Source organism: Hirundo rustica, chromosome 11 (assembly GCF_015227805.2).
Source record: "Hirundo rustica isolate bHirRus1 chromosome 11, bHirRus1.pri.v3, whole genome shotgun sequence".
NCBI classification, from domain to species: Eukaryota; Metazoa; Chordata; class Aves; order Passeriformes; family Hirundinidae; genus Hirundo; species Hirundo rustica.
The window spans coordinates 5,467,161-5,611,339 of record NC_053460.1 but is presented as its reverse complement, the minus strand read 5'-3'; the positions used below and the strand labels follow the sequence as shown (position 1 = coordinate 5,611,339).

Here is a 144,179-nt window from a genome sequence, read left to right as displayed (position 1 = left end):
TCACAGCCTGGCATTCCTTAACATATTAGGACCTTCTCTTCAAAGGAGCAACTTACACGTGCCCATGCTAACAGAAACGGCGCAGTATTTTCCCCTGGTAAAGGCAACCCAAGGGTTGTACTCTTGCTTCCTTTAAAAAAAAAAAAAAAAAAAAAAAAGCGTACAGAGTAAAAATAAAAAGAAACCAAACCAAGAAATATCCATGCAGATGGGTCATGCTCTTCACGGAAAATCGGGTAACTCTACAGATAACCTGCAAACAGAAACACACGTAAGGCTCTGAGCAGTCCACTGGCATAATATCATGTATTAATTAGGTCAGCAGGCCCTGCTGAGGTCTTCACCAGCATAACCATCAACATAACCAACTGGTTCAATAAATCTCAGCCATGGGAACTTCTATTTACTGAGCATTTGAACCTCATACAAATCCCATCCAGCTCGGGTCTATCTCTACCCACCAACAGCGGTGACATTGCTCAAGAGCAAGACCTACCCCTGCTGTTGGGACAGGCTGATCCCAGGGGCTTCTTCTGTCTTAAGAAATTCAAAAGAAGGACAAAAATGTATCCAAAATCCAGGAACAGGTTCAACAACGCTGTAACTCAGAGCTCTGAGTCCTGGCAGCTGCTCTCTCAGCCTGCCTTGGCAGGGGTGGTGTGGGTGCCCACCTGGGCTCAGAGCCAAAGGCTCCACTTCTGCCAGAGACTCTCTGCCCAGCAGGGCCTGGAGAAGGTAGGCAGGGTAAAGTCAATGTCGCTGGAGACCACCTCCAAGTAAACCTGGAGCTTGGGCAAGGATGGTAACAGCAAACCTTTGAGCCAGAGATGTTACTGCTAAGTAATCTTGAGTCAGATCAGCACTTCCGAGATTTCCTCAAAGTAATTAATGTTTACAAAGAGCATCTTTCTTGCACACCAAAAAAAATTTTTTTAGGGTTTGTCAGAAACAAAACTCACCAGGATGTTTCTACCCTAAGATCCAGTCTTTTTCACTTGCTGGGATTTCTCTTTCTGATGGAAAAAGAGAGTGTATAAACTCTTCTCTGGGGAAAGACTTCTTGTGTGTTTGTAAAAAAATAAATAAAAATTGAGCAGAAAGCACCTGAGTAGTCCAAGCCTGTATAAGAAGTTACTGAAGTAAAACTGCTGGGGGGAGACTGATCACACTGTCATGCTCAGAAGGAAGGAAAAAACTGACAGTCATTCCAAAACATCTCCCCCAACTTGTCATCTCCCTGATATTTTGACCCGTATAAAGTGGGAAGGGGCTTGCTCTCACTCCAGGCTGCTTGCCCTCAGGTGTGTCCACCACATCATGGCCCTGTGACATGTGAACCAGGACACTTAAAGGACGTACCAGCAGGAGACAGGATAATTTATGGGGAGCCAGGTCAATGCAAATTTATTGTGAGTAATGGACAATGGAAAGGGGGGGAAGAAAAGCTCCCGTAGGAACAAAGGCAAAGGGGTGCCAGCTCTTTGCTCTCACAGACATCCACTGTGCTAATAAAAACCTTGGTGGACAAGGAAAAGCAAATACCTGTTCTGGCGAGCAGATTTACCGCAGTGGTGGAACAGGTCAGTGCAGAGGGAAGTGGTTTGATCAGAAAGTCGATGAAATTCTGATGATAATTATGCTCAGCAAGAGGCAAAATAATCTTTTTATTTGCTGGAAGGTTTCAGTCATGCACTTTGACCTTCATCCTGGTGTTTCATTAATAGTTTATATTAACAATTAATGGTTACTTTCATTGGTGTTGTGTGCAACTCGCATTAGAGGTAATTTTCAAGTTGGATATAATAATACATAAGTCTCATGGGCTACTCCTATCATGTGACAGCACATTTATTTCAACCAGGAGACAGGAGATGAAAATCAGGCCAAACACCCGTCTCGGGTGTTTATTACTTGTGTCCAGTCATCCCACAGAGAAGTGAGATGCTGCAGCAGCTTTCCCTGTAAGGCCCTGATGGAAAACTGCCCAGAACAACTGAAGTCCCTTGATCGTAAAGATAATTTGCCTTTGGGATGACTTTCAATGCATGGTTGGTCTGGTTTACTGAAGAACCATAAAAAAGCCTCTCAGCTCCACTGTGGCAGTTACTTGCAGAGGCCCCATAGCTGTGCTAATTTTGGCTTTGACAACACTTGCTGGAATTATTCTAAAGAAAAGCTCGACTGAAGGGTCACAGCTCAGGTTTAGGGTTATAGTCACAGTCCCACTGCTATGGGAAGGATCATAAAGAAATATCACATCCAGGGAACACCAAGAGCACGGGGCTCTTGCTGAGGCAGTCACACAGACATTTGTGGAGGGTTGCTTTTAATCACTTAATTTCTCTGTGTAATTTGGTTTGGTGTAGGTTAGGGTGCTGGCTCTGAAGGAGTTGTTTTACTTGAGAAACTTGGTCCAGTGGAAGATGTCCCTGCCCATGGCAGGGAGTTGGAACTGGGTGATCTTTAAGGTCCTTTCCAACCCAAACCAGCCTATAATTCCATTAAGGGTTGTTGTCTCCTGCATATCCATCACCTGCTCTGCAGGAGGGACTGGAAGACAGGCTGGGCTGAGGGCTACACTCAGCCCTGGCTGCAAAGCCCAGTCAAACTTAGGCTAAAACTTCCAGATAGTCCCCTTTGATATATTTACTTGTAAGTGAGCTACACATCCTGTTAGAGTTTTAAGGATAGATTTAATTTTGTCCTTCTCATTCCCCCATAAATTTATATCACTGAAGCATTGTATTATTTTTAAACTTGATACAAAGAGAGAATGTTTGGCCTGAAAACTCAACTAGCTCTTTGCTTCAGAAGTAGTTGGAGAGAATGCATGCTGCTTTGTCTAAAAATACATAAAAAAAAAAATAAATCAGAACTCACTTATAATTGAATATTCTTCATACCACAATTTGATGATACTAATGTTACTGTGTCAGGAAAATATTAGGCAGTTCACAGCGACAAAGTTTCTGGAGACACTACATATTTGTTCCTATTTAAGGGCCTCTAGGTGTGGTGGTAGTTAAACTGCGAGGATATAGGTGCTCGGCTCCCTTGAGCCCTCCCCTGCAAACAGCTCAATTAAGGGGCTAATTGAAGCGTAGAAACGTCCCCCGCAGGGTTGAGAAAACTCCTGTCTGGCAGGGGATTGCCGTCCCTGGGAGTTTCCTTCACCAAAGGCACCATTTCTGGAGAAGACCGGGACGAAAGCAGGGGAGGCAGCAGAGCATCCCCGGGCATCCCGGCTGCTCGCCCGGCGCCGCTGCCGCCCTGCCGAGCTGAGCTGAGCTCCAGCCCGAGGAGACTGCACAGAACGGCGATGGATCAAGGCGTCAATCACCGTCACCGCTGTCCGGGGGCTGGAGCGTGTGCTCGGAGCCCGGGGAAGCCCGTGCGTGCTCAGGATTAGGTTGCAAGTAAACTCAGCAGCGCTGAAGTGCTTCCCTAGGTAAGTACTGGCAAAGTCCCTGCTGAAACGTGTCGGAGTCTGTGCACCGGCTCGGGCAGAGCTTAAATCAGGCCCTATGACTTAAAGTCTGCTGACGCTTTAGCACAGTTACTGCGAGCAGGAATACTCCTGGCAGTGAAGTTATCCATGTGCATAAGTATTTGCCGGATCAGGGCATAGCTGCATCATCCTTTGTTCCTTTCATCGCGCCCGCGATGCTGAATTAAGCCTTCAGCTTTGTCTTTGTCTTGTACACAAGCCCTGTTGTATAGTTACATCACCGCAATAAATGATGAAAGAGGGGACCTGTGTAGCAGGGGGAGCATGATGGAAATAATTATGACAATAAAATGTTAATTAGCGCCTTTTCTTGAACAATCTTCTTTCTGAGTGCAACATGATTCTGCTGAAGAACTGAAAAAAAGGTAAAAAAACCCCAAACCCAAGAAGGTATTTCTTTAAATCTTAAGGCTGTATGGGCTTGGGAGTTTTTCTTTTTGTGAAAAAGCCTTAAAACCTGGCAAGAAAGCAAAAAAAAAAATTATCTGTCAAAAATGTAAATAGCACGAAGAAGTTTTTGACCAACCCTAAATCATCATGAAGCAGGGGAAAGAGCATTAGGAGAATGAAGGTGTGGTTTTGTTCTCACACTTGCAGCTCATTCCTACCTCTCTTTGTGCCAACTCTTTCTTTTAAATATATATTAAAAACCCACTTTGCTGCCCGAACACCTCTGCTGAGCCCTCTGCTGCACTCTGGCCCAAGGGTTTTGGTGAGGGAGGGGACTCCCCTGCTGAGTGCTGGCCACGCACCAGGTGTGCCCCTCTCCTGCCTCTCCCCGCAGCCCTCGCCCTGCTTTGGGGCTGCCAGATGTGCACATCTGGACTGGGTGTGGGGCAGGGCAGATCTCCCTGGGTCCCCCTCCTGTTCTGTCTCTTCCCTTCTCCCCCCTCAGCATGGAGATTAAGAGACTACAGTAGAGACTGGAACCTGGACTGCTTAAAACGTATCAATGTGTGTGTGTGAGTGTGTGTAACTACTCATTTTTCACACTACAATTGAGTAAATCTGCTCGAGAAAGAAATTTCTGCACATTCAGGTTTCCCTGAGCACATGAACCCATTGAATACCTTTTCCATGGCCCCATGCAGCTTCAGAAGCACATCTTGCAGCTTCAGAAGCACATCTCTGCAGAGGGAGAGAACGCCTGCTCCGATATTTGAGTCGTGACACACAGAGGATTTGAAATTGCGCATCTGCCTGTACCATTTGCATTTCATCACCTAGTGCTGGAACAAATAAAACCAAATGAGTAATGATCTGAGTCTGTGGCCTCACTGCTGCTGCTTTGCCAGGAATTATCCTGGCTCAGTGGATACAGTCCTGGGCGGACGAGCGGAGTCTGTTTTTGTCTCTGCCACTTACCTGCTGGATGGCCTTAGGCAAGTCATTTAACTCTCACTGCTTCCCTTCCTATGCTCCATCCACCACCTCTGACTTTGTAAGAGTTTTGAGTTGTGAGTTGTGTTAATGGCAAAGGGGATTTTAGTGCTATTCTGAGAGCAGAATGCCCCAGCTATGGTCCCACAGTACTTAAAGTCCCCCTAGGAAAATCATTACACATTTCTCAGATCTGTGGCAGCCTGTATGGGTGGCTCTCTGCTTGGGGTGCCTTCTGTTTGCAAAGGAAAAAAGGTAAAATCACCAAGCTCCTCAGAAGCAAACTGGAGCAACGAATGCATGTGAGAATAGTGCCACTTGCTCATGAGCAAACAGCAGCGAGAAAGAAATAAAAGTCAATATAAGAGGCAGCAGCGCCTGTTCACCCGGCCCTCGTTTACATACACAGCAACTGTACTCAGGAAATGAGTGCAGCACTTGGAAACAGAGATTTCTGCCAGGCAGGGGTGGGTGAGCCTGTTTCTGATGAAGGCTGATCACTGAGGAAGTCATAAAAGCTGTCGGAGGGACAAGAGATACAGCTGACATGGGTGAGAAGGCAAATATTAAAGGGGATGAAAGGGATTATAAAGCAAAGCTGAAAAGATGTAAGAAGCTGATTAGGAAACCAAATATGACAGAGAGAGAAGAATGGGCCATGGGGTGAATGGAAACAATAAAAGATTTCTTTCAAACAGGTAAAGGAGATCAGATTAACAGCGAGGCCTCCAGACCACTGAGAGGTGGTCAAGAGAATAACACAGGGAGAGGGACTGAGAAGCAAAGATTCCTGTGACAGGCAAGCAGGGAAATGCTGAGAGCATGAATAATCACCAGAGCAAACTCATACCGTGGGGAAGGAGGCAGGGCTGAGTGCAGAGTGTACTTTTAGCCCACACTGCTAAATGGAACAGCAGGAGACATTAAGTGCCCAGTCAATTTTAGGAGTTAAAAAGTGGTAAAGAGAAACTGATATAAAGAAAATATCTTTGAGCATCTATGAAAAGAGATAGGTAGGAAGGAACCAAGACATATTTGCAACAGATATCAGCCAATACAGATGCTCATGAAAGCTGGTGCACACACAAACACACAAATTCATTCCCACCAGGTGAAAGTCCGGCCCCAAACCTGCAGAAAGTAATTTTTTTTTTTTTAATTTTTTTTTTTTTTTTTTTTTTTTTTTTTTTAATAAGCAGCAGGGTTTTAGAGATGTTAACAGGAATGATATCACCCAACATCTGGAGAAATATGAACTGATAAAAATGTATCTGCCCAGCTCCATAAAGGGTAAATCTTGTCTGACAAATCTGGCAGAATTTGTTTTAGGAGCTAAGGTGGAAAACACGCAGGATCGAAGCAGTGGAGCTAATCCACATAGATTTCAGAAAAGTCATTTAAACGCAGCCCGGGATGGTAGAGTAATACGTAAGGTGAGCAAGTATGGCATAAAAACCATTGTCCTTGAAAGACTAAGGAAATGGTTAGGTGATTAAGGGCAGGTTGTAATGGTAAAACTTTATGGGTCAGAGAGGAGGACGGTGATGTGGTGAAGACAGCTATATTTGAGGTTATTATGATGACAGTTCAAGGCATCAGATGGAGACATACTTTTTACTCCGTAGAAAAACTGTTCTGAGGAGTGCTACTCTGGGCAGTTCTAATCCAAAAATCACACTGAAACCAAGACCAGTTCATCTTCTGGGGGGCATTTGCCTTTGTGGAACATCAAATCTTCCTGGGTCAGCAAAGCATTCAGTGCAGGGAAATGAAATCAGGCCCAATGAGCCCAATAAATGAGAAAAAAGCACCCCACCCTAGGCCAGGCTAAGGTCAGGTTGTCCACAGGGATTTATATTACGGCAAAAGGGCTTGCTGAGCTAAAAGATCGCAGAACAGGAAAAGAATTTCAGGCAGATCTCGAATGGGACTGCCAACACTTGGCATCCCTGGGTACTCCTGGATTATATTCCCATTTAATCTCAGCATTCGTGCAGTTGGATCCTGGTTCTCCAGGGTGATGGTGAGCAAGGTGTAAGAGAGAAGAACTCTCCCCATAGCAGGAGGAGAGCAGAGGAAACCAGTAAGGATAGAATGGGGATGATCCAGAACATATCACTGAACAAAGCTCGGTGCTTCAGAGGGTATTCAGACACACACATCTGTGTGACCCAGCGCCATGGTCCTGCCACATTTACCAAAGAGCAGAGCATCAGCTACCACAGGGCTGGAAGAAACCCTGTGCATGCTGGAGATTGTGGTAAAGTCCCTCAGTACATCTCCCATAAACCCTGGACCCTCTGTCCTGTGCTGGAGGCTCCTGTACCTGCACTAGTTCAAATTCCTGCTAGAGCACAGCCCAGGGTCCTGCTGTGCTGCTCTGCCAGGTCCTCACCTCCTGCCACCAGGAAATGCAAAGTCTCAACCTGGCAATTTAGCACAGTGACATGTAATTATTTTGCCTGTAATACCCATGGTCATACCTCTCCCTCTGCCCCCAAATAAGGGCCCCAGGCAGTGGGAACACCCAAAGGTGCTCAGTCCCTCATGAAAACTGATGCAGCTCCCCACTCTCTGTGAATTTCAGCCACAGTTCTGGAGCTTTAAAAAGTTATTTAGTCCCTGAGCAGAGGGCTGGGATTTTGTCTGCTGCCCCCTCAGCAAGTCTGGCATTTCTAGAAGAACTTATTTCTACTTGAACTCCACACACCTTACTTGCATCCTTCAAACCAGCAAAATTGAGTTGGGAATGCCACCAAAAGCCTGCCATAAAGAGTTCGCCCACTTCTGGCAACTCTTTCCTGCTATGTCCCTTCCAGGAACAGGTAAAATGAGACATTGCCTGGAGCAGGACCGCTGAGGGGATCCACCAGTCCATTTCCCCAGGGGGCTCACTGGGGCCAGCACACCCCACCTAGGGGCATCCTCCTGCCCCCCAGCCCCATGGCAAGGCACTGCCATCACAACCCTTTGGGGGACAAGGACGGGGTTTGGCTGCGCTCTCTGGGCACTTTGCACTGCAGGAGTCACCAGTGGGTGACTGCAGACCTCGACCCGGGGTCAGGGGGTGCCCCTGCAGTGGGGACTGGGGAGGTGTTTGGGGGATCTCTGCTCGCAGTGTCCCCTCCGAGCACAGCTGCTTGCGCTACAGATAGGAATCACAGATTGATTAATTGATTAATCACACCTGCTAATTACATTGAACAAATAGGCAAAATTAATATTTGATGTAGGTCTCTAAAGAGACTGTATGGATCAATTTTCCACAGATAAGGCAGGAAGGCTCCTGCAGATAATACACAAACCCTCCTGACTGCAGATGACTCTGTCACGCCGAGGCCGATGCAGTGACGCCAACCCACCAAGAGCTGCTCATTGCTTATGCAGAGCCCTGACTGGAACAGCACACATGAGTTGTGTTTGCTAAGGCATGCACACATGTACATGTTCAAAGCTGGTTTCAGCGCCACTTCACTGCTGTTCTTCGGGAAGCCAAACATCAAAAACACATCAAGATAATAAAAATAACAGATCAGCCGCATTTAATACATAAATCATTATTATTATAAGCTCCGTTCTGCAGCTCAGGCTGACTTCAAGTTGAGCTTCCATTACCATTTAGCAAAAATGTTGGTGTTTTTCAAAGGGCTGTAACAATCCCCTCGCGAAACTACTCTGGTTGTGCACCCAAAGCCGGGGCAGCCTCCCGCAGCAGGACAACCACCGGCTGAAGCAGCACTTTCATCCTGTTTATGACCTTAAAAGGGGAAACTGCTCTCTTTCTGTTGTTCAGCCCTTTGCAAAAAGAGGCAAAGTTCAGCCCTCATTCACGTGCGTGCTGACCACAGGCACGGCAGTTCAGCTGGAGGCATAACTCACGTTTCCTGCGGTGTGGGGGTCTTTTGGATGGAGGCAAGTTTGTTCCAGTGACCTTGTGAGGGCTGCTCCGGAACCCCTGTGACACCCCTGGGATCACCCCCCACCACTGGTGCTTCCGTAGGTGCTGGATTCCCTGGGGTGAAAGTTGCTACATAAATATACATTATTGTTATATACTTGTCATTGGGTTTCTGCAGCGATTTGATTGCTTTGAAAATGGATTTTAAAATGGATTTATTATTGTGACAGTGAATTTCTTTTGTCTTGGTTTAATGTCCATTATCTAGTATAAATAACAGACTTTCTGCAAATCTAATTCCAGGTTTTTGCTTCCTATACCTTTACTAATCTAGAAAATCTGCTTGTATTAAGAGACAGCATCAGAAAGGAGTTAAACTGGCATATCCTCATAAAGCTACAATAGACATGAAATGTAATGAAATCCTACTGCAAATAGACAGTGTTTTCAGTCTTGGGTCTTTATTTATTAAACCTACTTTAGGAAGTTCAGGCATTCTACAAACATTTTGGGGCCTGATGTGTCATAGCCTTATAAAGGAATCTTTAGACAACTAGGAACACCTTGTGTTTTTGTACCAAATACTTCCTGATTTTAAAAGACGGGGTGTTTGTTGCATAAAAAACCCAAACTGATATTATTTTCAGGAGAGATAACAGTGCTGGGGGGGCTGGTACCAGACCAGGCAGCAGATGCATGAAAGAAGAGTGAAACTACATGGTGGTGGAACCAGATTTTGGCTTAGATGGAGATTTCCCAGGACCCTTTGAAAACTGGACCTTACATTCTGGAAGATTAAATCAATGTATTTAAGGTGCTCACAGGGTCCTGGAACTGAAGTGCCCCAATTTCAGGACTCTTTGGCTCCTCAGAATGCCTCTGAGGCAGGCAGTGCCGCTGGTGCTGTGCACTAACACAGCCCTGAGCACAGGCTCGTGAGAGGATGGAGGTGCCCACTGTGGGAACTGGGTGGAATAAAGGTGCCTGACTTCAAAATTGAAATCCAGAAAACTTCTGTTCAGCTGCCAGCAAGTGTGAATCATCTACTGTCCAGACACATTTCCCATTTCCTCTGAGTGTCCTGGGTGCCTCAGTCCGGCTGCATTACCGATCACAGCTCGGTGCCAGGAGCAAAGGGCTCAGCAGGGAGTGGGGCTGCTGACTCAGTCCTGTCTCCAAACTGGGACCAGTTTTACCTGACCAGACCCTGTTGAGAAGACCTGACTCCACTTCTGTAGAACTTTTCTTTTGGTACAGGATTCTTGTGTTGCACTGTGTGCTCTGACCTGCCCTGGGTGGGACAGGTCTGTCCAGAGCTCTGCTCAATGGCTCCTCACCAATGTACAGGTCAGAACCTGAGACACTAAAATATCTCAAGCTGCTTTCTTTCAGGGGAAGTTTAAAGGTGGTTTCTCACCTAAAGAATTGATTCACGAGCTGTTGTGATCACCTGAATCACTACAGTGCCCGAGGGTCAAGTGCCACTTGGTCCCCTCTCAGGGCAGATATGGACAAACCCACCAGAAGAAACCCAGAGCTCTGCTGGCTCTGCCTGCACAAAGCACACCTGGCTCCGAGCAGCTCGGCACAAAACAGAGTCAGCCAAATGAAAGGCCACATTTAGGAAATAAAGTCATGCATAAATTCCCAGACATCTCACTGAAAGTCACTCTCAGATGGATGTGGCTGACTCTTGGCCACACTCAGCACTTGCAGCTCAGGTCAAGCTAAGAAACTCTGCACCCACCCCTCTGGCTGCCCAGGCAGAGCAGAAAAGAGCAGGGCTGGTGTCTGCTGCAGCATCAGGGCAGTTTGTGTGCAAGGGTGCAATCGTCCCAGGAATGCAAACTTCTTGTGGATAGGAAATTCCTGGAATTCATGCTCTTATGATGCGAGGAGGAATGTGCCTTTAAAAATTCTCACAGTCACTTTATTTTCGTAGCCTGGCGCGGAGTTTGGTAAGCTAATCGGGAAGGGAAGCACAGCACACCTTTAAATGAATATGGATAATATTTTTCTATTACCCTGATGATTATCACCTAAATTGCCTTATAAAATGTTTAACACTTTATCCTGGCAGTGTTTTAACACTGGAGAACTTTTTCCACCAGGGCCAAGTGAAGGATGACCTGAAGGCAAAGCATTCGGGACCAGAGGATGGTGGGTCACAGTGGAGCTGCTGGATCACACCAATCCCAGACCTCATCCCAGGGCTTGTGTGCAAGCTGAAGAATTTGACAGCAGGCCTAGGGCTTTATCAGAAGGTGGCTCACAGCTGATGCTTGTTCCTGGCCCCGTTGTGTGACGTGTCCCCTCGTGGGACCCCATCAGCTGCCCATAACACCGGGTCCAAAGGCAGATGCCACATCTTCCTACCAAGGTAAGTGAAAAGGACACCGCAGCTGCTCAGCTGCACAGAGTCATGGCACATGGGACAGGGGTATTTTATTTATCATCAGGGCATCCTTTGCCAGTCAGCTCCTATAAGCTTTGCAGTGACACAAGATTCTTACTGGCAGGCAAAATAGCTAGGTGTATACACAGTTCTCGGGGGAATAATGCGATTTCTTGTTCTTTTTGCCAGCATTGTTTAACCAGGTCTGACAAACGTGTTTCTGAGAGAATGGAGTGCAGCTGGGTCGAGCAGGAGTGCTCGCCTGAGCAGGCACCTGCATCGTGCACTGCCCGGGTGTACATCCCTGCCTGCAGATGCTGCTGCCTCCCAGGATTTCCTACAGAGTCTCTAAAAACCACCAATCAGTGCTAGGGTTAAATGACATTTTGCTCATCTGAGATTTCTTTCTGCAACTGGCACAGAGAGCAAGAAAGAGAAAGAAAACCTGAATAATTGAAAGGGGAGGATGGAGAAAGATTTTTTTTTTTTTTTTTAAGAAAAGATCAGTTCTCAGTTGGCAAGAGGAAATCCTACCAAGAATATAAGGAGATAATACTGAGCTGCTATTATATCACTGCATTCCTCTGAGGAAAAAGTTATCTCTCAATGGATCTGAAAGGATGTTTTAAGTGAATCAGTAAATGAACCAGTCTGGGGACATGAACAAAATATGTGTGTTTTCCAGTCTCTGAATATAAACAAACAAAGCATAAATATTCAGAAATTACTCCAGTTAGTCCTCTCAAAAACTCTTTGAGCAATGAGATAAATAATGCGGGTGTTTGCAGTTCGGAGCAGATGATCTCTGTGGGGGAAAAGGCAGGAGAGGAAGGAGCTGTACTCCTCCTGTCCCAATCTCGGGTGATTTACTCACCCATCACAGCAGCCCGGCACAGAGCGGTGTCCACACCACATAAAGCTCAGTGCGAACATACGACACACATAATGGACCTGCTTGGAAGTCTTCACTTGAGGATTTATGAAGAACAATCTAATTATTCAACTCGGTGCTGCTCACTACCATTATTGCTCCTATTTAAAGCCTCCATGGAACAGGCCGTTTGTCTCAGGGGACAGACCTTGTCATAGCGGCTTTCATTGACAGAAATACACTCCTCGGTTTTGAGAGCAACCCAGCTAAGCCTGGAGAGACTTGGTAAACATATCTCACACTTGATAGGCCCAAGGAATTAGGCCTTGACAGCCCTGATTTTCCAGGAACAGAAAAATGGGGCTGCTTTACCAATAAACTCTAATTAAAGAGGAGCCAAGACCAACTCAAAGCCTCTGTTTGCTGCAGCAACACAAGGGCTCTCTGGCATCCTCCTGCCTGTAATTGCTTCGGCATCCCGAAGGAGGGAGGGGGGTTGTCAGCGTCCCCCCCATCAAGCAGAGGTTGCTCTGTTATTTATAACCCTGGGATATGTAACAGACGAGAGGAGTCACCTTGGCTAAGCAAGTCTCTCCTGTAGCCTAACCTTGGGTGAGCAGCAGCAAGAAGAGCACCTGCAGCGGTGCCAGTGTGGCAGGAGGCAAAGGGAGGCACAGCCAGAATTCCATAACCACATGGCAAGGCCTCAGCAGGTTCCCTCATTCTCACTGCAAACACTTTTCCTTTTTTTTTAAAAAAATGCCTGAATATTTATTGGTTCTATTTGTATGCAGAAGAATAAGGTAAACATCCTTTGTTCCTCCTCTCCTATCAAGAGGAAGTGAAGGTCTGCATTTTCTCTTTAAATTATTTAAAAGTAGAGGTAATTAATATTTCCTAAAAAGCAGGTGGGGACAATCACCAAATTCCTGTCACTGGCTGCTGGTACCCGGTCACACAGTGCCTAGGACCAAAGAGATGCTGAAGGATAAGAGTGTGTCACTCCCATCATCAGACAACCTTAAATGGACAATTTTTCAGCCCTTCACGTTACAAACCAAATGCTGTTCTGAGTGCCCCCCTCTGCTTTGCACATCCTCCAGGATTTAAGGTTGTGATATTCAGGCCAGGCCTCAGGGAACAACTGATCAGGTTTTTAAAGGTATTTAGATACCAAACTCCCATTGATTTTGAGACTGGCTACATGTGTGGAAATCTTGCTATTGCTTTGCTGTTTTATCTTTCTTCGCTCAAGGCAGTGCTAAGAATGATAGATGTGCCATAATTAAAAATATACATGGAAAGCTCAACCCACATATATCTGGTCTTCTTTATTTCTCTTCTGCTTAGGAAGCCCAGACCTCCATTTCTTTCCCTTGGAAAAATTAGCTATTTTTTCCCAATAGTCACACCACTTTTTGAGGTTCCCAGTCTGAACCTAATCCCTAAGTTTTGTCTTTCAAGTGTGAGACTTGAAGACCACTCTGCTGGGGCTTTCTCTGCAGCTTCATTTTAGCTTTTATCTCTCACAGTTTTTCAAGGCAAAATGAGCAAAACCTTCTCAGAGCCCAACACAAGCCTTGGCAAGTAGCTCAGAACTGCCAGCACAGTTTACAGGACAGTGGAGGACACATAGCTCCTCAAAACTTTTTTTTTGAGGGCATAATCACCAAATCAATGACTTTCAGGGCACAACTGGCATCTCCTGAACACAAAGGCTAAAACCATGGGATTTTCCTGCAGACAGGACAGACCCTTGCAAAGGGTTTAGACCTTTTTTTCTTTACCCATGATGCAGATCCCAAGTGCTTTGCCTACTCATGGCCAGCAGTCAAGTGTTAAATGTTTCTGTATGCTCCCACGTACATGCTGTGGCCTGAGACGGAGCAGGAAAATCATTGTATAGAAGCAATAATCTGGATTCCAGTTGTTGACTGGCACATGAATATTTGAACTGGGGAAGGTTCTTTCTCATGCTGAACATGGTAAAGGGTACAGGATCTTTCTTCCTCTAAGGGTTAGAAAGACTCAGTTTGAACAGAAGCTTGTAGCCAAGGCTTGCTCAGCATCCCTGAGGAATTTTTTATAAGAGAATAAATGGGTCTGATTCTGCCCTGCTATCAGAGTGGCACCAGCATGTACTTCAGTAATTTTTTATTTGCATCATTCTTGTGGGAGGCTTGGGGCTGTGTTTCTGTGCTTCTGTGGTTTTAGTTATTTGTGGAAAACGTGTGATGAGATCCACAGCCAGCCACCTGTTAAGCCCATTTCCATGCTGGAGCTGATAGCCAACAGCACTCAGTGCCTGAGGAACAGTCAGGTGGGAGCCCCTGCAGGGAAGGGAGCAGAAAAACTGTGATGGTTACAACGCAACGCACTCGTGATGGCATTTGTTGATTATCTAAAGATTAAGCACCAAGTCCAACTCCACTAGCAGTCAACAAGAAAAACAAACTACCTCAAAAGGGTAACTCAGCCACCCAAAGATGGAGGGATCCTGGACGACCTGGATGCAGGAGATTGCTGATTCCTGAACAGTTCTCAAGCAGGGTGCCCAAGCTATGCTAGAAGCCACCCTGATCCTACTCATGCATAAATTACTGGAAGCTGATGCAGTTGCTGAAATAGCGTGACTAGACTGCAAGCATTGCAAGTAGAAATCAGTGATTTCTTTTCAAGCACACTGCATGGAAACAAGATGAATGCAAGCCAAAAACTCATGTGGCTCTGTGATAGATCACACTGTATCACAGCTAGGAAGAAAAGGCTTGTTCCTGGCTTCAGCACAGATGCTTGCTGCTGAAGGTAGTAAAAGTCCAGCAAAAGTTATTTTACTAGCTTGTAAGTAACAGCCCTCCCAGATCATAAATTACTTTCCTATAGGAATTTACTGTTCAGGGTAAGATGAACAACTCTAAAAAGTAGCCTGATGATGCTGTCCAAATGAATTTCATTGCAGGTTGAGGATTGTGGGATTTACGGTGTGGCTTTGTTCTGTACTCCCACATTCCTGACAGGGTAAATCACCAAAGTAGCCAACTGGCCAGAGCCTGCTCCAGCCTGCTCTGGTGAGCAAGGTGGTGTGGTGAACAATAATGGGAATTCTAGACCCCAAACACTCAACGGTTGAATGCGGCAAAAGCTTGGGCTGCTCTCTGGGACACCGTTTTCTCAGGGCTCGTCAGGTTTTAGGATTGTGAAACAGCTTAGCTGGAACCAGCAAAGACATGAGCTGGCAGAGCTTGGAGATGGAGAGAGCAGCCCTGGCTAATTCACACAGAACTGCTGCATTAAACCCCCTCTTTTAATGAGCAGCAAACCCCAAACAGCCAGGAGTGCCCATTCTGGCAATGTCTTGTGGTGCTTGTCCCTGTGCAGGTGCTTGAGAGGGAGGGAGGGAAGGAGGGAAGAAGGAAGGAAGGATCAGTAATTAAGGTGAACGAGCTCACAGCAGTCCTACCTATGAAAGCCAGCCTTTAAGAACGTGTTATACCAGGGATTGAGCATAAAAATGTTGATCTACTACAAAAATCACTGGTTTAGCAGTAGATTATTTCCGTCCCTTCCAAGGAACAAATTCCCCTCTTTCCTTTGCCTTCCCCACACTTCTGCACACCCAGAGAGATGCTGACTTTCCCTTACCCTTCAACCATCCCCACCTCAGCCCCGGGTGGGTACCCTGGGCACGTTGTCCTTTCCCCTGGAGTGGTGGGGGTCTGGTGGAGTTAACAACAGAGGGCACACAGTAACAAAACCCACGGCACACAGTAGATTTCAGTGGAAGAAACTCTTGCACTGAAGAGTATGTTGATAGTGAGACATAAATATGTGAAGCCTTCCCTTGAGAGGAAAAAAAAAAAAAAATTAGCTTCATTGTGTCCTCCAGCCTGCCTAAATCTTTTGGCACATTTCTGGATATTGCTGTGCTAATGAGGTAAGGAGCAGCCAACGTCCAAATAAATTCCAGCAAGAAGTTCCAGTTTACTTTAAAGTCATTGACTCTCTTAGGAGGAGGTCAAGGCAAAGTTATTTGGTCGTGGTTTTTCTTTTGCTTCCTGTTTTAAGTTACCAAGTTCTTGTACTGTCAAAAAAACTGCTGACTTCTACCCCTCAGGTGTCTGTGCTAAAGTGGAAAATGAGCTGTTCTTTCTTTCCCCCTCCTCCTCTCTCTCTCTCTCTCTCTGTTTTCCTCCCTCTGTGTGTTACTTTGGGGTTGTCTGAGGGACAGGTACACAGCAAACAGGCCCCAGAACATCCTTAAGGGATAGAACATACAGATTTTATACATTTTAAAATACAATTGAGCAAGAAATTGGCCCTTTTAAGGCTTGCCTGAGTACAACAAGAATACAAACACCCCAAATAGCATAGAGCCAGTTCTGGACATGGACCTGAAGAGCAGAGATGGACACTGAGCCTTCAGACCTCAGCCAGGTGGGATTTCTCACTGTCTAAGTTTTGATAGTGTTAAGATCTGACAAATTTGACTTATCTAGACTACAGCCTTACCTGAGTATGAATTTCAGATGAAATTTGAGTTCACATTTTTACGAGTTTGAAAATGTGGATTACTTTTTTTTCTTGAGTCGTAAGTTTTTAAAGGACTATCTAAGACTCCAAGGCCTCATGGAAAAGTCAGTGCAGAATAACTCCCCTGAATAAGTTAAAGACTCTCCTGACCTCACTACTAAAGTATTTGAGGCACTAAATCAAACAGGCATAAGAGAAAGAGAAAAAAAAAAAAAAAAAAAAAAAAAAAAAAAAAAAAAAAAAAAAGAAAAGGGTTCTGTGGACACGCTACAGCATCTCTTTATCTTCACAGCCTGAAGAGGGTGGAGCACAATTAGCTCATCTGTGAGAAATTTGGGCAGGCAAGAAGCTTCAAGAAGTATTAAATTCAGCTCCAGATCAGGATCCTGCTGTCCCATGGGTGGTGGCTGAGAAAGCAGCAGTTGAGCTGGGGAGCTCGTTGCCACAGGAGGCTGAGGTGGCCAGAGAAATGAGTGGGATCCAGAGGGGATGAAGGACACATTGAGAACAGATGCCCTGGTGGTGATCAGGTTAAAATCCCCGGGTGAAACCTCTGCATGACCACTTCCTGAGCAAGGAGCAGGTAGCAAAGAGAACTGTCACACCTGCAATGCCCTGTTCTACAAACTTTCTCCTATACTGAACATCAGAGGGAAAATATACAGAGCCACACAGATTTCACACAAGCCCAGCTTTCAGCTGCCTGCAAGTCTATGTCTCCAAGAACTGACATTGCTCCTGAATGACTCCCTCACCCTCTGCTAGGATGGGGCAACACTTCCAGCCTTGGTGTAGATTCATGGCAAGCCTTAGGATGCATTCTCACCTAAAATGGGTTTCCTGAGGAATGGAAGCAGAAGAAGGTATTCCCTGGCAGCTGGATGTGAGAGTATTTCAATATCCGCTCATCCAAGCTTTAATCTCTAAATTGCTAAAACATTAACATTATTGATTGATCAGACATCAATCCAACAGGAAATTTAATTAAATTAAAATGTGTCACTGAGCAGTCCTCACACTGTCACGTATAAATCTTTGGAAATAAGTAGACAAAGACAGAAGCGATTGATACCATGTTCCTGGTTCAATTTATCCCCCACCATTTTATTTTCCCAGTGATCCTGAGTGTGCTCACAGACTCACAGGGGGACAGCCTCATCTGCAGGGTGTCTATCTGACGCACTCCAGCACCAGAGCCCACCATGCCCACTGCCTGTGGGTTATTTACAGCTGAATAGGCTCAAACCAGACAGCTCTGGGGAAATAACCTTATTTCAGGGCACTGATACGGGGCTGCCCTTAACTCAGTACTGCTCCTCCTCATAGCAGATTTGTCCCCATAGGAAGGAAGGTCCCAGAGAAAGGCTGAGAGGTCTCTTGCATTAAATCAGTTTATTCCTGGGCTGAGCACTTTGCAGCATCCAGCAGTGCCAGAGTCCCTACCGAAGCCCAGACACGTGTGGGTAATAGCAAGGTGCTGAAATGGATGATTAAGAAACAACTCTGTACCACAACTTCTTTGGAGTACTATAAATCATTACAGCTGACTGAATAACACAAACAGAGATTAAGAAATATTTTCTCCAATTCATTTCTGAACAGCAGTGGGTTTGGTTTGCTGTCACTTATGACAGGACGATATTTACTGTAATTTATTATTACAGCCGCTGCTATTCTGGCGGCCACTGGCTATTCATGAGAAAGTTTGAGAAGCTGGGAATATCATATAGGGTTTTTTTGTTGTTGTTTTGCTAAAGGGTTTTTTTCTACCTGACAGGGTGTTGTTTTTTCCCCAACATCTGTTATTCTCCTTCCCAAGTGCCCGTGTCCTGAGGGGAAGCTGAGGGGCCGCACGCCACCGCGCTCACGCACTGGGGGACGGGGAAGGGCAGAAGGGAAGGAGTCAGCAAGTGGTGCTGGGTGAGATGTCTGATTTCAATGGAGCGTGGAGAGGGAAGGAAGGGAAATCCAAATCAGTATTTATAGACATAAAAATCCAGCACTAAGCATTTTGCAGAGAGAAGGAAAACAAATATTCGGTTACCCAGGTGAGCGGTATCCACCACGCTCACCATGGCGTGTGCAGACTCCTGTAGACTCTGCCTCTGTCTGTCCAGCACCAAGCTACATGTGAGTGGTGCTGCCTTCACTTGAGTTATTTCAGGGTTTACTTCCTTTACTGTTACCAAATCCAAACTCCAATTCCATTTCTTGAGAGCAGTCCTCAAAACAAATACTGAGGTAATACCAATGGGCTTGTGACTAGATGTGAAAATAGAGCTGTCTCAGCACAGAGTCCCACAGACAGGGCACAGATTTTTGCTGTCTCCACCTCCCACTTGCAGCACAAGTACAATTTTCATGCCTCTGTCAGAAGTGCCAACCTGGGGAAGTTGCAATGAGCAAGCAAGGAAAGGAGCGATGAATTAACTTGACGACAGGAATTGCTGCTGATAAATCTCTTAGGAATTTGATCCATAAAGGTTTACTTCTCTGTGCTCGATGATAGGGGTGGCAGGTTGAGGGGTCTCCAGCAGCACGTGGTGTGTGTTTCAGCTCAGATACGTATCTGCTTTGCAGAGGAAAATCCCCACTGCACAGAACAGACAAAGTGAGCTCAGCTGCACTGGGAAATGGATCTGGAGCTGCATTTAGAGGCAGTGATTTATATATAAATTATAAAGTGTGTCAATTCCGGACACCCATTTATATAGAGCTTGTCAGATCCAGCTCTGGAACGTGTATTGCCTGCAGAAACCATCCGGAAAACCTAAGAGGCTGCTCTAAACCCCAGTGTGTGAAAGGCCCCAAACCAGGATTTAATGGATTAGGAAGGCTGAAAAGGACCATCACAGTCATCTGGTTTTGCTTCCTATGTAACAAAGCTGAAGAACTTCACCCACTCATTTCAGCATCAAAGCCATAACTTCTGCTGAAGCTATTGCATAGCTTTAGAAAGACACTCACTCTTGATTTAGAGACTGAAAGCAATGCTCAATCCACCACATTCCTAAGCCAAATGTTCCAGCCATTAACTACTCTTGCTATTAAAAAGGCACACTTTCAGGGCAATTCTATCTAGCACCAGTTACATGCAGTCAGATGCTGCTCTGTCCTTCCTTGCTGTATTGAAGAGCAGGTCACAGTAAGGTTTAAGTTGTGTGGACTCTCCTATGAATCACTGCATGTTTTCTCAGGCAGTCTTGGAAATATACCACCTGAGACAATTTATGATGCACAAATTAATTGAAAATATCATTTGCAAGAGAATAACCAGAATAACCCCCTCTCTCCTGATGAAAAACTTTTTGTGTGCACATCTGTGTTTTATTTCGCTTTTAATCTGATGACTCTCAGACGATATGGACAAAGAGATACAGGTAAATATGTGTCACACAGATGTCTCCCCCAGAACATTAGTAGAGGCATAATTCTGTGCATCAAAGCACAGTCTGTGTCACATCCAGCACAGACACTGAACAATGTCCCTTTAGAAAGGGCAGAGGGTGAGAGTAGCTTTATGACACTATTGATTTATTCTGTGCCTGCAGTTAAAAACTATACCCAGACAGACAATAAAAATAACTGCTCTAACCATATAACAGCTTCCTGCTACTAAAATGGATTTTACACTTAAAGGCATGGAGGGCTTTTCTTTTTTTCTCTAAGTCTCAATTATGACTTTTTTCTGAATAAATGGAAAGGAGAAATTGTCAGAACGGGTTTAATCCTGATGTTGTGCTTTTTTCCCACTCTCCTCTGTGTTTGAAAAGGCCAGGATTATTTTCCCATTGCAAAGTTGTGTTGTAAGTAGGCACGATAACTTGGTATTAATCAGCGCAGATAATTTGGTGCACAACTTCTACCTGAAGAAATGGTCAATGGGAGTGGTAGTTTGGAATGGATGTATCATAAGAAATAAAATTGATTATGGTCTTTGTGGTCAACTGGATGGGCTAGGATTGAGGTTGTGACCTTGGATTTAAATGTTAAAATAATATCTAGAGCAGCAGAATCATCTCCTGGAAAATCTATTTTCATCCCAAGGACTCCATAGCTTTGCACACTGAGATTTGGGCAAGCTCTAAGTGCTTTGCTACACCAACATTGGTGTCTAAAGCAGGTTCCTAACAGACTTCTATTGTAATTAGACAGTTTCCATGATAATAGGGAAAGAATCTTAGAAATGGAAGCCCTGGACTATGTGGACACGAATGGATCAATGAAGTGTTTTAAGCCTCCCTTGAGGTCTTGATCAAGATCCCTGAAACTGCTGAAAGAAATGCAGATGGTAGGACAATGGGTTGGCAAACAGTGGCAGCTGGAGAGGTCCTGTCTCTCTGTTTAGGTCCTGTTAGAACAATCTTGGCTAGAAATGAAATAATTCAGAGCAGGGGAATTATTGATCTGAATCTTGGGCTTTTTTCAGATTTTTGTCAGCAGGGCAAGTTCTCTGCTCCAGTTCATCAGTTCACAAAGCAGAACCCATAGGCACAAAACATGGACAGTGAGGTGACATAAATGAAAGCCCAGAACAGAAGGGAAGATCCCAAACTATATGAAAGACAGTGTGAGGCAGGATGAGGTGGTCAGGCAGAGCGAGGAGAGATGTGCACCACAGGCTGTTTCTCTGCAGAAGGGAGATGAGCAGCCTGGGTGCATGAGGTCAGACAGTATAAGGAAGGAGGCATTGGGCTGGGAAAAAAAAGTCCTCAGAAAAGGCAAAAAAAGGAAAGGAGGAGGAATCTGCTATTCAAGTGTCATTCCCCTTCCATAGGTTTTATGATTTGGGAGATACTGCCTGAATGACACATAATGTGAGATATTGTAATGTGATCTCCTGTCCCTGGAGATGCTCTCAGAAATTAGACTATTACATGAGCATGGCTTTTATAAAAGTGAGCAAACATTGTAATAAGTGAACCCAAAGAGTGAGAAAATCAAGATTAGACTCTTTACATTTGTCTGGTGGATTTTTTTCCACTTATGCTCTGTGATAAAACTTAGCTACATTAACTTGTTTTAAAATTGACTTATTGAGTATGTTTGGAAGACACATTTTTGTTTCAATCTGTAAAACATACAAATAGGAATGTTTACACAGAAAATGACCCCGTAGAAATTGTGCACTTCCACCCCAGAGAGAGAAGACTTTTTTCAGCTTTGTTTTCACATGTCCTTTGGGTGGTTCTGGCATTGGAAACTTCATTTCTTGCAGCGGGGGTCATTGTCTGCTGAAAGACTCGTGGGACGTGACACTGAAAACAGGGGTCTGATTTGTAATGGTCAACAGAAAATATCTAAGACGGAAGTTAAAATTTTCCTTTCAGCTACAGGGTCCATTGTTAATCTTCACTGGATCTTCGCCCTCTGGACAAGCCAGGATCTGGCCCTTAAATGCTTACACACAGCTCCGCCCTCACCCAGGATTTGTCACACAATTTCAAGGGTACAATTTTCCAATAAATCACTCCTCTCTGTTCCTTACACCTCACTTTCATTTTTTATTACTTTTTGGGAGCATGATTGCTTTACAGCCTTTCAATCATCAGCCTCTTCTGAGGGTTCCAAACGTTTGAGCAGCTTCAAACCCACATGGTTTTAGCACTCAGCTCTCAGGCCAGGGTGCTGTTTTTCCACACGGTGCTGCGGGACCCCTGTGCAAAGACATCATGGATGGCTCCCAAATCCCAACTGCATGGATGGTTGCTGTTCCTGTCCCTCCATGCCTGCATGGCTCAAGAGCAGCTCAGACCCAGCTTTAAATGGGGGTTCATGGCCCGCTGCAGAAGGTTGCACCAGAGCTTTGCCAGCCTGTGGTGAAATCTTTCCCCTCTGGCTGGGATGCTTAACTGGGAGAAGAATTTCTCTCTGAAAGCCCCAACAGCTCTGCAATGTTGGAAAAAATCTTTATGGGGGAGTGATCCCTTCTGGTGCTTTTCAAAGCCTGCTCTTCAGAGTAGCAGATATATTTATATTGGAGGTGGGTTGCTAAGTACAGTAACTACTCCACAGGAGCCAGGCACAACAAACCAGCTCCTCAGGTTTGACGCTGTGCTTGAGCACAGCTCCATGTGTGTGTATGGCTCCACAGCTCAATAATTGTGACAAAACATAAATCTTGAGCGGGGAATTATTTAATGCAGCTGTGGCACCTGAGGGTTTGTGAAGATGCTCTGCAGGAGCTGGTCTCTCCCAGAGGTAACAAATAGAGTGATGAGTTTTATCAGGGTGTGGAACTATTCCTGATGTCTGCTGGTACAGGTCAGAACACTGGGTATGTCTTTGGTGACAAAATAGATAATGAGTCATGGAATAATGAGTCATGGCCAAATCAAAGGGGAAAAGGGCACATCTTACCTGCTGTGGCCCCACATTGTAGATTCGCTGCTTATGCAATGTGAGCACTCCAGAAACCTGTGCCAGAACCAAATCCTAGAATTTGTCTGGTTCTGGGATTTTTTTTGCTACATCTACAAGCTTGTTTCAGCATAGCTTTCTGGGGGATGAAGCAAGCGCTTTCTGCCTCATCCATTCCACCTCAAACATCGGTGAAAGACAAGCAGATATGCTGCATCTTCCTGCACTTCCAGCCAAAAGTCTCATTTGGGAAAGAAACAGGCTGAACAGAAAAATAGGAGGTAAAGCTGAGAGATCTGAGTGGCTGTGACTGTTTGTAACTTAGCGAGCTGGTCTTTGAGAAGTACTCTGTCCACTAGCTGGATGCCAATTGCCAAGAGATGCTATCAGTTGATTAAAACACAGCCTGCCAGCTTCCTGCTTGATAAAACTAAGTACAATCTGATTGGGAATTCTCAAATCCATTACAGAATGGCTAGTCCATCACTTAAATCAGTGTACACCACTTCCCCATGAATCATCAACATACTTTGGTAATATATTTGCAGCAGCTAAACCCTGACAAAAGCACTGACAGTTCGTCAAGAAGGTCCCTGAGCTCCGGATCCTGGGGGTGGGAAATGGCGGGACCGTGAGGGTTTCCTGTTGTTCCCTGCTCAGCTGGGTGAAGGTCATTTCCTCTCCTCTCTCACGCAGAAGAAGCTGAACCCTCAACCTTTGAAGGTGTGTCCATGAGCTCCCAGAAACAACAGCCAGCCCATGCAAGGAGCCCTCCTGCAGGGCCACGCTGACAAGGCAGGGTCACTCCCCAAAGAGGAGTGCTGGTCACTACTTTTGCCTCCTGGCAGTTAAATAAGTTAATCCCAGGCTGCAGTGGGGAAAAAAAAAAAGAGTCACGAACTATTACAAATCAATCTTACACTTTATTTTTTTCTGCATGCTGTAACACAGGAAAAAGAAACCAACAAAACCACCAAAAACTCGAACCCAGGGCTGCAGAGCCAGGCCAGCATTCCTGCACGGGAAGGGAGGGGCATGCTGCCAACCCATTAAGGATAATCCACCAGTGGGTTAGAGTGTTTGAAAAAAGTCCTCTTTTGCTGGCTTTTTGGAGAGTTTTCTATCTGCTGAGTTGGGCGTGGGTGCCCAATCCCAGATACACATCAGTGTCTGAACATCAGCTGCAACGTATCCTTGATCATCCCAATGTGGTAGATGTAAGTGTTATCCAAGGAATTGCTGTGGGACTTGCTAGCTAAATAACAACACTGAAATACTAGAGGAACAAGTCAACCCCAGTGAAAACATAAAATCTACAATCCTTCATAGAAATAAGATCTTAAGAGGGGAACAAACCAATGCAAAATCTAAAGAAAGCAAGAATATGCAATAAAATTTGGAGGCCATTTATTACTTATCAGTAAACAGCAGATTATAATGAAATAAAAAAGCCAGAAAGATAAGTCCTAATCATAGGAATTCTCAGATAATGCATTGATAGGTGCTGTTATCCTCCAACTCCACCACTTCCCATCTATGTCTTTTTGCACTCTCTCTCCCTTGATTACTTCCACTTCTTTTTCTTGTTATAATTAAACATTGCAAGATCTACTTGTGAAATGTGTGGATAATACAACACTTCCTTGTAAAATGTCAATAAATTTATCTGGGGTAAATTCAGTGTAACTCCATCTCTGGTCTCAATACATTTTATTTACAAGAAAATGCATAAGCAGGAGACAAATATGTACTGCTTGCACAGTTTCAAAAACATAAACTATAGCATAAGAGGTTGTTTGTGCTCTCCCTTAAACTGCTGGGAGTCAGGGAAGTCTCTCCAGAACTGAGACTCACTTGGAATAGATGAAGTAAAGCAGAGATTCACAGGCGCAGTTTCCTCATTTAAATTAATACAAAGTGAGAGGGCAAAGAGGCTCCCAAAATTCTGTCCTTGTGGTTCAAATTTGAATATATGTTTTTAAAGCTAGCCAAGTAACTGAAATTAAACCTCATGTAATTAAGTTCCAGTAATTTGAGCAGAAAGTAGTCCTGGGAAAGTTAGCAGGCTGGAAACATTATGGTGAAGAAGATATATTGGATTTTTTTTTTTGTGCCATTCCTATCACACCAGAAGTCCACAAAGAGGAAATTTAGGGTAAGTCAAGAGTTTTCAGTCTCTGGTGTCCAGACTCCAAAGGTCCATGGACCAAACCACACAAGCAGCTGGTTGGGTGGTGTGTTCCCACCTGAAATTTTCAGGATCTCCTCGGGTTTTCTGTACAGGACTGTGGCACTGCCCCAAAGCCGTCCTCAGGGGTGCTGCTGTCTTCTTCTCAAGCTGACATGGCTTTGCTCTCTGCTCCTTACACCCACCAGCTGTCCTGGCTTACCTCCTGCAGCTGCAGAAACTTTTGGCCTCCTCATGGTGCAGATTTATAAGCAGTGTCATCTCCTCTGCATCCAGGCGTCACCACTCCGGGTCTTCTGGGAGACTAAGGTTGGAAATTGGAAAAGGCATCACAAAAAGTGATAAAAGTAGAAGAAAAAAAAAAAAGATCAGCAGCAAGGAGGAGCAGCTACAGAAGACCGGGCAGTTACTAAACAAAAAGAATAATGAGCCAGGAGAAATCTTGGTGGAAGAAAGAAGAGTAGTGCTTCAAGAGCTGCCAGTCACCAGCAAAAAGGGTGTCACACAAAGAGATGACCCTCTCTAAAGTACAAGCGCCCTTACAGGTTGGTATGGGAGCTCTGGGAAGTTTGACATCCTTCCCCTTGCTAGGCAGGGTGACAGACACCCTGAAGGACTCTGTGGTGGTGTGGCTGCCCCTTGGATCAGAGCAGTGTGTCCCACCAAGCCCTGGCTTGCTTTTGGAGAGAACTCCCCACTGGCTCTCCTCTGGAAGGGGTAAGTGAGCATTGGAGCTGTTCTGCACCTGGACCAGTGCCCAGCAAAAGGAGACAGCCAGAGGATGGCTGCAAAACCACCCCAAATTGAGACACAAGTGTAGACAGAGCTGAAGCATAACCCAAGAGAAGCAAGGCTACTGCCAGTAGTGTAAAATTCACTCAATATATCTGGGGGAAAACTGTTGGAGATGTAAAACATAAAAATGTTGAAAATTGTCAGAACTTCTTTTGTAACAGGCTGCTATTTTAGGTCATATTGCACATTCAACATTTGCACACGCTTCAGCTAACCTCAGTGTGATCTGTACTTAACAAACAGTGTGCCCAATGATGACTGAATTACTCAGGAGGAACTACAATTGATAAGACGATGATTTATGGGCCTATTGTTTTCTAGGTTCTTGTAAATAATCCTAATTGGTGTTAATCATCCACCCTCTGCTTTGTGTTATCACCAAGCAAAGTACACTTCCTAAAGAAGCTATTTAAGGGCATAATCCTTCTGAAAGGCAAGACAGCTATTGACTTCCACAGGACCTGCAGTGAAATGCTCGACTGTCACTCGACCAGTGAAAACAACTCTGGAATATGGGCAAAACACATCACACTGTCTTTCCATGCTTGCATTGAAGAGTTTCCAATAAACTCATGGTAAGTTCAGCATGTCCCAATAATCCCTTCCACGTGGGCTTCATGCAGTGGCTCTCCAGCCTTTCTCCCAGCTCAGAAATGCACCACACAGGATGTTCTTTGCTGATGTTTATTTACTGCCAGCGTGCAGCTCCTACCCGCATCCCCTTGCCATGAGCTGGCTGTGTCAAACCTGACAAAAGCTACTTTGGAAGAGCAGACACCTGCACCAGGACCCAGTGCTTTTCTGTCTCTGATTTTATTGTTGTGCCTGAAAAAGTGCTTTGATCTTTTGGTGCTTCACTGTTTGTCACGCCATGCCCTCGTCACGAGGGAGCCATGGAACTCGAGACCCCCTTGCCTGCTGGTTTTAGCTGTAAGGTTTGGGGGGCTCAGTTTTGGTTTGTGGATGAGCTTGCTTGACCTTAGCAGGTCTGCACTTTAAGTAACACTTGAATAGCATTCTAGAGGGTGCAGTCACACGCTGCTTGCTTACGGAAACTACAAGGAAACCAGACAGCTTTTCAATTTGTGTATCAAAGAGAAGGAGATTTACACATAAAAGGGTGAATTATTTTGATTCGTAGTTTTCCAGCCACTATACATTCTCCAACATAAATGCTCCCTTGTCTCTGCTTTCTGATAGTTCATATCAGGTTCAGTGGCCTAGATTTTCAAAAGTGGTTATGTTGGAGGCCAATATTCCTCAGTGCCAACTGATGGTGCCATAAAGAGACCAGATATTGTTAAGATACTCTGTACGTTTGGCAAATAGGGCCATTTTAGCACCTCTAAAACTTGACACCCCGAAGTGACAATGTGAACAATCCTCAGGGGTGGGTTGGCCAGAGGGATAAAGCTTTCCCCCACCACACCATCCCTTCTACTGACCATACCCCCACCACCATTAAAGATTCCTGCAGAGTCAACATCACCAGTCCTTTTTGACATTCTCAACCACCAAACATCCTAAATAGCCTACAAAAAGAGCTCATTTCCTCAGCTATTTCATCTTTTAAGTAGCTATCAGAGAAAAGTCTTCTAAGCCATGAGGCTGGATAGCCAAAATCTAGCTATATGGTATTTGAGGGAGAGGAGGGGAGAAACCCTATCCCATTATCTGCATTATCCCGTTACCCTTGGATGTCTTCCATGTACTTGGAAGAGCAATGCCCCATTCTTGAGGCTTCACATTGCAGCCACTGCCTTTTTGGCAGAAGAAGGGTGGATGTGGCTCCCTTCAAAGTCAATCAATGTCACATCTTTAATCAATCTAGAAGGTCACCACTGCACTTCCATCAAAAAGAGGTTGGGTACAATTCTCGCTGAGTCCTGATTGTTTGTGGGGGACTCAGGTTGCAGAGGGCGTTGGAAAAAGTCTTTCTGGTCCTTACCTCAGCACATCCTCTATTCCAAGGCTCTTTGTAAGAGTTTAAGATCAAGCGAGAATTACACCCAGGACTCTGAGATACAGTGGTGCAGGAGGATGTGTAGTGGACCCCAAAATACACCAAAGAGACTTAGCTTTGTGTTTCTTTATGGCTGTGAACACATCCAGCTTTGCTGGGAGGTTCAGAAAGCTTAGGGAGCTTTTGTGTGAAGGCAGGTCACATTTTGAGCAAGCTTGCAATGAGTTTGAGTTTCACGTTACAATCATCTATGAAATGTCATTGTTCATCTGGGACGTCTGTAAGTGGTCACAAAACAGAAGTCTATTGCATTTCAGGGAACTGTGACTAGAAGGGAGGGTCATGGCAATGCATGTGTCAAAACCACTCAAACTTGAATTCAGGACCTCTTACACAAACACACCCATCAATATAAAACACTGAATCTGTTAAGCCAGAAAATACTTCCCCCAAGCTGGAGCAATTTCATTTCTATCCTGGTACAATTGGAGCAGGATCCAAAGCCCAGTAAAGTCAAGGGTAGAATTTCCATTGATTTCCAAGGAGCCTGGATCGGATCCTAGATCACATTGTCACACTGCAGCAAAACCCAGCCGTGTTGCAGTGTACCCACCTGCTCTCCAAAGTCTCAGCTCTGGCTGTTCAAATCCATTGCAGGTACAATCTAGGTTATTCCAGCATTTATTTGGTGCAAAGCTAAATAAATACTGTTTTATCAAAATCAGCAATACTGCTCCTCATTAGTAAATTAGGACAACTAATGCACACCTTTCATTTGGACAATTTGCTTCCTTAAGTCAAAACCCTATTCTGTCAATCACACCGGTGCCCTCCTGCACCAGCTGTGAACTAGGGCTGGCTAAAGACATACAGGAAAAGTGAATGAAGACCTTACAATGTCTTTTAATGAGGTACTTAGACATCTTTTACAATAATTCAACAAAATCTGGCTAGGTAAGGGATAAACAGCTTTTATGAACACAAGAGAGAAAGAAGGAAAGAAGGAAAATGAAAAGGAAGGCAGACAAGAAGGGAGGAAGGAAGAAAGGAGGGGAGGAAGACCCTCTGTTTTATTTATTAATGCTTCATATTGACAAGTCACAAAACCACAAAAGCACAAAAACCTTCTTTAACCTTTGCCTGTTCTCAACAAAATCACCCACCTACAAATTAAAATCCCCTCCAGACATTGCTGAAATTACTTTCCTAGGCAGTTCTGCAATGTAAATTGTTCTGCACACTAAGAACTTATTTCAAAAATAAGATGCAGAGATTTTTTTTCCTTGTGTGCACATCATACCAAAGGTCTACATCTGAGAGGAATTTCTGGGAAGAACAAATAATCTTCTGTAGCCAGTACTAGAGTAGGTGCCCTAAACAAACCTCCAGAAGGAGCATAATGAGGCAATGATTTATTGCGTGCTATGCAAGTCTCACTGCTGTGAGTGTGTTTTGAGAACCAGAGAAAGGGAGAGGCAGTAATCATCCAGCCTCCTCCTCCTCCTCGTGTGTTTCTGGATATTACCTGCTCAGGATATGTGTGACACCAAGACAGGGCTGCAGCCTCCCTGAGCTGCAGGATTGGCAAATGAACTTTGTGCTGCAACATTTTGTCTCGTATTTAAGGCGCCATCTCCCACTGCCTAAAAATAAGTTTAAAAATCTGCGTATGGATATTCTGAAACTTTGCACAAATATAAAATGTCAGTTGTGTTGGACACGTTATTGCTTGGTGTGTAGGAAAGAGGATTTTCAGGAATGGTGTCATCAGCAGGTAGAATCCTGGATACTTCAGAATGAAGGGTAAAACTTCCCTTGGCTGCAAGAGGGGCAGCATTTCACCTATGAAGTAGGGACTAAATACAGACAATGAATTCTGCCCACAGAAATATTTCTAAGAAAATCTTTGTCCTGAAGAACTAGAATCAATTAAATGAGGAGCAGAAATATGCAGTGTAACCAGCATTGCACCAATCAATACAAATCAACATGAGCCTGACCCGGTATGTGCTGTATTTGCAATTAGCTGGGCTTTTCTTACAATTTAAAATTAATTTGGGTTCCCATACTGACTGGAAGGTTGCTTGCACTTATGCCCATATTCCTTCCGATTTCTCCAATTTAAAAATCCCCACAACTAAGAATTAGTCTTCAAATGTGTTTGGTGAGTTATTTATCATAAATAAACATGGAAAAAAATTACCTGCAGACTACTTGTGCTCAACTTCCCCCTTACCTCCCCCCACCCCAAAAGGCTAAATCAGTGAAATAAATTAATTGTTATGAATTATTCAGCTCTACCTGTGGCAATGAAAAATAGCAAGAGCATTAGGATTCTTCTTTGTGTACTAAGCCTCTAATTTATAGAGAATGCATATTAATAAAACACAGGATATTCATCAATATTCAAGTCACTGGCTGCCTGACTATTTAATCTAAAATTACCAGCCAGCTCAAAACTCTTACTAGTTAATCATGTAATCTAAGCCATTCTGATATTGATGGTTAACATTAATTGCCCAACTGCCATTTATAAAAATCTCTCCTACATCTTCCCTTTGCCTAGCAGAGAACCTTTGACACGTTTAACTTTTCAGACAAGCTGGAGTAGGTCAGCTCATCCAGCCTGTTCTCCAGCCCAAAATGTTTGTTTGCTTCATTCTCATGAAAGGGAAATTGTCTCCTGTTGTGGCTTTGCTTTTGAACATGAACAGCAAAAACTCTCCTTTATTATAAGGATCTTTGATATGTTCCCCTCCTTCTGCAGATGTTCTGCAGGTGGAGAGAAGAACCAGCTGGATTTTGTTGCCTGCACAGATTGTGTCTTTCTTTACAGTGGAAACAAAAGTGTTCAGATCAGAAAGGCCAAAACAGTCTCATCCATCAGCCACGTACTCCACAAAAAGCCACCAACCACAGATTTCCTCCCCCAAACCTGACTTCACATTCTGAAGGGGAAGGCTGGCAAAGAGCAGTTACAACTTTAGACATTGTCAACTCCTGCTGCATGACCTGCTCTGCACAAATCAAGGTGAAACCTTAGAATTGGGGGAAAATTCTCACGTGATAAAACTTAGCCAAAGTTTAGGCTCAAATTCCCGAAATTTATCACACCAGGAAGAAGCTGATGAAGGGGATGGCAGGGCACCTGAGCCGATCTTGGTACTTATCCAAATTTTTTTTTCCTATTCTTTTTTCTTTTTATTAACTTGCTCAAATCAAAGTTTAAAAAAACAAAAACAAAAACAAAAAAAAAAAACCCAAAAAACCAAAAAACAAACAAACAAACAAACAAACAAAAAACCCCAAAAAAACCCCAAAAACAAACCAAAAAAACCCACCAAAACCAGAAAAAACCACAAGCAAACAGAAACCTTTCAGTTATTCTAATCAAAAAGTTAGGGTCCTGGGAGTTAACTGCAAATCAGCAAATCTGCAAAGAACTCACTGTAGCAGAAACTTCAAACTACAAATATATAAGAGTCATGTAAGTGCTACAGTATAATTAAAAAAGAATTTTTAAAAACATCATTCTTACCCCTTTCTCATGACACCCTCGGGTCATTTAAACTGAAATTTAAATATCACAGAAAAAAAATTGAAAAAAAATGGATGTGTTTTTGTGAGTAAAGAATATACTTTTCTCTGGATACAGTAATTCTCTGGATTGAGAAAAATTGCTTACATTTTATGATTTTGCCCCTCTGGAATGCAGGAGCCCCCAAGAAGTTAACAAGTGTATGTTCCCACAAAGTGAAGGCTGCTGAGCAACACCTGGTCAGATAAGACATGCGGTGCTGCTTCTACTCCCCAACTACTCCAGAGCAAAATCCCCCTCCTGGCCTTGACACTTACGTAAGGGACCCCATCACCCATCACAGCCGCTCCGATAAGAACTTGAACCTGGATGTTTGCAGAAGGCAAACACTCGGTGTGCAATAGCATCGTCTCCCGGCCCATTTCAAAACTCCAGTAAATATTTGCGAGGGATGTTTTGCAGCCCTCGCGCAGGTCCCGTCGGTGGCGCGGCGCAGCTTCCCCACGGCCAGCTCCGGGCTGTCGAGAGGTAACAAGGTGCTGACAGCAAGGAGAAAACGATGACTGCACGCTGAAACATGGCCTCAGAACAAGCAAAGACTAAATAAACTCTCAGCATACCTTGGTAATTCTTTGTGGCACAAAAAGTGGCTTGGGCCTTGTCTGAACTGGGCTTTTGCCTAAGTTGGAAAGCCATGTTTAAATTAAATTTAAAGACCATTCTTCTTAAAAGCACTTCTACAATGCTTTGGCTGGACAGTGTGTTTTTCTAACCAATGTTTACATAGTTTGACCCATTTTCACTTCTTTGCTTCAGCTGAAACTATTAATTAAGCTATTTAAAAATTAAATTGAATATATGCCGCCTTTGGACTGGATCTCAGACTTCATTTAATTGTTGGTTCTTGTCCTGAGTTTGGCTGTGAGGGTGTGTGAATCTGTCTCCATTTTGAAATGAACACAAAATTACAAATATATTTCATACAGACCCTGAGATTGAGTAAAATACTGAAGACATGCCCTGCTTTAATTGTTTTAATTGTTTGGAATACATCCCCATGATATTGAAAAATTACATCTGCAAGAAACACGGTGACAAGAGTCCAGTGTAGCTCACTGGGGAAAAGTGCAGTTTTAAACAGCTAAGCTGGTATATAAACCAAAGTTTGATTTTTGTGAGCACAAAACCAGTCACACATCACATTTCTTGTGATTTATATGCCATGATCATGCTGGATTTTCAAGTGGAAAAGGTGCCTAGAAATTAATGAAAAGGGGGCATCTCGATTTTTCTATTTGCAAATAAAATAATTCAGGGCTTTCTCTCGTAGAGGGGCCAATGTGCAAACCGAAGTCTGATTTAGATTTTCCTATTGAATGGCTTTTCTGTATAGGAATCTCATGAAGACACACTGATTCTTTAAACTTCACCGTTGATGCTGAAATTATGCTGCAAGTCAAAATTACATCAAACAACTGCACTTATTTCCGCCAGAAAAATTTGATTATTTCACTCTCATTTACAGTACATTTTTTCTCCACCATAATGCTGACTTGGTAATTCCCTTAGGTCTGGACACCTCCAAGTAGACTTTTTTAGTAGAAAGAAAGCTTTCATTATATTTCATAATTTTTTTCCTCCTTGATTTGAATGTTATAATTGGATTGGGGAGATATTTGTTGCGAATTTAGTGTTTTGCCAGGCTCCATGAGCAGCATCTTTTAATTTCTCTCTTTTCAATGAACCTTTTGACTTGATAAAAATGGCTCTAAGGTATTTTTACAAAAGAGGCCAACAGAGCCAGTTCATTTTAAATCCTTCTCTTTAAAGTATCTCATTTCCTTACTATTTCTTAATAGAGGCACTATCCTGCAATGTCATAAAGAATGCCACAGTTGACTTCAGTGGGATCAGGATCACTCTGTACTGTAATTAGTTCTATATTTCAAAATATTAGAGGTAATTTTCTTCTTTTTTTTAATCTGAGAAAAGAAAACATTTGGAAAAAAAATAAAGGCTTTCAAGTGTGACTGTCAGTAGAATATTAAAAATAAGTTGCAGGCATTCCAGTTGTTACAATTTATGTTTCTAATGAAATTTTCCTCTTCTCATTTACTACAAATTTTTAATGTAAGCTTTTACAGCCATTGATTCAATATCTTTAATCTTCTGCCAATATTAGATAGAAATGGAACTAACTAGGGAAAATCTATCTTGTTATAAAGCACAGTGTCTATAAAGTTGTTCAGTTCATCCAAAACTGCTTTTTTTTTTTTTTTTTCCCCCCGGTGGGTTGGATAGGATAAAATTATATTTTGAAATATTGGTAATTCTATTTGGAGATTAATATACTTGTAATTAATAATAAGTTTAAAATATTATGATGCCTCTGGAGAAATCAAAGGATTCAATGTCAATCACCCTGGCTACCAGCACTGGGCAAGATCCCACAGTGCCAAGTCCTGGTTCTTTTAATTGCATTCAGTAGCAAAAGCTACTCCCCGAGACTGGTAGCAAAATTCAGCTCCAGCCCAGACCAGAGAGGGAGCACATAATTCCCAACTACTCATTTAGATGAGATCTGTCAGGTTTGCATGAGCAAAGGCCTGGGAGCCAGTCTCACAGGGAGAAAATAGCTGAGCACCCACACCCCGGGTCGTGGCCTCTCCGTCCTTCCCTGTGCCGAGGGCTTGCCGCAGGCTCTGCCAGCACCACGCTCCCTGTTTTGCAAAGAGGGCTGTGCTGCTTCACTGGGAGCTGTCAGGCTCCATCCCCTGCCCCAAGCTCCTCTCCCCAGCCCCATAAACACCCTGGAGCAGACACCCTTTGTCCATGGAGTCTATTTATAAAACCCCACTTCCAACATGTTTCGGCTGGTGTAGGTCAGCTCCACGGTTCCAATTATGGCAGCCAAGCTGTGTAGCAGGAAGGTGCAGCACCCGAAGAAATGGTTCAGGGCCAGTAAGAACTTGACCCCGAGCAGCCCCAGCAGAGCAGCATGTCTGACCATGCCCTTCGAGCGGGGCAAAAACGTGCCTTTCCCTCATGACGGTCGTGTCAGTGCTAAAAATATAAAGCACCTCGACCCTGCAAAGAGCTCGAGTGTGCCTTATGGACAGTCCCTTTAAAACCCACAGGTCTGAAAGGCAGAATGAAATCCCGCACCCACTGAAGTGAATGGAAAAACTCTCCTGCCCTGCAGGGTGCCAGGAGTTGCTTCCCAGAGCAGGAAAGTTAAGAACATGTGCAAGACATTGGCAGGACAAGAGACCTATTTTTGGACACTGCTTATTCTAGGTATTTCTACCGTTCCCATTAACACTGTCCCAGAACACATGGGAATCATTCATGCATTTGCTGATCTTGAAATGAGAAAAGAAGGTTGCCCAAATTCCCTGGATGAAGAACAGCAGCAGAGGCGAGTCAGTCTGCTGGGGGGCAGCTCCCAGTCTGGCTGGGACATGGACACACCCTGCAGCCCACAGCAGCAGGGCATGGGGATACAGACTCTGGACACCTCCTCTGCCATAAATGCCCATGTATTTACTCTTCCCACACTCTCTGCACAGGCAGTAACAGATGAGCCCCGTTAAACATCCAATGGTGTCTCTGCAGATGCCATGCATGGACAGGCACTTGCACATCCTTGTAGGAAAGCAGTGTGCATCCCTGCCTTGCTGCTGAGACCTGACCTGTGTGCTCCCCACTTCACTTACTTCTCATCATGAACAGTTTCATGGCTGGGATGCACAGAAAGATCCTGCCAGGACACATCTGGTTAGTTCTCACATTCCCAGGGCTTTATCCAGCAGCACATGCCAGTTTCTGGACAGAGAGGTCTCTGCTGTTTCCAACAATGGATTAAAGTGTTACCTCTGCACTGGTCAGGGTGGTCCAGAGCAGTGGAGAGGTGAGTAGCCCACACGGCCACAGCCATGACTTGGCACACAAAGCACCCCAGACATGCACAGCATCCTCACCACCTGCCCTGGGCACAGGGGAGACTTAGGGGCTACATGCACGTGCACATGCATCTTTTTTCCTCTCATCTATATCTGGCACAGGGAAGGGGTGTGATCTCCTGACAGTGTGAGAAAAAGTCTCTATTTATTCTGTCTGGAAGGGCGTTGTGTGCAGTGCGAGCATCTCAGCTCACGTGTGTGCTCACAGGAGACATCATTTGGGGTGCTGACAGAGGAGCCCTGGTGCATCTCCCCAGCCATGGGGGGTTACCTGCAGACCACAGCCAGCTGAAGGTGGAATGACTCCAAAACTACTGTGCCCTCTTCCAGCACCCTAATACTGCCCAGAAGGGCCAGTGCTGAGTTCCAGTGGGCTGGAGGTGTGGGCACAGGCTCCCATCTGCTGACTCTACTGAGCCCCGGGGCCCCTCAGGGCTGGTGGTGACGGGGGCACTTCTGTCAGCACTCTGCAGAAACAAGTTAATTGACATATGCTAAAACACTGTTAAACATAACACTGTCGTGTTTAAAAATATACTAACTGGTTGGATCAAATGCATTTTAAAACATGGCAGATTTCTTTATTTTTTTTTTCTGAAAAGGATGAAGTTTTGGTTAACATGTGCTAGTAAAAACATTTTTGAACATGGTTGAGATGCAGGAGATGTGAGACCAATAGCAAGTGTCCTTTGGCCGAGTATAGTCTGCAGGGAAAGTTAACTAAAAAACAGGTTTTCCCTGATAATGTTAATTTGTTTACATTGTCCAGTTCATAGGATTTCAACATGAACATGCAGCAAAATGTCTGTGTGCAGCATAATACCCATGTAATCCATCCTCAGGGTTTGTAAATTCAGCCCTAAGGCACCACCGCAATAAACACCATAATCGTGTAATACGATAATAACAACTCCCCAAAAGCATTACAACTCTTCCTGTCAATACAGGTATCTCTTTAATGACATGCTAAAACTGAAACCAGAATTAAAATCAAGATGTTGTTTTGTGTCTTTAGCTATAGTTGTAATATATATCCAGAGAGAGAGCTATTCCCTCCGACTGAAAGGAAGCCAGCCTCTGACTCCGTCCACTTTTCTTTCTGTAAATTGCTACTGCTGGAAAACACACAAACCATTCCTCTTTGCATGTTCTTCTGCTGCAGGCTGGTCCTCCAGCACTCTTCAGCCCAAGGATTCTACAAAGCTAAAAGCTGCAATAGCTTTTTTATTTCTAGTTTAAAGCCAAGATCTCTGCCACACAATCACTTCCAGTGAAGCTCTTCACACCATCACAGGGCAGTCAGTGTGATTTTTGTTGGTGGATGAAATAGCAAGTGCAAGAGAACACTCAAAGACAAAAGACTTTCTTTCCATGCAAATGTACTGTGGGACAGCAAATGGAAAATGAAATAGAAAAATCTAGGTCAGTGAAAAGCTTATGGCATGAAGAGACAATAAGCAGAATTGCCTCTAAATATAACAAATACTTACTCAGGTTTTTACCAAAACCACCGAGGGTTCTTTAAACAATAATGCTGGGGCCTGATTTGTAAATCTGCATGTTCAAATATCATGGTGCAAATGAAGTCAAGATTCAAAAATGAAACCATACATCAAATGCCTGGCAATGAATGTACACAAATACATGCTGTGATCGCCTGTCATCTGTGCCCGAGTCAGTGTCATTGGAGAGCTGTACAAGGGGTTTCCAATCAGGCTTTGGGGATGAACTGCAGAGCTGAGACCCATCTCTGGGCTGAAATCACAGGAGCTGCAGAGAATTTGCACCAATACTGCTCAGAGATGACATTTCTGTTAGAATAGGTGAGGGTGTTTTGAGGTTTACGTTGCATTTTATGTGCAGGGATTAAAGCACAGGAGAAATTAAGACAAAGATGCCTATGGAGATGAAAGGAACCTGCAGGGCACTCAAAAGCAAACCTGTCATTACAGAGGTGCACGGGCCAGGGCGTCCCCAGCTCCAAGCACTGCTGCCAGATGCAATGGCAACCTCTGTGCTCAGGAATGTCTTGTCCTGGGACACCGGGGATGGACATTTCATTACAGAGCTGGGGCCAAGATGACCCTGGTCATTTGAACTTGGACTTGATGACATGAGAGACCTTTTTCAACATAAATGGGTCTGTTATTCTGTGTGCTGCAGCCCAACACCTTGGCTCTGTATTATCTGTGAGACATGGAAGGGGAAGGAAGACTGAGGTTAGAGCTTAGAGAAGGTGGAACATTCTCTCAGCAGTAGCTGCTACCAGAAAGAGAAAGGAGAAGAAAGAAAGGAAAAAGCTGAGGCTGAACACTTATTCCAGGCTCCTGCCCTTGCTACACTGTGCATAAGAGATCAGAGGGCTGTCCTGCCCCTGCCCTGGGGCAAATGCTCCTGGTGAGAGGATCTGGTGAAAATTTGTAAAGTCCTCTGGCTATGCTATTCTCCAGAGGAGATGATATTATAAGATTTTTTTAAAGGAGCAAGCAAGAAAAAAGCCTGCAAGCTTATGAACTTCCTTGATCTGAAGCTCTACAAATTCTTTCCATGGTTTTGGTACGGCACCTTATGTGCAGGGTGGAAGGGGAAGCTATTGAGTGTTGAATTACAGAGGGGAAAAACATTTCAAATTCCTTACTATTTATACTCACAACTTTCCCAAATCATTATACACAAATCCCCTAGCCTCAGCTGAACTGCTTGCGGGTTACAGGGCCAAGAAAGAGGTGGAGCCTTTATGGCTCGCTCTAAGCCTTTCAGAAACTTGAAGTTCCTAAAAAAATGAAAGCAACGAAAGTTACCATGCCAGGCAGAGAAAATTCAACGTCTACAGCGCCTCACAAGAACAGAATTAATATACAAGACAGTAGGAGGTTGCTTTCATAACAGGGAGCATAGGTTGCTTATTTGTGAGAAGTTTTCTGGGACTACCTTCATTGTTAAGCTGAGGCTGACACTGAGTACAGAGAGACAGAAACTTGACAAAAGCATTGAGCGATTGGGGGTATTTGAGAAAAAAATCTATTCTGGTAGTCCAGACACTAGGCTGGGACTTGTTAAGTTGTGAACTTGTTAAATTCCGGCTCCACCAACGGCTTCCTGCATGACAAGAAACCAAGAGCCTATTTCTGCTGGTACAAATTCTCCTTGACTTTCAGGGACACCATGGCCTTCATGTGGCAGCTCCTCACCCGTAAAGCTGTTTGAGGATCTGCTTCCCCTCCTGCACATGAGCTCCATCAAACACCCCTGGGATGTATCAGCACACCACAGGGCAGAGAGGGGCTTTAACCTCATAGGACAGGTCCAGGTGCAAACGAGATTCATCTTTGCACAATGCCTCTCCACCTCCTCACACAAGCCTGCTTTTGGGACGACTTAAAGCCTTATTTGACCTTTTAAAATTCCTTTTGCCTCTCCCACAACCAGTGAAAGGGATGGTTTTCAGATTTTAGTTTCCTTGTCATTATTTATGGTGCTTCCTTGTTTTGCCAGTTTCATTAATTGTTTTTAGCCCAAACAGTGAATTAAATTAGGAACACCCATTATCATATTTTTCTTCTGGACTATTTTCACTTCATGGCATTCAAGTTTTAGCAAGTGCTCTTATTTTTGGATTTTCAACATTTAACTGGGCAATAGAGACATTAAAGTAAGAAATATGCTAATTGGACTATATAATAAATGTAAAAGTTATGAGAACTCTCTAATCACATGAGATTTGGAGGCTCCCACCTCTACCCTAATTAAAAATCTCAGTCTTATATGATTTAGCATGAGGCTCACCAATACTGCTCACAAGTACCACGTGCAAGAATGAAGCACCCCGTGGGCTCCTTTGGAGGGACGAATGGCAGTTTCCATGAGCAAATTTAAAGTCCTAAACTGCAACCATTTTACAAGAAGGAGCCAGGAAGCTCCACCAACAGAAACAGGGATTTGGACTCCAGGATTGTATCTCGGTCCCTAGGAGGACACATGAGACCCTCAAGAGGATTGAAAGGAAACACCCCATGGAGTGATCCAGCAGGGCAGTTTCTGTCCTCATATCTCTCTGAGGGAATTCCTGGAGGGTAATGCACAGGTCCTACAGCCCAAACTCTTCACAGACTATCTACCAACCAAAAAGTCTGCAGCCAAGAAGAGCACTGAAGGCCAGGGAGAGAGCTGCTGTCCCACCTTCTCCATGCACGAGGGATGGATCTGAGCTCACAGCTTTGCTGCCGTGAACAAGGTACCAAAGGAGCCAGTGGGGTTCAATGAAAGGTGCAGCCATTGAACACTGTTATATTTATCCACACCCAAGTGCTTTTTAAACACGGACTCTTGAATTACCCAAAAAGCACCTTAGCCAACACGCTCTCAGATTTCCAACTGATAGCCCTTAAAAATATAGTTTCTCCCCCGTTAAACAAGCAACTATAACATTACTAGTGGTCTGGAGCCTTTTGTGCTGAGCTTCGACCTACAGCAGTATTTCCCTGGTAGAAAAAGCAGGCTGGAGTTGGTGACATAACACCAAATATACAGATGGGACCACACTATAATTAGCAAGGGAATGTCATTCCTGCCATCTTTGCTTCATTTGTAACTGTGCCTGTAAGCTCTGGGGAATGGTGTGCATTTCACACAGTCTGCACAAGAACGAGGATTGCCAACTGTCCCAGTTCTGGTGGGATACCCTTGGTCCTCTGACCCGAGGCTGGCAGAGATGCCAGCAGTGCCTCTGGAGAGCGGTGCCCCTCGCCAGGCCACTGCCATGAGCCCTGGTCCCAGGGCAGAGGGGAGGGATTTCTCTGCATGGCACCGACAGCTCAGCTCCCTCTGAAACACTACGTGCTCACATCCAGAGGAGCACTGCCCATTGCTCCTTGACAGGCTTCTTCACACAGACCCAAAAACATCCTTTTGCCCATCACCAAGCCAAATGAGCAGCCCAGGCCTGACAAGAGAGGCCAACTCTGTTCCCCTCCACACTCAGCCTGTTCCCAGGAGGGAGAGGATTTATTCAGAGCAAATATGGGGATTTTCACTGGAGCTGTGATTTCAGCATCTAACCGCTAATTTAAAATCTCTCTATTTGCTCCAGTAAAACATCAAACCAATGTTTAAGGTTTTACTGCTTACTTTAAACATTCTCAATAATGTTAAGTCCAGTTGTCTTTTGAACACTTTGTCATCCTCTGCAGGCACTTAGATGAAAAACTTACTGTCAGCTTTGCTCTGTCTGTGCAGCCAGGTGAATTTGTTTGGTTTTTCACCAGGCTGCACAAACTGGTGAAACCTGCCAGGGGAGCAAACAAACACATAACGTAACATGTTCCTTGTCTTACGCACAAAATTCAACTCAGCTTACTAGAGGAGGCCAGTTCATCTTACTGAGTCCAAAGGGACCCTGCCACTGAAGGTCTCAAAGCATGTTAGAAACATTAAGTTGTATAGATTTTTAACCCTATGGATTTTAAATGGAACAGACCCCCATGATCGTCTCATCAGTTTTCTTCATGACACATAAATAATTTCCCTGAGTATGTTTTGCCCAAACCCTGAATTTTGAGATAAAGTAGAGCACATTTTTCTGGTGAGGACTTCAGCCTTGATTGAAAACTTGATGAAAAACAAATGATGCTGAAAGCACCATATCCTTATGTAAGATTTTTTTTTTTTTTTTTTTGGCATGAAAAATCTACCACCACAAGTGCCACCATACTAACTGTAGAGGTGGGTAAACTGAGGCATGGAGGAGTCAGGACATCCCCAAGGTTACAGCAACATCCAAGTGTGTTTTTCCATTGTTCTTTTTGGCTCTTTTAGGTTCAGGTTGCTGCTGAAAGAGCCATCTGGTGCCAGCTGCCTGTCCCTGCTGTCACCTTCCCTCTGCCCCCAGCCCGTGGCTCTGCTCCCTGTGCAGCCCCAGGTGAGGGAGGCACCCCAGTGCCCCCAGCACCCACCTGCACCCCCAGGCCGTGCTCCCAGAGCCCCTGAGTCCTGCCCTGGTTGTGACAGAGGAATCAGGCAGCTCCTCCTGTGAGATGGAGCCAGAGCCTGGGAGACCTGGGGTCTGCTCATAGCCCTGCCACTGAATTTTTGAGGATCTGTAGGGAAATCACTTATTTCCCTGGGATTTCCCCATAAATTTGACAGAGTGCCTTGAGATTCCCCAAGGAAAGGCACTGTTCAAGTACAAAGCTTAATTATGATTGTTATAATATAGTCATGCCACTAATTCCCACTAAGAACTGCAAATCGCTCCCATTCCGCTCCTCCATCCCCCATGCTTGTCAGTGCTGGTGGACAATTAATTCCTCAAAAAGGAATATATTAAACACATGTGAAATCTTTTTTATTCACAGGACATCTCTGAGCAGATTGCAGTTACCCTCAAACATATTTGTGATTTGAATGCGTCAAGTGATGCATTTCCATTTTTTTTTTAACAGCTTGACAGAATTTATTCAAAATTCAAGTTGTGACTGGCCAAATAAATCTTGTAGCATCCTTTCAATGCCTGTGATCAACCAAATTCTCTGCCATGTAGAAATTTAAAATTAATTTTCTATAAAGCTTGCATAGTTGTCTTTAGAAATCGTATTGAATGAGCTGCTTTCCCCCCCACACCCGGTTAAATTTAGTCATTTTAAAATCCACAGGAAGCAATCTCAGGAGGAGTTTAGAAGGCTGAGGTGAGTTCATTGAAAACCTCAAATGAATTAAAATACATTGAAAATACCTTGCGTTTTTGCCCTGCAATAAACTCCAAGGCTGCCATAAGAAATGCATCAGCCTCTCCCAGCCAGGCTGAGCCACAGCTACTGTGACTTTTCTTAAGGCAAGGGGTTAATGAAGCCACAAGGGTTAAAGGATAAATTCAGCTCTAGGGCCATTGCTTAGGGAACATTTGAAGGGCGGTTCAATATCCCACCTACAAAAGTCAACCCCTCTGCTGTCAGCCCTGCAACCTGAACAAGGAGCTCTGAGATCTATTTGTGTAATATTAGACCTGAAAAAAATTACAAGTTGTGATGAAATTAAAGACATCCAAATTTTTAGCCATTCTCTGCTGATAAAGGCTCTATTATTACCATTTACAAAGGGGAAACACAGCCAATTATAAGCTACTTCTGGCACATGCCAGGCCTTGAGTAGAAGATAAGCCAACACAGCAGAGCTTGCAGCTGGAAGCCCAGAAACATGAAAATGAGCTGACTCATGGAAATATTCTCATATAAAATATCGGTTGGTTATTTTTCTCTGCCTCCTTTCTGTGTGTCTTAGGAATGATATATGAATTGCCTTATTTACTTTGTCCCATAAAACTTACATTTTTTTATTAATGTGCTGCCAGCTCCAAGAGCAGTCGGTGTGGGAGCAGATGGAGGGAGGGAAGCAGGGGGGAGAATTCCTCTTTCGGGGGCGTGGCATGGGAAAGGTCCCCTGCATCACTGCAGGTCCAAAAGTACAATGGCCAATTTTCACTGAGCTTTGTCCTGCTCCCAGAAAGCAAACCAGCTTTTCACTGTGCCCTGATTACACCAAAACCGGGAGGCTGCCAGCACTGACATTACCTTGGGGAGAATTAGTGTAAAATGAGGTTCCCAGAATTTATGCTCCCACCCAAAACCAAATTGTGTGCAAAAGTGATTTCCTCTGTTTTTGCCCAGTGCTGCCCATCCCAAAGTTCAGCCCCAGCAGCAAGCCTGATGCCCAGCTCTTCCAGCCCTGCTACTCCCCAGCAGGCAGGGGATGTCACTGGCCATGGGCTGCCATCAGCAGGGATAATGCACTTACCTGCCTGGCACACCAAGGTGGAGTTTTCCCCTGCACTCACCCCAATCTCCATGAGGAAATGTAACCTTTGAGATATCTCTTTGATATATCAAGCTCACTTAGAAAGTGTTCACACGTTGTTAGGAGAGGCCTGGGTCCAGGTGGGTGGGTGGTGGGATGCTATATGCCTCATTTCCTTAGGAAATGAGGTTAAACAACCCTGCCCTCCCCTGTTATGCTGCACTATTGAATTAAGGATGGTGAATGCTCATTATGAATATAATTAAAAGCAACAGCCTCATCTAACAATCTATTTTTATCCGTTCCTCACCTAGACAAGCAGCAGAAGGAATTAAAATCTGAAGGGAAGAGCAACAGTCAGGTAGAGTTTTGATCTCCACTGGATGGAACTGTGTTGAAAAACAACATCAGTAACACAACCTTCCTTAAAAACTACTGTCCAAAAAAACCCCTGTGCTTTGGATGCTTTTTTTTTTCCTGGGAACCCCACATTTAACAACTGCAAGGGCACAGATTGGGAAGATATTTCCATTTTACGAGGGAAGAAGGCATGAGCTTTGCAGCGTTTCTTGCACCAGCTGCCGGCCCCTGTGGCGGCAGGGTAGGTAATTAAAAAGGACATCATGTAACAGATAAATGCAGGATAGTAAGTAGTCATTACTTGATATATAGTATATCATCTATTATTAGAGGCTAATAATTCTCTAACCTATTCATGTTAGTCTTTTGTCCAAGGAGCTGGCCGCTTGGCACGCTCTAAATTTCTCAACATAAAATTTACTCAATGTTACAACTCATATCTAATCCCAAATTTCTGTGCATTTCACTGCAGTATATCATGTAGCGAGGTAAAAGCTCAGCACTAAATTATTTGCAAAAGGAAGAATGAGCCAACAAAACTCCATGTTTTCACTTTCCTGCCAGGAAAAAAAAAAAAAAAAAAAAGTACTTAGACTATTTTTCTTAGTTGTAATTTTATTTCCTCCTTTAGAATACTGCAATTCTAGACATGCTCAGCTGTACTTTACACAGCACTCAATAATGCACTTTTTGCCTGATATTTTTATATTTGTGGAAATAACCTGCATTTTAAATATATTTCTACATACATTTAAATACTTTTTTTTAAAAAATGCATTCTAAAGGGAACCAAAAGAAGTGCTTTTGTGTTTAATCACAAGGAGCAAAATCCTCAAGTCATGTAAATCACCATTTCACAATCTGCTCTGCAGTATCCTAATTTGGAAAGTGTATCACAGCAAACCAAGCTGAATTTATAAAGGATTCTTTACACGTTCAAAACATTCATGTAACTTAAGAGTGTCAATCTCCATCAGCTGTCCTAGATCACTCCAAGAAATAGAAGTAGAATTTATTTATTTGGAATATCATTTATTTTCTTGTAACTACAGATGCTTACTTTTCTTTTTCATTTTATTTTATTTCACTTTCTTTCATTTTAGTTCCTTTCACTTTCTTTTCCTTTCCTTTCCTTGCTTTTATTTTGCTTTTTTCTGCTTTCTTTTATTTTTATTTTTTTTCTAAAGCCCAGTCTAAAAACTTAACTTACGCTACTAAAAAAAAGCCAAGCCACCCCAAAGTACCCAATTACAGTGTCTCCAGAAGGTTTAGAAGCCAGAACAGCGCTGATAAAAAAAAGCCACATGGGACGAAGCAATAACGCTGCGCTCGCCTGCAGGATCTCTGCTGATGAGCAGCTCTACAAGGACTCCACTGATAAGGGCTCACAGCAAGAAACCGTAGTAGCTGCACCAAAAAATGACACCAGATCTCTGCTCCTGTCTTCTGCAAATTGTTTTCCGGCGCAGCTCTCTCCTGGGAGATGGAAAACACTTGCTGCAGGTTATCGAAACCTCACATTTTCAGTTAACCTGGCCCTGCCACCAGCCAAGAGCCAGAGATGCAGCAGGAGGACAAAGTCTGCAAACTGCCGGGAGAGGCTGGAGCAGACCTCGGGAAAGGAGCAACGGGACCCTCCCAGCAGCTTCACATGCAAATTGCCCCAAAGAGCTCTGGATTACGGCTGGACCCAACTCCAGATTAAAAGGAGAGTTGAGAAGTGGAGTTAGGAACTGAGACAGATGGGGAAAATACTCCCCTAGGGATAAGGAAGCATGTGGCATTCAAAATGTGTGTTATAATATTTATGTTGTTTGCCTTGTTTAGGTATCCTTCATAGCAAAAGCAGTGTTTTGTCCACCAAAGGCTACTAAAACCTATATGCATTTTTGCAGTACCACGCTGTTCGTTTTTGTCTGTGAGCAACGTCGCATCTGTGTTCATTTGAATCCCATTCCCCACAGTTTTTCCTGGAATTGGCACCAGCCTCCCTCCCGTATAGAGGGATTCTGTATGCTGCACTATAGCTGTTATGCTCCACCCCAGAGATTGCTGCAGCTCGGCTCGGCAAGATTTGCTTTCAGGCTCCCTGTGAGAGTACAAGCATTTGGGATCCTTTCTGTGTTTTAGAGAGGAAATAAGCACCCTTTGTTAGGACTCAGAGAAGAAATACAAAGGTTCCCATATCGAGAGGCTCTGCTCTGGCTCTTGGAAAGATGGAGGGAAGGTTGAGCACAGGCGAGTGACCGGCTGACCCAGAGCACGCAGCGCTAACGCAATTACAAAAGGCTCATATCTAGGAAGGAAAAGTTTGTGCTGATATTACAGCAATAGCAAAGGAGGAAAAAGCCCTCTCAAGTGTCTTAAAAGCACTTGACCCACTTCTATGTAAACTGACAACCCCTTGCTTTTTCCCTAAGATCAGCAGCCTCTACTCCACCTCGCTTGCGGTCTCTGAGGACTTTTAGTAACTTTCTTGCTGTTGTGTTTAGGAGGTGGGAAATATTTTCCTATGGTTCAAATCTCTGTTAGACCAATTGAATTACAGAAGAAAAAAAAAAAATTACTTCACTTTCTAACAGATGCACGAGTGCACCTTGGGATGAATGTGTTACAGAGTCCAAGCTATTGCCACCTGCCTCCCAATTACATTTGCTGCATTGTCCCTTGTGGTGTGCACCTGTGACATGCTGGCACGGAGCGGGGACGACTGGAGTGTGCAGGCGTGGACCGAGCCACACAGGATTTTGTTTTGCAAAAGTCTCCCGGCAATTAGTGCCGTGCTTTCTTAAAGCATAAGGGATATTCTGCAGCAGCTGACTTTCTTTCCTCCTCTCGACATGGTGAATTAACACAGAGAAATTGTTGTCTTGTAAAGGGGCAAAGCCGTGAAACTATAATTTAAAAAACTCTTCACCTTAGGATACCAAACGTCCAGCTGGCCAGGGAGCAATCTAACAAGGGAAAAGGTCATTTATGGGCTCCCTGCTACCTCTCCTCACATATACACCTAGTCAGCCAATTAACTACCTCTAGAAATAATTCCCATCAAATTTCAACATGATTTTTACAGCTAAAATAATAGAGAAATCCACAAGGCTGTTTGCAGCAAGAATGATGAACAAAGGAAGGCTTCCAAGGTTTTAGGCTCATTATATTCATTCCAGTATAACATACTGGGTTTTTTTTTTCTTCTTTCCCCTGGTAGTGTTACAGCTCTTTAAGTGGCTGAACAGCATCTGCACCAAGAGGACCACATGATGAGAAGCAGAAGCAAGGAGACATGGTATTATGCATATTGTAAGGGTACACTGAGCAATGCACTTGCAGTGACGTATGTACTGACAGGATTAATTTAACATTGGCAAGTGAAAACTTATTTTGTCATTAAGCTATCATAATTATACCATATCCAGAGCCACCGGATGCCCTAGCTGAGAACCCTACATATGCTGCCTGTGCAGTGAGAGGCTAATACAGAATCTTAACATCCGTCTATTTTTGATGGGGTTGGTACAGGAGAACAGATTGGGACACTGGTGGTTTGTAAGTACCCCACGACTACCTACGGGCAGTCAAGGTGACAGCGGTACTGGAAAATGGCTGAGGGGCATTTGCAGCCTCTTAATGGGGGTCCTGCTTCCCACAGCCTAAAAAGGCAAGAGGACTTCAACAGACTCTAAATCCTTTTGTAATGTAGCCTGGGTAAATGCTGCTTCTGATTCATATGTTTTCAGCAAAGTGGATATTTCCTTGTAAAACAAGGTCATATAGAAAAAATAAAAAACATGCAAGCTACATACAGGAAAAATGAGCTCTAGAAGCCAGAAAAACCATGAAGGTCTTTTGCATGTGACTAATATTCAGAAAAATAAGTCTTTTGTCTCTGCCCCCATCATTTATTTGGATGATTAGAAATGCTTAAGAATGGAAAACCAGAAAGATACCAGGACAGAAGAGCTGCTGCTCTGTTAAGGATATGCTATTGCAATATTTATTGCTGCTGAGATAGGAAAAAACAATGGAGTATCTGAAAAAAACCTTAAAGTTTGCAAGATTTAAGTACAGCAATTTTAGGTTACCTTAAGGAGCAAATTTACAAACAGTATCAAAATTGTGTAATAAGTTAAGTAAAAAAATTGGTTTCATTCTTAGTTCATAAAGTCCCCAGTCAATGACAAAATATGCTATTAGTGGCCTCAGTACAATTGTGAAAATATTCCTCAGTTACAATTGAATGTACTGGGTGCTGGGGTTTTTTTCTTCAATGTTGTGTGTTGTTGAGTTAAAAATCACAAAGCTCTGGATTTCTTCATTCTTGCAATCTATTCTTTCCCCCTGACTTCCTGTTTTCATGAAATTTTAATCAGACATTTAAAATAAATAGCTATGCAGAGCCTCTATGCCTCTTTGAATGCTTGGGATGGATGTTTTGGGTAAAGTGATAGTCCAGAGACCTTGAGAGCATTTAATCCCATTCTAACTTGGCAAGACAACAGAAAATTAAACCACTGAACTCTTCACTTCTAGCAGCTCTGGAGAGATTTTGGGAGCACGGGACAGGACAATGAAATTACAGGTCCATCTCTGTTCTCTAAAAAAGAAAATGTGCAGCCCCTCAGTGCACACCCTGCACCTGGACAGGCAGGAGCCTGCTTGGTGCTCACCCTTGCACAGCCTCAGCCTGTAGCAGTCGAATGGGACCCTCTAGATGACAAAATCTGGGGCAGATTACACCAATGTGAAAAATGCCAGGAACCAGATTAGTGCAGAAAAACTGAGAATCTGGGAGGAAATTTCACTGCCTCGTAAGAGTTTGTGGCTGACAGGATAAAAACTCCCGATTTTAAGAAATCGTAGGAAAGCCCCTTGAGTTTCGGGGTCAATGGTTCAGTTATTAATGAAGGTGACATGATTTGATATGAGAGTCATTGACCCCAGATCACAGCTAAGCCTGATCACAGAGCCTCATGCTAATTTAAACTTCTGTGGGATTTTTATTATCAGACATATTAAGAGGTAAGTGCTCCACGGTACAGACAATAAAATAAAAATGTACAAGTGGGCCAACAAATTGTTACAGAGTCAAACCTCTCATCAGGGACGAGTCATCTTCCCCAGGTCATGGTTTCTTGGAGAACTGTGTTTAAATTGGGAGCTTTTAAACACAGTCACATCTCCAGTTGCCTGTGTGTTTTGGAAACATTTCACTTCTACTGGCATGGGGGTCAAAGATTTTTGCTTGAACCAGGAGGAAGATAGAAATGTTTACTCTGTAGTTGTATACACTGCTCAGTTCTAACGAGGACGAATCAGTTGCCACCTCCAAAAAAAAAAAAAAAAAAAAAAAAAAAAGTGAGAGCAGCTAAATCATGAAGCAAACTTACAACAGCAGCTTAGAAAAATGAGGGAGATGAAGCCACTTTAGAGATGTGAATGAAAGTAAGAGGATTATGGAGTCCTCTTGAGGGGAGACATACTTGGCAGGGATCACGAGATGGCACAAGTAATATCTTCTGCAGAGAACAATGAAAAGTTCCAGGATTTCATGCCTAAGGGGTAGTTCCCAGTTTTGGGGGTTCCTTTGTCCTGAATTCTGCTTGACTCTTGTTTCACCCCACCTGCTCCCCTCCCAGACCCAGCAGGAGTGTTTTCTGCTCTTGTCGTGTAAAACCCTGCTCGTAGGTGCAGGGAGCATCATTTACACAGTGGGGTACATCTTGCTTCTGCACACCACTGTGAACCATGGCAGAAATCTCCTCTGTGGCCAGCTCGCCAGCCTCTCCTTGGCATGGCCCCTGACTTTGACATATCAGAAATAGCAATATGAAAATGAAGTATGAAATATTTTCATAGAAAAAATATTCCGAGCAAAGCAAAACAGAGCGACTCTTGGCTCCTTGTCCTTTAACATACATATTCAATGTGCAGGAAGCTAGGAAGAGCTATTCATGGGGTTGGCTTGTTTTTGTTGGTTTAGGTTTGGGGGGAGGGGGAGAATTTTCCATGCATGCTGGATCCTCCTCAAATTTTAATAAGTGGTTTAAACCACAGTGATCCCTCTTCACCCTGCCCGCCCCCCCCCTTCCACCCCCTGCCCCCCCCCCCTTTTTTTTTTTAATGAAACTGTTAAATTTCTGCAAGGACATTTCACTTTAAAAGGAAGAAAGGGCTGCTCCATAAGGGCTGTGCAGTGCAAAGCTTTTTCTAGTCATTTCCAACAATATATTTTGGAACTGTTCCCAGTAAACAGGCCAGATTAGCTGCCTTTGGTTCACATTTTACATTGTTCATGAGATAGGGGAGCTCTGAAAAGCAGACTCTGTCCATACTGTTTGGTTGCAATAAAGCTAATTCTATTCAGTCCTATAGCAGTATGATAGCACTTGTGTAGGATTTCCCTTCGCTTGCATATTTATAGGGTCTTGTAGAGCTCTGCTGTAGCTCAGTGCCAGCATGAAGAAATCAAGCTGTCAGTAGTTTCTATTTTTGTCCCTACCTATAGTTTCAGTAATGACAAGTGAGTGAGGCAACATATGCATTTCCCATCTACAGGAAAAAATTACTGTCTTCCTTCAGTGTCTTACATCTGTGCTACAACCTATTTTCCTAGGGCTTCAGATTATGTTAGCTGATAGTTAACATGAATAGGCACTGGTCAAGTGCAGTTGATTCACTGCATTAGTTGAAGCACAAGAGAAAAAGTTCCAACAATTCTAAATTCCTGGTGCTTTTCCCTTCTGCCCTAAAAAAGAGGGGGGGGAAAAAAAAAAAAAATCCTTCCTGGGAAATAGCTGTTCTTGTTTCACATCCTGGCTGCTATCATGCTTTGATCAGCACACACATTCAAGCAAATGAGGATTCTCCTCATAAGATTAAGGGAGCTGCTGATTATATTTAATGTCCTCTTCTTGACCCCAGATGGTTAACTCGTCGCTGCAGCTTCTGGGGGAATTGTTTCAAGGAGAGAAGATAATCCCAAAACCGAGCCGTGGTCAGCCCCATGGTGCCACACTGCTTCATAAGAGCAAATGGAAGGGACCTGAGACCAGGATCCAATGCTAACAGAGAGACAAGGTGTCCCAAAAGCTGCTTAATTAGGAAGGCAATGCCTGCATCATTCACAATCTCCCCCCTTCTTCTCATAAATACTAATTCTGATTTACTAATGCTCCATCCCTGCGAGGGCATGGCCACCCATAAATGCCACCAAATCCAGGCCAAAATTTGGGAAATGCTGCTTGTGAGCCCCAGCAGCTGGAAGATACTGACTCTGAAGGCAGTGCCAGGGACAGCGGGCACCCACCGTCGCTCACAACGGCTTTGGCTTGACAGCATCAAGGCATTTACAGCCTCCAACATGACTGCATCAGATCTTCAATGACAGCTAATAAAATGGAACTACACCCCACTGCTTTGAAAAGCAGCAACTCAGAACTCCTTCAGAGATTAGACTTATTTAAATAAGAGAAAGACACTGGGCTTTAACAAAAGCTCATAAGGAAAATAGCTTGGCAAGTTTGATAACAAGGAAAACACTCTTTTTAATACTCTTTCTTCTTCCTCCCAGCTCCATCCTCTCCTAGCCTTCCCAACAGCCTAGAAAAGCAGATATTTATCCTGCACTTAGTGCCTGAAGAGGGATATGCTCACCTCAAAGTTCAGCCTTTATCTGTGCTGCTTCTCCACCTTAAGTGACATTTTTTGGTACCATTCTGGGGCTTCAACACACCACAAGGAGCAGGCAGAATTAAGATAGGAGGGCATGGAGGCAGGGGACAAAGTAAGAACTGTTGGGCCAGGTTGTAAATAAAAAACAGACAAAATATGTTAAAAAATACAAGGCAGTGCTATAAATCCCTCTCTCCTGTGTGAGCCAAGCTACTGTGTTACCGAGCCGGAGGGGCTGTGAGACTTCCCGTTACTTTATAGTCCATGACGATCACCCTCTTACAGTGCCACAGCATAACAAGCAAATGTCCCGACTCCCAGGAAGCCGCTCATAAAAAGAGGCACTACAGCCTCTTACAATCCTCCAAACAAGAGAAGCAAAAAGAAAGGATTCTTGGGTTTTTTGTTGTTGGTATTGTTATTGTTGTTTTTCTGGTGTGTGTGGTGTTGTGTTTTTTGTGTTGGTGTTTTTTGTTGTTTTGTTTTTTTTTTTTCCCTGCCATAAACTTGTACTTATTTTGCTAATTTTGCTTTAATTGTGTGCTGGAGCAGAGGGTATTGTAAGCTGGGAAGAAGGAGAAGGAGAGGAAGAGAAGGAGGGAGCCTGAATCCAGGGAACCTTCTTGCTTGTTAATACACAGGCAAAATGATATGCACATATACAGCTCTGAAAGCTACCATGGGGAGGGAAGGAACACAAAGGAGCCATTTATTGCCTGAAAACTGTCTCTGAACAAACCCATTGTGTTAAAGTAATACAAATTCACAACACCTTCCTGCCTCTTTTTCCATCTGGATCTGGGCTAGTCAGGGTAAAGGACCCTGCCACCCCACACAAGCCCAGCAGCCTCAGAACTTGGCAGAGCTGTGATTGCTCAGCATCCTTTGAAGGTCCCCTTGTCGGGTCACATGTCATGCTGATAACACAGAGGTGAGAGACAGGGACCAAGAAAAGAGGAGAGGGAATAATTTGTCTTGGAGACTCTTAAAAATCCATCAACTCATTTCTGGTCAGGTTGTGGGTTTATCGGACAGGCAATTTAAATCCAAGAACCAGAAGGAGGTATCTTTTGATGTAACATTTTGTTCTTTTTTTTGAATACAAAGTTATTCCAGGCAATGCAGTTGGCCTGAAATAGTTATCAGTTACAAAACCGGGACTGCTCCTATCTCCCCTCCTTGTGCAATGCAAAGAAGATCCTCCCGCTGAGCTCCAAAGCAGGGGAAAAGCTATTAATTAAAAATTATTCTCCACGTTAAGGCTTGCTGCCTAAAGCTCAGCTAATATTAAGGAAATTCCAGCCGTTCACTCCCTGCTGCTGGAGGCTTTTCTTTCTCTGTTTTGTTTTGCTGAGCTCTTTGAGAAGAAGGGGACATGGATATTGCCTCGATGACTCCAGCCCTTTCCATCTCCTCCCTGAAATTTAGGCTCTGGTCTTTCCCTCTTTAGGAAGGACCCAACCCATCAGACTGGATCATCCTGTAAGGAAGAGCAGGTTTACTTTCTCTGCACCTTCTTTTCAACCTGACGGGAGGCCAGGGGATGTCCCCTGACCTTTGTCCCACCCCAGTCAGAAGAGGGAGCTTTCCCAGCTCACAGCAGGGCTGCCCCTCATCCCTGCCCCAGCCCCACGCTCCTGCCGAGCATCACAGCTCTGCTTCTCAAAATACCTGCCCTAAATTTTCAAGCCTCAACTACACTCTCCTCAGCCATGTTCAGACACTGCTTCTTCACAAGAAACTGCTCATGTGCAAGTCCAAACCTGCTTCTCTGGCTGGAGTCCCACAGATCCACTGTCCCAGACCCTGGGACACCTGACCTGCACCATAACAGCCGGTATCTTTCAGTTCGGCTTTTTGATGGCAATGTATTTCATCCCACTAATGTTAAATATCACAGAAAACTTCCAAGAACTTTAAAAAACCTCATACACTTCATCAAGTGTCACAGTGCATGAGAAATGTAGAAAGAGTACAAAAAAATGGAAATATGAAGAAAAAAAGAAACGAATCAAACTTTAAACTATTCTTTTCTGTGCTGGGAAAGGGTGGAAATTCTATGTTTTCCTGTGCCTAAACATTATAGAACTGCAGCAAAAAAGCTGATTTTGACAGTGACAATACAACTGCAAAGTTTCTGCCATTATATTATCTCAAGGCAGACCTTGCACTATTATTTTCTTTACAGTTCCATACAGTTAATAGCATCCACTTCATTTTCCATTTTCTTTTTTTTTTTTTTTTTCCTGGATTCATACTTCATGCAGGAGTCTTTTAGAAAAAAGATCCCCAAAAGCTTGTTTTATCAAATTCCAACTTTTACCATTTCAATCCCCCTAATGCTGAAACTTGATGTACAAGTTGTCAGAACAAAAGCCTGTCTTCAGTGCACCTATTTTGAAGCCATTACTTTAATTTTTCAAGCAACAACAACAAAAAATAATACCTTCAGTATTTTTTATGATTCCAAATTTCTTTTTGAAGTTCCTTAAGCCTCAAAAAAGTTTACTTAAAGCAACTTCTATGTTTTCACGTGGTAAGTTTTTATGCTCATTTTTCAAGTGTGCTTTTCTAAATATTCTTTTCTACTGAGATAAAGGTTAAGAGAAGGTAGTGACAAAGGCAGTGTATGACGGGGAAAAGTATTTTGTACACCACTGAGAATTTACATGGAGCTGTCAAATGTGTTGTACCAAAAAGGATTCCACAAGGACAGACAAATAACCTCTTCATTCTTGAGCATTAGTCTCAGGAAGATGTGAATTTAGATCATGATTCATTAAAGTGTTAAGTCTGTACTTAGGCACAGATTCAGCTGAGTCCAACTCGAATCAGAGAGGCTGGAGACCAAGTTAATTTTGTACTTACATGGGGATTTTGGTCCAAAAAACCTGCAGAGCTAGCAGGGAAAGAAAAAATCACAGGCCATATCCATGTTTTCTTTCAAAATCATCACTTCACCACAGTGTCAACACACATAAAGCAAATCCAGATTAACATATACCCATGGGAATTTCAGTAGGGCTCTAAGCACGGATTACCTGGAGCTGGCCATGAATCTGTATTCACTGGTGACACAGGATTCATACTGGATAGGCACCTCAGAGAAAAAAAGTGGTGCTTTAAACGATCTCTTAAGCAAAATGTGGCACTTACTTCTACTGAATTTTAGCAGTGGAGATGTTGTAACCCATGATGTTGATCCCTTATGTTACCACTGCCACTTCTCCTTTTTCAGAGAAAATTACTCTCTGTACCATTGCTGCTGTGCAAATCTATTATAAATATTGCCTAAATTCATCAATAGCATTGAAACATATCTTTCAGCCAGTCATGTGAACGGTACTCTTGATTTTCTAAGTTCTCATCCTTCCCTTAAAACTGAGTGTTTACCCAGCCTGAGATCACACACATTCACATTGTCTCAGTGAGTAATTCAGGTTATTCCATTGGCCACATCGATTAATCAGCAAAACCTTAACGTGAGCTATTTTGAGCCAAAAAATACAGGATGTTTTAGCTGAACTGCACAGGCAGCATCTTTCCCAAAACCCCAGCTGAAAGATGCAGTGCTCTCTGTAAGCAGAGGAGTAGCAGTCATACAGCTCCTTACTCACTTCTCTTTCATGGTAAGTTCATCCCAAATGCCTGCACGAGAAATTACTGAGTACAATACTACTGCCTGCATCACATTATTTATACTGCAATAAATACAAATCAAACATCACTTTTGATGTAAAAGCTACCAATCGAGAATTTCACTTACACATGAGGCTGCTTCCATTTCCTACAGCGATATTAATTCCTAATTTTTCCTCCTGTCTCTGCAATTACTTTTTAAGCTTCTCTATTTCACTTCATAAATCCCACTCATAAGACTGCAAGTCACCTAGATGCCATCTGCTGAAAAACAGAGTGATGGAAAGTCTGAATAGTACACTGAGTCAGGGTTATAGATGCTACATTTTGACACATTCAGAGGCATAAAGTTGGGGGGAACAGATTAATAATTACTTTATCTGAAACTAAATCAGTTGTTCATTATAGGCCTGACCACAGGCTGAAGCCGGTTCTATAAATACCTTGGTTTGGTCTGATCTAATACAAACACACTGGGTATGCAAATATTCCACACTCCGACGGCAAGATGCTTTTTCTGATAGTTCTTGCTTTAGCATGTCAATCTGAAGCCTTGATTGCTTTTCTCACACTTCTTTGGATGAAAGGACATAAACAGCTATGAAAACCAGTTCTTTAATATGCTACTCTTCAATTCAATTCAAACATACACTTATTGCGAAAAGAACAACATGAACTGAGGAAAAAAAAATACAGAATGGAGAGCACCATAATGTAATAGCAAATGCAAAGCAATTTTCATTCCTGGATCCTGGAGGATGCATGTACAGAGCAATTTTTCTACTGTACAGCAAAAAAGGGATGAGGGGGAGGAGCACACCGGGACAGCTTATGAAGGACTGCTTTTTAACTCAAATACTACATTTTTCCAAGCTTTTAAAAACCACTGGTAATAATTTATATTTGGTGTGATGGAGAATATATACATAATATTGCAGAGGACAAAAAGGTCCTAAATCTTTCTGGCTTGGATTCTTTGACCTCGAGAAGTTTAGTCTGAAAACATTTGTTACATGATGAAAAGCTTTGTGAGAATGCTAATAACATTCTTAAAGGGTTAATGATGCCTAACTGATTGGCACTAAAAACTAGATTTCATTTAGTATAGTGACAGGGAAACTCTGCCACCAGGAGTATATGTTCATGCCCACATTATTATAGGACAATTTAGATCATCTTATTTTAAATTTCATGGCTCTGTAACATAGATGTAAATCAAAGTCAGTGAGGCAAGTGATGATTTTTCCATGGTGAGATTTTTATTGTCTTGATCTTGAAAATATGCTTTGGGCCCAAGCTGTCTATCAAAATACTTTGAATTAGCCAAAGGAGTTTGTGTTGCTTCTAGTGCACAATTAGAATCGGAAAACAAAAGCAGAAAGCTTTCAGAACAAGGCATGTCCCATCATTTTTAAGATCTGAGCTATACTTACAATTATTATTTATAGAAGAGCTGGAAACTTGAGGTGTTCAGATCCAGTAACAGAGAATACTGAAATGGAGACATTTCAAATCCTAGAATATCATAGGCTGTTAGTGTGGCTGAAAGCACTGCAAAGGAATATGTGTGCTTATTTTGTGCACCTGTGTCTGTGTACACCTGCACATATAATTTTCTATTGAAGGATTTCAAGTATTTAATTGAATGATTGTAGTGCACAGATTCAGTCACATCCAAGAAATTCCTTACTTTAATAAACACAGTGTGCACTTGACATACTGGTTGTCTGCTTTTTTAAGCCTGATTTATCCATCACTTTCATTTCCAGATTTGACTTACTGATCAATTCCTTTCTAACATTTGATGTATTGGTTATTTTCTTTTCAAATTTGATTAAAGCACATCACATAACTCTTTTCAGATCCGTTTCTAAATATTACACATATATCTGGAATGTACATTTAAAATCCTAACTCCAAAACTCTCTTGATTAATAATTCATCTCTTCTTATCCTGGGATAGTCTTTCTTATATGCCAGTATAATCTGAATTAGATGAAACAAGCAATTACACTGGACATAAAATACAGTAAATGTAGCTTTACAATGAATTGCTCTCTGTGAAGCTTTAAGGAGAGTCTGGAGATTTAATAAAAGCATTAACACAAAATAGGGAAAAATTGAGTTCTAGCTTCAACATTTTCATGCTCTAGAGTTCCACACTGCAAAGCCAAACAAAAGAAATTCGTGCTGTGCATCTCCAAGTGCCCTGGGGACATCAGAGACAGAATCTTAATGTAAAAACTTTGTCAGGAGAAATGGCACAGGGGCAAATATTTGTAGGGAAAAAGACAGGTTCAGAGTTCCAGAAAGGGCTCCCTGGTCTGAGTTCAACATCCACACAAGCCAGAACTGGGTACAAGATCAAACTTCAAACAGGACGAGAACCTGAAGGAGTTACTGACTCCACAGTGAAAGCAATGAAAGAAGGAAGGTGAGCCTCGACTTTCTGGCCAAGCTCCAGCACAGGTAATTAAATTTTACCTAACTAAATTCTCTCAGCACCCTCAACAAGATACATGTTTGTTATCCACTTCTTATTCTACCCCAAACTCGGGGCAGGGTTGTTTTATAGAGCCAGGCAGCTGCTGTGTTCCACTGGTCTGTGAAAGGACCCATATCCATCCATCTCCTATCTGCCTCACAGGGCTGTTTTGGGGGGTATTTAATAAATATTTGGAAAGATGAAAGACATCCAGGAAGTGCAAAGCACTATTATACACTCACCTCTGAGTAGATCTCTAGATAAACTGTATAACCTGGGAATTCAAACAGTTACACTAATGGGTTGCAGAATTAGCCCCACAAACAATCCCATCCTACCCAGGATTGAGCAGCTTCCAGGAGGAGCTGAGCACCAATCTTCCCCCAAACCCCAGATAAATGGACAGTGCTCCTCATGCAGCAGGAGATGCTCACCAAACAGGGTTGCCTTTGAGGGATATCCACTTGTGCTTTAAGACACTTCTATGGTTTTGGTAAGAATTCAGAACAACCACCACCAAAGTCAAAAGAAGATTTCTCAGTGGGTTTGGTGAATGTTTGATTTAATCCTGAAAGGAGAAAAGGAAGAAGCAGTGTGCAGTGGGCAGGGCTGATTCTGAGGTCTTTACAAAGCCTCCTTCTATCTATGTGACTAAAAGCAGGAAGGGAAGAGACAGACCTGGAGCTGCCAGGGTCAAAGTGAGGATGTACATCCCTACCTCTGGCCCTGACAAATAAATAAAATGTAGTAGTAAAACTGGCAGTAAGGAGTAAAAACCTGGTAGTCATTGTTACAACACCTTGTTGTTACAGTGAAGGGAGATCTCCTTTCTGACCTCTCACAGGACATTTCATGGCAGGAACGATTGGGGCTACTGGCCTTAGGTGGAAGACAGAGCTCTGCGTTAAGATCAATCTGTGCTGCACTTGGCAATTCATCTCTATCAATCATTAACATAAGGAAGGAAGCTGGCCTGGATGGTCTGATCCCCTTGGTTTGTCTTGACATCTAAAAACCACCATGACATTTTAAAAAATAAAACCACCATGACACTTAAAAAATAAAATGCAGCCTCTCAGTTTTAAATGAGCTTCCTTAAAAAGATCTGACTTCAGTGCTGCCAGAGCCCTGGTGCAAGAAGCTGCCAAGATGGCCCCACTGGGAGCAGCATGGCTGTTCCTGTAGTGACCCATGACCCTTCCCACAGTAGGTTCCTTCCCTGTGCTGGCTGCAGATCGCCATGGGTCAGTGCTTCCAGGAAACAGTTTTCCTACAAAGATGCATCTGTGCATTGCCTTTGGGTGTGCATCTTCTGCATATCATGAGTCCAAACATGTTGATCATAGATCCTTCCAAAGCCCACTGAAACCATGGAAAAGTAGGGGTTGAGCAGGAATTCCCGTGTCATGACAGCTCACACCCCAGAAAGCTGCATCTCAGCTGGTTGGCTCATGTGCTTCCTCCTTTGACTGAGTGCAGCATCCCTTTATGTGGACAATGAGAAAGCAGAGAAAGCCATTTAAATTTATACTTCCCCATACTCAGTTATTAAGCTGCAAATAGACAGCAGTTACCAAAACATTAATGGAATGGATTAAATGTTGCCATTTCTTTTATCATCCAAAACCCATCAAGTTTTGGGTTTCAGTTCTGGTTGGTTGGTTGGTTGGTTGGTTGGTTGGTTGGAGTTCTTTGTGGGTTTTTAATTATGGTAATTATGTTATTCATCCTTTGGACAAAACAGAGATTTCAGAACTGATAGATAAATATATGTGCTTCTGTATGTTAAAATCTAGTGTAGCATCACAGAAGCATGCAAATAATTTGCCAGTTCTTTTCTAGAAAAACTCAAAGAAGTTGCCTGCTTCCCATAGCCAGGTAGCTTGAATTTGGTGAGACCTAATTACTCATTTCCCATAGAGCAGCCCATTTCCTGCCACGAAAAAGATCTGAATGAGGGCAAACTACTCCCACCAAAAGTCCTCAGCCTGAGTTGAAGAAGAAGACACCTTGAGATTAAAGACATACCTACACCTCAGAAGATGGGGTCCATTACCATGTGTGAGAGAGCAGGCAGATTTCTAAAGGTGGGATAGATCCAGCAGCAAAGGCCTCTGGATTTTCACTGACATTTTTTAAAGTATCTAAAATGATCTTGAGCTCCCTAATTTTCATATGAATCAGTAATGATTTCCTGTCCTCCTCAGCCGTTCCAAAAGTCAATGCTACTCTGTCCAAGACAAACTACCCTCTCAAGAGGAATTAGGAAAAGACTTGTGCCCCAAGTGAATAATATTCAGCCCCCTCTCACTTTCCCAGCAGAGCTTCCCCTCTCTTTTCCACGCTGCCAGCGTTTCCCACACAGCACAAATCCACATGTGAACGTTTCACACAGCAGGGAGCCAGTTCTCACACCAGCAGATGCCAAAACCTCCAGAACCCTCAAAACAAATGTGGCGCCATTTACATCCTGCACTTGTTGAAATGTAAAATGGACCTGATACCTTGGGTTTCATCTGCTGGCTTCTCTCTGAGACAGAGTTTCAAGACAAAGAGGTTACGTGTGGCTACAGCATGGAAGTGGTTTCAGTGAGGTTTTCATATAACCTAGTTCCCACCATGGCTCGGAGAACATCCCTCAGCTTCAGAGGTGTCTGCTGCTGGTGTGGGTGGCTCGGACAGAAGAAGGGATCTTATTCGTGCTGACTATGCTTCCAAGAAGCGGTTCACCACTTACACTGCTGCAACAGCTTACTGTGCTTGCGGCAGAGAAACGCATCATCAGAGCCACCGGCTGTCACCACTCACGTGTCAATGGAGCTCTGAACATGCTGCCATGGGAAAACACAATATTACACTTTCCAAAAGTGGACAGAATTTATGGTGTTAGGCAAACACTGTGTTGAAAAAAACAAAAAGCCCCAATCCAACCCATACCACCCGCAAAAAAAATCCAAAAGAAATCCCAACCATTACAGCTACTGGTTCTCACTCTGTTCACCTATTGCTGCATGCAGGGCATCTACATCTAGAGGAAAACAAGGAACAGATGTTCGGTGATTGAAAAACTTGAGCCTTCCATTGTTTTATTGACTTGTCACCACAGAGAAATTTGCTTTAATTTACTTTAAAAGTAAATGACTTGATCTTCATAAAACTGGTGGTAAGTCACAGTTCTTAATGAGGACGTTAAACAAGGATCCTGTTTAACAACCAGAGGCACCAATTCCAAATGCAATGCCTATTTGAACAGACACATCTATCTTCTCTTTTGAAACACCCTGGTTTATTTTCAAGATGTTCAACATATCCAGGGGAAAAAAGAAGCCTTTGAGCCCTTGAAAGCCTATGCAAAAGCTTAACGCTTTTTTTTCTCCCTTCATGATACTTGATTGTACCAGATTGTACCAAGTAACTTCCTTTTTTTTCCCCCCTTCTTTATTCCTGAATGAAGTAATTCATATCTAAATAGAGACCTTTTGAACCCTGCTGGCTTCAAGATAATCTACAATGTAACTGAGGAAAAACATGAAAGAAGGAAAAAATGCCAGGAGTTCAGGGGCTTAAAATCAGGCAAAGATCTTCAACTTTTTAAAATATAAATTACCAACTACTGCCAGCCCTGCATGCAAGCCTTGATATTTTTGAGATGTTAGATTCATGTCCCCAAACTCAAATATTGCCACTCCAAATCAAACATCACTGATGACTGTCAATGGTAATGGTGTCCCCTTGGTAATGGAAGGTGAAAGGTCTTCCAGACACCTCACAAGCTGCACAAAGGATCCCTTCCCACCACGGCCATGAATACAGCCATGGAAGCAGGCAGCCTGTGAAGAGGTCTTTGGAGATGGGAAATGAAGATACCTCCTTCACAAAGAGATTTCAGAGGCTAGAGAACAGACTGTTATTTTTATCAGCTTCGTATGTCCTCACTCCAAACAAATAATTTACTCTGTATGTCCCAATCCAAATACATTGTTCCCAGAGTTTGGCTGCAATGGGCTCCAGCTGAAGGCTGTATGGAGGTTCATTATCTTTTCTTGTCTTTCTTTATAGTATAAAATTCATACAGCTATGCAAGAAATTTCAGCTGCACCTTTTTGGAAGCCATTTGCAGTTTATGACTTACAGCTCAAGTGACAGCTGAGTTTTCTGCCAGCTAAATAGGCCACATTCTCTGCCTTGGTCCCAAGTTTTGTGCAGAAGACCCAGAGGAAGACAAAGAAATGCTGGACCAAGATGTACAAAGATGCCTGAGTGATCTCTGGTTCTGCAAAAGCAGCTGGTGCTGCTCTGAGGGAGAGACTGTGAGACATATTGCTGGGCAGGAGCCCTGGGGGAGGGACAGAGTAGAAAACCCAGGCCATGGAAGCTCCCCTGCCACTAAGAAATCCTACTATTGCCCTGCACTGGAACCTTATGGCTGATGGGAAAAGAAGGGTCCAAATGGACATCCCTGCACTTGGGAACCTGATCTCTTCCCACATCACACCCTCCAAAGGCTGGGTGTTCTCATAAGAATGACCCTCACCACAGCATTCAGCCAGAATAGACATAAGTACTGCAGCACAGAGGTGCAGAGCTCTTTCACACATGTTCAGGGACAGAGGGAAGGGTAAAAAAGAAACAATTGATCTCCATGTTTGATGTGACAAAGCGGAGTGGAGCGTGGGCAGTGGGAAGTGCCTGTGTGGCCAAGAGATTTTTTCCAACCCCGGCACTTGCTCAGGCTTTGGTTCAGCACAGCCACAGCACCAATACTGGAGCACCACTTTCCCTGTGATTCAAAGAAAATGGCCCTCATTATCACAAGCCCTTCTTCCTGCAACTCCCTGGAAGTCTCTCATCCAGGCATAGACAAGACGCCAGGAAACTCCAGTAGCCTGAGAAAAGCTGAGCCCGAGGTGTTAATGGCTGTGACTATAATGCTGTTAATTTAATTGGGTTGTCCATCCTTGATATTTGCAAAGTCCCTTTTAAATGTTAAAACCTTTTTTAAACAACTGAGTTATTATTTTCTCCTGAACTTAATTTCCATTTTAATGCTGATGTTCACTTTCTTTTGCAAATTGAGTGAAGGTAAAACTCTTCCTATAATATACCATCCTTTTGAAAAACTTATTTCCTTTTGGTGCAGTTTCAAATAGATAGAGCTGTAATGGCCAAAATAAATTTTATCCCAGCAATACAGAAAGCTAAAAGTTAAGCTTAACTTATAAACCTTTTTTAAGAGAGACAAAATCATGCCAGCCTTATCACCATGACAGTCACAGTTGTTTAGATTTATTAGGCAATGGTAATCAGGCTATACAATAAATTCGCTATAGTAATGCATTAATCACTTTGCAAAGAAAAATGAACTACTGAAAGGAAGACAATACATTTCCCCTGCTCTTCTTTCCCATGGTAAGAACTGGTGCCTAAATCCATTCTTTAAGGAAGGAAGCATATATTTTCTCTTCTGCTGCTACATCTGTGACTTCAGCCAATGGCTCAGCAAGGTCACTCGCGTTTTGCTTTCTACATAACAGAGTTCTGTGAATATTTCTCAACAAGATCTTCCTTTAGAGCTAGAAAAATCTTGGGGTAAAACATTTGCTTGACTTGATTGTTGCTTTCCCTGGTTCTGCATATACTCTCATTGTGTACGGAGTTCATACTTCTAAATGAGACAACTTTTTAAGTTGATGAGGCAATCGCTGGGGGCAGTTTTATAAGAAAGGGGATGTACACAATGCAAAGCAGAGGTAGAACTTCAAAGAAGAAAGAGATATTTGTATCATAAAGGGACATCCTAATCTTCTCCTCATAAAAGTATATCCTGACTATGAACACCCCAACTATCACCCTTCAAAATCTGTCAGATTTTACCTCCAGAATTGGTACCTGGTCTCTCTGAGTGAGGTGGGAGCATGTGCACATCCGTTAGCACTTTTCAAGACAGGTTTTGGTAAAGACTTCAGATAGGAAGCCAAAATCTTACAAAACTTAAATCCACCTCCAGGAGATGTTACCTGGTATTCTGCCATGCAGATTAATCCCACTGCAGAGCAATTTGTGCCAGCACATCTGAGAAGAAAAGTCCTTGGGGAATATTTACTCACAAGTAAATACTTCTGGTTTGCTCCAGCATATCTCCCTACCAACCTCCCAGGCAAGCCACTGGAAGTTAGTGAGAAAAACAGAATAGCAGGTTCTGTTTCCCCCTTTTTTTTTTTTTTTTTTTTTTTTTTTTTTTTCTCCCAGGGAACAAAGAGAGTCTTCACTGAAAAGCACAAAATGTATTTTTCAACTACTAAAAAAGTGACTTAGAGCCAAGAGCAAAGTCCGCCCAGATGCCCAGGAATTCCTCTTCAGTTCACCTTCATCTCTGCCATTTTGGTGCAAACCTCCTTCTGTCACAATGGAAAATCTGGATCTACCCAAACTGGAGATGAGCAACAATACCAGCAGAGGGAAGGGTGGTGTGCAGATGGCTGTAGCTGCTCAGCTGCTTTTGAAATTAATGAAACTTGTGGGACAGATTATGCATGCAGCACCTTGAACACCCCAAGGTGTTGCCTACAACCACAGAGGCTGAATCCTATCTCCCATTCTTGCTTTCATATACAAAATTATAAAATGTTAAAATATGTTTCCTAAAGCCTGTCATTACACTCTGGCTGCACTTTATGCTACAATATTCCTGTTATTCCTGTAAATTCGTGGGAAGGCTGCAGTTAACACTCCCAGGTAAAGAAATGCTCTGTACCCTCCATCCCGCAAAAGATAGAATATCAGAGTGAGAATTAAATTATTCCCCTTTCAGATGCTGTAAAGCCTCCAGGCAGCATCCTCACAGTCCTTTTCAACACAGGTAAATTGAATTCCAGCAAGTTTGCTGTATGCAGACTCTTCAGACAAGATATTAAATAACAATGTCATGACCATAACGTATGAAGAAAGACTAGAAAACGTGGAGCTGTTTAGTCTAGAGAAAAGGACACTGCTGCAAGCCATAACAACAGCCTTCAAATATGCAAAGGGTCAGAGCAAAGAGGAAAGGAATGGGCTGTCCTCGGTGTGGGACTGTGAGGGACCTGTTCTGCGGGTTAGACAGATGATTTTGAGAAGGGACAATGGTGAAGGTGTGCCAGGGAGGCTCCATGAGGTGTCACACTCTCCATGGGGGGCTTAAACAACAGGTTATGCAAATATCTGTCAGGGATAATGTAAGCCTGCCTGACCCTGCCTCGCAGCAAAGGGATGGATTCCTCCTGAGATTCCTTGTAACCAGCCCTGTTTCACTTATGATTTTATATGGCCCAGTCCCCAAGGGTAATTTGCCCCACTGCCCAAGCTTTTCCTTTATCTGCTCAGGCCTGGTGCATCAGTTCTTCCCACTGGGCAATTCCTTGATTTGGGATGTGCTCATGTGAGTGAAAAGGCTGATGTCTGCAGGGCAGCCAGGCAGCAGCATGTGCTTACACTGCTCAGATCCATCACCTAATTCTCATGGAAATAAGCAAATGAATGGGAGGGTGGTTGGTGTAGGAATGCAAGAATTTGGGCCAAAGTTCAAGGGTTGCTTTTAGATAAATTGTGCTAAAAAATATGCAAGTAATTCTAAAATTTAGCGTGGATTTGCCTGCCATCTTCAAAGATATTTGTCTTTCTGCTGTTTGAGGGAAGATCTGACCAGGGCCTGCTGCCCGGCTCTCCTGCATCTCCTCTCTTGGAAGGGATGGCATGGGCATGGGACAGGCAGCGGTCCCAGCCTGCATCCCGGTCCTTTCCCTGCTCACTCCCTGAACTGCAGGTGAGTAAGGAATCGATGCTGGCTGCATCCCTGCAACTTTGGGAAATTGTGAGACTGCTCCACAGAAGCCACAGTGAGGAATCCTGTTGGAAGCAAATTAATCTGTTCCCCTGAGAGCAGCACCCACAGGCAACGCGGGAGGACCTGCCCCCGGGCAGACCTGAACACCTGAAGGCGCTGCTGAAGGAAAGCTTTGCAAAAAGCAGCTCCCGAATCCATGCAAGGCTGCAAAGCCCCCCAAAATGAGGCATATGGGACACTGAGTGGGGACGTGCTGCCAAGGAGCAGCGAGTCTGCAGATGTGTGACAGTGACAAACACCCTCTGATAAGCAGGGTTTGCGATGGTGGAGGAAGGGGAGATTTTTGCGCTTCACTCTTGCTTTCTTGAATTAAATTAAATTTTAAAATGCCTTTTTTTTTTTTTTTTTTTTTAAAGTGAAAATGTGAACCAATTGCTCTTCCATTTTAGCCTTCCCAGTTTATTTTCTTGCAAACTTTTTTCTGCCATGACAACCCATAATATAAACGTTTTTTGGTACATTCTCTTGCCAAACTTGAATTTTTATATGGCAAATTAAGTTAACTTTCTTGATTGCAAACTGGGAAAACTAAAAGTATATAATAAATAGCAAGAAATGCTTAAAGAGGTAATATATCAATAAATAATCCTTGCACTTAATCTGAAAACCATTAGGTAGTTGGAGTGATAACTGATTTAACACTACCCATTTAGTGTACCTGTGATAATGTGTTATTTAAACTCAAGAATTTATATTAGATACAATTCAGACTAAAACATTCATTTGGAAATAATTGTATAACGTGAGGGATTTTTTCCTACACTTTTTTAAAGGAAGATTTAATTAAAAACACAAGATGAAATAAATATTTTAGGCAACCAGCAACAAAATGGGAAAATACCATGTGTTTGGAGTTTTAGTGCCCTCTGAGTGCTGGAATTTATTTGCAGCAAGCAGAAAATAGACAGCAAGCATAAAAATTCAGCAGATTCCCGCTAGTAAAATTATTTATCAAGCTAACAAGGGAGGAACCCTTCTAGTAGCAACAAGCCAGCAAGGAAAAGACGTGCCTTTATATTTTACCTTTGGGTTAGCACACCAGTAAAAATGCCAACTGACAAGCACTTCACATAAACATTTCTTTCTAAATGAGCTGCCTTGTTAGAAAAAAATCTAAGCAAAGGAGCAGTACAGTCAACAGACAGAAAAAAACCCAGGATGAATACTACATTGCTGCATATTACAGGAAAATATAAATAAAGACATAAAAATAATGTTGATGCATAAATGACTTTAATGAATTAACACTTCATTTTGCATTTAAATTAACTACTTGGGCTATAAATCTATCTTAGCTTCAATCCTTCCAAGAAAGAATACATGTCAGTTATCTATTATTTATATCTTTCTTACCTCTGGAACTAAACGTATGCACGCACACTCAGAAAAAAAAAATAAAAAAGAAGTGTGAAATATGTGTGTGTGTATATTCATTCATGTGCTGTTGTTAGAGCTGTGCCTCTCAAGACCCACTGCAATATTTATTGTATACTTATTTTACGACTGAAGCCCTGAAGTAGGTTTTACAGTTTAGTTTAACGATACCAAACTTTGATTATAAATTATAAGTGGCTTTATTGCAGCCTGAAGAGGCAAAAAATTTGGAGACACTTGATTGCCTGATCCCAATTAAATTTTAAAGAAATAGTAAAGCGACACACATTGGCTGAATAGCTGAGCTCCAAGGAGCACTGCAAATTACTCCTACCGGCTGTGCAATGGGGCTAGACCCTCCCAGGACTTCTTTGCTAGAATGAACATTTGACAATTGTCAGCAAGCTTTAAAATAAAACCAAACTAAACAAAAGAAAACAAAACAAGGAAAAAAAAAAAAAGCCAAGGTTGGTTCTCAAGCATTATTATTTTCATTGCGAGAAAAAAAAATAGCTCGTGGGAGGGTAGGGGGCAAGATCAGACTCAGCATTTCAGCTGGTTCTGTAACTCAGGAAGTAAAACCTGCCATAATTGTTGACAAAGAGAAAAAAGGAAGGTTTTACACTAAACGGAGCAGTCAGAAGGAAGCACAGGTTGGAGCAGCATTCCTGACTGATCTCAGATGGTTCTCTGGACACAGTTGTAAGACAGACCCTGAACTACTCACTCAGGACTCCGAAGGCAAGCAAGAAAAATGGGGAAAGGTGGAGGGAAAAAAAACCAAACTACTGGAAAAAAAAAAAAAAATCTGTTTAGAGTTTTTGCTCCCCTCAAAGCCTGACATCCTTCTAGCCTATGCAGCAGCTCACAATGCAGGGAGGGAATGCAGTGTCTCCCACTCCCTGCTGCAGAGCCCCAGGCTGCTGCTCCAGCCAGTCCCGGGCAGTGCTGGAGCTGCGGGAGAAAGTCTCTGAAAACCCATCCCGGGGCCCGATCCTGCATTCTTTGCACACTCAATGCAAAAACAATGGGATTTTTGGATGTGCGGGAAATGCTGAAGTAAGCCGGCATTTGTTAGCTGCTGATGGATTACATTAATATGAATATTTGTCTGTAGGGGACAAACACTTTTGAGAAGTGAGCGCAACATTATGGGCAAAACATCAGCAATAGTAACAAAAAAGGATAGAGAGAAGCATCATTGATGTAAACCATGAAATAAATAATATATGTCAACTTTTATGTTTCTTGCCTTTGATCTGGGTACAGCTGACATTAAGTCCAGGAACTGATACCTTTTTAGCTGAGAAGACACAAGATGTCAAGTTATATTTTTTAGTGCAAGGCCAACACATGAAAACAAAGCTAAAGGAGTCGAAGAAGTGAGCACAACAAAAACCACAGAGATTATCTCTTGTCATGGGAAAGAAAATTATGGGAGTTTCCTTGGAAGCTGAGTGGTTAACATAATGCCGTCTTCACTTCGCCATTCTCTCCTTATTAGTATATAATTTGGGTCCAAGTAATATGGAAAGAGTTTGTTCCTGAGCACAGCAAGGGAGTGCTGTGGGTAGAGCCACTGCAGAATGAGGACTACAAAATGTGCTTATTCCTCATTCCCTCTCATTTTAGCTGTCTTGTAAAGACGGTTGAAAGTGGAAGCTGTTTGGAAGCACACATAAAAGCATCCATTAAAAGGCATTACATTACAACTCCATCAGGTCCTGCCCAAGTGATAAAGAGGCAAGCTGGAGCATCGCCACAGATCCCAGGGAGGTTACTGCTGCCTTGGCTTTGGCGGTACCAAGTAAATCTGGTTTTTGTTGTACTCTCTTACTTGCTTTTTACTAGCACCAGCCCTCTGGCATGGGTCTAAGCCCAGAGCCTCTCCATCAGCTTCCCCATAGTCCTGAGCACTTACACCAGATAATAGGAAGCAGAATTTGGCCCTAGGTGTCTACACTGGAGCTGAAATTGGGTTAGTAGGTTGTTCCTATCTACACTTAGAGCTGTTCCTGGCTAAAACCACAGCCAGAAGATTGCAGACAGGCAGAAGTGCGACCTCTGACTTTCTCTTTAAAATGTGCACCTCTCCACAGGGAAATCGCCCATCCTTTGGGAGACTCGGGATGTGCTGCCATGCACTCCTCTCCTTTACAGCCCGGACCCGTTAAGATTTCCAGGCCTTCACACCCCCTTTCCTAAATTTAGCACCTGAATCTTGGTGCCTGCTTTGGGCTGTGCTGCCGCAGAAGGGCTGGGGAGGCCGGCTCTGCCGTCAATAACCCGGCACAAAGGCCCCGCACAACGCCGAGCGAGATTTAATTACCTATCACTGCTAACAAAAGCTCTCTTTATTTTGATTAACTTTGAGGGAACAAGGTTCACCACCATCAGAGTATGTTTAAGTAATTACGCCGTACAGACTAATATGCCTGAAAACACAAAAAGAGGAGGAGTAGGGAGAGGGGAGAGAAGAAAGGGAAGACATGAGCTCAGCCTTACTTCCCAATTTAAACTAGGAATGACCTCAGGGTCAATTTTTCAGAATATCTCAGATCAATTCAATTCTCACCTCCGCTGCCTACCTGCAGCAAATGAACTTACTGTGCCTTCCAATAGACAGAAATGACTAAAAGGAAATCGCATTTAGCTGCATCTGAATAACCATGGTTATTAGATGATGCGTGCAGAGGAAAAATTACCATTTCCCTTCTCCTTCTCCTCCTTGTGATTGTCATTCTCACCTCACTGGTGATTAAGATGTAGGATGCTCTTGCAGATTGTTAATTAGGTGTTAATATCTGCAAGGGGCCACAGCAAGCTCCTACACCTGAGGTCATTTCTCAGAAGTCAGACTGTCTCCGGTGACAATACCTGTAATTCCCATAGCTAGTTTGATTCCCACTCAACAGCTGGAGCTAGTGTTTCTTTCATGTCTGGTTTCATTTCCTATCTGAAATTATATGAGTGCTAATATCTTTATTATCTTTCCCATAGAAGTGCAATGCTGGAGCATAGCACAGCGTGTTGTTCATAGGCTTTCTTTTATTTATTTTTTTTCTCACAGCATTTTCAAAACATTTCAAGCAAAAATCTTTATAGTTAGCAAATTTACAGCTGAGGACTCCATTATGGTTCGGGAGGGGTAGAAGGTAGGAGGGAAACAATAATAATTTGGGGATGGAAGTAAAGAAAACCTGCACAACTGCTGAATGATAATAGCTCGAACCTTGGGAAAAAAAGGTAATGGCAGGAAAGGGAGGAATTACAAGGACAGTGTGACCTCTGCATGCCTTGCAGGTGCACAGGAGCTATTCTGTACATAGAGGTATTAAAGATATATTTTCTTTAAGAGAGAGAAGGGGCACATAACTGATTTTGACTACATTTTGGCACATTCAAAATCAGGGTAAAGTTAGGTGTAATTCAGAAAATTACCAGCTCCCAAAGTACCTGATCTTCGTAATACTGGCCCAGTGCACTCAAGAGACTTAATTTCCATCCCAGTAGAAATGATGCGTGGGACCTGGGCAACACCAGTGATTTCTCATCCCAGAGTATGACGTAAGGTAAATGACAAGGACTTCAATAAACTAGTTTTCATTAAAGGGCTTCAAGGAATATTACAGCTATTTTTTAACTCCCACAAAAGCCTAGAAGGTAAGAATTAATTATCTAGGTTTGTAACTGTGTAAACTGAGATATAGAGATCAACGGTAACAGACCTTTAGAAGAAACCTCAGATAACAAGTTTAAAGTGCTTCAGTGTTCTGCTGAATCTAGAATCAAATAAGTGGGTCAAAGTCTCACAAGTGAGTCAGACTGTGACTCCCAGCTCCCGTTTTCTTCACTCTCTAAACATTGTGACTATATGTGGAGCCTGAGAAGTAATTTTATATGTGGGATGTTAAATCAGTACTTTTCCTGTCTCATCAATCTCCTGTATTTTGGTACAGTGCGAATCATTTGGTAAGTGGCACAGAAATTAGAAAACCCAGAAGAGATGTTAAAAATATTCTTTTTTTTTTTTTTTTTTTTAGCACTTAAAATCCTTTATTAGAACTAAACAACAGCAAGAACGACATCACCGGAAAATATTTTAGAGCTTACTCGAAACACAGGGAAAAGTATTAAATTGACTTTCCTGGGAATTTTAGGGGAGTAAAAGCTGTTACAGATGGCATATACTTTCTCTTCACTCATAAAGATTCAAGACATTTTCATACTTCAAATTCATAGGAATGAGCTAGAAAGGCATTTGAGGCATAGTAAAATTCTGCTTTTTTTAAACACCCGAGAACTTATTTTTTACCTATGTAAAATGATCTGTAAATTGTGCCAAATATGTTAGGGGAGAGGAAAAGGAGGGGGAGAGGTTACTCTGAATTTTTTAATCAAGAATAACATATTGCATCCCATTTGATAAAAAAAGATTCTCATTTAGGCTTAATACAGCACATCTGCTTGAAAAATACATACAAGGCTCCCATTGACTGCTGCGGGAAGTTTGCCAATAATATTTCATGGAAGTTATCTTGATATCAGCCTCAGAAAATAAAGACATTTTACAGGGAGTGTTAATTCAACAAAGTAAAGTTAAAAATAACTCACTCATGCACAAAGAAATTTGATTGTTTTTACAGTTCTTAGCTTTAATTTTCAATTTTATCAGATGTACAGTCTAGGAATAAAAACAGTATCTAATTTGCAGTGAAGCTGGGTAGTTTGATATCATAGGACATGGCCATGAAAAGAGAAACGATGTCACAAATAGAGAGGCTCAACTGCACACCAAAAATACACGTGAATAGTATGATAATGCAAAAGCTCTTGCACAAAACACAAATCTCTTTTAAAAATGCATGTGCAAATGCAGGAATAGCAGTGAAAAGTAAGTAAATGTGTATTTTCAGAGCACCGTGATTTCCCCTGTGTGAAAGGTCTTAGAGGCAAACTGGAAAAGGAACAGAAAATACATTTCTGTTCTTTACTGCTCCTTATTCTCCCCTTAGTTTAGGTCTCATCCATATGGGGAAATTAGGAAATAAACTATACCGCAGTGTTATTCATTGCCTGAGTGGACACTCCTGCTCTAGAATAAGAGTGATTTTTCCTGGTTAATTTATTTTATTTTGAAAGCAGCTTAGCTGTACTGGGGAAGGGGGAAATCCACCCTTTCTCCCAAATAAGAACATTCATCCTGGGAATTCACAGCTCAGCTACTCTGTATTAGTTCAGATTTTGCTTTTCATTAGTACAATCTCCCCTGTAGACACTCCTTTGTGGTGGAAGCGCGGGCCCCAGAAACTCAAGGAACATTTTACCAAAGGCTTCAGTGGGGCCAGAAGGATCTCTCCTCTCACCTAGGATGCAGCTTAGATCCCAGGGTCCATCATTGTCTCATCCTGCCTAAAAAAGTCTAAAAAAGTCCTTCAAAGCCTCTTTGCAAACTGAAACATTGTTATGCACAGCAACAAAATCCAACAGATTTTTTTTTTTTCTTGCCCCTTTTAAGAAAAAGACTGGCTAAATTTTTTATGTCAGAAGCAAATTCTACTTTCCAGCATCATCATGCTGATCAGGAAATAGAGGGATATTTTATTCCTGTTGGTTCCATGACATTGGAGGACGGAAAAGATTTTCTGCACTAAATAAAATACACTGAAGCACAGTGAAATACACCTGGGGTTTCGTATGTGTTGTAAGGGACCTTAGCTGGTGTTGCTGGGAGCTGGAATAAGACAAAACACAGCCCTTGGAAAATAACAGTTGCTTTGTAAAACACCACAATGAGCCCTTCGTGGTATTATATGGGGTAGAAACTAATTTTGTTGCTGTTATAACAGTGTATATCATACACATAAAATTCATCCTGCAGTGCTTACTCTGAAAGCTCTCAGAAGTGGGAGGACATGGAGCGACACCAGCACTGGCTTCCACCATCACTGCTGCTGCCTGACCTGCCAGGGACATCACGGTGAGAACCTCTTAACCAGCAACCACCAAATATTCCAGTCACAGTCATTAAATAAATGGCCTTGAATCCTAAAAGCTGGCCAGAAATAACATAATTCCTTCAAAGGAGCCAAGTTAGTAAGTCAGACCATGGAGACTACTGTCCACTACTATAAATGTAAAGTCTTAAATTCCCCCAACCAAGCCACCTCCATGAATACCAAGTGAGCTCTCCTCCAGACAGCGTGGAGGATAGGAGTTTTCATATCTAAGCTTATTATTCCTAATATCACAGAGACACTTCCCTGAATTGTCCTTCTCCTGCCCAAATTCCCCATCTGACCAGATGTCTTTCTCTCTCTTGCTTTCACCTGTCAATCATGTTCACAGCTGAAATTTGATTTCTCTCCCAACAGTAACCTTAGATGAAATATTACCATAGGGGTCAGAACTGCCTGAACCTTGCCGTAAAAGTTTGTTAACTCTTCTGAGACCCAAGAGCTATTTGCTTAAAACTAACAGATTTTGCTGCTGGCTGTTTTGTTGGTTTTTTTTGTCTCTAATATATGAAAATATAACCACAGAATACTGAAGGAAGACACAAGGAATTGTCCCAGAGAACAGCAGGCTAAGAAAGTCGTGAGATCATAAGTGTCAATAAGGGAAAAATATTTCCTTTTTTATTATATGGATAAAAAGAATAAATATCACTAATGTATATAAATCTGATAGTCACAGATATTAAGTACAGGAAACACGGCAGATTTTTCTATGGGATTATTGAAATTAGAAATGTTTCCCTAGGAGCAAGTTGAAGAAACATGTTCTGCACCTCTGCAATTAAAATACACACTTTGTGTATTTCCTTCAGCTGATTGCAACTTGGCTCTATTCTTGCAAAAAAACCCCCACAATATATTGCACTCTAAGTTTTCACACACACACACACACACAAAAAAAAAAACCAAACAAAAAAAACCCCACAACCCAAAACCCAAGTGGTCTGGTTTCCCTCTCATTTATAATGATGAAAAATAGAAAAAAAAATGCAATGTGGGCAAAACCTTATCCAGGGTGTTCGTCAGGGAAGAGGAGCATCAGGCTTAAAATGAAGGTCCTGTAGTGCTCCCTGAGAAACCTATTCCTACAGCCCATACACCATCAAAAACTCTTCACAGTTCCATTTAATAAATAGGCTAGAGCATCAATTATATCCTCCTCACCCTCACTTAAATTTTAAATAATAAATCTGTTATTTAAATTTATTTTCAAAATTAGCAAATAAATATGTTATTTTAATTTATTATTTACATTTCTTTTAAAAGATTAAAAAAAAATCTATTATTTAAACAAGCTTAATTCCATGAGCTAATAAAATTCAGCTGCTTTTAACAGCACTTAACCGTTGATCAAAGCGTGGCAGGCTGTATGGCAGCCTGTGTTCTTAACTAAAATAGGAGGTTTCATAAAAAAATTCACACAGGAATCTGTCATTGCAACCTTGGTGCTCATTTAACCCACTTAGTATTTTTATAGTCAAGGTCAATAAAAGTCAGATTCCACGGGAAAAAAAAAAAAAAATAAAGCGCCTGTTTGAGTCTAGCAGGGGAAAGGATTGAAAGTTTTAATTCCCACATTTTCATTAGCGGCATATTTTTTAGTCAATGTTGACAGATTGAATGAACATGAATTTCCAGAGGAAAACAGTGCTGTGAATTAAACTCTATTGTAATTTGTAAGCACTGAAGTCATCTAACACAGACTCATGATTTTCATCAAGATCTGAGGGAGATCTTCAGAAGACCCATCCTTAATCCCCGTAGCTGATGTCTGAACGCCAGCATTTGAAGAAAAAGAAAGAAAACATTTGCAAAGGATTATATATGAGGTGTGGGACACGGGAGAGCTGCCTGGCTGACAAAAGTACAAAGCCCCATCATTGCAAGTGGTTCTTGTAGGCACCTGAAATCAGCCTCACCCAAAAGCCCAGGAAGCTGCACCGCAGCCTGTCACCGGCTCCCCAGGGCTGAGCAAAAAAGCAACGTCTTAGCAGCAGAAAACAAAGCAGTGAAATTACCACCCCTGCTGAAATATGGCAAATTGCTAATGAAAAGGAAAACATACCTTTTATTTTTGACCTCAGGTAACAGGGATTTTCACATCACCGTTGTAGATGATTCTCTCGGGTACCTAATTTAGTAAATACATTAAAATAAACTATTATTAAAAGGAATATTTAACGTCGCAAAGCCTGTCTGTTGTGCCACTATGGTACAGAATAGGACCTTTTATATGCAAATCCTAAATTAAATTTAGAAAGTCTCTTGTAATGTTTATTAACTCTGACTGAGTGAAGAAGAAATGAACACAGTTTGAAGTGAAACATTTCTAGCTCGCACATCTACTATTTACTTCACATTAATAACAGGAGATTCTTACTGGCAAATTACCTTAAAAACATGTATTTTTTGCCTCACCATTGCATATTAGTTTCTAAGATCTGAAAGTGTGTAGCTTTCTGTATTTTTTTCTTAATGATTTTTATTAGCTGCACTAATATAATTGGCAAAGTAATAATCAATTTTTGTACACACTCCATTATTTTCAAGACACTAGTTTAATAACAAAAGCAGAGATGTCATTTCTCCCCACAGTTACTCACACTGTACAAATTCATCCTGTCAACACACATTTAAAATCTAATTAAAAAAAAAAAAAAAAAAAAAAAAAGTTCAACGTAGAGTGAATCTTTGTACAATAAGTGAGATAAGTCAGTGAGTCAATCCACATTTCTTAAATATGGATATTTTGTTGTGTCCCTTACAATCAGCTTTCTCTCCCTGAGTGTGCATGCACAGGCATACACATATACTTCCCATGAAGCGCCTGCAGGAATGCTGGAGCTCCATGCATTTATTGTAACCGTGCAGCACAATCAGAGCAAGAATAAACCACAAGCCCGATCGACTTGAATAAAAAAAAAAACAAAAGGCAAGACAAACTACAGGCACTTTTCCAGCATTTTTAGTCCAGATTAGCTCTGCAGGTCTGAAAACAAAAGTGGGAGGCAAGTTTAGAGCCAGCTGAATGATCCCTGACCCACAGCCCACCCAAAGGTCCACTCGAAAGAACCCCCTCTTTGAAAGGACCCCACATGCCACTGAAAGAAATGTTGCCTTTTTGTTTTGGTTTGTTTTCTTTTCTTTCAGGTTTGGAGTTTGGTTGGGTTTTTATTTTTTTTTATTTGGGGGGGGCATTGGGTTTTTTTGTTTGTTTGTGGCTTTTTTTTTTTTTTTTAAGAAAGGGGATGATGCTTCCATAAATGCAATACTTGGCACCTGGCCCAGGATCTCTAAAAGCAAATGACTCCCGTGGACCTTTGGTGTCATTTTCTTCAGGACGACCTCTCCTTTCATGCCAATCGGTTAATTCATCCTGCTGTTAATGCAGGAGGCTGAGAGGAACAGGTACTCAAGCCTCACACCTGAGGAGCATCTAGAAACTGATGTGGTCAGCCTGCTTTTAGTCTTTTCTGGGGCCATCCCTGCCCTAAACCCACTCCCATTCCCAGCACAGCAGACCTGGAACAGGAGGCACCGACCCTTTTCTACCGACAAGGTGCATTGCTTCACTTAGCAGCTTTACTTAACCATCAGTTTATTAATAAGGAAAGAGCTAAAGACAATAAGAGCGTGAAGGCAACCAGAGACACTAAGCAGATTTATTAATTTAAGAAGCCTGATCACTTTCCTTCATTTCATCTGACAGAGTTGGTGTAAGAGAGTTATACTTCAATAAGTTCTCTACACTATACTGTGCTGTTTTAAAAGGATTTCACAAAAAAGGAAGCTGAAAGACTGTGCACAGTCTGGAGACCGTATCTGGTGTGACATGAATATAGTATTTTAACCAGATTTAATCTTACAGAATTCCCTCCTCTACAATGACTTTGCAGGAGGAAACCCTATGGAAAGGAGAAATCTGTTCATCCGACACCCCAGAACACTGAATCGCATTGCAGACTCCAGCAGCTCTTCCTACATATTAAAATGCTTTCATCAGGGAGTTTGGAACCAGTTAAGTTGGGGGGAAGGGGTGGGAAAGGAAAAAAAATACTAGGTCTTGTTTGGTTCAATTTTAGGCTCATTTTTATTGTCACGGCTCTCAGTGTTTAGGGGAGCAGGGGCTGTTCGCAGTGGAGACACCTCAGCTTTGGAAGACAGCACCAACACCCCGATTCCATCCCCTTCAGCAGTGACATCCCACTGCCAAGGCCTTGGCAAGAAGTTTTGTTTCAAAAGAGGAGAAGCAGGGCTCAGGCCGCAGGAAAGGGAATCTGCCTGCTTTCTTACAGAAGAGGGCTTTAAGCTTAATCATATACACATTCCGAGGCACATCCACACAGACTTGTGAAACTCAGCCTCGGCAAATGCCGTTCCCGTACTTCAGATTCTTTAAAAGCCATGAAATGTAAATCCTGCCTGCTCCCATTCTCGCTCCCTGCAGAGAACTCGAGGCCTGATCCAAAAAATAATTTTAAAAACTCCCTTTGATTGCCATTGGCTTTAGATTTGTCTCTGTGTGCACACAGGTATGAAGGAAAAAGAAAAGAAGGAAAGGCGGAAAATTCAAGAAAAGAAAAAAAAAAAAAAAGGAAAAAATAGAAAAAGGAAAGGAAAAATAAGAGAGAAAAAAAAAAAAGAATGAGAGAGGAAAAGGAAAAGAAACAGGAAAAGGGAAAGGAAAAGAAACAGGAAAAGGGAAAGGAAAAGAAAAAGGGAAAGAGATGGAGAAAGAGATAGAAAAAGAGAAGAGGAAAGAAAAAGAAAGAAAAAGAAAAAGAAAAAGAAAAAGAAAAAGAAAAAGAAGAAAAAGAGAAAAAGAAAAAGAAGAAAAAGAATGGGAAATACCAAAGCCGAGGGAAGTGCTCTTTGGACATACCTAGGGCCGGGCGGCCCGCGGGAGCCGCCGGGTGACAAGCGGAGCTCCGCTCTGGATGCGCGGCCAGACGGATCCACATTTCCGCCCAGACTCCCCTTTTGTTGCAGGGATGGGATTTAGAGAAACAAACAAGAAACAAACAAACAGCGGATGCAGTCCTCGCCTTCCCGACGCTCCCGGGTGGCGGGGCCTGTTCTCCGCACCTGGATGAGGTGGGACCAGCGGCTGAGCGGCCTCGGCAGCCCTCGGGGACAGGGGCTGTGCCCGGGTAAAAGCTGTGCCTGGCCGGGGGCTGTGCCCGAGTTCTGAGGCTGTGCCCGCGGACAGGGCTGTGCCCAGGGTCAGAGCTGCGCATGGCCGGGGGCTGTGCCCGGAATCGGACAGAGGCTGCGTCCGGGATCAGGGGCTGTGCCCGGGATCAAACAGAGGCTGTGCCCGGGATCTGGGGTTGTGCCCGGGGTCAGAGCTGTGCCCGCCCGGGGCTGTGCCCGGGATCGGACAGAGGCTGCGTCCGGAATCAGGGGCTGTGCCCGGCATCGGACAGGGGCTGTGCCCGGGGTCAGAGCTGTGCCCGCCCGGGGGCTGTGCCCAGCTGTGCCCCTGGACGTGGCGGCCGGGCCGGGCCGGGTTCAGGGCAGCCCCTGAGGGGGCCCGGCCGCACCCCGAGCCACCCCGCCGGCCGCGGCCCCGGTGCCGTGAGGGACGAGGAGGGGCTGCATCCCTGCACAGACAGCCCCGGGCCGGGGCATTCAGGGATGTGAAAATCCATGCCAGAACCCTCCCCAGGGCTGCTGCTCTCCCGGCCGAGGCAGGTGCCGGGCTGCCGGCAGGGAGGCAAAGGTGAGTGGGCACTGACCCCGCTGTCCCTGCAGCCTTTCAGGGACACCCAGATTTAATGCAGACCCCAAGGAGTGAGGGATCAGGGAGACGCCAGAGCCTTTGCTGGAACAGGGTGTTGAGGCTCGACGCCTCCATCCACAGCCATTGGCATCTCTGCTGTATCAGGACAAGCTGGGGAACATTGCTCAGGACTGTGGGTCTTTATAAATTAACAGTTGAGAGCAGCACGCAGGGACACTCCATCCTCTACCCCCACTGGAAACTTGAGGACGCTGCTCGATTTGTTATTTACTGGGGATTTTTTTTTTTTTTTTTTTCTGCATGGAAGGGAAACACCACTTCTAGCAATCTAGGAATCGCTTTGATTCCTTCTATGTAAGATGTTGTATTGAGATGCATTACAAAACATGACATTTATTAATTTAAAAAAAGAGAAAATCATGTCACAAAGCCCACAGGGCTTCAAAACAAGCAAGGAGAGAGGCAGGGCAAGTTCTGTACTCGTCACTCACTGCACCACGATTACAGGCCTGCACACTTCACTGTGTGTTGCAAGTGACACAGTTTTAAAAGCCAGAATTTGGAGGGAAAAAAATGGGTGCAGCGATAGTGAACGAAAATGATCATTTCAGAGAGTGCTGAAGTACAGGCAGCATGCATCGAGGGCACGGAGATGTTGTCACACTGTGCCGGGTCAACCCGATACGGTGATAGATAGCTCGGGATGGAGCTGCCTGTCTGCCAACTACAGCCTCGCAGATCCCGGCCTTTTGCTTTTCACTTGAAAAGTTAAGTCACATCCTGGACTATTTTTGCATTGTGTTGGCTTAGAGCTCACAAATCCGAATGCACTCAGCCCTCAGAGTGACAAATGTTATTCCCAGTCCTCCCCCGCAATTTCAGGCAGTCAAGAATTAGATGCAGCAAGAGTGTACAGTATCTTAATCTATTGATTTGTACCTGCTGTGCCCCAAAAAATTCATTAGAGGAGCCTTAAAATTATGAAGTGGTTCAGTGCTACGCTCCACCCCAAAAAGGCGAGTTCTTTCTTGGCTGCTCACCTCTGCCACGTTCTGGGGTATGCTACATCATGTTGTTCATACCGAGACTTGCACTTAAAACAGAGATCTGAAGCATTTGGTTACAGCCAGTGTATATGTGTGTGTGTGTGTACAAGCAGGATTGGGTTTTGTCGGAGCTGAGCAAACAAAATCTATCCCACTCTCCATAGCTACCCCTAGAATGCCCATGCCTCACGGCAGCCGCTCACAACACAGTGATTCAGAGAGAGGGAGGGAAAAAGTGCATTAAAAAAACCCCTTAATTCTTAACATTGGAGTATGCAGGATTTTTTTTTTTTTCTGCATGAAATTTTAAATTCAGCCATCTGAACAGGTGTCAGAAACAGTGGGTCCATTTAGCTCCTCTGATGATCGGAGCAATAAATACAGAGGATTTCCTTTCAACACAGCACATGCTGAAATGACACCAATGTAGTTCTGGCATCTGAGCAGATAATTCTGATATATGCATCATTTCCTCCCTAAATCCAGGAAGCAGCTACACTCTCTATCTGATATTAGTATATTATGTCAAATAGAAATTGGTATTAAAATTATGAATGATTCTAGATCAAGAACTTCCTACACACTACGCAGAGGGAGGGGGAGGAAACAGCTGCACAAAAGCTTTCGGAAGGGAAAAGAAAAAAAGAGCTGGGAAAGTTCATTTTTTAAACTAAAAACTTGCTGCCATGTTTCGTGTGGGGGGAGTTTTCAAGTGACATTTTGATTCAGCGCTGGTGTTTTTGTTTTAAAAAGGTGAAGAAGACTTTCTAATAAATAGAAGCTCTCCCCACACAGTTTGCAAACGGGCACTTCTCACAGCATGCCTAGGGACAAATAGTTCAGAAAATAAATATGCACTGGTGTGACTGGGATATTTCCCTCCCTTTTTCTGTCTTTTTTTTTTAGGATTCAGTCCAGGATGACATTTTTTCAAGCAGGGAAAATGCTATAGCAAAACCAAAAATACTCTCAGCCTCTGTTCAGCAGAAGCCTGGAGGCTGGGCAGGAGAGGGATGTGCTTCGTTTTTGGGGGTGGAAATAAAAAACGCTTAGGGGTAAGGTGGGCTGGGGACGGAGGCTCAGTGCACACCATTTCCCAGCCAGCAAAGGGCCGCTGTCCATGCACGTATCTCCCGGCACCGGTCACATGAAAGTTCTTTGCAATGTAGTTAATAAATGGGAAGGCACTATAGGACTACGGGAACAATAGGATGTTGTTAGTGATGGGCAGATTAAGACCACGGGCACCTTTGGACACCCAGTTGCCTGGCTCAAGCAGCATTCCACCCGCTTTTTACCTGTGAGAGAACAGTGGGATCCTGCTCCCCTTTGAAATCCGCAGGAATTGCACCTCTGAGTTCAATGAGAGCAGGATTGAGGCCAGAGTCAAGCAAGGGGTGATTAATGAATGTAGGTTATTCAGAGCAGAGCTGTTCCAATTAGTCCTGAGCAAGAAGTCCTGCGGCAAAGGTGGGCACTCCCCTGCAATGACTCATACAGAGAACCCCAATACTCACTTTGCTTTAGTGAATATTAAAATGTGTACCTATTTTTTTTCCCCTTCAGCCGGCTAGTTGGTGTTTTTCAGGCTGAAATTCAAGTGCAGCCTAAGGAAGGCTGCAGAGTTTTTTTGTTTGTTTGTTTGTTTGTTTGGCTTGGGGTTTTTTTGTTTTTGTTTTTTTTTTAATTTGCAAAGCAAGATTGTCATCACAATGCCAAACTGGAAGAAAGCTTTTTTCTCCTTTCAGGCTGGGGGTGTGATGGTAATTTTCTCTTTGTCACCCTATTCTAGGAAGTCTGTTTCTAGGAAGGTTTTCTCTTATCTCTCAAATCACTCAAATAGGATGTTTGGGTTTTTTCCTCCGCGAAAGAAGATACTTCAGGGAGGCGGCAGTGCTCTCCTCACACTTCACTACTCAGTCAATTCACGGTACTTTTAAAATCCTATTGCCTGCTCCTAATTTTGACTGCAAGGAAGCCTGAAGTGACAGTGGGGTGTGAGGATGAGGCTGGACCAGAAGTGGTCCTGCTCCGGGTAGCTTGGAGCTCAGTGCTCCCTTGGCGGCTGCAGCCCAACTTCAGCAGGGGCTCTGCTGATGACAGGTCTTGACCCTTCCCTTCCTTGCTCTCAGCAAGGGCAAGAGCAAAGCTTCTAAGTGAGCCCCTGCAAAAACACCTGGACATCGGTAAAGGCTCAGTCAGGGAAGGGAAGGTGGGGGACAAAATAACAAGCAGCCTTGTTTTTATGAGAGGAGATAATTCCCAGCTCAGCCAATAGTAACCAGTTTACCCACAGATTACACATTAACCAGAAAATGGAACTCAAATTAACCAGAATCTGGAGCTTGAACCATTACTCAAACCCTGGTGCAACAGCAGGTCAGATGTCAAAGGGCAGGTTGGTGCCCTGTCACTGGGGAGGGGTGAGACATAGCATCAGCTTCAGAGACCAAGCCACTGCTGTCACCAACAGAGAGGCTGGTGCCCATCCCCGCCAAAGGGACCTCAGCAGGAGCAGAGTGACCTCCAGCACCAGCCACTGCCCACTGACACAGAATATCGCAGGTGCAGGTGCTGCAGAGGGGCTCAGAACCACACCCTGACCTTGCAGCTCGACCCTTGACAGGGGCTGGACCAGCTGGGCAAAGGGATGGCAACAGGTCCTGTTCTTTCAGCGCCACCAGCACCCAGGAGGGATGACCTTACTGCTAGGAAGAAGTTGCATCAGCAGCAGGGGGGAAAAACACTAAGGAGAAGAAAAAAGTGTTTGGTTTATGAGCCTGGGTCTGGAGATAAACCCCCCATCCTGGAAAGGCTGGAGCATCCTTTGGAGAGGCCTCTGCCTCCCACAGAAAGTGGGCAGATAAAGCCATTCAGAGAGCAGGACAGCACTCTGCCGACGGACACTGGAGGCTCTCAGGGAAAGGTGGCTTTAAATGAACTGGGTCGAGCGTTTGAGAAGCCTTTCAGAACTGAAATGCCCTTTGACATGGGGAGCTGCAGTGAAGAGGGGCTCAGAGACCTGAATGTTTCTAGCACATTAACCTTTGGGGTTGATTGTTTAGAACAAATAACTCTCAAAAGCTGGAGGAAGTCCTTTGGATTTTTTTTCTCCGCTCCTCAGCTCTTTCTGGACTTTCTAAGGCCTGTAGCAAAAGAAAAAACAACATAACAAAACAAAAAAAAACCCACCCCAAAACAAAAAAAAAAAATCCAGAGGGTAAATAAAAGAAAAAAAAAGGGGCAAAAAAGCAAAGAAAAGAAAAAAAAATGAGGCAGTATGGACCAAAATGGTAAGAAATCTTCCAATCTAGCGCTAAGTGGCTCTGTGACAAGACAAATCTGATGCAGTGTCATCTCTTACGAGACTCAGGCATGCTTAGCTGGGATCAGATGATAAGAGGATGTGAAGTCTTCTCTTTCACTTCACTCCATCATAAAACAATCAAAATACAGGGCCATATCGTGTCATCGGGTTTTTAAGCAGACCTCCCCTTTGAGATCTCCTAGAACTTGGTGGGGTGATCTGAGTCACTGAAACTGCCCTGACTGCACTACTGAGAAGTCAGAAGCAGCACCTGAAAGCTCATGTTTTTTCATCTACCTGAAAGAGAACTTGTGTCCTAGCGGGTGACAATTTTCCGTTCTACACGAAGCTATCCTTTTCCTTCTCCCCTCCTGAACATTATTGAGTCCAGCTCGTGGGTCAGCATCGCCCCTTCGGCAGGCAGCACGCTGAAGCACTGCGCTCGCAGTTATGGAACTTTGAACTACAGACTAAGAAACTGAGTACGGAATCAAAAAAATGCAGTTTATTATTGTAGATTATTCTCTCTTTCGATATAACCATAGAGTTGAAAATGAAAGAAAAGCACATAGGAACATCACACGTGGTTAGTTAGTAACTCAAGATATAAAACAATTTTGCACAGCAAAATATGTAAAAGAAAAAGTAACTGACAAGATTTTTTTATATTTATTGTGGTAAGATTTACTTTCCATTTTTTTTTTTTTTTTTAAAAGACAGGATATCAGTCCCTGAAAATAAAATTTACTGATTATTGCCTTTAAAACTGTGGAATTTTTGAAGTTACAGAAAATCCAGTTCTGCACCACAATACAACTGTAAAAAAATCTGCATCATTTTAAAACTGTGCAGTAATGCCATCTTTATAACTGCATAAATTGTATTAGCGTTCTAAACAGGTTCGTAATATTTTTTTTGTTGTTTTTGTATTATATGCTTGCAGGTTATATCTTAGTGCAATTCAGTCCCAAATACTTCAATTTTGAAAAAAAAAAAAAACAAAACCAAAACCAAAACCCAACCCATACATTTTTAATGTAAAATACCCCTATAGATATAAACAGGGGTGCCTCCCCCTTTTAATACTTTGGTTTTCAAATACAGTCAGTGGTATAGCAAGGACTACATATACCCAACTTATATTTAAGTTGCAAGCACATGCTGCATAAACTACTTTTTAAAACAGTCCCGTTGCAAATTCTACCCCCCTTTACATCACGACAGTAAACAATTTAGTGCATCAATCTTAAAAAAAAAAAAAAAAAATCTACATCTAAACAGACCTAACTCTTTCGAATTTATCTATAACATTCCTTTATCTGTAGCATACATTTTAACTGGGCTAACAGATGACAGAAACTAGAATTAAATTATATACTAGGAACCTAGAGCATTCCACATTTGACAATGACCAAATGCAAAAGGAAAAAAAAAATGGGGCAGATCACTTAAAATTAATTTTAGACTGTTTTTAGGCAACAGCATGGTTTCAATGTCCCCCCCAAGTGGGATATGAATTTTGTTTTTGAATGTATTTCCAAAGTTCTTTCTGTGGTTTTGTTTTGTTTGTTTGTTTGGTTTTTTAATTATTTTTTGCCACATTAGGTTACCAAAATCCATTCTGGCAGGTTTTTTGAGAGGGAATGCTTCAGTGCATTTAAAAGGAAGTCAGAAGTTTTGAGTAACTCAAAGCAGTTTTAGAGCAGATGCAAACTTTAATGGGAGGAAGAGGAGGAGGAAGATCAAAGGTTGCACTTTTTTGCTTTCAACCCAAAAAAGTGATGAGGCAATAAAACAAAAGGATGAATGCCATGCCATAATAGTCTCCAAAAGTCCATTTCCAAGCAAAAGAAAAAAAAAAATAATTATACCATACATGACCAGCATGCAGGGTTTTTTATTAATATAATGTCTCTTTTTTCATAGTCTTTTGAAACAGTTATAGTTCATTGTTGCTAAGACAAAATAGCAAGCGTAATGCATGAGATGAGTATGGGATTCTAATGGCAGACTAAAGTCTCACGTTTGGCAGATTAAGGCCAAAACTCACATGAACACACCGAAGGTTGATGCAGGCTTGATTTTGGCAGGTTGATCTAGGCATATCTCTAGTTTTGCACAACAACGCTAAAAACTGATGGAACTCAGCAAGCTGGAGTCTAAAATTTTCACATTGCTTTTATTTTTTTTTTGTATTTTTGTTTTGTTTAGTTTTAATTTTTTTTTAAATTTTTTCTTTTTGCAAAGCTCAAATCTCATATGAAGAACTCAGGATGGCAAAAAAAAAATCAGACTTTTTGGACACAGCAAGCTCAAAAGAAAAAACCTCATGAACTTAAAAATATATATATATATATATATAATGTGGATGGCAGGTTTCAAAGAGGAGCAAGCTTCATATGAAGAACTGAGTTGGTGGCGAGTTGAATCTTTCAAACTAAAAAAAAAAAAAACACAACAGCAAGCCCCCACAAAAAAAATAAAAATAATAATAATAATAATAATAATAAACAGAAAGGCAACTCATGTAGAACTTTAGGTTGGCCAACACGGAGCCAGCCCACCTTAAAAAGAAAACAAAAACCAAAAACCAACCCAAAAAACAACTTTGTTTTAAAATTGTTTTGAGTTTTTTTGTTTGTATTTTTTTTTTTTTTTTAAAAAGGTAAAAGAAGGTGGCAAGCGGGGTTGTGGCTCTAGCAAAGCCCCCAACAACAACTCACACGAAGAACTTTTAGTTAAGGTGGCAAGGCTGTGGGAACTCACATGAAAAACTCTGGAGAGGAAGGGTTGTCGCTGCTGGATCCGTTTTCTCTGAAGCCATTGCTGACCAGCTTCTCGTACTTTTCCTTGTAGGCGTCCCTCTCCCGGACCAGCCTGGAGATCTCCTGCTTTAGGTGCTCCACTTGCTGCAGCAGCTGGTTCTTCTCCGACTCCAGGACGTGCCGCTGCTGGACCCTCTTGAAGCGGCAGGACTGGGCATAGCCCCTGTTTTTGAGGGTCCTCCTCTTCTGCTTCAGCCGGATCACCTCTTCCTTGCTGACGCCCCGAAGCTGCCGGTTCAGCTCCCGCACCGACATGGTCACCAGCTGCTCGTCGGAGAAGCGGTCGTCGAAGTGGAGGCCGCCGCCGCCGCCGCCGCCGCCGCCGTGGTGCGGGTGGTGCAGCCCCCCGGCGCCGCCGCCGCCGCCGCCGCCGCCGCCGGAGCCGGAGCCGGCGGCCGAGGAGGCGGAGGAGGGCGGCGCGCTGCCCGGCGCCGCGGCGTGGGGGTGCCCGCCGCCTCCGCCGCCGCCGCCCGCCGCCGCCGTGGTGCGGGTGGTGGTGGTGGTGGTGGTAGTGGGGCGCGCCGCCCTGCGCCGCCGCCGCGGCGATCACCGCCGACACCACGGCGGCCGCCGAGCCCATCTCCTCGGCCGGCACGGAGCCGCCGGCGGCCGCGGCCAGCTGCTGCCCTCTAGCATAGCCATCGAAGGCGCCGGGCAGCGGGTGGTGGCTGCTGTTGATCAGCGCCTCCACCGCGTCCTCGGGGCTGAAGCCCAGCGCCTCCGGGTTGAGCTGCTGCGGGTACCCCGTCATCCAGTAGTAGTCTTCCAGGTGGGTCTTCTGGTCGGAGCCGGAGCCGGGGCTGGGCGCCGAGAAGCTGGGGGACGGGGGCACGGAGCTGCAGGGCGTGCTCATCGGGGTGGAGGAGAGCGATCCCCCGGCGATCAGGCGGCCGCACTGGCTGATAATGCGATCGGTCTCCACCGGCTCCTTTTTCACTTCAAACTTCATCAGATCGAAGTCATTAACATATTCCATGGCCAGGGGACTGGTGGGCAGGTCGGAGCTGCTCATCGCCAGCTCTGATGCCATCCTTTTGCTGCCGAGAGTCCTCCAGAAAGGGTGCGCTCCGGGAGCGAGGGGGCTGCTCTGAGTCGCCACCGGGTGAGCCAGCTTGATTTTTGGCGAGCTCCGCTCCGCTCTCCTGCTCTGCCTCCGCTCCGGTCCGCCCCGGCGGCTCCTCTCCCGCTCCGCGTTATCCCTCGCAGAGGCTCCGCTGATGCATCAGAGCGCGGGGCTCTCGCTATTCGCCTTTTGCATAGAGGGTTTTTTTTTTTTTTTTTCTCTCCCTCCCTTCTCTCTCTCTCTCTCCTCTCGCTCTCTTTCGCAGCTCGCGAACCGCAGCTGGAAGTGTTAGCTGGTGTTGTTGCGAGTAAATTTGTTGTTGTTGTTGTTGTTTTGTTTTGTTATTTTTAACACTTCATGGTGCCTTTCCTCTGGGCTCTCTCGTGCAAAGTGCAGAGCGAGGAGAGAGGTTCATCGGGGGAGGGAGGAGGGAAAGAGAGCGAAGGCAAAAAAAAAAAAAAAAAAATCAAAGTCTGTATCGCAACCAAAATAATAATAATAATAGTTTAAAAAAGGAAAAAAAAAAAGAGAGAGAGAGAGAAAAAAAAAAAAAAAACAAACCAACAACTCGGCCTCAAAGCTACAGCAAGAAGATGAAAAATATTTAAAGGTTTGATCCGGCAGGAGAGTTTAAAGCATTGCGGAGTTTTATAGCGCCCGTGACGTCAGGCGGGACACGGGCTCGGGGCCGGGCCAATGGGCGCTCGGCGCCCGGCCTCATTAGCATAAGAGTCTAGCGACAGGGAAACTTTGCGGGCTGTCAGTCAGGGCTCAGCTGACTGTCAGCGCCCGCTTAACCCCCTCCTGGCCGCCGGCACCGCGCCCGGCCTCGGCTCGGCCACCGCCGGCCCGCTCCGCCCGCACCGCACCGCACCGTGCGCGCCCGCGGGCGAGCGCCCTGCCTCGGGGCGGAGTGCCCGGAGCTGCCCCTGAGCCCGGCCCGGCACCCGAGGACGGGGGGAGCTCCGTGCGGCCGGGAGCGGGGAGGGGAAGCGGCGGACGCGGTACCCCGGGGGAGCCGGCGGCGCCCGGGAGGGAGCGGGCAGCGCGGAGGCAGCGCGGGGCTCCGCCGTGCCCGGCCCGGGTACCTGCGAGTGGGCGGGCGGCCCTTGCCCCGTCATCGCTCCGCACCCCCGCGGCGCCCAGGTCGCTTATTGATTATTTTGTTGCGGGGACGAGGCATCGATCCCTCTCTCCATCCCCCACGCCCGCCCGGAGGTGCGAGAGCCCCGCAAGTTTGCCAGCCCCGCGCTCGCCCCTTCCCCCCTCCCGCCCCACTCGGCGTGCCGGCCAGGACTAATTAATTTAATACATTTAGAACTAATTGTATTTACTTTCGCCTCCCACCCCAGCCCCCCCTTGCTCTCTGGGAGGGGGCTGGGGCCGGTCCGGGGGCCGAGGAGCGGCGGCGGCTGGAGCGGAGCGGCGGAGCGGCTCGGTTCGAACCTCGACAGCGCCATCTCTCGTCCACAGGTCAGTGCCGAGCGCCGGGACGGGACGGGACAGGACAGGACGGGGCCCCCGTGGTGTCCCGCCCGCCCCCGCAGCCGCCGCGGTCCCGCCTGCACCCTCCGTGTCCCATCACGGGCCGGGGAGACCCGCAGCCTCCGAGGCTGCCAGGCTCGATTTTCCGACCGGGCTTTATGGGAATATCGATAGAATTTAAAGTTACTTGTAATTCCGTGATAAATGAGATGTCTCTAGTAAGTAAGATTAAGTGCGGTGCTATAAAGTTGTTTATCTGAAAAGTAATTCTCAGAAACCTGACTTCTGACACTTGGTCATATATTAAACCTGCTTCTTGAACATTGTACTTCAAATCGTCCCTTCTCCCCTAGCCCCGTCCCTTCCCCCCTGGAGTTTGCTATTTATAACCCCACTCAGGGTATCACTCTGTAGGTGCGGGCAAGGCTCTGGGTGATTTTTCACCGACTGTGAAAGTCATCATTTGCAGTAGCCAAAGAATCTCTGCTTAGGAAATAGCACTTGGCGAGTGGATTTACGAATGGATAACATCTTCAGACTATGCCATTATCAGTGCGAGTGCCAGTACTAACATCTGAAAGTCTTACAGCATGTACTGTTCCTGCCGACTGAAAGGGGTAGGGCATACTGCGAATTTAGGAAGATAACTAGGTCTAGAAATTATTGTGGTGGCAATTCTGTAAAGATTAAAAAATGCTACCAACATTTCTAACAAAATCAAAACGCAGTTGTGCACTGTCCCGCAACACCCCGCACACACAGAGCCGTGCACATCTGCAGCTTTATCTTACAGATGGCAATCCATGGCAGAGTTAATGCAAGTTAGCTGCTCGGGCTGACTTTCCTATTTCTTCACTTCGTTGAAATCAACAAAACTTCAGGCTCACAGCATAAGTGCCCCCAGGATAGGCCAATTCCCTCTATATTTTTTTTCTCCTGAGCAAGATGAATGTGGCACTATATATCCCTTAACATGCTTACCTGTGAGAGACATAAAGTGTGTGCTAATATTTTTAAATGAAAAGGTTATTCCATTTCAGAATGTACAGTTGTAGTATTTTCCTAGCCTGGCTGTGGAAATGTGGCTCCAGCCCCATAAAATAGTTTGTTTGGATGTGAAGATTCAAAGTGCTACATTTGCAAACTAGTAAATTTCCTGAGTAAACTCTGAACTCTAGACAAAAGAGTATGAAATTGTGTGAGCTAATGGGGACTGTCTCTTAATTGATACCAATGTAAGTAAGTACTGCAAATTAATTGAAGCTCTGACCTACCAGAGCAGCGAGTAAAATTATTAGTTGTACAATATTGTTCTTGTGTGATTGTTACACAGAACTGCTGCACCAAAATGTCTCTACTGTTCCATGCAGCAGAGAAAAAAGATTATTAGCAATTTTTGGATAACCTTCAGAAGCAACATTCTCCTCCCTACAATATATAATTCTCGATTTAGTAGTATTTTTCTTTATTATTTGGCTATTCACAATGGGTGTCTAAACATTTACAGTCCTCTATTAACAGTGTTTCTTCCATAACAATCACACACTTTCATTTCAATTAGAGCTATTCAGTCTCCAGTTTTTCCACAATTATCGCAGGCCAATTCCCTCAGACTGCTCCCTTTTCCCAGCACTGTTTGTAACAATCCTGCCCCGAGCCAGGCACAGGGAGAGCTCCTCCGTCCTTCTCCCAGCCTCTTGCTCCGGTTTGTTTTCAAGCATCTCCCTTCGACGACGCACCCGTGGAGCCCTGCTCGCTCCCAGCGTGCTGCTGACCTGCTTCACGAGCCTCCAAACTAACGTGCATTTATTGTGGGAGAGTTTTCTGACAGACCGTGCAGGGGGACGTGAAACATTAACTCCAGAGCCCCTGGGGTCGGCCTGTGCGGAGCAGAGCGCGCCAGCAGCGGAGGCAGAGCCTGCACCGCTGGAGCGCGTGTGCCTGTCCCACACACCACATCCAGCAGGAGCCAACGTGCAGATCTCGTGTTATATGGACTCGCAGAGTAATTTGTTGTAACTTAAACACGTATCGAGACCAACACGTTAAGTACAGTTACTGCTCCTTTTGTTTATCTAGTGTCTTATTTTATGGCGCAGAACTAAACACTGTCCGCTGAATTTAACTATGAAGCCAGCCAAATTGATTTCAGAAAGACTTCTTCGGGGTAACAGAGTGATAAGGCATAAACTGCTCCTAGGTGCAGTGCTAGATAAATCCTTTTAACAGTCTTCAGATCAGTTAACAGGGTAAGTAAATCACATATCACTGTTAGCAGATTTATGGGAGAGAATTAATAGAATCAGACGAGATAATCTGGTAGGGATAAAATTGCTGAGGAAACAGTCCTGCCTTATATTGGAGGGTATGGAACAACAGTCTGATTACTGGGAGTCGTTATGGATTGCTGAATTATGAGCTAAATCATCATAAGAGTAATTCAGTATTTATTAATTCTTTTCTCTTTAAACAACTCACAGATGCAAATAAAAGCCTCTCTCTCTTTGAAGACACATTCTTTGTATATTTTTATTGGATGTAATTTACTGTTTGCATTACCTGTATTTACTTCATAATTGAACATTTTGCATTCAAATTTATGTAATGCATTATGCTTGAGAATATATTTCTCCCTTATTAGCATAAATAGTCACTTACCTCATGAATTACTAACAAAGTTTATCTGAAAATATAAGTATATTTTTTATTAAGTGGAACACAAACATATGTACAATAAATTCTGATTTACCGGTAGTTGTTACAGAAACACAGAACAACCCTCTACCAGAGAAGAGGGAAAAGAAGGAGCAGCGAAGAAGCAGAACCAATTACTATGTGTGTATATGTGACAATAATTTCTTCTGTCGATGTTTTGTTTATTTTTAATAAAGGATGAGTGACTCAAAGGTTTGGTTTAGGAGGAGCAGATGAAAAAGGATCTCCAGGATGAATTTCTTCTCTGTCTTCCCCCCTAAAATTTTCCAGTGGACTTGGCTCCCTGGTGCTGTGCCACTGCAGCCTTTGCTCCGGCTGAGCTCCTGCTGACCTGCTGCACACCACGAATGGATGCTGCTCTACACTCACTTTCTCATACATTTCCCTTTTTCCCCCTAATCCTGTTTTTATGCTTGGGTTTACATCCAAATAATCAATATAATTTAGGTCCATTCTGCAGTATTAACACAACCCTGCTTATTCAGAGAAAACCCCAACCCTATTGACTTCAAAAACAGTGGGATTGAATCCTTGATCCCATTGAAACCAATGACAAAACTTGTATTGATTTCAGTGGAAGCAGGATCAGGTCCTTGATGTTAGCAATTTGTTTATGTCAGAGGGCTGATCCTAAAAGAAATGAAAGACAGCAGCAGATCTGCTGGCAGGAAATCAGGTCTGCTCCCCAAAATCCAAGGGCAAAATTCCCATCTAAGCTGGTGTGGATCTCCTTTATGCTGAGGTTTTAGCACTGGGATGTGGCGTGGTGGGATGCCTGTATAATTTTGTCTGGACACAGAAAGCTGGTCCTCCTGGGAGCATTCAAATGAGCACATCTATAAATGTAGCACAGCAAAATGAGCTACTTTTGCCACTCTCGCTTTTCCCAAGCCCGGCACAATCCATTTCTGTGACGACAGTTTTCTGCCCCGTACGCATCCAATACTGCTCTTTTATTTTAAGGCTGAGAAAATCTTCCCTTTAAACTCATGCTGAGCATCAAATTGGACTCCACTTGCAGCTGAACATCTTGGCTGCCTCTTCCTTTCCTCCATCAGCTCCAGTATGTTTTATGTAGAATTCTCCCTGTTAATGAAACTTGCTTCTCCTTTCTCCACTTTCCAGTTCTGTATTAGTGTTACTGAACCCACCAGACTTGCTGAATTTCAAAGCTGCAGAAGGAGAGAAAACAAACAAAAAAATAATTATTTCTCTATACGGTCTCCTATTTGGCCATTCTGCCCAGATCATGAATACAAAACCTCTATTCATTTGTCTGTAAAGTTTGGGTTGCTAAATTAGAAAAAAAGTAGCTTGAAAAGACAGGCTTAAACACACATTTTGGTTACTTGTGTGTCCCATCCAAGAGGGGTTGTGTTTTAGCTCTAGGAATTGTTAGGTTTTAGCAGCTGCTTCGATTTTATTCCCCTGGAAGTGCCTGACAGTCACTATATGGAAGATTCAGCATCGGTGCAACACCTGAATGTGTGAGTTTGCTCTGTCTGCTCTGAGTCCAAATTAAGCGATGGCTTTTTAGCAGTCAGGATATTTTCATTGCTTGCTTATAACGTTCATAAAACACTAGAAATATTGCAAATAACATTGTATGATCTAGAGGCAGTTTCTCTCCCTGAAGGGAAGTAGGTGCAGAGGTGTGACTGGAAAGCTGCAAGTGGCTCTGAGACGTGGCTAAAGGTTGGTGTCACCAGATTTGCACTGTGCTTGTTTCATGATTCATGTCCTACTTTACTAATTTTCATGAACAGCTTTCGCCTAAATGTAAAAATCAATGAAGACATTTTGATGCTAAAAAAAATAAATCTATTCATTTAAAAGAAATAAAGACTTTAGTTGCAATAAAGGTTTTTATAAAGCTTTATGGTGGAATTTATCGTTTATAACCTGGGTGATCATGTTCAGCTATACAGTGTAGTGTTTTCTCTGAAATTAGCCAGAGTGGGTAAATGGAGAAATTGCACAAATTAAACTGAAAGCCCTACAGAAACAGAAAACTAGCATTAGTTCAAGGGAGAGAATAAAATGATTACATTAATGTTATGTATCTGAGCTATCCTGATAATATCCTGAAATATGCACACTGCATTTGTACCTATTTTAGCTCAGAAAAAATATTGCTGCTTTTTTTCCCTTCTGCTCTGCATTAAGTTGTTTCAACAGTAAGAATGGCTGCAGTAGCAGCATGGAAAAATAAGTGAATTTTACATGCTATCTGTTTCTTGGAGTCAGCCGTCAGTAAATGGCGAGGAGGGCATGATTCTGACATGATGTCTTGACGTGTAACTGCGAAGGTTGAGACGGTCTTTATTAAAAGTTGTGAACTTCAGTAAATTTTAAACAAATCCGTGATTTAATGTCTTGAAGTGCGAGGCGGCACAAACCCATTAATTTTTTGGTGATAAACTGTGCTGCGTGCGATGGGCTGAGCGCCACGCTCTGGACTTACTCCCTGTAAACAGTAAAATACGATAACTGCTTAAAGTAACTGATGGGGTCTTTAGCAGCACAAGGTTCTTGGCTTACATGACCCAAAAAGGTTCATTATGACAGAGGAGGGCTGGCGTCGAGCCCCGCGGCTCTGGCAGCTCCGTGCGGGGAGGGTCACCCGGAGAGGGGAGGGAGGGCGAGTGCGAAGCCAATTCCGAGCGGCAGCTTCTCCCCGCTGTGCGCCGGGATGGAGCGGAGGGAAACGGCTCCGGGAGGGGCGAGGGGACGGGATCGGGCCAGGAAAACCTCGCGTGGCAGCAATTAAGAGGAGACACTTTGAGGGAGATGGAGGGCTGATGGCCGCGGCACAGACGGGGAGGGAGCTCCGAGCCCTGCACCCCCGGGCTGTCTGTCCGTCCATCTCTGCGGCAGGCACAGCGCTTGCCCACACGGCAAAGATGCCCCAGACATGAGGAAAGCTGTCGGATGGAAGGTGGTTAGGAGCACAGCGAGTTATAAATCCAAACCCCGGATGAGCAGTATGTATGTAAGAGCACCTAAGGATCTTACGTTACCTCCAAGCCTTAATTATCTGACTGAATCTGGCCTAACCTGCTTATCTTCTGAGCATTACTCACGGGGCCCTGGCAGGAGGAGGTGTCGGTGAATACAGGACAGCCTTGGAGCCAACACCTTTGCCAGTTGAACTGGCAGGAGTTGAGGCTTAATCATGGGGAGCGGGGGGAAGTGGGGGGGGTTTCCTCCTTCCTGCTCTGTCTCTCCTTGAGGGATCCAGCTGACTCCAGCTCCTGCCCTCTCCAGCCAAGGTGAGTCAGCTCCCCTCCAAGCCGTTCCCCTCCCATTCCCCAAATTCAATAGCCCAACTCCACCTATGGTTAAGGACGCCAGGCAGGAGCTTGGCTGCTGGAGCTGTCTTGACTGCGGGGATATAGCAGCATCTGTCAGAAAATCTATGTGAAAACAGTACCCCTGCCAGCATATGGAAACTGTAGCTTTCTAATCAGCTACATTTGATTTGGTTTGATATATTTAACTTCTTCTTTTTTTTTTTTCTTTTTTTTTTTTTTTTTTCTCCCACGATTGGCAAATGTGTTATTCTTTCACAGAAATGAAAACAACCTGCAATTTACTGGATTGCTTTACAGAGTCTTGGTGCAAAGAAGTGTATGTCATTATGACATCTGATATCTTTCAGTGCCAGTAATTGTCTTCAAGTGAGGGATGGAAAGCCTTGTACCCCATTTTTTCCCCTCCTACACCATCAGAATTGGATCACTGTTATGGGAGTGCTGGGCAGACCTGGTTCAGATTTGTCTCCATCCGGAGTCTGGGTCACTCGGAAACTCTAATCCTTAACTAAAAGGAAATGATAAAAATAACCATGAAATTAATTTTCACACCTGCAGTTGGAATTAATAATGGCAACCAGAGTGGCATCCTATTTCAGCTCCCTTGAGGTGACTAACAGTCTTGGTCATTAATATAATCCCAACCACCAGAGGAATTCACTGTCTGAGGGATCTACCATGAAAAACAAATGATCCCCAGAGCTATGCCTGCACAATGGAAACTGGCTTTAGTCATGTATTAGTCATTTTATCACAAGATGGTATTTTTGCGCTGGGAAGTTTGCGCTCTGTTATTAAAAGACAACAGAACAGAACAACAGCATTTGACTTGGTAATTTGCACACAGGGTTTGATTATGTTTGAGCTTCCTCGCTTTAGAAGGATGTGTGTAAATGACTAAGGGCAATAAACAAAGTCTTCTAAGTGTGAGGCTTTCTAATGCAAAGTTCACATGCATTTATTACTGTCTGTGCTTAGCATCCATCCTGCATATATCTGTGGGTGATGCTTGTAGTTCATCTTGATAAGGGAGTGGTCTATTGCTAAAATGCTGCTTGAATTCTCCCCTGATTCTTCTTTTCTCCCTTAATTGCAAGGGATGAAATGTGTCAAGTGTCTGCTTCACTCGGCTGGGAATCACGGTACTTCCTCTGCAATTTCCCAGCCTTCAAAGGTGACATGCGGCTAGCAAACTATAAAGCTAAGCGACTGCTCGGTGGCTCTGAGCTGCCTTCAAAAGGCATTTGCTTCTAGCAGTGGAGCAGCATTAGGACTTCAAGCAGGGCGCAGAATAGGTGTGCACTCGAATCCTTTAGCAGAACCATCTTTCAGAAGGACTTTCTCTAATTGTGTTTGTTTAATCCTGCCCTAATGGCCACACGTGATATGCTCCGAGTGTCTGAAATGTTTCAGCTTTATTCTCCTCTGCTGTCAAGACCAGCCTGGCTTGTGAAATGCAAAAAAAATATTCCCTGTGCCCCAGGAACCATCTGCTCAGGGTGTGAGCACACTTCTACAACTACCTATATTCATAACACAAAGAAGGTGCTCTCTTGCCTCTTCTAAATGTAAAGTCTGGTAAGTTTTTTTTTTTAAGGAAATGCACACCTGTCACACAGCACTGCATGTATTGTTCTATGAGACAGTAATAACCTCGTGGTGCTGCTGAAGAGGTCTTCTTTGCCTGAAGTTGTTTAGTTGCGTATTTACTATGTCATACAAAGGGGCTTAAAGTTCTTTATCAGTGGTGCAGCACAAGAATTAGAGAGAAGAGTTGGAGATACAGGTTTGTCTCCCTGTAATTTGAACAGACATTTCAGCCACAGATTTTTCCTCTCCATTTAGAGCAGTTACTAGGATCAGTTACTGTGAATGTAGCTTGTTATTCCCTGTGGAGTAGGAGACAGGTAGGGCAGTTTCTCTCTTTATTCCTTCTGTCCTCTCTACAGATTTACACCTTTTATAGCTGTTAAGGTAACTACCAAACTACTTAGAGACTGGCCTCTTGCAGTGGCAGGCTAGCACTTTGTGGTGTTAGTTTAGCCCCAGCAGGTTTAGATTCCATCCCCTGCAGTCTCTTCTAACAGGGATTCATTTTTTTATTGGCCTGAAATTCAAGGTTCAGCCTAAAGATGATTCCAGCAGCCCCTGGCAGAGTCCTTTTGCAAGATATGATCCAAAATCAAGGTCTGGGAGCCACTAATAAACAGGTGATATACCATAAGGTTCCTGTAGTTTTCTGGATGACTCAGAGAACCTGCCATTAGTAAATCTAGCCTTGCGAGTTTAAAGATATCCATTGTGCCACATTATTCTGCAAGTACAGCTGGGAGTGAAAAGCTAGCTGTAGCTGGGTGGGCACCATCTCAGAAGAATCAGGATACCCACACCTTTGTGTCACCAAAATTAAACAGGTCAGTACAAAAAAAGGGCACTTCACTCCACAAAGGTCATGTAGTGCCTTGTGTTGCACGGGTCAAGCTACCACATGTGAGCCCTGATGCCTGGTCACTCTGCTGCTACATAGCGTTCCTGCTATTAGAAAAAATTTGCACCACCATGTCAACCCACTCCAGCAGTTGCCAGCTGCACAGATTAATTTTTAACCTCCTTTTCATTTTCCAGGGCCAAGGCAGATGAGTAAACACTTCATGCCAAGCCTCAGCTGGGCAAGCTGTTGTCAGCTCCGTGGAGGTGACAGTTCCCGAGCGTCCGTCCTTTTGTTCCCAGAGCCCTCTTCTTGATTTTTTCTGTTTTCTTAGAAGTTTCATTCTGCCTGCTGGCCAGACACCAGCAAGAATTCCTCTGATGCCTGTTCACAGCAAAGGTGCAGCAAAACTGCAGTAATCTGAGCAGAGGAGGGCTGCTACAGGATTTCCTCATGGGGAAAAAAAAAAAAAGAATAGGTTCAGTTTTGGGCTTCTGGTGGCTTCTCTGAAAGATAACTAAACTTTGCGTACATCACTATCTGGAACTTGATCTTGGGGTCAGAAGTACAAGCATGTAAAGTCTGCCTGAACGAGAATGCCGTGTAAAACCCCCTCGTTATCTTCCCTATCACCTGCTTTAACAATACCCTGATTTGGAGAGGGCTATCCTCCTTTATTTGGACTGGGCTGGCAGCTTCCAGGGTTAGAAGCAGGGCTTCCTTATCTTCACAATTTGAAGCATAAAAATGGGGTTAAATGTCCTGGATATGAATCCTGCAAGCCCCAGGCAAGGCACCTGAAGGCCATGAGCCCCAACACTGCCACTTCGACTGAAAGTCTGATGAACAGAATGTAGTAGAAAACCCTCTTTCATCACTTAGCAGATAACCCTTTATTGATGCTACATAAGAATTTTGCCTCATCTGGGGCTGGATGGAAACAGAGGAAGTTTTTCAACGTTTGGCCCTTCATTTGGGAATTTCAACTAATAACTCTCTGTCCTTCCTCTGTTTCACAAGTCCCCTAACTAATATACGGGGATGTGTGAAAATATTGCTATGACTCATAGCTTCACAGCCCAAATTCAAACTTCTTTAGAGGCTTGGAGTGATTGGGACAAGGGTAAAATTACAAAAATGAAGATGAGATGTGTGAGATTTGCTCTGAGGAGGGAACACCCATAGCATATCAATGCTCTTCAGCATCACCAGCCAGGTAGTAGCAAACAGATACAAGAAAAATGCTTAGTACATCAGACTTTCTGGTTAGGAGCAGTTCTCATCACCATGTGTCCAAATCAGTAAGATATGAAAAAAATATACTGTGTCCTGGAGAGGTGAAGCTACTGGTCTCAGCAGAAAACCAGCAGAAAGCTCAGGGATGGGGCATCAGTTAGGGGAGCAGGAAGGAACTGAGAGGAAATGAGCAGTACCTGGCACTTAGTCTTATCTCATTTCAAGGGTTCTTTCCTCACAGTTCATACTGACAATTAACTATGTATTTGTGGAAAACACAAGAGCTGGTGAGGAGGAAAAAGTTGTCATCTGATTCCCTTTGGCTGTCAACCCTACCTAAGGCACGTGCTGCAGAGGTTTAATGAAACTTTTCATTTGGACAGAACACAGACTGTCCCAAGTACAGCACTCACGAGTGTCCAGTCATGTGCAATTCAAGGACTTTGTGGTAAACACCACCTCTGTAATGCAGAACAATTAAAGTCATTCTCACCACAGCTGAGCCTGGCTCATTAGTGAACAGGGTGCAGTGAATGTTGTATCAAGCCTGTGATGATCTGACTGTTTTAAGAATAAATCTTACAAAGAAGAGAAGACATTGATAAAAAATTGAGGTGCCACAGAAAAGGCCAGATGTTCAACTTTTAGGTCTTTAAAGGGCATGCAAATTTTTTCTCATGACTGAATGTGCATATTACCCATTGATGTGATCACTTATGCATCCAGCTCATCATCTGAATAGGCAAATATCGTATCTTCTGCAGCAACCATACTCAGAATTTAATGCAAAATTCATTCTTTTTGAAAATCAGCCCCCTAGAACACAATGGTAAATCATGCACGATGAAGTGAAATGAAGAGACATGCTGCACCCTTCTTCTGAGGTCTTTATTTCTTTTCTCTAGAAAAATGTCTCCACCTTGATGTTGAAAGCCACAATTATTATTTCTTCATAGTCACACTGTGTCACTGCTCAGTGGCTCACATCATTGATTTGACTCCATTATGCTAAAGCCTAGAATGCCCAAAGACCTAAATATAAAGCAGGAGACAACAGATACAAAAATAGATGTGGACCACAAGGTAACCATGAGCCACAGCTACCATGAGCCTGCAGCAGATTTGTCTTCTGAGGTGCAGTGAAGCAAAGCTGGGGTGACCCCGGACATGACAAAAGAGCACAAAGGACAAAGGGTTAGTGGTGGTTCTCGCATCACTGAGTTACCACACTGAAAGGATTATCCTGCACCATGATGGATGACACGACAACTTTCATGCAACCCATGATTGAATGATGCCTAAAAATGAGGGTTCTGATCCCACATGATGAACTCACTGGTCTTTTTTTTTCTCAAGTTTTTTTCTTCTTTTTTTTTTTCTTAACAAATGTGGGATTAGTCTCCCAGGAACAGCCAGTTCCCAGCCCTGCCATGGTGTTTTGCCTTGCCTTTTGTTTCCTGGCAGCTCCAATGGTTATGGGGTTCCTTGCTCATTTCCTTTCCAACCACCTGATGTTTATAGTTACCATGTCTGAACAAATAGAGCAAATTGAATTGCAGATGATATGTAACATAATATAATATAGTATAATAATATGCATGAAATGTACTCTACATTTGTATATCAGCTTGTATATTAGCAACAGTACTGACCTTAACAAGAATTGCTTAGGATCCCATCTCCAGGCACCAGAATCCTTGAGTCTCTTTGGTATGGGAAGATGCTTTCCATTCATATTATGACCCACTGTATTTAGCTGTCCTCTCATACACAATGACAGATGTATGTAAGGAAAGATATGTACGAAAGCAAACCTGCCATGATTATCTGTCTCAAAAATGAATTCTTACTCAGGAAGACAAAACACTCTTCCCCTCGCTGGGAAAACCTAAGCTATGTTATGTTACACAAATAACACGCCCGTAGTTTTGGTGCCATGAAGCATAAATCACAATTTAGCCCTCTGCAAGAAGCCTCTCTGCGCTGAGCTGCTGTGCCACAGTGCCCGCGGTGCACCTTCCTGGGAGGAGAGGGGCAGAGCTGGAGGAGGTGGCGAGGAGAAGCCGCGGCGCTCCTGGCGCCCCTCTCTGCCCCTGCCACCACACATCATCTCTGCCAGCGCCCAGATGGCAGCAAACTGGCGCCAAATCTGAGTGTGGCCTTCTTTTTTCAGGTGATGTCAACGCAACGCTTGCTTTTTCTCCTTTTTAGGGGGCTGTGGGAATCGTGGGTCTTTGTCAGGACTGTGATCCCCTGTGCAGGATGGAAAAGGATTTTATATGAAAACCAGCTCGGGTTGTGCATATTTTAATACGGTGCCAAAGTGGTAACAGGATGATAAAGTTTTGATAGGCCTGGTATTGGCTTTTATTTTTTTAAGGGGGAACTCCTCTCTCACTAACAGAAAAAGCATTTTTAATGCCAACATCAATATAAAGTGCTGCTGGGACTTTTATATCTTTTCAATATCAGGCCTATGTTCAAGGAGAAAAAAATAAATGCAGTGTTCACAACCACTTGATATTATAGCTGAATAGCTTTCAAAAAGCTCTTACCATGTTTTTATGCACAAAATATGATTTGGAGATTGGGGAGGGAAAATGAGGGAACTGGTGGGGAAGGGAATCTTTTTGTTAATTTATAGATGCTAGCTGTAATGTTTAAGACCAATCTTGCCAGGGTCACAAAATGGTGTGGAAATTGGTTTATTTTGCAAATAGAAGAGTTTATTATTCTTCTTCCCTTTTTTTTTTTTTTTTTTTTTTTTTTTTTTTTTTTTTTTTTTCCCCTTCTGGCAGCATCAATAAATTTGTTTGATGCACTTTAAATGTTTAATTAAAACATTATGTTAGCACATTTACTGTAAGTGATAAAAACACTTTGGAGGTGGTCTTAAAGCAATTGGTGGCTCTGAAATTGCTAGACATGCACTAGTAAATCAGATACAAAGTCCATAAATTGGAACGATTCTCTTTCAGGCCTGTGCCATTTCACAGATATTAAAGCTGCTTAATTTAATTCCTCAGTAATGTGGAATGTGTACAGCAGCTGATGTCACTTCTTCAGACTGATTGTTTAAGGTCATATAAACTCAGGCCTACAGAGCACAGGATAGAAATTCCCTCTTATATTAATACTGTTTATAATTCAGTTCTCCTTCAATCCCTTAATCAGAAAAGAAATGTTTATTGTGTGATATTGCTATAAAATAAGTAGGAATTGTAATGAGTACTTGAAAAAGTAGAAAAAAATATTCACTAAATCACAGCTACTGGTACCAAATGTCTCTTCTTTTTAAGCAGGCTTGTTCAACTTAAAAGGAAAACTTGTTTTTAATGCAAAGCAGTCACTTTTATATATGGAATTCAGGTCTATTTTGTAAAGTAAAAAATACAAAGGAGAAGTAAAAGCTACTGTAAACTATTCCTTGCAAATGACTTGGTTCCCCAGCAAGTAGCACTGGCCCATATTTACTTGATGAAATCTATAACCAGCTGAAGTCAATGGGTGTTTTGCTGCTTCCTCCCATTAAAAGGGCTCATGCTTTTAGGAATTGCATAGGTAGCATCTTTAACAATATGCAAGGGATAGCATCTGCTGCTCCACTGCTGTTTTAATACCTGCATTCAAAACACAATAGTAATAAAAGCTTCAGAACAAATTATTACTATTGGCTTCTTTGCCTATGTTGGAAATCTTTACTGAATCAAATTAATACGGAATATAAATATCACAATTAGATTTCACCAAGATGAGCAAAGAATGAACCTTCCTTCTTCAGCTAAGAAAGTAGATTTTCTTGAGAGATCTCTGAGTCAGCATTTCTTGCAAGATGAACCTTTTTCCCCTTCCCCCACCAATGTCAATAGCTGAGAAGTCAATGATTTCCAAGGATGTCACGGATAACTTGCAATAGGAAAGGTAAAAGTTCACTCATTTTGATGTGTACATAACCTATTTCTTTAACAATATGTAACATGAAATTCTTAGCATGGAAAACTTGACTAGATGTCATGTCCCCTACTCATAAAAACAAAGCTGTGTGACAAGTTTTTCCCAGGTTGCAGGAGAAAAATTAGCTCCATTAGAGGCTTGACTCCAGAGCAGCAGGAGCTCTTCATGAATTGCTCTGCTGCAGGAGCCACTGGGTAGATGGTTTCTTGATGTGAGGGTTTCCAGGGCTGTGAATATTTTATTTTTTTATTCTCTGCAGTGTCTGGTACCACCGAGTCCTGACTCATGGCTGATATCAATGCCATGCCAGGGGTAAAGCAGCCGAGTACAACACATGCTGGTGTCAGTGATGTCAGAGGAGTGTGTTGGTGGAAATGATACTGTCGCCTTCAGTGTGTTTTTAATTCATATTTGCTCTCTTTCCTGATGAAACCACGTTTTTACCACCAGCATGAGGTAGAATGGATTTTTATCTCTCATGCATCAACCGAGTTATCAGCACGTTCTAATTACACTGTGTTGTGAGAATCAGCAAGAGCACAGCTGGATGTTCCGACTCCAGATCTGAGGTGTCTGCGCGGCAGACATTTAAGAAAATAACTAAATACTGAGGCTCATTAGACCATGTAATATTTAAAGCAGGGTTGAATTTGTCTCATGAACTTTGTCCTGTGTGGTCAAATTCCAACTGTATGTCTGCCTGCCCTACTATTAATCAGTTTTTGGATCAAGAGACAAAATCACCTCTCCAACATTCTTAAGCAAATGTGTGTTTTTTTCCATAAACAAACAAAGAAACCAAAACTATTTATCTTAACTTGTTGATTTGTCCAAGTTATCTCATCCCACATATAATGACTATCCCAAATATTAACAGGAAAAATTCTTTGTAACAGCTGCACCTATTTTAAAGCTGTTATTATCTTCAGTCTTACATTGTACTGGTCGCAGTCTTTAATGGTTAAAGAGTAGCAAAGGAGTAAAACCTGAGCAATCCCGCCCATCTTCGCCTGACCTATTTCAGATTCTCATAACTGTCAAAAGAAACAGAGAAACCAACAGTTGTCACACACAGTGAGGCCTTCACTGATAAACTCTGACAGAGCCCTGTCAAGCTTCAAAGTAATTTTTGGCAGAAATTAATACTCTGTATTAGAGTAATTTTCAGAAGAAATTAAGTAAGTGCAGCGGAGTAATTTATGCCACCATTTCCAAAAGGAATAATAGTTGATTCTGTATTTGTAATAAGGAGTATTCATAACTGAAAATTAAATCCCAGATTGTGGCAGTTCATATTTAGTCACTGTTCTTCATATAAAGAAAAATGCAAAACATTTATTGTCAAGTATCACTCCAGCCAGAGCTTCAAAGCACCTGTATTGGAAAAATATCACGAGGTGTGCCCACGAGTCATGAACATCATTCTGTGAATTTTGATAATGTGCAGCCATTACATACATACATATACATTATATACCATTTATATTTGTCATAGGTTAAAATGCTTTACTTAAGCATCAATATTTGTATCTAACTGAGCACAGCAGTCCTCAAGGTAAGCTTAAGGCCCTTGGGATTCTTTTTTTTTTTCCCTAGAAAACCACATTTTTAAACAGTTTTGATATTTCATGATATAGTTTGTGACAGGGCTATTTCACCATTCACCAGCGTGGGCTGCGGTGTCATCACATAGTCCCTAGCACTGTGTCAGTGTGAGTCTATGGAGAAGACATCAAGATGTCAACATTTTCCGAGAGGGGAAAGAGTGTCCGTGCAAGTTTGCAGAGCCACGCTGGTGCGAGAAGAGCAGGAGAAACGACGCGGTGTCTGTGGCTGCACAGCCCTGCTGGACAAAGACACGCTCATCCCAGCGGCCTTTGAAGAAGCATGTGCAGTGTTCAAGAGGAAGCAACCAGGTAGATGGGATATTTGCAGGTGTTGGGGAACATTTAAACAATTTTTTAAAATACCCACCCTATAATGGGAAGTCTCACCATAGTGAGAGCAGGTGATTGGAAAGTGACATGGTGTTAAAGATGAGGAGAGGTGAACAAACTCTTGGGATGTCCAGTACTGTCCATGGAAGTTTCTTTCCTGCATTTTCCTGGTCAGTGGAGGGTCCAGCATTCTCCTGGAGGGCAGATGAGACCAGTAGCCAGCAACACCAGGCAAGAGTTCCCCCCCCGGAACCAAGGGACCACATACACCACAATATCAGTGCGCAGAGGGTGCTTGTGGTGCGTGGTGGTACTACCCACTCCTTTCACCATTTGAGATCACTAAAGGCAGATTGAAAGGTTCATTTATATTTGAGCAACTGGCCAAACCCTCAGGGATGCACAGCTCCACCAGTCTCTGCAAGTGTTTGTCTTTCCTCACCCCAACCACGTTTCATAAAATATCCAGCCCTGCACCTCCCCGTCCCACGTGCCGCCACTCCTCCCAGCTGTGCCGAGCTCTGTCCAGTGCTGTGAGCAGGGAGGCTTCCCACAGCCCTGCTTCCTGCACGCTCTTGGAAAGGACACCCCACCATTTCAGGAGTGCAGCTCGGCAGTGTTGAGTTACATTTTTTCAGCCCAGACATCTGGAATGTATCATATAGAGGCCAGATTTGAGGAGTATCTTCATTTTATGCTGCATGCGGGAAGGAGGAAGGCAGAGGGTTCACATTACTGCAGCACAGATGAGCTCTCATTACTTTTTGTTTAATTAGTGGGTGATGTAAAGGTGCATGTTAACACATGGTCCACCATAGTTCTTTCTGACCCTCTGCAAGGAAGTCCCTCCATCAACCTTTGTTGCATCAGAGCAAAACTGAGGTAGAGGGATAGAGATACCTGCTCACTGTGACCTGAATGGGACCAGGTTTCCATGGATACTTCCATATTTTAGGAATGGATGCTTCTTTTCTTCAAGAGTCTTGAAGGTCAATTGTCTATAGTGATTGAGGCAAGAAAACTCCTAAGGTTCAGAAAACTTTAGACAAGAGCAGGAATTCAGAGCACCCAGGTGCCACGCTCTGACTGCTCATGTGAAATATGTGTCAAAATCAGGTGCTCTCTGCCCTCTCCCCAGCTGACAAATGGGGCTCTGAAGGTCCCACCACACCACTGACTGTTGTAAAAATGAGAATAAAACCAAAAAATACTTACTACATTCATTTATCAGTGCAAAATGGAAAACAACCCAGAGTTCAGTGCAGCCAAAGAGATGAAAGATGCAATTGTCCTGACCTTGGGTGGTGGGTTTTTTCCACCCTTTTGCTGTGCTATCTTAGGGAGGGATTTTCGTCATTACCGCAGGCGAGGTCTCCTGGGCACGGAGCTGCTGCTGCTGCCGAGAGCAGCGAAGCCAAACCCACCACTGGTGCAGCTCCACCAAAGCTCCCAGCCTCACAGAAGGGACTAATTTGGCCTTGTGTATTTTGAATAAATTGTTAACTCTTCTCAGCATGAAGAAGTGATTATTGAAAAGTTTGCCTCCACATACAAATGCAAATGACAGTCGAAGAACACGTGAATGTTAATCTTCCAAACCAAGTACGTAGACAAATGCTAGTCATTAGAAACATTTCCGTGCATTTATATTAGGCTGTCCTCTAAAAGACTTTTCAGACAAATATGTCATCAAGATATTCAAAACCATGTAATCTTATCCAAAGTTTCATCTATCAACAGTACAGTTTTCATCTCTCGCAGCTGTGTGTCAGAATGTGCAGGCAGATTAGCCAGCTGATAGCAAGGGGGGAAGGGAAAGAGGGGCTCTGTCATCATCAAGAAATACTGCTGGGGAGAAAAGACTCTTTCTGTTGATTTTTTGAAATCTCCCCAAGAACCCTTTCTGTGCAGAGGATACTTGCAAAGACTTTAATTTTCTGATGGGAGTTGGTGCTCGTCCCTGCTCAAAGCCCCCCTCCCTCTGCTTCCCTTCTCTCTAGAGAGTAAGTTCTCATAACAAAAACCATCCTGAGCCCAATTGTGTATCTGGTGTCTGTGGCAAAGAGTCCCCCTCCGCAGCAGATTAATCCACCAGATTTCTTGTGCCTTCATAGGCCCGCAGAGAACCTGGAAAACCCAAATCCAGATGGTTTTGAATTCCAGCTGCACCCTTCACCTTCCTCAAAGGGCGCATCACCACACAGGTCTCTTCTCCTCACAGAGCCAGAGGGATCACCTGAGGGAAAAGAAAAAAAAAGTTTACATTAACACTTTTCAGCAAATTCTGTAATTCTGTTGTTTCAAGGAGAGAGATGAATGATGACATATATGGGCTTCTGATAAAGATTCAAAGAGATAGGGCTAAAACACACAGTAAAATGCTGTGAAATGATTCCCCAATATGAGATTCAATACGCTGCCACTGTTGTCTATGAGACAATGTCTTTGAATCCTTGCATATGAATTCATGCATAATCTTTGAGTGTATTCATTTTTAAATACATTCTTTCAAGTGGATTTTAGCATTACTGAGTAGCTGTAGCTTGACAGCACTTGAAGAAAATGTTTTGAAATTTGGGGAGATGGGAAAGTTTTTAAAAACTGCAGAAGAGCAGCGAGGACTTAACATTACCTAAAATAGCCTCCTGATTTTCTGGGTGTCTTTGGAACCTCTTTCAAACTGAAGCCCTAAATCTCTGTGTTTAGTGATACAAATCTAGTGCTTTGATTTTCAGAGTCTCGAATACAGTTTGTGCTGGCCATATAGAATATTACTAATTAATATAATTAATATTTAGAAATTTATAGCGCCATATAGACAGGTTATATCTGAACATCACCATCTTCAGATTTTGGGGTTACATTATTCTTTTTTGCTTTTGGTATAAACGTTCCACCCCCAGGGACAGACGGAAACAAGCACAGCGCTTAGCCATTTGCCAAGGACTCCGACTTCAGCTCAAAGGCATATTTCAGCGGAATGAAATCTGTTTTGGTGGAGAATCCTACAACATGAACACCTCCCAGCACCAGGGACTGAAGTCAGTGTAGTCACCAGATCGTCTGCAGGGGCTGGGGTACGAGCCACTAAAGCCATAACTGAGGGAGCTGAGCAGTGTGGGAGGCAGAACCCCAAACCTTGCTCGGATTCCCCTGAGCTTGACTGGTTCCTTAACTTCAACACCAAATCCATCTCTCTAATGGGAGCATAATTCTTACCCCATTCCCCTAATTTTTCCCTCTGCCTTGGAAATGTGCCTTGGAGGCATCTGAGTGAAAAAGAAGTTGGAGTTCAGAGAAAGAGCCTTTTGAGGGCCAACATGGGGTGTCCTGTGAGAGGAAGAAGAAAGTTGTCCACTGAAACACAACCCTTTAATGCAAAACAAAACTTAACATCTCTGGAAAAAGGAGCCTCAGTATGGAATTTCTTAAGGCTTCATTTGACAAACTCTAATTTTAAACTCAAAAGCATTTTAAAAACACTTATTATTGTTCCTTGCTCGGAAAATTACCATTGTCTCCTCTGAAGAGGAATGGAAGTAAAACAAGGAGTGGGGTCGGTGGGGGTGACACATTATGTGATGAAACAAGACGTTGCTCCCAGCCTGGGGCTCGCTGCCTGGGCACACACTCCTGCCTGCCAGCCAAGGTCCACCGGGTCAAAACTCAGCTGTAGACACTGCCCTGAGCTAGCGTTTACCTAGAGGAGCCATTTCAACCACTCAGGAAATAATCCACATTTCCAAATGCGCCTGGGTGCCCAAATATTTATTTGCTGGTTAGGTGGTAATGACTCTAGAGTGGTTGTCACAGCCTTTTGGGGACAGTGTGCAACTTGTACAGCTACAGAGGGTTTGTGTACCAGGTGAGGCATTAATCTGGTTGGCTGGAGTACCCTGGTCTGTCCACAAATCATTAATGCTGGCTCCAGCGCTGAGTGCTGTTAACACATGTACTTCAGGGCTGGTCAGTCAGCCCAGTACCACATAGATACTTAGCCCAGTAAAGTCTGCAGACCTTTCCCAATGCCATTTTTATTGCTGGCCATGCTTCCAGACCTGCAGAAACCAGTGCAATGCATGGGACCATGGGAGGAGGCTCTGGAGTTAGGGCTTCAACAGGGAAAGGCGGAGGAGAGCGGGAATCTGCCAAAACAGGCAGGGGTGGTGTGGATTTCAGAAGACAGGGACATCGAGCAGCAGGGAGCAGAGCTTGCTGGAGTGGTTTTTAAAGATGGCTTAGGAAACAGGCTTTGATTTTAGCAGCAGGTTCTACCAACAGAGACCAAACTGCCCTCGGCACAGCTCTGTCCTTTTTCTTCGCCTACACACCACCACAAGCCACAAAGCACTCACCAAGACTGTATAACAAACTCAACTTCAAAAGACCAAAAGCCACAAGAAACACAATGTCCCACAAGAAGGGAGCAGGAGCACAAAGAGAGATAGTAGTAGTGATTTCCCCAGATTCCTTTCTGTGAAAAGAGAGAAGTGGGCAGCCAGGAGATTTCTGATACATTTCCACATCTCCTTTCAGTTCCCAGAGCTGCTCCAGCTCCCCTTAAGGGTTCCCAGATTCAGCCAGGGGATACAGAAATACAGTGATGACTCCAAGTAATCATGAAGTAGATTTTTGCTTCCAGTGAGTACTGGGAACTTCTTTCTAACCTCACCAGAGCTGTCTTACAGGGGTGGATGGCAGGAGTTCTGCTCTCCCTGTGACTATGGCCATGTTCAGCTCTGAGGGATGCCAACAGAATCTGTGAGGACCCATTCTCAGTCTTGTCATCTCTCTTTTTTTCTCAGAATGGCTGGAGTTAAGGATGTGGTCTTGACTTGGCCTTCACTGATAGCAGCATGGAGATTCCATCAAGGAATCTGCTCTTGGAGGCTTACTGGGAAAAGTTGTTTCCACAAGACGTGACTGCTGGGTACACACCCCTGCCTCTGCCTTCAGCAGTGCTCACTGTCCCCTCTCACAGGAGAAGAGAACACAGAGGCTGCTTTTTAGGGAAAGACATTTCCCCCGCTAGGGCTCTGGTGGTGTCCCTGGCAGTGAGTAGAGTATCATCTGCAGTTTGCAAATCACAGGCGTAATCAAAAAAGCTCCCCTCCTAACTCATAACAGACAGCATGTCACTGAGATGGATTTACCATTGGCTGGTTCCCCTGCACAGCCCAGATTTAAACCAAAACAGAAAAAAACCCCAATGTTGTGTGTAATCAGGGATGTGAACGCCGACCCAGAATTTGCACATCCCACACTAGACAAGCCAAGTCGTACAGAGATAACAAAAGTTCAATAACTCCTTCAGCAGATTGAGCACTTGATTACTCTGAACAATCTGCTTCAAAGAGCTGCAGCCTTGCCGGGGGGATTCATTCGCCCTTCCTCACTCCAGGAAGCCACCTCTGATGCTGCACTTTGTGCTGGGAATCTTCCAAACGCCTCCAGGAACCCTTGAAGGTGCTTTTGTCCTGGAGAGGATGAGCGTGGTGAACTCAGCCTGCTTTCAGAAGGTTTTTCAGGCCAACAGAGGCACCTGAAGACTTAGAGAAAGATGACACTGCCAGATGGCACGGCCCAGGGAGAGGATGAAATGAAGGCTGCGGGGGATGCAAACACTGATTTCTCCAAAGACTTATAACCACGATGAAGAAAGAAATAGCTCTGCCACAAGAGAGTCTGATGAGAAAAGTCATTTGCTACTGAAATGTAATTTAAAAAATGTATTTAATACCACTTAACAACACAAGCCTGTAATATCCTCTTATCTAAACAGCTTGTGGATTACTTGCTTTTCACTTACTAACCTACCCAATAATTTCTACAAAAAATAAAAATACAGGTCATGCTTTTCCTACCAGATTTAGTTATTTTACTACCAGACAAAGATGAGCCAGAATGGTTATCAAGAAAAATAAGGGGCGAAAAGAGAATTGGGAAATCTTAGACATTGTATTAAAACAACAGTTTTTAGGGTGTTTGATTTACTATTCAACTGTGTGCAGCTGCTGCTGTGAGAAATAGGAAGCATGCCAAGGGAAAGAGATGGGGGAAAAAAAATTAACGGGTGGGGGAGGTTTGCAAAATCAACTGGTTAATGAGATATGAAATTTTTTATGAGTAAGCCCCTGCTGAAAAGCACTTGTTTGTTTGAACCAGCTTACTGCTTACCCACTGACACGGCAATGCGGGTTCTTTCTCCCAACGACTTAATCACCAAATGCGGAATTTCGATAGTATTTGGGTTTTTCGTGTGCTGGCTTAGATTCTCTCTGCTTCCCCCTCCTTATCTTGGAGCAAGCTAAAACCTGCTGGGGTCCTGGCACAGGTTTCCTCCTCTCTGCAGGCTGCAGGGCTCAGTGTGAAGGGGAGCACTTTCCATGGGGAGGGCAGTAAATGACTCGAGTCCTGCCACAGTGCAGGGAGAAATCTCATCAGAGTGAGGTGAGAGCTGTGGGTTTGAATGCCTGGAGGAGGAGGTCAGGAGGAAAGTGGCGCTCTCAGCATCCCAGGCTGGTTCCACCTTCCCTACTACTGCATGACAGAGCAGAGAAGAGATTTCCTCTCTCCACTTTTAGGGGGAAGATTCAGGTTTCAAATGTCCGTGGAAGATACAAACCCAGGATTTTTTGAAAAGGAAAAGCTCTCTGCTTGGTCTTGAGGAAGGCTCCTAAATCTCTTAAAAATCCAGACCTTTACTCGTTTTTCTCTGTAAGATCACTTAGGCAGTCCCCTGCTGACTGTCCTCGTCTGTGTGAATCCCATTCTCGGGCTCTGAGCATTTTACAGACACTTCACCTGGAAGCCTAGGCACCAAAGTCAGAATTATTCAGAATTCTGAATTGAGAGACTATCTTACTCTGTTTTAATCTCTTTTAAAATAAACTAAACCTTATTTTTTCGTCCAAGGGAAAAAATACTTCAGTCTCCTCAGAACAAGCTCGACTTGTTTGCAATAATTTCTTGGATTATATTTTTCCCAATTTCTCCTTTGAGAAGCCACATCATACATTTTGTCTTTGTCATTGCTTGGTGCTTTTCTTGTAAGTATCAAAGTCTCAACAATTTTTGAGAAAAAAAGATGTCCCAAATTCTCTACAAATAAAGCACAAACCTTGTGGCATAGAGCTCAAGTCTGTACCGAAACCTGGTCTGTGATTTTCTCCATGAGGAGGAGGGAATGTTTTCCTCTTGGTTTACTCATTGCTGAAAATCTGATGCTGAAGAAACTTCTGAACTCGAAAAGCTCATTTGCAGTTGCTTGATAAACTCCCCCAAACAAAATTCTATTGTCATGTGGATCCAACCATATCTACAGCTATGAGGCAGCTAACAGGCTTGGCCCCAGCCTGCTCCTCATGATATTAATGAAGGGTTCTCTTCTAGAACCTGTTCAAAGAAAAAGCATTTAAACGAAGGTATAAAGCCCTATGCAGTGCTCCTTTACAACAGAGCCCTGTGAATGGCCCTGTTTGCATCTGCTGCGTGGTCAGGAGAGCGCCCATTGTGTCGGCGCCCCAGAAGGCCCCACTGCAGAATATTAGACTTAGGAAATCATTTATTGGGATCTTATCTTGCATACCTAATTGAGATGCCAGGCCACTGCATTTAAACTATAACTTACAGACTAATTAAAGGCAACAACTTAGTGCTTACCTAGGGATTCAGGGAGATTGCATGATGACCTGCCTGTGTTGTAAGGAAAGATTAAGCAGACTGAACTGAACAATGTCTGTATTTTTCTGGTGATATCTGATTGGGGGGTGTAATCCCACTTTATCCCCAAACATAAACCTTTTTGTTATTTAGAGGGATATAACCTGGAGGTGCCTTATGGACCTTTTCACCTGGCTTTGATGTCCTAACAGTTACCAGCCTTAAGCTTGCTGTTTTCCTGTTTTATCTGTGCCCGAATTGTTTCCAAGCAGCTATCTGGTTAGTGGGAAAGCCTCACTTTTCTGCAGGGAAAACAGCAAATGAAACAAATAAAGTTTTATATATGTTTTGTTTCCTTTTGTTTGCAAATGCATGTAATCTTATAACTCCAAATTCTGATCTTTGCATTGAATAACAGTGCATGGGTTCCTCCAGCAGGACAGCATGTCTGAAATGGCAAGTTAAAAGCTATGGGGTTACTGCTGGGACAAGAGGAAGCAGGAGGCAGTTTTCCTGTCTTCATGAAGATGATGATGATGCCTTGATTTCGCATGGTGAGGAAGGAGGGAAGCAGACACTAAATACAAAAAAGCAGAAATTTATTTGACGGTGTTATGAGGAGGGTAACTGGATGCAAATATTTGACATTGACACGCTGGAATGCTGTAAAAATTTAATTAGATGGGTACATTAGTCATAGTTGTATTAGGGGGTTCATATACTACATGCAAAAATGCATGCTCCAGTACAAAAGAAATATTTAAGTCCTTCCTGTAAATACCATTTCGCTCATTATTGGGAAATGTGGTCTCAGAGGGACCATTGACCGTGTCATTGTGTTTACAAAGGTATGGTTAGAATGAGATTAACAGCATTTATGGGAAGGGTTTTCCTACACAGAGAATGATACCTATTATATAGGGAAGGTCGTGCAGCCGAGTTGCAGTGGAGTAGGCATATGTGGCTGCTATCTGGTTTAATGCAGGGTTCACTTCTACACTAATAAACTCCCTTTAATATCCCCATGCTCCCTCGTACAAGGGCTGTTGGTGAGCTCAGATGCATTGAAGCACTTCAAGAAGTCCCACTGAGATTCTGCCTGCCCCTGGAAACCACTGGGGTATGTTTTATGGCTTCACAGCTGCCCCAAGGAGAGCTCAACTGACTGGCTCACTCAGTCTGGGTAGTCAAAAAAAGTTTTCACAACTTGGTCCTTGCAAGGTGATCCTTTGGGAGTGGGTTTATTTGGGAAGTTCACCTGAACCCAATGCAGATCACTCTGACTGTGGTATTTCATAGCTCCCAGTGTGGGTTTGCATGACTGCAATTAAAAATTTTGATAACTCACAGGACTGATGTTTTTTTCCTTAATTTTCAAGCTTCATCTAGATCCAAAATCTTGCAGGGAGATAACTAGATGTCAACGACCCTTTTCTGCTTTGTGGTGAACAAATAAACTATTTAGTCCATTTATTTAGTCCAAATATTTTCCACAATATTTCCCCCACAGGCTACTGTGGGGCTGGTCCACAGGGTGAAGAACCAAAATCTTTGCAGAAAAGCTTTGAATGTGAAGGTCAAGCTGGTAAGCCAGTTCCAAAACAAAGAATTGGTAAACCAGTTGGAAATCACAGATGAAAGAACATGCTCAGCTCTATTGCTGCATACTAACAACACTTCCTACACCATAGAATGCCTTTGTGTCTTTTGTTGGAAAAAATGCATATTTCACATAATTTGAAACTATTTCCTTTCAGAAATCCCTGCAGAAAAGGAGTTTGGACCATTTCCATTAGTTTTCTTTCCCTTCAGCTTTACTACATGTGGAAAATAAGATAATGTTTTAATTTGACAATGTTCATTTAGTAGTAAATAAGCAAATAATTGGTCATGTTTTATTTCAAACAGTGTTTCAGTTCTGGTACCATGTGGGACATTTAAAAGCAATTATGAGATTGAGATACCGGATAGGAAAAGGATAAAAACAAAGGATGACTCAACTAAAATCAACTAATACTTTGTCTTAATCAGTGTTTGGATTGTTCTGATGAATTTGATATCAATGCTACAGAAAAGGAGAAGGTTGTACTGGTTACCAGTTCATATCCAAGAATTCAGGGAATTTTCAGAGAGGCTAATGTTGTCTGTAATTGCCTGTAAGCATATAGAAGAGGAAGATGAGTAACTTCTGAGGAAAGCAATTGTGACTCTAGGAAATCCCATGTGTAAATATCAGGAGTTTATGCTGGGGAAGGGTGTGTATGTGTGTGTGTCCAGGATTACATACATAAAATAATGAATAGCAGCCTGTGCTTTCAATTGAAACACCAAAACACGGATCAAAATTCACCTTCAGTCTGCTTTATTATTTATACAAATTGGGGGGAAAAAAAAAAAAAAAAAGTGTCACACTGGAAACAGTAAGAAAATCAAGTCCAAACCCACATTTTTTTATTAAGAAGACTGTTTCTTTTCTAAATCCCGAATATAGAATGATGACCTCACAAAGAGACTCGCCCTTTAATGTCATGTTGGCTATTTGAAATCAGTAGATCAGTCAGAACAACTGAATTGCTCTATTGGAAAGGATAACCAGCCAAACGACCACACATTGATTGCAACACAGATGCAGCTACACAGAATGTTTTTAAGCAAGCCAAAAAAAAAAAAAAAAAAAAAAAAAAAAAAAAAGCAGCTACCTTGCTCTAAAACATCTGTAGTCAAACTGCCCCAGAACAGTCACAGCTAGAAGAAGTTTGGGGCTTTGGAGCTTTAGGGGTATTTTGCCATAGAGGAAAGAGTCAGCCAAAAACTGCATTTGCTCAAATATTGGCATGAGTATCTCAAGAAATTTGAGGGATCTCTGCAGGGAAAATATTGGTGGGTAAAAGTCTCAAGGGACTTGATTCCAAGGACATACTTAACCATTGATCCTGCTGTACTCAGCAAGTGACAAAGTGGGATTTTAATTTGTACAGCTTCCAAGAAAAGGGAGACCCTCAAGAACACCAATACAGAGAATGAAATCAAATTAAACAAAAAAATATTCTGCATGATAATGTGTAAAATTTGCAAATGGTAGCCAGTATTACACTAAGCAATGATCTTCAAAAGGAAGTAAGGCTAAAGGGCCTTTCTTTACATGGGTCTTTTGAAACCGTACAGAAAAAAAGCTCAAGAATATCTTCTAGCACTGGTAGAATGACCGCAAAGAAAAACAAAAGTTTATCATGGTAATATTTTCATAGACAAGGAATTAAGTTTAAATAGTATTCAGCACTTAAATGAATATACAAAGTGGGAGAAAGATGATGATGAACCTACAGCAGAGTGGTTTGGATGGAAGTAAGATGTGTAAGAGGTGAGTTGTTTTGGGCTGTGTGTCCACAGACACCACCTAGACACACACCAACACCACCTGAGCAGGCAGGTGGATGAAATCAAGGTCCTGACACACAGTTTTTCAGTTTACCTGCCTGTTAATCATGTTGATGTATTTTTAAGTTCAATTAAAGCCAAGGCTCCCACTAACGTACAAGCTGCAGTTCTTTAGTGACTTAAGAATTTAAGACCCATTTGAAAAAGTCTGACAGACTCTTTTGAAAATTGGTTTCATAATTAGTAAATCAGACAACTGGACTCTTAAGATCATTAGAAAGATATTAGGTAGAAACTTCAAAGTCAATGGGATCTGTACACCTTAGTCACATAAGCTCCTCTGAAATTTTTTCCTTCGTGTCAATCTACATTGAAACAGTTCTCCCTGCACTTGGATACAATGTGTTTGTCATGACCACTGAGCGTGATAAATTGAATGTCAAAAATCCAGTAGGACCAGGAATTAAATAAATGTCTCCTTAAAACATTTTCTTTTCTAAAAGGTAAAAGAAATTGTGACCATACCACAGGGAGGGAAAAGAAAAATGTATCTTGTTAAGTCAGCCTGAAGTAGCTCCAGCTCGTCCACAGCCTGTTCCCAAGTGAGTGCTGGAAGATCAGAAGGCTGTGACCAGCAGAGCCTAGGCAGAAGCAGATGTTGTGTCCACAGCCCTCGCTGTGGAATTCAATAGCTGGTTTGGTGAATCATTTGAACTGGTCACTTGGGAGGGCAGTGCCTGCCTAGTTTATGGTAAGTTTGAACAGTCCAGAGTTTGAACAGTGTATTCTTACCTCTTACTGGAACAAAGAGGCTGTGTTTGTAAATAAGATGATAATTTGTACCATACTAGGGCCTTTTGCAACCAACAAAACATTCCCATTTTCCATAGAAAAGGAACTGTTTGCCTGGGAAGAAATATCATCTGGCAGTATTTCCAGAGCCATGTTTCAAAGAGAAATTTGAAGCCACTCTTGTACAATGCACAGGCATTAATCACCAAAAGTGAGATTCTCATAAACAAAGTAATCCAAACCAGTAACAGAAACCCTCGCTGGGCACTGGTCAGTGTGGAGCACATGAAAATCTGTGACAGAAAGGCACCTGCCCCCGCTGCCTGTGCCCTTGTACCCTGCAGCAAGAGCAGAGCGGTGTCGAAACCTCCTGGCAGTGCAAAACGTGAGCAAAGCCAAGGAGACTGGAACAGCAGAAATAGCATCAGAGGGAGCAGAGAGAAACGTCAGGTGCCCGTGGCAGAGCAGCAGGATGAACGGCCGTGTGGTAGGAGTGTCACCTGAGCGAAACAATCAATGCTATTAAGAGTGAGTCAATCAGTGTCTGTACAAGTACAGCAGTGCTAGAATGATGACAAATCTCTGGGTCCAAAGGGAGACATCCTTCACCTTGATGAAAAGTAAGGAAGTGGCTGCTTTGATCAGTTTTGGCAAGAGTTTCTGATCCATACCTGGACTGCTCCCATCAGATGCTGGGTGCTGGAGCTTCATGACTTCCTGTGTGATGGTGCTGCTGCCACACCGAGAGCTGGAATTGCTGTGGACAAGCAGTGTTGACTTCTGCTGTTTCACTAAAATGAATAATTATATATCTCCCACTCAAACTGATTGTTTGAACATGTGAGAGGGAGAGCACAAGGGAGATGCTACCAACGAGGGAGCTTTTATTGCAGCTAAGGTTGCCTCTGAGGAAAACCAGACTGGAGGGATGAAGGGTGGATGGATTCTGGCCCTGCCATCAGTTCGTGCCATCAACAATGCTTAAGTGGCACATCTGTGAGCTACTGGGGCACTGAAGCAGGCACCTTTTTTATGGAGAGGGGAATGAGGGGACTTTTTCCAAGTTCATTTAATAGTCCAGTCTGCAAACAATCTTCTCCTCTCTCATTACTGTTCTACCCTTGTCTCTCCTTCTTGGCATGGTGCCGTTTCCCCCCCGAGCAGCAGCTGTGCACACTTGAATAGTAAATCAAACACCCTAAAAACTGTTGTTCAAAAATCTTTTCAGATCTTTCTCTCCTCTATTTCTGTTCTCCTTTTTCTTGCTAATGATTAAGGCAATTGGGTCTTTTTAAATTTTTTAGCAGTCTGGTGTGATCTGACTCTGTGCTGCTAACAACTTGATGCATCATGATGTCCACCAGTGAAAGGAGCTAGAGGTACATCTGGTTCATCTCCCATCAATGCATGAGTGTCTGGAGGGTCCATGGTGAGGGGCTTCACATCTCCTCTGGGAGCAGGTCTCAGGTCATCTTGGGAGAGGACAAAGAAGATGGTAACAGTCTGGATTTCCAGGAGGTAGATAGCAATATAAACACACCCCAGTCAGGGCTGATTTGCTCTTACCAGGAACCTGAGCCCAACATCCTAAATAGCATTTGTTTTTATGGTTTCATGAGAATTTCCACAACAGAAATGCCTAGAGGATTAATATTGTAGAGAGAGGGAAGAGGATGGAACAGCAAAATACCAGATAATTAGCTCCGTGCAGTATATCATATGTTTCTCTTTGAACTCAACATTTATCACAAAGTAGAAGTGAGGTACTCCCTGGAAAAATGGGTGCATTTTTTCCCCCAGAGAAGTTAGATTTACAGAACGTAACTTTGCTGACAGAAATGCCTGACTTCTGCCTAAAATACCTATTGCAGTTTAATTGTTCCTGTATTTTGAAATTATTGCAAGAAACTGATGTTGCACCTTAAAGAAGATCCAATTTGCAAGCAAACAAACAAAAAAAGTGTATAATTCTGGTAATTCCCCTTTTATTTGTGTGGGATACTTAAGCCCGCAGATAGCTTTTCCCATTTAGGGTGTACATCTGTGAAAGGGATGTGATGGTGGAGCTTTGGCTGTGAAAATACAATGTATGCTTTATTACAAAGAAAACCACAGTTTGAAAACCAGGGAAAACTCTGATTCACCAGTGTGACTCACACACGAACTGTAGAGCCTGCAATCCCTTTAGCAAAGATTCAAGCCCAGCAGCATGCAAGCACTTGCAAAGAGAATTTATTTTCTCTAAATGAATGATCTTTTCAAGTGCCTTATCTTACTCTTTTTGAAGACAGTGGAAAATCTCTCACTGGACTTTAGTTGAGGCCCTTAAATGCAGGAGGAAAGTCAGTAGATACCATGTATATATCCACAAAAATGACTGAAAGCCACCATCAAGATAATATTATCATTGGAGATTGGAAGTGAGATTTCTGCAAAATCTACAAGCCCAGGAGGACCTGTTACATTGGGCAGTGTCTGATTGTGATTAGTACAGCTGAACTTCAGGAAATGAATCTTTCAGGGTTCCCACCTCAGGAGGGAATTTTGACATGTTCTCAATTTCAACAAATGAAATTGAGAGGAGGTTGGAACTAGGTGATCTTTACAGCCTCTTCCAACCCAAACCATTTTATGAAATGTGCCTGAAAGCCAAAAAAAAAAAAAAAAATTGCAGAGGATTTTTGGACGTCTTCAGAAAACGGGACCAACTAGACTGGAGACAACATCTTGGTTGACAGCAGCATAAGGGAGTTTAAAAGATTTTCATATCCAGTGATGAAATCATTTTCTTCCATTACTCCAACTCCTGAGACCACTGGTTCAATGGATTATATCAGAGTGTAATACTGGGGTAACATAGTGAGGAGCCCGGCTGTTAGGGCTTGCTGCCTAACAGAGCATCCACAAGAGGAGAGAAACATCTTTGGGGTGTAATTAGAGTTCATTTTATCTGTTGAGGCTATGGAAAGCAGGGTAAGAATGTGCATGGGCCCTAGAGGGAGGAACTCGAGGTACAGATGTAGGTAAACTTGTTTATTCTACTCTCCCAAATAAGTGGCTTCACTTTCAGAAATGCAAAGCCTCATGTTGCTCTCACTGAACGAGACTGACAGGGGAAGAAGCTGGGTTAGAGCTCCTGGTTTCTCACTCACCATCACATAGGTAATTTACCCAGGGGTAATTTACCCATTTTCCCAGTGAAAATAAAAACTGAAGGGTTCACTTTTAATGTATTTAACATATGAGTTAAAGAACAAATATCTTAATTTAGTTGGCAACATTTTTCCTTTGTTTAAGAATAGAAAACTTTCACTACATTTTGGAAATTCTCATGAGGAGACCGTCTCAGGTTAGCACAGAAGGAAGCTGCACTCACTATTCAGGTCCATGTCTCTATGGCTGTGTTTAAGTCACCTCTTTGCCCTGGGTCTTTTTGAAGACACTAATCTGGGATTTGTTTCCCCATCTGCACATCTTCTGCCGGGGCATGCCTGTGTGTTCTCAGCTCTATCACCTGTGAACTGCAGGCCTTTAGCTCTGTGGGCTCCTTTCCCCTGTTTTTTTTTGACCCTAAATAGCATCTTAACACACCTCTCATCCACCCAGAAGAGTCCTAAAACAGCTGAAACCTTGGCTCTTGAGCCGCAGAAGCATCAGGGCAGAGCCTATGTTGTGCACAGTAGGTTGATGTTCCTCAGCAGGGAAGTCAGATGGGAGATAAAGTCAACCCAGAGCCTGCACACTCATCTCTTAACCACAATCTGCTCGTATGAAAGGTCATCTCAGTCCCTTAAACTCTCATGCTTGTGTTTCCCAAGCTGACAGACTCCTCATTTGGACTCCAGAGCTGCCTGGAGTCTTTCCATGCTGGAATTGCTTAACTCTGGAGCCGGTGGTGATCATTAATGCAATGTATTGCCTACCATTTCCATGCCATCAGCTAACTTGGCTTTGGACTTCAGTGCATTATACATTACTTCTGGGTAAAAAATAGAGACAGTCCTCTCCATTTCATAATATTGTGTTGGGCCTGCAATCTTCTGAGAGGCTAGAGTTGGAAAGTATTATTTATCTTGCTTGTAAAGAACAGAAAATAGATTATTAACCATGTATGAAGTGTGCATTAAAGTTAATTAATACCTGTGCTAAACCTTGACTTAGGGAATTAACATTGACAAAATGGTCTTTTGCATTGTCTGGGAAGAAAGAGCTGCATTTCCCTCTTCATGACTGATAAACCTCTGTATTCAGAGTTCCTGGCTCTGCAGGTATTAGATCTCTGGTTGACCAGAGAATGCCATTAAGCGGAACTGATTTATTTCATTGTTCACAACGTTCCATCTGGGGGAATGGGGAAGGTGGGAGGCTGGACTGGAGGGAGAGGTTACCTGAGAATGCTTCCCTTGATTTCGGGGCAGAGAGGATTTGCCTGGTGCTGTTCCTCTTCCTCTCACCCAGCTTGGATCTTCTCTGGATCAGCTGCTCCACAAATCAAGAAATCATGAATGCAGGCACCTGAATGCGAAACTATTCGGGACCATCCATCTGCACGATCCAAGGGTGTCCAAGGAGCTGACTTCTTAAAGCACAGTCCATGAAAGGAAAACCTATGGGATTAGAAACTGTGCTCTTCTCTAACCAAGCAAACTAAAACCTATTTCTGTGGCCCCAATGCCTGTCCCTGGATCCTTAGCATCCTTTTGGATTGCCATTTTCCCATTCTGCTGTCATTGGTGACAAAAATGCGGGAGTACAAAAGCCAGGGAGGGTTTATCTCCGTTTCTTTGCTTCTTCTGTGGGGACACTGATAGCTGTTTTTAAAGTATTCCTCAAACACTGAGGACACGCATACAGCTAATGTTGAGTGGGATAATCCCCCACAGCCCTTTGCTGTCCTTACCCTAACCTGGCATTCAGAGCATCTCGAGCAAGGACTTTCCTCTGGTGGGAAGAGAAATGGTTTCCAGTGTTTCCATCCGGAGGTTCCTCTCCTACTTTGCTGCATAATAAACTTGTCATAAGATGGATCTTCTTCAGATAGGCATCTGCGTTTATGCTGCAGAAATATTTATTTAGAGATGAGATTGTGTGTTCTCCCTCACAGAGCTGGATGGTATCCCAAGGACACACCCCAAGGAAGAAGAGGGAGGAAGATATTCCATTCTGAGGCAGCACAGAGACAAATCCTCCCTGTTTCTGCTTTGCTCCAACACCAATAGCAGATGCTTATGCCCCCATTTCTATATGGACTAGGTCGTGCTGGGGTGGTGCAATAAATAGTTGGCCTTTGTCTTTCTCCACCCACTGGTTTTTGTGCCTAAATCCAATCTCACAGCAACCACAGAAGTGTCTGTGCCTTTACAGCAGCTCACACACCACAATCCAGCTCAGGCACTTGTGTTTCTGCATATGGATTCAGGGGAGCTATGAACATGAATCTGCACAGCAAGATGAGAGAACACACAAAGAGAAACCTCAACAACAATGAACATTTAGAATAAATTGCAAATAGAGGTGCATAATTTGTGGTTAGAGAGACTGAGTGCTAGTCATTATTCAGTATCACTCATTTCTTTCCTCCAAATATATGTATGAAAGCCAGGAACAAATAATATTTTTATAAACATGGAGGAGATTTTCTTTTTAAATTAGATTATGTTCAAAAATAATCTAGTATGACTGGAGTGAGATTGTACCTATATGGAGAAACTACTATACAGCCAAGCGAATCATTTATCCAGATATAATGTATAACTTCATAGCAAACAAAAGCCAGACATACTAAGAGTGAATTGTTTACAATAGAGAGTTACATATTAAAATGTATGTATAATTGTAACCTTCTGTTAACACCCTCTTGAAGAGAAATAACACCAATTGCAGGCTTTAAAATTCTGTGTCTCAGCTATGCTGGGCAAAAAGTTCTGTATGTAATGAGGGCGGCATACATAGGAGGGATTCTTGCAGATTAAAAAAAAAAAAATAGAAGAAGAAAAAACAGCTTCTATAAAAGTGTTCAGCAGAAGCTGCTCCTTCTTTGTTTGTATCAAAGGAATTCATTGTCATCTCCAGAGACAAACTTGGGGTAAAGAAAATGTGTTTTATTGAAAGCATGACATATGATTTAATCTGATCTCACCAGATTTTCATTCTAGCTCTAGGAAAGTTGCCCTGGTGACATCACACCATGCGTGATGTCCTCAGCCCACAGGCATCTATTGTGAGCTCTAGAAGAAACTTGGCCTTAGCTGGGAATGGGAAAATGTACACACACAAATTTTGGGCGTCTGATTAGAGACATCTTCCATTTCTGCCACGGAAGGAAGCCCAGAACCTGAGCTTGGGTTTACACTTAAGGGATTTTACTTCTGAAAAGTACAGAACAGTCCTTAAACCACTGCCTCCACCTCCTCCAGAGAGCTGTCAGAGACAGGGACACCAAGCACCACATCTGCACCATGCTCCTTCCCCAAAACTTTGGAGAGCACAAGGCAAAGGAAAGTAATTATTAGTACTTCTACAGTTTAACCTATTCAATCACCACAACACATTTCTCAGAGCAGTAGAGAAAGCAAATAAATCAAGTTTCTATCTCTCTTCCTGTTAAGAAGTTTATCAGAATACCTTTCTCATCACTCATGAAACCTGAGGGGAACGAGAACAGAGGAAGAACAAAGAACCCCTTGAAAAATACATGCCCCTTTTGCTAACAGACTGGTTATGTCCTCTACTGTCCTGTCCATAGCGGGCTGGTTACACCCTCTACTAACCCACAGTGATCAGTGACATTACTCTGTTCCACCAAGAATCCCCTAAACAACCTTCTCTGTGCATTTGCTGCCCTTCGCGTGCTCACATATGTTGGCAATACTGCAAAAACCCAAATTTTTCCTTGCCCCATCAAATTCCCTGGTTTCCTCAAATCACTCCTACTGATAAGCAACCTTCCTGAACCCAGCCCTTTTCCCCCCCTGAGCTGGAGCCTCATTCTCTAATACCCTGCGCAGTGCATCCACAAGAGCTATATGAAATCTAATCTCTGGGAGATTAGCAGCACAATTTACTGCACTTTTTGGGTATTACAGAACAGGAAACCAGGGAATACAGGAGATAGAAATGTGGCAAGATCTTATTCAGAGAGAGAGAACTCCACCATAAACCCCATCGTGTCTGCAAGACCTGCCAGGAAAACACGAGGAGGCACAGTCAACACAGTACTTGTGCTTTTCACACATATTCACATTTCATTGTAATCTCCAAGTAATCACATTTCAATATTTTCCATCTCACAGAAGAAATGGATGGGACTTAAAAATCTCTCAGACATTGTGGAGTAATAGTTTCCTAACACAGAAGAACCCTGTCCCTCTTACCCCCTTTTTCTAGAGCCAAGTGCAGAAAAGCTCCTCTGCCAAGTCCTCTGGGCAGGTGATAGACTCACCTGAATGAAGACAATGAGAAAGTGAAGATTGACTTTCTTGTCATCACAGGGTTCCCAGCTGCCTCATGCACACATTGGGAGGATAATTTCAGAGGAGCTTTGTTGAAAATGCCCCTCTTTTCCAATCAGGAGGCATCATCACAGCCAAATAAGAAGCCAACACAGATACCAGTGTTCGAGTCATTACAGCAACATGCAATACTACAATTTTCTGGGCTATTGATTGCTGCTGTTCTGGCACTGCAACCCAAAACACCGGAGGAAGTCAAGTGGAGGATGAGAAAAGGGGAATTTAGTGTGCTGGTGAGCTGGTTAAAATACCTTTGCTGAAAAGAGCTGCCTTGTCGAAATCCCAACGTTTTGCCAAAAGGTATGAATTTCGAGACAAAGGATTTTTTGCAAGTAGTTTGGGGGTTCTTGTCTGGGTCTCTGACCGGCCAAGTTAGTTCCCTAGTCGCGCAGCTGTCATTAATGTTCTCTCAGGTTATACTTTGTTTCATTTTAGCATGGCTTTGTTCTGATCTGCACAAAACCAAATTTTTAAAACATCTCACAAAATTGTGTGTTTTTCCATCCCCAACCCCTACTTAATGTTCAGATGGAGGTAAATAACTCTGATAAACTCTATGGGGAGTATATTGATAACATAAAATAATACATTTTGCTTTCAAGACATTTCTTATTACAGTCAGGAGAGAGAGGATGTGAGTCAGAAGCTTTCTTCTCATTTTCACTCAGTTCATTTGTTCACTCCGTTTACTGAAACTTAAGTAGCTGTTAGAGCTAGAAGTCCCAAGGCACATGTGTTCTTTAACACATAACTTAATTTACAAAACAAATAATTACAACTTCTTTTCTGAGTGTCACCCTTCCCAGGAGCATCTGATGCATATGCTAAAATGTAAAAACCTGCAAAGTGGTGCTCTGCTGCAGTTAACTGCTCTCTGTTTCAGGGAGATTTACCCTCTACCCAACATTTCTTCCACTCTGGCAGTAATTTCTACATCTGGAGTGCTTCTTGACAGTTTACTCCAAGCAAGCAGAGAACGGCAGATCACAGCTTTGTCTTATACAGATCCCTCCAGAAAAACTTGAAGCATTGAACAGACCTCCCTCAACATCGGACCAAGGTGATGCTCAGTTACCCCACAGAAAAAGCTTTCTAATTGAAAGGTTCAGGATTTTTCATCATTCAGAGCTGGCTCCTCCCCTCAGCTATAACACTGACCTAATTATACAGAGCTGCAGTGCCGAGTAGTTTCAAGTTCGCTTGTTATTTGATGCCTGCAACAATATTTATTCACCAGCTACTCCAAATAGAACACGTTGTTTCACTGCGTTAACATCAAAGCCAAGCTTGTAGATGGTATTGGTTTTATTTATATGATCTGCATACCTGTACATGTGTGTATTTATATATACGTGTACACAGTTACACACACACACACACACACACTCTTGCCCAAGAGGAAAAGCAGGGGCTGCTTATAATAACAGCAAACAACAACTGATGCTCGTGATTTTGGATCTTGCAGCACACACCTTTCGTGCTGAAGCCCACACGGGGAGCAAAGACAGGCAGCTGCCTGCACAGTGCCCTGCCCAGGGCCGTGACACACTCTGAGCCCTGCAGCCCACAGAGGTGCCATCCTTACTGCCCCAAGGGATTCCTTTTTCCTCCTACTTAAACTAGCAGGATTTTAGGGCAGAAATACCTCCCTTCCAACGTCTCTGTAGGTCAGTACAGATTTTCATCACACCTTCTTGCACAGGTAGTAGCTCCCAAAACCAACCAAGCCAGTCCACTGGTACACCTGGAATGTCTGTCTGCTCATAGAGACACAGAACTTTTCCTTGTGTTTGATAGTAGTTGAATTAAAAAAAAAAAAATCAATATATACTAATGGATGATCATCTCAGCCATCACTAGGCCAGTGTATCACGAAGAAAAGCAGTGAAAATGTCTGTTACACTCTTTATCATTTCACTGTTCTCTGCCTCAGTCCCTTTCATCCTTTAAAATTGAAACTGGACATGTACAGAGCAAAGTACATGAAAATTAATATCCATAGTGAGATATAACATAGAACTTTGAGCCAAGACATATAGATTAATAATGAATAATATATATTTGTCACAAATATATACTCATAAAACCAAGTCCTTGCATTTGATGTGTTCTTACTTTTAGACTCTAAAATCTTTGCATTCTCCCAAGTCCCCACACTCTTCCTTTCTTCCTCTGTTTTGTTTGTTTAGCTTCCCTTGTCTCTGGAGGTCTGCACAAACCTCCCTAGGACTAGCCAGAAGAAGAGCTATGGTCCAGAAATAATCCTTAGTTCCTTTGTTCAATTACGATGTGGGAGTATATGCTATTTGATGGCAAACATTCTGCCGTTTGGGAAGAGGAGGCTCAAATTCTCCTGCTCCTCACTCATCAGTGTGGGGAAGGAAAACATTAGCTAAGACTGCAGAAGGTCTTCTCCTCCCTGTCTTGATTTGGCCAGTGCCAAATAATTGTGTCCAGGCTGCTGTGGGGTCGCAGCTCAGCACGATGCAGCGGAAGGGATGTGAGAAGGTGGAGCCAAAGACCTCGGCTGGAATAATCTCATGAATGCTGTTATCACGTGTCCAAGGGACAAACTGGGATCCTTCAGAAGTTTCCCTGCAGATGCACTGCTTCTCTTTGCCAGATCTGAACCCTTCTTGCACAACATAAAGCTTTCCCAGCAGAGGTGGCCTGGGCAGCATCTTATTTTTTCATTGCCAGCAAGTATTTCTGAGAAAGGCTTGGCTAGAGCGTGCCAGAGTCTGGAATTAGATACAAATTAATTGCATGTAATTACTCAAGAGCATCAAGTATCTTTTTGGGATTTTATAGTTATTGTTATTGTAATGATGTTCAATTTGCAAATACAATTATTGTAAATTACCCTATTGATAACTTCAGCTCTCCTATTTTGTGTGATCACCTCACTGGTTTCCTTGTGGTCTTTTGTAAAAAGTTTTTATAGCCTCCATGAAGACACAAGTAGAGCTGAAAATTGACTGCTGTTCTCACAATGGCTTTCTGTTACTCAAAAGTGGAGAATTGGTAAATTATTAGCTTATGATTAAATTACAATGTCACTGCAACATTTGAGAGGTCAAAGTCATAAACAAACTTTATTTTTGTCTCGTACCACAAGCCTGATAACAACAAACTGAGATGTATTTTCCTAGCAGCATTTCCTCTTTGATTTAATTTCATTTCTCATTTTTTTTTCCTTTTATATCCACCTGCATTGCTGTTATAATTTCATTTAAAGAAGGATTGCCAATGTCTCGGGGAGGTGTTGGGAAGGATAAGAAAATGATGTTAAAAAACCTTTCAAAAGCAAGTTTGTGTGTGAAATACGTGAGATTGGTTAAAAAGTTTTGTTCTTGAACTTTTCACAATGTGTAATTAGGTATTAATACGTATAAGCAGAGAAAGATATCTGATTTTTTTTTTTTTTGTACTGTGGTATGCATTCACCTACAGTCACTGGTGCTGGTTTGGCTTCAGATATTCCCTGGGCATACTACATTCTGGCAATTTAATACATTGTCTGGTCAATAAAACCTATAGAAGAAAAAAACCTATAACTATAGGGGAAAAAAACCCTATAACACAGTTGGAAACTATAGGGGAAAAAAACCCTATAACACAGTTGGAAAGTGTAATACTAAGAGGCAGGGAAAGGTGCAAGAGAGGTATAAAGAACATAAAAGGGCAAAAGGAAAAACATTGAAAGGAAAATTCTTACTCTCCGATACTCTTTTACCGTTCCCCAGAAAATGTTTTCTTACAGCCTTGTGCAAGGAGCTACATGTCCTCCTCTACATGGCCTTTCCTCTCAACATTCACTTCCTTTCAAGTAAATTTTCCAGTTAAACATATTTCTTTTCTTCATCCAACTCCCCTTCTCACACCAATCCCTTTCTCCCCGCCATTATTGTCTTGCCCTGCTTGGTGATTTTTCTGTATGGTTAAACTCGAGGACATTTATCACATTAAATATTAGGAAAATCCTCTTTGATAGTTCGGACATTAGAAGCAGTGAAACATTGCCTGAGGAGGTGGTGGATGTTCCACTTCAAGGTGGTTTTGAGGAATGAATTCAGCAGAGATGTGCTGGGAATTTCCTAAGTCTGGCCTTGGTGCAAGAGGATGGACCAGCCACCCCCTCCAGATCTCTTCCAGCCTTATGTTTCTACGATTCCTTTCACCTCTCCACAGTCTGGGGGTGTTAAATGGCTCGGGGTATGTCAATGCTTAATTAAAACTTTACAGCACAGGGCATGTGTGCAAACCAGTACAATCTATTTTTTCCAGGGTCACCGTGCTTACATCCAGAAAGATGCTGACACAGGCACACGCAAACACACGTGGTGTTGTTAGAGGTGTGCTCATCAGTTATTTATGAAGTTTATAATCTGACACTTAAAAAAAAAAAAAAAAAAAAAAAAAAAAAAAAAGAGAGATCCTAACAGGCTCCAGCGTTCCACAGCTGTTGAAATGTCACCTCTCAGATATTGATTAACAGTTTGAGACCAGGCACACTGTATTCTGTGCTAACAAGCTGGTACAGCTCTACCTGACATTTCTCACCAAAGGAGAGGACTAAGTCATGTTGGGGGCTTTTGTTGGACAGTTCTGAGTTTGTGGGTGTATTTAAACATTAGACTGTGAGCTGGGGAGCCTGTAGACTTGGCTCTGTTCTGCCTAGGCAACAGGGTGAAGGTAAAATGAGAGTGTCAGGGTTTTATTTAGGGCCCACAGGATTTCTGAAGGAGCTTGGTATGGGGAGACCCATGGAAAACAAGGTCTAAGTGAAACCTGGTCACTTGGATGTTTCTCTGGCATGTGATGAAACAATTTTTATCTCTTCATTTTCACAGATTTAGTGAGATCTCTGGGCACTTGATTCAGCCACCAGATGACTGTCACTCCAAAACATTGCACAATAGTGAGGCTTTTTTGAATAATCACCTAAATGAGATAACCCAGCTGGAATCCATATTGTCTGAAATGCTAAAAATAGGAGCTGCAGATCCTGGAGAACATACAAGCTGGCCTACCCAGGGAATTAACCCATGCTGGAGGTGGCGGACAGCTGGCCACCAGGGAGGCAGTGAGAGCTATGTGATAGCTCCATGAAACACAAGACCTCAAAGTAATGATTTTGCTTTATTTTCACGGAGCTGATTTACAGATCAGAAGGCAAACATCTCAGTTCCAGCACAGGCAATGGCAAAGTTCCTGCTGACACTGCTGGGACAGCAAAAAAGTTTTCAAGGCTTAACTTGAATGTAAACTTCCAAAAATTAAATCCTTAATGAAAGGATCTGTATATTTTTCATCACAATCATTGGCACTGGGACAGATATAAGACATGATTTCATTTGCTGCTACTTTTAAAGTAAAATTCTAACTTCAGAATCTCTCACGGGCATTGATCACCCTGTACACCATCCTTAACCTGGGCTCCTGTCCCTAAACCACAATATAAAGTCAGGGACGAGAGTATTGGCCATTACCTGCTGGTTACTGAAATTTTAATTACTACTTTCTAAAACACACAGACCTGGGTGTTTTACTTGCAAAGAGCTGTACACTGAATTGATAAACCTCACAGCTCCAGCAGGATAAAATAATTCCTTTTTTGCTCTTTGTGCATTTGCTGATAGAAAGGCAGTCTGTGTTGAAAAGAACAGGTGAGTTTCTGATAACCAGGAGGTATTAGCAGATTGTCTTAAAATTTCCATCTTTCTAGACTTCTAACTTGGCTGCAGGTTTTATTTCAAAATAATAGATTTCCTTTAAATGCCTTGGTCCAAAATTTATCCTGCTTGTTTAAAGAAATGTTTGCCTGCTGTCCAGATTTTACTTTGTCAAAAGAAAAGCTGGAAGATCTACTGAAACATTTTTATTGTATTTCTAACATGAAGCATTCTAACAATGTTAACCTTTCAAACACTATACTCAAGAACTTCCACTCAGACTTTATTTTTCAGAAGGGCTTTTGATGTTTTGCTTTCCGGTGCCATCCTTTATTTATTTATCTATCTATCTATCTATCTATTTATTTATTTATTTATTTATTTATTATTTTCAGTGGTGCTTTGTGGTGGTGGTGGTGGGTGCTCGATTGCACCAGTGGAAGGATGTGCAATCAAACTTGCAATGAGACAGTAGTCTCTGATTGTCATCAGCTGCAGCTCATTATTCTCTCAAGGATTCCTTGTGCCAATCGATGATAAACAATGCGTAATCACTGGCAATTGATTGCAAATCAGATTGCATAGACTGGCATGTGGAGTCCTTGACGGGATAACGAGCGGGGTCTTTTGCCCACTCCCGGCTCTGCAAGGCCCCACGCCATCAGCTGAGAGCTGCTCTGCTCGCCTTGAGACCTGAGCAGATCCCACGGGATCAAACAAGGTTGTGCCCGTATTTGGTACACGACATTCTGCTGCTCATCTCATCCCAGCCCTTTCCCCTCCCCAGGTGTGCTCCAGGGCCGTGTTTTCCTGGGCTGTCACCCTCCGCAAAGCCAGACAAAATCTGAGGGGTTAAGGGGGGTGTTGTGATTCAGTCCATCAACGGGGCACTAAACCAATTTTCTTTTCTGAAGATTCCTGATTCCCCCCTATTTTCCCCTTCAAAACGGGCTCAGTTTTGAAGCAGTAGTTAGCAAAATGGTCTGGACAAGTCACAAGCAACAGAGGAATAAGGCCCTGCTGACTTGTTCTGAGGCGTAGTCAGATACGTGGAGAGCTCTGCTGGGTTTTGCTGTTTAGACTTTTACCTTCTAGAGTAGTGCTAATCAGATCTGGTCTATTGACCATCAGTGGCCTGAAGAATTCCACAAAAGGTAGCCACTGAAATTAGAGCAAAAAATAAGAAAATGTGGCAAATGTCTTTGGTAGCTCTCTTCTGATAAATGTTCATGGGACATAGCTGGCACTAATTGAAAATGTTGGTTGCCAGACATTCGTGCTTTGACTTAAGAAGTATTTTGTTTACACCATTTTTAAATAGATTGTTATTTACCAGTCTCCCTCCCAACTGCTGTAGGGTAGTAGATGTCTGGGTTAGAAATACTTTAGGAAAAAAAAAAAATTATTTGATTAATTAATAAAGTTCAAGAAGGATTACTTGAAATCAGTTTTCTTTCTGGATATTTTAGTTTTTCAGGTCTAGGTGTATGTGAGACAACAACATTCTCAATCCAAGTACTGATCTTAGAACAGAACATGAAATCACATCTGAATTCAGCATGAAAAAAAAAGAAATTAAAAATCTATTAAGAATATTCATGGAGCAGTTTGCTCAACTGATAGTGGCTTTTTTCTACTTCAAGAAAACAGGGTCTTGGCTTGATCTTTATATTTAAATGAGAAAAGAATAACATTAGCATTCATTGAATATTTTTATAGAGATAATAATCTTTATTGATAACATACTTCCTTTTAAACATCTGTAAGGCAATCAATTGAAAACTGATGCACTGCTCTAATCTTCAGAATCTGGTTCTTACTAAAGACTTGAAAATCATAAAGGACCAAAAAATAGACTTTAATGGGAATGAAGCTCTTCTGGTAAGTAAGTTTCTAAAATATTTTTTTAATGTGGCTTTTTTTTTCCCCTGAAGAAGTTTTCCTTGCAGTTTTATATGAACCAGTGGAGCTCCACGGATTCCAACAAAATTAATTGATTTCCCCAAAAATCAGTGAGGTCAGGAAAAAAATTACTGAATGAAAAAATGCACAGCTAATAATTAAAGAGATGGCCTGGTTTTGTAAATCTTTTTCCGAGTGTTTCATTAATAGTAATTGGTGTGTTAAAGTACAACTTTCTGAAGCTGCAGTGTAGCTTGCAATTGCTCTTCTAAGAGCTTCACAACAGCCATCATTAAAGAGATAAAGCACATCTATTAACTGCAGCAGGCTTCTAGAAAAATAATATTCCGAAGGGAATTCCCCTTCAGAAACAAAAAGGGTCATGGATTTATTTCAAGTCCATTTTCCTTCACTGACCAACATTGGTATGTCAACAAAGCATGCAACAAGACAAGTTTGGGGTTTTTTTGCCTCATAATTGCAGTTTATAAACAGAAACAGATATTTTCTTAGCTTTTTGGTTTTGTTTTTGTGTTTTGCTTTTTTATTTTTTAGGCACAGTCTTATCTTCCATCTGAAATATGTCAAAATCCGCCAGTGTTTTCAAAGGTCACATATTTGTATAGTTGGTTTAAATTACCTATATTAGAAACAAATTCCCAGCAATTCACCTCCCAAAGTTAGAATACACTCTAAAAACACTTGAGGCTTTTGAAACGTTAGACACAAAGTGCTAGCCAAAGGGGTCTGGAAGAGGGGGGGCCAATCATCACTGGTGTGAGGCAATGGCCAGTGGCAGGTCACACTGCTCATTTCAGTGTCTCTTCAATCACACAACCAAAGTGAACTTTGGTTGTTGAAATGAACCCCTCCAGCTCTTCATCTCTGAGCAGCATCAGCCCAGCACAAGAGCTGTGCTTTTAGGTGGGATGCTCCCAGGCCACGGCGGCGCGGATTTGCTGCTGTGAGCGGGACTCCTCCGTGGCACTCAGCTCTGTGTTCCCCAGCATCAGCAGCTGGTTGGCATCACTTCTCCAGCTACATGTACAGATGGCACCTCCTCGACAAGCCAGGGCACTCCTGCCTCCATCTGCTCTCCGGAGAGCTGGCTCTCTGGAGGCAGTACTGCAGGAACTGCCCCTGAGCTGGGCTGGGCTCTAAACCTGCCAGGGGTGCCAGGGGAGCTGAGCTGAGCTGAGCTTCGTCTGCCCTGCTGAAGAGGAGGGCGGTTTATGCATGGTTTGTGTCTGCTCAGTGCTTGAGCTGAACAGACAACTTCATGTTGGCTTTGTTACCTGTCTACAAAGAGGAGAGCTGTGACCAGCCCTGTGATAAAGGAATGATGAAGGCGCAGATGGGCACGCTGGTATCTCTGCTGTGCCAACAGATCTCTTGTGTAAGAGGGGCTGTGATGTGGTGTAAACTGTGGGAGACATCCCACATTGTCTTATTTATTTACAGTGAGGCTTCTGTATGACAGATATCCAGCATTTTCCATGCATCTCCTACGTGAGTCAGAACGTTGGCCAGTTTACAAACAGAGTGGGCACGGATGCTCTGCAAAGTGCTCAGTAAATAATTACACCCAGGTTTCTATTCACTGCTCTTGCTTTCTGCAGTGTGCTGATGGAATTTGCAATCGTTGAGCTTTTCTGGTAGCAGTTTGGCTTTTTTTTTTTTTCCTCTGGTTTTGTCTTAGTGAGAAAAAAAAAAAAAAAAGCAATTTAATTACAAGCTCTGAAATAGATAAAACATAATTCATTTCTGCTTTGACACTTGTTAAGGAATTTTAAGCATTAAGCAGTAAAACAAGAGCTATAGTTCTGACTATAGATGAATAATTGCAGCAACTGTGTAAAATTATGAAAGCACTGAGGTGGGACTTAAATCTTACTGTGATAGTAAAGAATATATAACCTCTCCTACACTGAGAATTCTTTCCCTGAGTATCTATTGTTTGGGGGTTAAGCAACATTTTTAAACCAGAGGTGAACGACTGAGTGCACATCTCAGAATCAGATGGGAGGGTCCCTACCAAAGAAACCAGACTGATTTTAACCAATGTCAAAAATAAATGCAGCATAAAATATGGAAGAGTGAGAAAGATGTTTGTGCCTGAAAGCGGATTCAGTCTAAAGCTAGTCTGGATTTTGAGTCGAGAAATGAAGACAAGGGTTGTGCTCAAACCACAGAGAAATATCAATCTTTAAATTCTCTTGGCCAAAATCTTCTAAGAATCCCTGTTTTTGTGAGATTATATGAATAACATATACAAATGGTCCTCTGGGATTGGAAGTGAATTAGAAGCAAAAAAATTCCAACAAGTTCAGATTTCAAAAACTAGCTTAGGTCATTCTTGCCTAATGGCAACAAATTTAAGGAAAAAATATATATTAAAACACCATGAAAGTGTGAGAAAACAGATTTAAATTTGAGCCATGGAAAGATGATGGCTCTGTGTCACCAGCCCATATCTATTTAACTTGTTACCAGTACACACTGTCTCCTGTCAGTCTTAAAATGGTGAGAAATGTGATATATTGTTGGAAAGTACTTGGGGAATGTTCATGGCTGAAGTGTGATTTACAGGTCTAGGCTTACCAGCAGCAGCACAGAGTGCATGAGAGAACTTTTTACAGCATTTTTGAGCAGACACTTTGCCGTACTGTGCTTTGCAGGTAGCTTGGCACATCTCGGGTCCAAACCGAGTTGACTTTTATTTTCTCTCCTGCAAATCTTAAAAAAAACTTTTCCTTGAAGATGAGGCCTCTATTAAATGGCTTGTGTTACAGAAATTAATAAAGCTAATGAAATCAGGCACTGTTGGCTCTCTAGTGATTCATCAGTCACACATCTCCGTTTAGTGCACACAGGTTTGGAGCCTACTTCTCACTTGCACAGAAGTCTCACTGTTAGTTTAAAAAACATAAATAGAATCCATTTTCTGATGCACCATAAAATATCTAAGAGCAGTGAGTGATTACAGTCACAAGAACTATTTTGGCTGGGCTTGTGGTAGTTCCCCAGACCCAGGATTAACACTGCTTTCCCTGCATTTTGAGAACAGAGGAATTGTCAGTATACTGCAGCAGCAATGACTAAAACCCAGATGTTGCAGTGGAAGAAGCCTCTCATTAGGCTTGTAGGGAATGAGCTTTGAAAAACTGGTTTGCTTGTTTGTTTGTTTGTTTTAACAAAGGGGAGTGCAAATGCACCTGAGTGTAAATGCAAATTGGGCTTTTTGAGTTTCATGTTGATACAGCAAAGCCTAAAGGAAATGACAAAAATACCCAGCCAACAAACAACCCTATTAAGTTTGTGGTTTCAGAACTAAACTCCAGCCTTTGAGGATCACTGTAGGCAACTTCAGGTTAGAAATTCTGTCCTTTGGAAATTCTGTCCTTTGGAAATTCTGCTTTCTGTAGTAGAATCCCAGATTGGTAAGGGAAGTTTTGCTGTGAAGAGCTCATGTAGGGCTACCTTCATCAGCAGGTAAGTAGGTTATTTTAAATGGTGCTATTTTGGTTATAAAGAAACAAGAGATGATAAGCTGGAGCCCTAAATGCAACTTCGACACGTGTCTTCAAGTTGGACAGGTTTTTAAACAGTAGCAGTAAGGCAGGATAAAATGAAGCTCAGTTCCAGCAATGCCTCCAGTAAAAACAACACCCAAGGAAGAAGGATGGAGGGTGGTGTGTGCTCTGGCTGTGGATGAAAGAATCTACTTCAGAAGACAGTCCTGAAGTGAGGCATCCTGGCTACAGCAGTTTGCTTTGAAAGTTAACTCCTCTCTCCAGGCAGTCCTGTTGTGTCCCAGCTGCAATCAGGGCACATTTGCCTGACAACTGCATTGAAATCAGGCGTTGCAAATGCTGAGGTAAAGATCCAGACCTCTGCAGCCAGGGACACCTACTTCAGCACTTCTTTTCCCCTTGTCAGATCTCTATCTAGACATCAATACAACAATACAATATGGGGTTATGGGCAATTAATAGAGGTTGAAGGTTCAGCTGGGCTGTTAGGAGTTGGTACGAGCTGGAAGCAGCCTCTGTTCTGGGAATGGTGATGCCAGGACACGCTGCCTAAAGGGCAGGTGTGGATACACACAGCTCCACTGCCCTGGCTTGCTCAGCTCGTGGCTCTGCAGCTGATGTGGCAGGGTGAGGGCACGAGAAGCACAGGCCTGCACGTGGCCACCGTGCCAGTGACAATCTCTGCCAGGTGGGTGACTTGGTGTGACCCACGTCACCTCCTCAGTTTGGACGCTGCAGGACCCTCCCAGAGGGGCTTCGGGCAAGAAAAGTCCTTCAGTGCTCCTGAGCAGTGCAGAGCCCCAGAGCAGCATCTGCAGAGGGGTGGCCCCCGCCTCCTTCTACTCCAGGGTTGAAAATCACTGACCAAAAAAGAGAGGCTGTAGGGAGAAATATCCAAACCAGTGGAAGGAATCCCTGAGGGATTATGCATTTTCTGCGTGGATATTCTTATGTTTCCCCATTGTAGGGCTCTGCCTGACATTGTGTTCTAGGTCTGCAGCTAGAGAGGTGAGCTCCACAAAATACCTCAGAAAGCACACTGCACAGCAGTGGAACTTAGTGAATTTTGGATTGTTATTTTTTTTTCCCATTTAAAAACAGAATTCTAGTGAAATAACAAGTCCTTAAAGCATGTATTATTTATTTTCAACGGAGTAAAAGAGCCCCTACAGTATTTTGAAAGAATGTCTGCTTTATAGGTCTGCAGTGATAACATGTTGGAAGTAACTAACAATTGTGTTATTTTTGTCCTCACTAATAATGTTCAGGGAGCAATTGATGTTTCTTCTAGAGTTAATAAGAAACATTTGCAGCAAAAGCAGGAACTGTGGAGATAAAGCAATTGGCAAGAAATAGTATGTTTAAATACCATAAAACAGCCAGTATCCAAACAGGTGTGAGATAAAGTGGTATAAATAAACTGCTCTGTATGCAGCCCATCACACAGCAGAGCTGGGTAAAAAATTGCATGAAATAACTTCACTTCTTTTCATAGGAAAATATAACAAAAGTGATCCTTGTGTCTCCTAATTAGCTTTAGCAGCTGAGAAAACATTTCTCATGCAGAAATTTCTAAAAAGTTGTTCTTTCTAAAAATGGAAGACAAACAAAAGAAGCAGTCAGATTTCTAAACATTTTGGAGAGAGTGCTTTCAAAGTTTGTAAACCTCTTCTCCAGTTAAAGTTAATATCCTGAAGAGACAGTGGAACTTCTTTCGACATTACAAAGTTACAACTGGCCCTTTTAGTTAGTTATCCTGCATTGCCTGGTGGCATTACAATCTTAGATGGTGCCTGTGTTATTTTTATTGGTGCTGCTGTCACAAACACACAGACATTTGCCCTTTCTTCATCCAAACATTTGGTTGCATTAAGGGTTGTTTGGTTTAGATTAAAGATTTTCTTTTTTTAAGACCAGTCAAATTCAAAGTAAATCAGTACTAGCAAACATGACATGAAAATAATTGCCCACGCTCACATGACTGATAAGCAGAACTATGGAAAATTTCTTACAAAAAAATCCACCTGGTTTCTGTGGCTCTTACAAATGACAAGCCACAATGGGTTCATTGAAAGGTTTGTCAAGATCCATCAGCCTCTTGGATAAGTGGAATGGCTGTATTTTTTCTGTTTAATCAGCAAGTGAATTTGTTCAGCATGTGAATTTTAGGCGACATGAGTTTTGTGAGCCTTACTCTCTTTGGGTTCATACAAAGGAAGAAAAGAATGTACATATGTCCATGTAGACGTTACCCACGAGGTGAAATTGCCAGATTTCAGATAGTTTTAGAAGTCAGAGCTTCCAAATATTCCTCACTGTTACTCTCTTGTATATGAGTCAGGTCCCTCAACTCAGCTCTGTGCAGTCCAAGGTGTGCAAAAAGCCAAGAGAGAAACCACAGCATCTCTTTGGAGACTCATTCTGTGACCTGTAACATTGTGGCCTGGGAAAAGGAGCCTCTCCACTGATACAGTCTGCTGACAAAACCATCTCTGTAATTTGTGTTCAGTGTAGCCTGAGGAGTCCCTAAATGTAGGGGCTTGTTCTCATTCAGTGCCTGGACTAAGGGAAATGCACTTCATGGAACACCACTGCTTGCTTCTCCTCTGCCATTCCGTGCTGGAAAGATTCAGAGGGGCTGATCTGGAGAGTACCAGTGCTGGTGTATCTCCCTCTGAACCTCCTGAACTGGGATTGCTCCAGCCTTTCACAACCAGGAATAAATAAAACCATATCCAGCTGGACTCCACCCTTATTTTGGAGTCCTTCGAATCAAACATGAGCATGGCTCCCTTGGCCAAGTCCCACCTAAATAGATGTGGTGCAACAGAAGGACCCAAGGCTCTCCACGAGCTCGTGTTTCTAGCACCCAGGCTCCACTGTGTCAGAGAGCAGAGGTGATGGTGCCTCTTTAGGATGCTCCTGTGAGATGCCCTTGAGGTGCAGCTGGAGCAGCCCCGTTCTACTGAACCTTGAGGTGCACATGGGGCTTGCCCTGGTGCAGGACCGAACAGACAAGATCTTGCTTTGGTTGTCAGAGCTGGTGCCCTTGCCTGAGGCGCACAGGTTAAAAAGCCGCCAGGAAAGCTCTGATCTGCCCTGTGTGACAGCCGTGGTGTGTAAATGCTCTGTGGGAGCAGAGCTGTTCAGAGAGCAGCTGGTGCCACTCCGAAATAAACAGAAATGGGAACACCTCTTCTTCATGTTGGCCCTTTTCTGTTAACCACTGATAGATGTGATAAAATCCCAGTGCTGCTGCTAATAAGCAAAGGAAAGGAAGCCAATGTTCTTTCATCCTCTGACACACAGCGCGTTTTGGTTTCACTCAGAGTAGCAAACCTTTCTTTCTTGTAGCAAGCATTATAAATAGGCCCACTCCTTATCAGATCCTTCTCTAAATGTTTTTCATCAGAAAACCACAGTTAATTTTAGATAATTGTTGGAGATAATCTCAAATTTGTGTGTAATGTATGCCCCACTTCTAAGAAAAACATGACATTGGGGAAGGTACAGCCTGCCTAACAGCTTTTCATTTACAAGAGTGGTGTGAGATCTCTTGTTCTTGTCAATTGAACTCTCGTGTCTCAGACATCCAGACACCTATCTCTCAAAGAGGATAAAATTTTAACCTGCTTAGTATTTATTGTCTTCTGCATTTTGTAACCGCTCCTGAGCAGCATGTTCAGGGACTGAGCACGCGTCCTGCCAAACAAGAGGAAAAGAGTTTCCAAGCAGTCTATGCCAGAATTTGTGATGGCATATCTGACTCCTTAGCTTCCCTCTGGGAGTCAATTCTACTTTATTTGACAGCAGTGGCATTTGCTGCCAGAAGAATAAAGACGAAGTTGTTTAAAAAAGCATGTGTGTCACCCTGCACTATCAAAAATCTGCTCTGCACTGTGAGAGTTTTAAGATGTGAGAGTTTTAAGATGTGAGAGTTTTAAGATGATCTGATGAAAATATGAATTCCCAGGACCAAGGAGAAGAAGTGCTCCTAACACCAAAGGAGGACGGATGTTCATTTACAGATAAAAAAGAACTAAAATCAGACAGCAAGTAGTCCATCAAAGCTTTCTGGAAAGAATAAGGAGAAAAACCCAAACATGATGAAATTTTAGAAAAAAGTATTATGCATTCAGTCCAGTTTTTGTTCAGTGTAATTGCTGGATGTCTCTTGAATAGCGTGAAAATAAATATAAAATATAGTGGTATTTTTGCCTATTGTATGCAATACATCGTAAAGATAAACATAACAAAACGCAACTTTTAATCTTCCACTTTCAGAAACTCAGTAAGAGAGTGGTGCAGGGATTTCCTTGAGATGGTCAGAGAGAAAAATGAGGGACTTAGATACCCTGGTCTTCCTAGTCCCTGGCAAAGACATCCATTTCCTGAGCAATGTTTGCTTTAACAGCGAGGCCTGGATGTTGCAAATATTTGTAGCTGAATTATCTCAACATTTTGAAAACCATGTACCTTGAATGTTGTGGGTTTTTTTCTGGGAAACTGAGTGGAAAGGCTTCTTCTTGGCATGGAGAAATGTTAGGAAATTCTAACATCATGCGTAAAATTTCCAATCTGCCTTTAGGAAAAGCCAGCTTCCTTCGTAAATTGGCTCCTTCTCACTGGCAAAGGTGAGCAGGGTCAGACAAAAAAGCAAACATAAGCCTACTTCAAAATTTGTGAGGAAATTTTAAACCCCATAAATTTCAATACATTTTGCCTTTTATTGTGAAGTCCTGGCATATTTCTAATAGCAAGTTTCTCAAACAAAGTTTAGCCTGCTATTCTATACTCTTTGTTTCTGACATGTGAATGGATTTGTATCCAAGTTTAGGGCTGACAGATCCATCAGAATGTTGACCAGCTTGGAAGTCTGCAGATTTTTGGGGTCAGCCCCACTTTTCACTCCCTGTGGTCCATGGAAAGCCATGGTTTAGAGATCTTAATAGGGGACCATGGTGTTTTCATCCAGGGTGAAATGTATTTCAAACCATCAGGCATTTTCTTTTCCTCTGATACACACCCAGAAAAACCATCTCACTTTCACGGCAACTGCTGAGGGAAGAACGCACTGAGGGTAGATCACTTCATTCATACAAAATATCTCTGCTAAAATGCCTCATTTCTTGCCTTGTCATTCCTGTCTGGCACCTCAAATGAACAGAAAGTGATGGTAAGATCAGAAGAGATAGTGTTTTTAGCAATGTGGTGTATTAAACTAATTTTCCCATGTGATCAGATCCCTTTCCAGGTAGACTGAAAGAAGTTAAACGTCAAGGTGTGTATAGCACAGATTAATTAACCTGGGCTGTCATAGAACACAACATTCTGCTTTCGAGTGTATTTATTCTTTCATTCTTGTGGCTGCATTAGCAAAGTAATAAATAAAGGGGGGGAAAGAAAAAAAACCAAAACAACGCTTTTCACACTCTTTATAAAATATCCATTAGATCATAAAGTATCTGCAGCAAAAGCAAGTTTTAACAACTCAAAAGTCAGAACTAGTAGGTTTGCAGGAATTGATTGGTTCTTGCTGTCACTGCAGCGCTTTTCAGATCAGCAAGATCAGGATAACCCATGTCATGAGTGTGTCCCACATCATAAGTTGTAAACCACAAAATCCCCCTATTTCCTGTTTTAAAACTGCAGGTATTTGTTTGACAGCAAGATAAGTTCGGCCAGAAAACCCATACTGAAAATCCCCAGGGTGAAATTTAACCTTATATAGTTGATTAACCCTTTAATAAACATGCTGGAAGAAAGACCAAGCCATTGCCTGCACCCTTCTGGCCAAGGACAAGGACAATATCGGCTTTTAAAAAAAGCCACCTTTTGCTTGCTGAATTATGCAGTTAAATGGGATCCTCTTCTCAGGGCAGCTACCATGGGAAGGTTTGTATCTTCCCTCTCTTGCCTGTACAAAAAATCTGGTAACGAAAGTTCACACTTAAGCAGTGCTGTTTGTTTCAGACATCTACTGAGTGACGCACTTGCAGAAATACAGGCGAGGGATCCTTCCCCTTCTCCTTGCCCCTTTTTGTCCGTGTTGGGTTGAACTCCATGACAAGCATGAACCAAGACCACAACTTTGGAGTGAGTCCAGTGTATTGAACAGTGTAATTTGTTCTACTAACTCCAGCAGGCAATTCTGTCCTCTCATTTCTAGCAGTTGTGAGAGGCAGATAACACCACAAATGGGGCTTTTGAAAATCCCAGGGGTCTGAGCCCGGATGATCAAACCCTTTTGAGTTCCCTCAGGACTCTGTCCTGATGGTGACTTGATAGAGAGAGGCAGCCTTGATCCAGTTGTCCAGAAAAGGAATTTTAATAATGCAAAAATAACAAACAATAAGGCATACACTCTATTTGGAGCGAACTGGAAAAAAGCAGTAACAAGAGGCCAAAAGCAAAAGGCGGGGTCCAGGGTCAGGCAGGGGTATTTTTGCCTTCTGGTGTGGGAGGGGAGTTAAGGTGGGGTCAGAGGGAAGGGTCCAATAGGGGAGAACGATTAGGAATATCAAAATTCCTCCACCAAAAATCAACCTACGGTAACACAAAGAACTAGGAACCTTCTAGCAACAATTCGCACACTTGAACTGAGGAAGCATGTGAATAAGACTCTTGCTTACTGCACTTTGAAAAGCATTTTCCAGGGTTTTCTTCTCCCCCAGGAAAACCACCTCTACAGGCTTTCTCCATTGCATGGGGCTACTGAGGAGCTGTAGTCTGCACCCAGCTCGATCTCCGGAGCTGCCCACAGCTGCGGGGCCGATGGATGATCTGGGATGAGCCAGCAATCCATCCATCGCCCACCCGGGCTGCAGCCGCGGCACAGCGGCGGCGACCACCAAAACCAGCGTCCCGCTTCCCGAGGGCAGCAAAGCCAAGAGTGGTTTTGGCTTGTCTGCTCCAAACGAGGCGGTGATTAGCCAGTAATCAGCGAGTGATTAGCACAGACAAGCGGGTCGCTGGGGGCTGAGCCGAGCGCTGTTTGCTGGGGGGCTCTGAAAGGCTCGGCCAGGCAGGAGCACGCAGGCTGATGCCATCATCCACAGCAAACATCCACTCAGCAAACCCGGCCTGGGTCGTCAGCTTGCCTCCCATAGCATTTTAACCATTAAACATGTTGCAAAATAAGAACGATGGTGCTGGCTGGCTTTGAAAAGCATTGTAGGGTCATTAATGATTTGGATTAAAAAGGTCCAGTTTGTCACATGTAATCAGGAACGCTAGGATATAATGAAGAAACATCTTTTTTTTTTCTTTCCCAAATATAATAATATGCTGTATCATGTTGTTCCACAGCTTAGCCACAATCATTCGGTATCAGATGAGGAGGTATCAAAGCTGCTGATAGAAGGTTTGAATGAAGGATAACTACGGATCAGTCCTTCCTGAGCGCACAGGAATCACACAAACCACAGCTGGGCTCAGCCAGAAGGCCTTCATTAGGAGCAGCTGACACCTCATGTAGACCTCCTCCTCTTCCTCCAAATCAAAGCTTGTATTGCCCCCAGCGAGTGAAAGCTACCTCCTGTGAAAACTATGAATCCTAGTTCAGAATTTTTATTCCGTGTGCCACCTGAGAGATAGCAAGGTAAATAAAAATGTAGTTTTCTACCTCTTAAGCGACAGGGATAAACTTGTACCTGACAGAATTTCATCTTTTCCCATGTCACCCATTGCAGTCAGTTTCTGTTAGGCTGAAGAGCCCACAGTATCTCAGCAGCTCATCACCAGCTATGTTTGAAATCTTCTTTGTGTGGGGGAATGCTGGAATGGAAGTGGTCCCACCTCAGGACAGCATGGGCCGGCAGTGCCCAGGGATGACATTTCTGCAGGGCTGCGTACCAACACATGTAGCCCTTTTTTGTTGCAATGATGAACAACTATTCCTGCCAAAGGCAGAAAATGCCATTATTTTGTGAGTTTCTGTCTTCTCAGCTGAAAGAGCTCCATGCAAGGATCACAGTTTTGGAATTCAGAAAGCAGCAATCACAATACCTCTGTGGGAAAGATCCTTTCCTCACATGCAGCCTCTTCCTTTTCCCACTTTACTTCTCTTTCAGCAACAAGACAGAAACAGAAACATCTTATAAGAAGCAGAAGCCTGGTGTGGTGACGTTGCATTACCCAGCACCCTCCTTCCCCTTCGCCTGCAAACACAGAGCTTATGACCCTTCTAGGCATGATTTCCACTGAAATCTGCAGCCAGACTGGGCAACACTGGGCTCTAGCAGTGGCCACAGTGCACATGTGTGTGTGTGTGCACACATCCAGTTTATGAACATTTATTTGTGTCCATACATACATAAATAACATGGCTAACAGTGGCAGAAACTCGACCCTCAAGTCTCCAGCTAAGGACTTGAACATATTGCTGTGCACTAAGCCTCTTAAGTAGCTAGCATTTCCATATAATATTAATTTGAGTGCCATGGGACTTCTGTTCCTGCTTCAAACTTTGTTATGGTTGACTTTAACAAAGGTTATAATGTAAACATTTAAAATTCACTTTTTTTCCAGGTGAAAAAACCAAAAATAATACAAAATTCCGTGTGAATCTGACTTATTTTTCCCATAGTGCTTTTCAGTGGGTGTTTTAAGAAAGCAGCTATTCAGTTATTGCAAGCAGAGAGTGTTTTGCTAGAGCACAATATTTGAAGTAAACAGTTATAGCAGAATAAGTGTATGTCCCAAAGTTAAGCTAAGCCTAGAAACTGGATGTACTAAATTCAACCAGAGTAAAACAAGCTGGAAAAAATATGGACAAGTCCTCCAGCCAAGAGATGAAATATTTTTTTTTGTTTCCAGTCTCTAGGACAGTAAAAATATCCTGGCATCGCAAGACTATATAATACTTGAATTCTGCTATGGTACAAAACAAAGTCTTGAGATGCTGTCCTGGAACCATTCTTTGCCTGACCTCTGAATTTGACCCATAACCATATGTTTCATCAGAGGGTGACCCCAGACACACTTGGATGGGTAATTTCTGGCACAGGAGAAGGTTTGAACCCTCAGAAGAGTCCCAGTACAGTGACATTAGGGGGTGACATGCTGTAGAAATGGGGCACCTGAGACACCGCTGGCCCCATCCTGTCTTCAGTGTCTTTTCCCTCTCAGGGGAGCAAGTGGGGCAGAAGGATAAGGGGTGCCACTTCTGTGTCCAAAACAGGGCTGCTGTGCTGAGAGGAACAAGAACAGTTCTGATTATGCCACATCCAGGCTGCTGCAACTGAATGTGTGGAGAAATGCGACAGCAGACTGCAGAGCAGAAACAAGGAGTGCGGAGATGTATGGAAATACAGCAGAGGGAGAGGAGGAATGTTTGAGCCTCTTCTCCTTGCCAAAATCATACACATCCATAAAGTCTGTGCCACACCAGTGCCTGCCCTCAAAATAATGCCTATAGGGCCAAGGGAAGACATTGCTGTAATTATTACAGAATGATTAAAGAGCTTTTACTCCAGAAAAAAAACCAGGACTGGAAGAGCAGGGCTTCTCATCATGACTTCATGAACAACTGAGTTATAGAAGTACCTTTAATAGCACAGACAACGCTCCAGAGGTGGCAAAAAGCATCAGAATGCAGAGCAGGGAAAGAAGTTACACCAGCAGAACTGCAGCTGCAGGAAGCAGGTTTTGCTGCTTTATGAAACCCTCCCCCCTCCCCGATTTTTTCTGCAATTGGAAGGGGTTAAGGAAACTAACTAAACCTCTCATGTTTTTCAAAAAAATCCCACCGTTGTCTACTGTATGTGAAATGAGGAAAAGGCTGATCAAGATGGCAACTGCAGCATGAACCACCACGTCCCTGTGAATAACATCAACCAAGCTGAGATGAAGAGCTACCATAAACTCTCGTTGCTCAAGCAGAATGTTTATGCTCTTAATTGCAAAACATCTGCATCTTGTTGTCCATAAAATGAGCAAACATTTTGAAGATGCCCAGGGAAGAAATGAACTCATAAAACTAGAGGATTAAGAAATGAGAAGCTATTTAATGGCAGCCTTTCAGGTTGGAGAGTGTCTGGGTCGTGAGATTTTGCCTCAATTCCCACAC

The 144,179-nt window shown here is 43.1% G+C and overlaps 1 protein-coding gene across 1 annotated transcript; it reads right to left on the bottom strand.

Moving 5' to 3' along the window:
• Positions 1-24,637: 24,637 nt before the first annotated feature.
• MAF (MAF bZIP transcription factor) lies at positions 24,638-87,171 on the bottom strand. Its single transcript, XM_040075540.2, is given in 3 exon segments — positions 24,638-25,434; positions 85,467-86,006; positions 86,008-87,171. Coding segments are annotated over 3 exon segments (1,113 nt in total). The 5' UTR covers positions 86,556-87,171; the 3' UTR covers positions 24,638-25,409.
• Between the last annotated feature and the right edge of the window lie 57,008 nt (positions 87,172-144,179).